This window comes from Onychostoma macrolepis, chromosome 18 (assembly GCF_012432095.1).
Source record: "Onychostoma macrolepis isolate SWU-2019 chromosome 18, ASM1243209v1, whole genome shotgun sequence".
NCBI classification, from domain to species: domain Eukaryota; kingdom Metazoa; phylum Chordata; class Actinopteri; order Cypriniformes; family Cyprinidae; genus Onychostoma; species Onychostoma macrolepis.
In genome coordinates, this window is record NC_081172.1 from 26,822,156 (window position 1) to 26,966,334 (window position 144,179).

Sequence of the window (144,179 nt, forward strand, 5' to 3'; positions counted from 1 at the left end):
TGAACCTAGAATAAAATGTTTTTGTTTACAAGCAGATACCCTGTTCTTTCTTTGGATGTTTTGTATGTTCAGATATTCATATAATAAAATATATACAAATTAATACCTAAATAGGGACATAGTAGTATACTTAAAGTATGATGTAAAGTTCACTTAAAGAAAACTATACTTGCAGTATAAAACTAGAAGTTTACTGAGACTTCAGTTTTCAAAGTGTACTAAAAATGCTACAAGTAGCCTATTTAACTGGTAAACTATCAGTATACTAATACTAAGTAAACTAGTTGTGTACTCAAAGTTTACTACGGTTATACTTAAAGTATGCTTAAAAGTATACTTTTATATACTAGAAAGTGGGCCAATTTAGTCCCAAGGAGTATTGAAATAGTACACTTACAAGTATACTATTAGTACACTGATATTTGTATACTTACTACATAAAGTATACTTAAAAAATACTTTACTTACGTATACTTAATAAAATAAACTTGAGGTATACTACTTTTTGTTAAGGGTTGTAGTACACTTGAGTGTAACCATCTAGTGTATGAAAGATGGTTCAAGTGTACTACAAGTGGTAACTAAACACTTACATTTACATTTAGTTATTTAGCAGACGCTTTTATCCAAAGAACAATGGAAGCAATCAAAATCAACAAAAGAACAATGATATGCAAGTGCTATAACAAGTCTCAGTTAGCTTAACGTAACGTAGAAAACGAATACAAAAAGATTAGAAAGGCTAGTGTTAGTATTTTTTTTTTAAAGAATAGAATTAGAATAGAGAGTGCTAGAGTTAGAGGGTCAAATAAAGATGGAAGAAATGTGTTTTTAGCCGATTCTTGAAGAACTCAGCTGCTCGAATTGAGTTGGGCAGGTCATTCCACCAGGAGGGAACATTTAATTTAAAAGTCCGTGACAGTGATTTTATGCCTCTTTGAGATGGCACAATAAAGCGACGTTCACTTGTGGAACGTTAGTTTCTAGAGGGCACATAAGACTGAAGATTTAGGTAAAGGGGTGCAGAGACAGTGGTGGTTTTGTAGGCAAACATTAATGCCAAATTAAATACTTTTTTTTTTAAATACAGAGATAGTATGCTAAAAGTGCATTTTAGTTTATATTCATGGTGTCTCAAAATAGCACAGTTGAGTACACTTAGCTGATCTGAAGTTTATTTTAAGAAGTACTAAATAATCATTTTTAGTATATTAAGTACAAAATTAGTACGCAAAAATAGAGCACTTAAAGTACATTATGGAAGTGCACTTATTTTTCACCAGGGAGAGCATCAATTTTGAAAAAAATAAAATAAATAAAAATCCTATTATTTGTTATTTCCTCCCTGTGACCTTGGTGGTTTAGCTGAAGGGAGTATCGGGCCAACATCAGCAGTCAAGGGCACAGAGCATTCTCATGTATTTAATTGGGAAAGAACACTGGGATCTTGGCAATTGCCTCCTTTCCAAATACTTCTGATGCCGTTTCTTGTCAGATCTCCACCGGGACAAAGTTACTTATTTCTGATGATTTAGCTTTTCTTAAATAGAAGACAAGACGTGGATCTCATTTTATAAACAAATTTATTGGCAGAACAAAAATTAATTAAGAAGAAAAATATATGATTTACAAGATAATCATCCATATATAAACTTCTATCATCTAGATTTTTATCTTCATAATACAAGTTTGGAATATTTAATTATGGAGACAATAAGACGACTGGAACGTACCATATTGGTGTTGTTGACACTGACAGTTGGTGTCATTTTAAACTTGAATGACCTGAACATCATGTCAGGGCTCCAGACAAACTATTTTTACAAGGAGCACTGTAGCCCTGACTGAACATTTTTAGGAGCACAAGCAGAACATTTAGGGGCACACCTTAAATCAGCCTACAATGCAATCATTCACATATTTTTACCATTTTAACTGTATTACTGACAAATGCTTTGATAATAAATATACTTAACTCATAGAAATTACAATGTACAGCATTCTTTTAATTTCAGAGCGATGACACACATATATATATAGGCTATACATACCTGTATATATATATATATATATATATATTATATATGATAAAATTACTATTTTTTTGCATTAATAAGTGCAGTTACTAATAATATTACATGTTCATTTCTTGTTTATACACATTTGACAGTAAAGCACTAAGCTTGAGTTGGGAAGCTTACAAAATTTATTTTATTAACAGTAACATGGGCAAAATCCAATTTTTATGTGAAAAGGGTATATATTGTAGCCTAATCTTATTAAATGTACAATTATTCTTCTATAGTCTTATATAGACCTAACCAACAACTTAGTGATTATGTGTGATTTAGCCGCAAATTTCAGAAGTTTTTTTCAAAGCACTTTGTGGTTTTTCTTACTTCATACACAAAAAAGAGCAAAACTCTGACAAAATCAGATTTCTTGATTTGATATTTTATAATAGTGATTATATAATTATTTTATAATTTCAAAATATAAAGGAAAAAGTATAACTGAATGACTAATAAGCCAATAAGTGTTCCTCTGCTGCCATTTACAGGTTATAATGGTGATTCACCACAGTATACTTTGGTCATCCCACAGAAAATAACATTCAAATTGGATCATTTAGGAGCTTTAAAGTGCTGGAAACAGTTGTGTGAAATGCTTTTAAGTCATTGAAAATTGCTTGAATTTCTCTCTCGTTTGCCCGCGTTTTTGCCACTTGTGGCATGTCTCCCATTGAAAATGAACTAGACACACTGTGTCCCGTGTGAAAGGGCCTTAACTCACACTGGCAGAAAAAAATGGTCGCAGTCTGGAGCCCTGCATGTACAATTAAGATGTTACAGCTAGACTTGATTCATTAATATTTTTAAAGACTGAATTTTACTTGACATTCTGCAGTGACCTGGATGCAAAACTGAGGCATGATCCACTGCTATCTCATGCTTTAAACCACAGATTTCCAAACTTTCAGGATTAGGAATGTTTATACGAAAATATTAGACATTCCAATTATAAATAACTGGAACACTTAGTTGTGTTCCACTAATGTGACTGAATAAAGCAGTCTTCCAAGGCTGCTGATATTTCAGCACAAAACTGGAACATTTCACTGTCCACCAAACATTTATGCCTAAATGGCCGATTTCAGTACTGCATGTAGAATTCTATTTGTCAATACCATACATTTTTATTCATTTTTACTTTCAATACACATTTTATTAACAGAACAATGTGATGCATATGAATATCATAACTGAAAATGTAAATATATATTTTTGTCTCTTATGTCAGCAGCACTCAAACTGCATAACTAAACCTGATGATCATGTTTCTCCAGCATGATTTAAAGATGTTCCAAAGAGTATCTTGAGCTTCAGTGTTAAGCTGGAAATCTGACCACATGGTAAAAGTCACAATTTTCTTGAAAACTTCAACTTAATTGATTAGTCGGCAAGAAATATTCATTAAGAAACTCATTTTGTTAAGGTTTCTCTGTTTAAAATGTTCAAAATCCTAAAAATGTGGTTTCAGACTTTTGAACATTAATGACAGTAAAAGTAAGTACATTCATGATGAAATAAACCACACACACAGCAGAATTTGGGTACTGCTGAATTAAGTTAAACATGACAGTGATTCACAGCTCAAATAGTTACTGTTGCTGAGGTTTAACATTCTTCATTTCTTTTATAAAATAGTGAGCTAGAATAAAAGAAAGCCTGTCTTTTAGACCTTTTAGCTGATCTTTCTTAACAAAATTACAGTATTCCACCACATATTAGACCTAAAAGGACCATTTAGTGCAGTCCATCGCACCTCCTGATCTCAGTGTATGTGAATTTGTGTATCTAGACTCAAGCAGCACATGATGTCAATTTTAACATTTCTGACTCAGCAAATACTTTGGAACCCATTTGTCTAGATTATTACAGCTGCGATTCAGACATTAATCACCCTTGTGCTGCATCATTGAGGTCTGTGTACCGTCCATGATCTCTTAATATTCAATGTCATATTAATGTCACGGTCCACTTACACATCCGTCAACAATTGACATATATTTAAAGCCCTTGGTCTAAAGTTGATGTTGCCATGGATACCATGAAATGCTTGGCCCCTCCTGTCAGAGGAACACCACGTAATTTTCAGGAACGAGGCCTGTTTTGCCCTCAAACGTTGCCTGGAGCCAGCCCGGTTCCACTGAAGGATACACTACACAGAGGAAAACGAGAAAATGTTTAGAGGTGAAGACTAGATAGGAAAAATCTATAGTATTAGTACTCATACTTAGGGATTTAAATAAACTGGGACACAACAATGGATATGTGGCCTAAGACCATTTTTGAGAGAGTTTTGGGACAGATGACACCATTGGGTCAACAGAGCTTACCTATGTTGATCTTGTACATGCCTTGTATATTTAGCTGAATTAAATGAATTATTCAGTATTAAATTGATTGTTTTTTGCTGATTTGATGTTACCAATAATGTCTTAATTTTAGAAGCGTTAATTAGAAATTACAAATTAATCAGTAAGGTTACAGAAAATTCCAGAAAAATATTGTTTCTAAATAATTTCCATCAATTACTGACTATATATGAGCAATATCACACAAGTAGCAGTGCGATATGGCTGTTTATCAGCACAGCTGTGATTCAGCTGTAGGCACAAGGCCACAGTATGGTGTGCGTGTTTGTGATTGTGATTTTAGTTGCATTATTCCGTGCCAAGAGACTTTATGAGTGAGCCAGCAGTAAAGACTTTTATACTGAAAGAGACTGAAACAGGGTTGTAAACAAGGAAGTTATTTTTACTTTCACCAACATCTTGTAAGATACAGGCAACAAATGCACTGAGCAGCTCTGTCATCGGAAATCACCCTTAACGGATGAAAGGATAGTACGACAAAGATATTGCTTTCCTTAGTGGACATTCAATCTAATGATTTATTGTGAATATGAGATTGAACTGAAGAATGAATGCTGTATCAGAGGCAGATAATCATGTAATCATAACACAGTGAGCTTTTAATACAGTAATAAAATAAGCTTTTAATGAAGCAACTCAACGTTCCTTTGTTGCTAGTTCTAAAGTGACGTTTTGGAATTAGTAACGAAGGCTTGGGCTCAGCTGTTGAACTGTCAAACTGAGATTTGAATCCGTGGTGGAAGGAAGTAGTTGCACAAAAGAGGGTTTTTTAAAGACACTCTGTTGTCTCTTTTTTTATTTACACACTTGTGCCATCGGAGTGTTGTATAAACGCAGTATCATGTAGCCATGCAAATATAAAAGTGTTAAGCTTTCTTTCTCTTGTGCCTATGGCCGAATCACAGCCGTGCTGATTATGCATTATGTTTAAAGTGATTTGTTTGGTCATTATCTTCACAAAACAATGGTAACCTCAGGAAAGGGGGGCATCAATGAATCGCATATGCCGAGTTTTAATTAATGATGGTTCAAGTCAGGTCAGGTTTACTCTGTTAAATAACCCCTATAAATGCTTTCAAAGGATCTCACAAATGACTCACCCTGTAATGACACATTTCAACATACTCTGAACCATCAAAGCATCTGTTTAGACTGTAAAGCATTAGGCAGATGAGATTGGAAAATAAAGAGGTTTTAAATCGGTTTTTATAAGCAAAGCTCTCAAAAGTCAACATGGTGAGAAGGTTGATGGGTAAGAGGAGGTTTATGTTGTGCTAAGTGTTTGCTGAGCTTTAGAGAGGGGAAGACACTGCCTTCACCAGGTTACTGTGACCTGTTTCCATGCCCTGGTGCCCAGCCAAGTTTGTTCCTTTGTGGAAAATACGTCCAGCTATAAAATCCCAGTCCTGACATGTACGAAGAACAACAGCAGATGGTCGTTCCACAGAGCAGACGCAGGAATGCAATATTTTCTATTAATATTAATGCCCTGGTATGCAGCAATGTGCATCAGTCCAGTCATAGTTCATTCTCTTTTTGAGATTCGTAAACGTCACTGCAAGTCACAAAAGATGTACATATTTTAACTTCCCTCGAAACACATTCCCAAAACAGCAGTACGCAGATTTGGTATCATATTCATGGCCAGAATTGTTCCATGTTTCTTAGTATATATGGCAGCCACAGTTCATTCAAAGGTCACTCATAGATGGATGGATAGACAGATGGATAGACAGACTCACCGTTAGAGAAGTGAGCCCCCTGTGGGAAGCTCAGCTCATTGCTGTGTTCTGCTTCACATGAATATATAGCTTTGGCATCTCTGTGGATTAAAATCAGAAATGATTTACGGATGTGCTCATACACTGTTTTAAAAGAGATATTTGTTGGTTTTATTTTTTATGACGTTTGTCATCAAATATATTTGAAACAGTAATGTTTTTATGGGCCGTGTCCATTGGTACCTTCCCAAGGGAGGAGGTTTTACAGCTGATGGGCTCTCAAAAAGCAGCGCTCTGGCAGCCACCCTGGAACATACAATCATGCCAAATGTTAGGATTGTCAACTTCATGATCTGACATCACAAGAATTAGGCTGAATAAACAAACCATTTTCAGCTAAAGCAGGCACTGTAGCTGCAATTTGACCCCTACATTTACAGTAAAAAACATTGGTGTGAGCCAAAATTCAACATTTAGCACTGGTAAATTTACAGTAAGGATATATGCATAATTATACAGATGTGAGCATCACATTTGATTCACGTACACTTTATAACTATTAAAATTACAGACGAATTCACAGGCCAAACATTTTTCAAATCAACATGTTTCTAACACTTGTGGCTGTACATCTTATATAAGCAAATAAAAGTGTTTTTGAATCGAGCCCTCTTAAGTGAGTTGTGATGTTTCTTTTTTTCTCTGTCATGACAAGTAAAATTATATATCCTTCCCTGGAGAGAGTGTTTAAAAACCAGCGCTAGGTCACATCAACCCTTACAGCAGCGTAATTAAAACTCCTGCCAACAAAGAACAACTGCCATCAATCTCCATTCTGCAGCTTCCTCTCAAGCCAGCCAATGCACTACAAAATACTGCACTAAAAAATACCGTAATGCATGATGTTTCCTCACTATGCACACTGAATAATGTTTTTAAATTCCTCATGATTTAGTGTTTTAAAAGTTAACAAACTGCCAAATCAATTTCTTCAAAAGTTTATTCCTCAAAAGTGTTCCATTTGTTAACCTCGGTTAACTAACAATGAAAAATGCAAAATTATTCAATTAAATTATTATTACTGTTAATATTATTTAATGGACCTGATTATTTAACATGGACTAACAATGAACAGTTGTATTTTTTATTAGATAACATTAACTAAGATGAATAAATACTGTAAAAAAAAATGTACTGGGCATTGTGAGTTCATGTTAATAGCAAGATAAACTTGCAATTCTGACTTTTCTCTTTGAATTTTGAGTTTTTCTCTCACAATTGTGACTTTTTTTCTCTCAGAATTGCATTTTAAATTTGCAATTCTGACTTTAATACATGCAATTGTGAGTTATAAAGAACTGTGAGATATAAACTCATAGTAAATAGTATTTCTTCCCACAGAATTGGACATTATGAGAAAAGAAGTCAGAATTGCAAGAGTTCATATCACTGTTTGAGACAAAATTTCTTCTGATTTTATCACTCGCAATTGTGTTTATATCATGCAATTCTGAGGAAAAAAGGTCAGAATTAGATTTTTAAGAACCTGACATGTTTTAATTTTTTTTTCATCATCTTCATCCTCAAATGTTGACTGCAATCTGTCATTGATCTTTTGAATGGCTCACAGGGTAGACATAGTCCCCCAACATATCAAGTTTTTTCTTCTAACTTCTAACAAAACTGGATGACTTTTGATCTGAGAATGAGTACTAGAGGAACAGACAGAGCTGGATTTTCATCAAATGTCAGCTTCAGCATAAGTGGGTTGGATACTGATTAGAGAGTTTCACTTACACTGATCCTGGTCTCTGATAGCCGTTGGTAGAGTTGTTGTTGTCCAGCTTTCGGCGCAGGATTGTTTTAGGTGGCAGATCATGGTAAGCTGTGGATCTGATGCCATCTTTATGCACCACACATGCTAGATTCTGTACAGACCCCACACAGCTCTTACGACCTCCAGAGAGCCCAAAACACAAAAGAACAAAATAAGTAAATTGGTTTCTTTATGTGTAGATTTGTGTAGAGGTTTTAAACCAACATTAAAAAAATAAAATAATAGAAAAAAAGAAAAGAAAAGAAATTTGAATATAGTTTTGTAAAGTAAAAACTTGGATTATAAATTTTGACCCTGGACCACAAAACCAGTCATAATTTGAGTAATTGAATAAATAATCTTTCCATTGATGTATGGTTTGTTAGGATAGGACAATATTTGGCCGAGATACAACTATTTGAAAATCTGCAATCTGAGGGTGCAAAAAAAATTAAAATAAAATAAAATAAAAATATCTAAATATTGAGAAAATTGCCTTTAAAGCTGTCCACATTAAGTCCTTAGCAACGCATGTTACTATTCAACAAATACGTTTTGATATATTTACGGTAGGAAATTTACAAAATATCTTCATGGAACATGCTCTTTACTTTGGCGTAAAAGAAAAATCAATAATATTGACCCATACAATTTATTGTTAGCTATTGCTACAAATATACCCATGCTACTTATGACTGATTTTGTGGTCCAGTGTCTCACACACACACACACACACACACACACACACACACACACATATATATATATATACACACACTTCAAAGGAAGTGTCTCATGCTCAGCAAGGCTGAATTTATTTGATCATAAAATACATTATAAAAATAATACTGCAACTTAAACTTAAAACTTTTAACCAGTAATGCATGTTACTGGCCCTACCTTCTGTGATGTGTAAAGATCTTAGAGACGGGGCACTCGAGCGGTTAAGCTGTGCTGATTTGATTCCTACTCCAGTGTGAGGAGCCTTTGTGGGTGCTGGTGAAGATCTGGCAGCTGCTGAGCCTGAGTTCATCCTGCAGGAGTCCTCCCAGTCCACACGGGCCGTGTCCTCTCTGGAGCTGGAGTCTGGACTGCTGGTGCAGGTGGGGCCCTGGGGCTCGCTGGAGGACAGGGAGGAAGGGGTCCGTCGCAGGCCGGGGAAGGGGGGCTTGTCTTTGGGCTTTGGAGAGGAGCAGGTTTTGGAGGAGCTGTTCTGCTCTGAGGAGTGGGAGGAGAGGGAGTCCATGCTGCCAATTGGAGTGCTCCCTGAACTACTGCTGAACGTGTCACCTGTAGGGGCAGAACGAACATGTGCTGTGAAGACATACAGTCATGGCCAAAAATATCAGCACCCTTGGTAAATATGATCAAAGACGGCTGTGAAAATTAATCTGCATTGTTAATCCTTTTGATCTTTTATTAAAAAAAAAAAAAAATCACAAAAATCTAACCTGTCATTGGATAATAAGAATTTAAAATGGGGGTATCATTATGAAATAAATGTTTTTCTCAAATACACATTGGACACAATTATTGGCACCCCTAGAAATACTTATGAGTAAAATATCTCTGAAGTATATTCCCATTCATATTCACAATTTTGAGCACTCCAGGGTGATTATGAACATGAAATTATCCAGCAATGGCTTCCTGTTTCACAGAAATATAAATAGGAGGGAAAACAAAGTCCAAATTCCCTTAATTATCCATCACAATGAGAAAAACCAAAGAATATATTTATGATGTGCAGCAAAAGATAATTGAGCTTCACAAATTAGTGAAGTGACTTTAAGAAAAGAGCTAGAGCAGTGAAAATTCCCATTTCCACCATCAGGGTAATAATTAAGAATTTCCAATCAACATAAAATGTTACGAAACTGCCTGGAAGAGGACGTGTGTCTATATTGTCCTAATGCACAGTGAGAAGGAGAGTTTGAGTGGCTAAAGACTCTCCAAGGACCACAGCTGGAGAATTGCAGAAAATAGTTCAGTCTCGGGGTCAGAAAACCTTAAAAGAAAATTGTCAAACAGCACCTACATCACCACATGTTGTTTGGGAGGGTTTCAAGAAAAATTATCCTCGGTCATCCAAAAACAAACTCCAGCATATTCAGTTATCAGACACGACTGGAACTTCAAAAGGGACTGGCTTCTACGGTCAGATGAAACTAAAAAAAATGAGCTTTTTAGCAGCAAACACTCGAGATGGGTTTGGTGAACACAGGGATAAAAAGTACCTCATGTGTACAATGAAATATACTGCTGTATTTTTGATGTTGTGGGCCTATAATTCTGCTGGACATCTTGTTTAGACACATGGCATCATGGATTCTATCAAATACCAACAGATAAAAAAATCATTAAGTGACTGACTCTGTTAGAAATCTTATAATGGGCCATGTTTGGATCTTCCAACCGTACAATAATCCAAACACAAACCTCAAAAACAACACAAAAATGGGTCACTGAGCACAAAACCAAGCTTCTGCTGGCCATTCCAGTCCTCTGACCTGAACCCTGTAGAACATGAGTGAACTGAAGAGAAGAAGCACCAACATGGAGCTGTGAATCTAAAGGGTCTGGAGTGATTCTGGATGAAGGAATGGTCTCTGATCTCTTGTCAGGTGTTCTCTAACCTCATCAGGCATTACAGGAGAAAATTTACAGCTGTTAAACTGGCAAATGGAGGTTTCAAAAAAGTATTGAATAAAAGGGTGCCGTTAATTGTGGCCAATGTGTATTAGAGAAAAACATTTATTTCATAATGATATTTCCACCCATTTTAAATTCTTATTATCCAATGAAAGGTTAGATTTTTGTGAATTCTTTACAATTAACAATGCAGATTAATTTTCACAGCCTTTCTATGATAGTATTTACCAAGGGTGACAATATTTTTGGCCATGACTGTATAATAGCTGAAAACTATCTTCAATTCATTACATTTCTTAATACAGTCCCATCTTGTGAAAATGTCACAATGTCCTGGTCACACTGCACCTCAAAATGAATAGAAAATAAATATCCAAGCCTATGAAGCCTATTTTTTGTATTGTGAATTTTTTTTGTGGAAATAAGGCACATTTTCCTCAAAAGTTATCAATTATCGCAATTTTATATTTTAATCAGCATACAGGAAGTAAAGGAAATGCTAACATATTGTAAATACTATGACAATTTTTCCACACTACAGTAACAAACTAAGATTTTTTTCATATAAAATGAGTAAATATAAATTCTTATTTCTTTCTTTTGATCTAAATATGAACCGGACATGATCTTAACTGGTTTTCTAAGCTTACAGCATGCTTTTACATCAATTATTCTAGTACTCTGAAGAACAACTAGAATTGTGAATAGTTGGTTAAGGTGTTCTGAAGGGAAAGTTCATGCTAGGATAAGTTGACCAGATTTCTGGAAATAAAAAGCAGGGACATTTCCTTGTTCAGTGGTTCCTTGTGGGGTCACCCTGGGTAGAAATCACTTCCCCCCCCTTGGGGGGTCCCCTCCATCTTTGGGCCCTTGGAATCGTCCTAACCTGTAATTAGCCTACAATCTTTTTTATTTTTATTTTTTACTTTTCAAATGTTATTAACAAGTTCTGTTTATCCCTAATTAGGCTTATTATTTTGCATTAAGGCTCATTTTGAGCCAAAGTATGTGATTTCTGCAAATGTAATTGTTGCAAGTGTAATTGTTTAATTGATTATTATTATTATATTATTCATTTTTTTATTCATACATAATCGGGTGTACTTTCACCTGTGTGTTATACAGTAAAATGTGAATGTTTAAAATTGTGTGCATATCACTCCCACACACTGTTACATAGTACATAAAAAACACATTACAATAATTAATGATAATAGCACCGTGCTCTCATCCAGGTTAAGTTGTCTCTGGCTAAAGTAAGTAATCAGTGTAGCTCACAGAAGGTACTTCCTTTAATGTGAGTCTATGGGATTTTCACCTGTTTTATCAAGCCTTAGCAAGCACCACTAAAATGAATCAATGTGTTAATTATGTTAAATTTACTGGTTTCTAACAAAAACATAAAACCCAGAGGATGTACTCTCAGCAGTGAATGTGAAATGTGAGGATGACTGGTCTTGTGAGACTCACTGTCCGCGTCTGCCAGGCACATTGAGGGTGTGTAGAGGCTCTTGGGTTTGCGCGGTCCAGATGAGAGGCAGATGGCTCTGCTCCTGCGAGACCCCGGACGAGACTGTGGCTGCGGCAGGGGAACATTAGGGTCCGGTGCTTGATGAAATATCTGTGAAGATAAAAATAAAATAATAATACTAATAAAACATTTATACAGCATGGATGCATTAAATTGATTAAAAGTGACAGTAAAGTCTTTTACATGGTTACAAAAGATTTCTATTTCAAATAAATGCTGCTCTTTTGAACTTTCCATTCATCAAAGAATCCTGGAAGAAAAAAATATGTAGTTTTCACAAAAATAAAAATTTTCAACATTGATAATACAAAGAAATGTTTCTTGAGCACTAAATCAGCATATTAGAAATTATTTTTGAAGGATCATGTGGCATTGAAGACTTAAGTAATTATGCTGAAAATTCAGGAATAAATTACATTTTAAAATATATTAGAATAGAAAATAATTATTTTAAATTTATATAATGTTTTTACAATAGATTTCTTTCAAAAACAAAAAGCAGCATTGAAAGGGCCCTAGCACTCGACTCGGGCTCCCGGTGGCTTTAGGAAAACAGCGAAGGTCAGCAATATGCATTGAAAGTGGTAAACATATGAGGAATATGTTATTTATATGTGCCAAACTTCCTGCTGCCAGCTGGTGACGCTATGACTATAACTGAATATTGTCATGTAGATGTCTTCAGGCCAGAACTTTAATCAAACATGTGAAGTCTGGTGCAGATTGAACATGGTATGTTTGAGTTAGTGTAAAACATGACATATCCTGTTGCCAGCAGGTGGCGCTATGATTATAACAGAATATTGGAATATTTAGATTTGTTCAAGACAGGACTCATCAAACATGAAGTTTGGAGCAGTTCAAACATTGTCTGTCTGAATTATAACAACTTCCTATTTCAGGCCGCCACGGAAACACCTTTTAACAAGAACTCAAGATCTTCACAATTTAACGTCACAAAGGGCTTTAGATTACATTGACCAAATTTGGTGTTGATCTGTTTAAAACTCTAGGAGGAGTTTGTTTAAAAACAATGCCTGCAAATGGTAAAAACGGCACAAAACTTGCCAAGAAAATTCAAAACAACAGACTTCCTGTTGGGTTTTGTACATGTATGTGAAACATAGCTCGAGAAGCACTTCATTGACATTTATAGGTGGCGCTTTTGAGCAATTTTGCCATGCCCACTTCTGATACCCATATCAGATGTAAATTTTCGCCACTTATGTGTGCAAAGTTTCATGAGTTTTCAAGAAAGTTTAGGCCCTCAGAAATGCAAGTTATTCCAATAGGGTCCTTGCACCATCGGTGCTCGGGCCCTAAATATTAGCAACCCCAAAACTCTGAACAGTAGTCGATATAGACATATACAAATAAAGATACAGTATGAATGTATCATTTCTTACAGGAGTTTGTTGTGTATTATCTTTGATTTCACTTGCCTTTTCAAAATTTTCAATGAGAATTTCTACCACGATATTTTGGAATTTTATGTTCATCATGGCGGCAACGGTTTCCTCCTGTGAGCGCATGAGCGTTGGGCCAAAGATCACTCCCAGATTGGACACCGTCATCATGTTACTCTCACTGTGAGTGGACACACTGCAGGGACACACGTCAGTCAAATCCAGGAAACATTACATTAATATTACACTTAATAATAACACTTCATTACCACACAAAACCACCTGACACCAACGTACACTTACATGCAGGACCAGACCAGACTTTGGTGCTTAATGAAATCTTCTGCTATCTAGTGGGCAATACTTTTTAGCACCAACTTTTAGGTGGTGAAGAACATTGATCAAGTACGTCTTGGTCTTGGTTAAGCTAGTAAAGAAGTCTTGTGAAGACACAAGCACCCAAAACACAACACATGCTGGTGATCAACCATCCTCACTTTAAATAAATCTACAACATATTAATTGAGACTAAGAAGTAAGTGTGTTTAGGGAGAGAAAAGTTTTCATTTTTGAAGAAAGTTTTCCTTTCAACAGTAAAAAAGCGGTATAAATCTACATGTTCAGTCATACTTGAGTAGATGTTTGATTAATATCTCCAGCATCTCTTTGTTTTTGTCAGGTAGTTTATGCAGCAGCGCGTGAACTGCACACACTCTGTAGTTCTGATCATCAGATTCTGAAAACAAACAGACCAAATGTGTCAACACACCATCGAAAAAAACTCATCACAAATGTATACACTCGGTATATAGCTTTTCGGTGTGTTAATGTTGTAATTCAAAAGCTTTAGAACTTACTGACAGCCAAGAGGAAGTCTGAGTGGAGCTTGTATGTCATGAGAGGCTCAGAAAGACACCTGGTGGACGGAGATGAGAATTACATCTTGTTAGCTCTTTGCTATGAAATGCTTTAGTTATTTTCAACTCTCTCGAACAGAGAAAGGTACACTCTACATCGGTGTAATTTTCCTGAATGTGCAGTTCCCACTAGCCGCTTGAATCTAATAACAACAGTACTAACATCAGCCTGTAACATGTAGCATAACCTGAGGAACACACTAACCTGAGGTAATTCTTGAGGCCGCTGGTGATGGTCTTGTTGTCCCAGGTCTCTGGGTCCAGATCCATATCTGATGCTGCTTTGGCTGCTGTAAGAGAAAACCGGGAACATGTACAACATTAATTGTGCACTCATGGAAAACTGCTAATCCAAAATAAAAGGAATTTAGAATGTCATATTTCAAACCAAAAAAAGTTGCAAGAAAATGAAGGTCATTTTTAAGGACACTATAAATCATTCATCCTTTAAAAAATAATTTAATTGAATTTAATATGGAGGTGGTGGTGAAAATGTAGACAGCTGTCAAGAAAGTGTCAGTGCAAAACTCAATTTTCCTAGTCTCTTATTTTTTTCATTTTTCTTAAAAAAATATTATACTGTACGTTCTATTATATGATGTATATTTATGTTTTGATAATCTATCTATATCTATCTATCCAAGAAAGAGAGGTCCTTGTGAAGGGGAGGAGAAGATAAAGTTTTTGATTAAAGATTATGAATACATTATATTGAACTACGCAACATTCCATAAATAAAATAAGAACTGTCAATGTTGTTTCATAGTGACATGGTGTTTATATTTTAAGTAGGTCTGTGAAGTTTTTAAACTTGATTTAGGGTTTACAGACTAATTCCAGACATCTGTTGAGATATTTCAGAACAATATTAATAGTTACAGCTAATAGTAACAGCAGTGTTGGGCAGTAACTAGTTACTAGTAATTTAGTTACTGTAATAATATTACTTTTTGCTGTAACTAGTAGTGTAACTAATTACTAATAAGATTTCAGTAATGATATTACAGTTACTTTCCATAAAACAGCTTAGTTACTTTTGATGCCTCAACCCCGCTGATTTAAAATCTAACAATAAAATAATTCCTAGATTTATTTTCATAATTTTCACGACTCGCACATGCATGTGATGTCCCCGGTGCAGCAGGCAAGCTTAGAATATAGAAAAGCTTACATTCAGCAGATAGAAATATTGCATTATATTGATTTTGCCAGGAAAAAAAGATCTGTTGTGTAAGTTGTGGCTTTACTTTACTCTGGCATTACATCCCTCTGATCAGCATGTGGTACATTATATTAATATAATTACAAATATTTTGGGAAAATTAAACAGTTTCTTACAAACTCATGTGATTTGATAAAATACAAAACGAAATTTAATCACATATGAGTAACGGAAAAATTACTTCAAGCTACACATTAATTACTTCAAGCTACACACAATTAATGAGATTACACTTCTACTTGAATGCCACTATCAATCACTATTGAGTGTTTGTAATAACTTCTGACTGCGATCCAATGTGTATTTTGGTCCAATGATGAGGCAGAAATATGTTATTAGTAGCATTCTAGAAGAATTATGTGGAAGATACACAGTTACGACTTCTGTGGGGCGTGAAGAAAAAGTAATGTAACTAGTAGTGTAACTAATTACTGTTGCCAGAAAGTAATAAGTAAAGTAACAATATTACTTTTGAAAGGAGTAACTAGTAATGAGTAATATATTACATTCTTTGAGTAACTGGCCCAACACTGGCCGCCAGATGTGACGTTAAACTCCAAAATAAGAGGAATAGATTTTTGTGACCCTGGCCTGAATCACACATTTGTTTGTCTAGTTCTCAAGGCTGGCATAAGTTGTGTAGATGTAACTTACAGAAGACTGTGGTCATGAGCTTCTGCACTTTTGAGTTTATTCCACCGACTCTGTATAAACCCATAGTGTTGAGCCCTGCTGAGAGAAGAATATATACAGTACATACATAAACATAGAAACACAACACATAAGCTCTTACTCTAAATTTTGAAAGAGAGAAGTATGAATGATTTAATCTGATGTAAGATTTGACCTATTATACCACATTAAAAAACTTTTACCAACAATTTTTTAATTTGATTACATAATACTACACACAAAGGCCTATTATTATTATTACAATAAGGATGTAAAAATACAAATAAAAAATGGAATGCTTTAACCACAATAAAGATCCTATACATAAGATATGAGGAAATCAGTACTCCAGTAAACACACAACTCACCTCTCACCTCCACCAGCTGTATACACTTCCTCACAAAATTAAAGCCAGCTTCATTTAAATATGCTACAAAAGACAGGTGAAAAGAAACAACATGTTCAATAGATGGATTTAGCTTGTGTCACACAGGGGAATACGGCTTACTCCGGTTGTGCTAAATGTAATGCGATCGACCTTGTAAAAGGAAATGAGAGAGCAGAGACACACAAAGGGTGTAGTGAAGGGAAACAGCACATATTAACTGAACGAGTGTTTGTTAAACACAGTTAGTCTGATGAGAGCATGTGAGGTCAGACTCCAACATTAAGCTCACTCTGAAAAACAAACAAATAGGCAAGACGTAATATAAAATAAAATGAATAATTAATTAATATTACTGTGGCCATGCTTAAAGACTTAAATACTTACTCTCCTCTTTCTTGCTCAGAATAGCAGGAAGGTTGTAGATCTGAAAGAGATAAAATAAATAAAAGTATTATATTAAGCGAATCAAGAATTATTTGTTGAGCAATGAAATTTCAGATAAACGGCGTATCGATTTTTACACATTCTGACAGAAATACCTAAGCTTGAGGGTCTTCTGTAGCTTGAATCAATACAGAAGCAAATGATGACAACTACGTGAATATTGTATTAAATCAGGCAGGAAATATGCTTCAGGACTCACCGGCTCTTTGCCATCCATAGCTTCCAGCCAGAGTCTCCTGTTGGACTCAGACAGCGCTTGTAGCGTGATAATGCCATGCCTGAAGACAACGCAGAACTTAAAAGTCTGACATGTTCTAGAAATATCTTACTCAACTACATCTACTCATCTAAAATAGTTCTTGAATAGAGCCTTTGGAGAAACTGAAGCATCTAAAGCAGGGGTGTAAAACTCAGTTCCTGGAGGGCCGGAGCCCTGCACAGGTTAGATGCAACCCTAATTAAACACACTTGATCCAGCTGATCAAGTGTTTAAGGCTTATTTGAAAACTACACGGTATGCGAGACCCTGGATCAGGGTTGGAACTAAACTCTGCAGGGCTGCGGCCCTCCAGGAACTGAGTTTGACACCCCTGATCTAAAGAATTTAGACCCAAATGAAATGTTGCCACATCATATACAATTCACCCCAAAATGAAAATTTACTCATCCTGATGTCATTCCAAAGTTGCATGACTTTGTGAAATGTAAAAGAAGATATTTTGAAGAAAGTTGGTAACCAAAACTTTTTGGTTACCGCTGACTTCCATAGTGTGAAAACTGTTCTTCCATTGTATGAAAACTTCAGTAAACGATGAGAGAATTTTCTTATTTTGGGCAAACTATCCCTTTAAGTCAGGTTGAGTAGCAATTGTTCACCCCCCAAAAAGATGATGCAATACCAAACCTGTATGACTTTCTTCCTTAAATGAAACACAAAGAATGAAACTGTTCTTTTCCATATTCCTATTTTTTAGTCTTATTGATTTGGAATATAGTGTATGTGAGCATACTTTGCATACTTGATAGCTCTTGGTGATTGTATGGAAAAGAACAGCGTGAACATTCTTCAAAACATCTCCTTTCGTGTTCCATGGGAAAAAAAACAACAAAGTCATACGAGTTTGAAATGACATAATGCGTTTGAGGGGAATTATTTCTTTAAATGTTTGAACTAAAATCAAAAGTGATATCTAAAAAACCTTTCAATTTCACAAGCTCACTAACACTATACACACTTGTGGGAAAAATGATACATGAAAGTACTACTTCATTTACATAAGCATACATTTACCTATATTCTGTATTTGCACATTTAGAATCACAAGGACCGATTAATCCACCCATAAATATTACCCATGGATCTTCACACATGATTTGACAGCATTTGTGATAACCGTAACTGTAAGGTGAACGTCAGAGCGAGCTCATAGCCATTAACACGCTCCTCGCTGCAGATACAGCCATGCCTGTGCAACAGCTGTCACTAATATCTGTGCATGGATGAACCAGCTACACGCTCAGCTATGCTTTGATTATTCTCCTGCTTGTTAGGGCAAGCACGCTGCAGTGCAGTTTAAAGGTAATGGTAGCTGTGTTTTCTGAGAGGAGATTTTTGTACATGAAGAAGTGTATATCATAGCATTTATAATGTTCCAGAAATGGAACCGTTTGAGATGGAATTTTAAGTGAACTACTGAACAACTTTGTTCCAAAACGTAGTGAGCTGCCTTGCTGTCTGCTGTCTACATAGGCAGCAGCTTTGTGAAATAACATCCTATTTGTCATAAAACCTCATCAGTGAATGAAAAAAATTATAAAATTATATATATATATATATATATATATATATATATATATATATATATATATATATAACATTTCTTATTTTGGATTCTTCGCAGATCTTGTGAAAAAAAAAATCTTACTATGAAAACAATCAAAATCAAACACTAAAAACAAAATATTAAATAAATGAATTAAATAAATGAATTATTTCATATCTTAATATCTCAGGGGGTACTTGAGGTAAATGTTTTAGGTCAAAGGGGTTCAGCTGACAAAATAAATAAATAAAAATAAGAAATAAATATATAATAATAATAATAATAGTGCTTTCTCTGTGAAGGAAGCATGCGATGCTGCCTAAGATTTGTGCAAAGATTAGGCATGTTAGAAGAAAAACTGCCTTTTAGGCCTGTGCATTGGATGATGCCTTAAAAGGCTTTCTGGGTAGGCAGCTCACTCTGTTTTCCTCATAAACTGATCATATGAATATAATAATTATACAGCTGTCCTAATTCTATCATTGGATGTTCCCTCTCCATCTTGCCTAACTCAAGCCTGGTGTAGCCATAGCTAATGTTGATTTGATGTTGTGATGTTTGTTCTTTGATGTCAAGTGATAATGTGATTTCCAGATCAAAAATCACTCAGCCAGTTAAATTAAATCAAACTGTTATCCACCAATTATAGGTGCAGGGAATGTGTTGGATTTTCATCATGCAATCCTTTAAAACCATCGGAGTGAGAAATGAGCTTTGATCAGCGTGGGATTTCGAATGCATGAGATCACAAGCAGCACACATGCGCTTCAACATGCTTTTGGGCTGGTCACATACCGGGCTTTACAGAAAAATTGCAGTGGTCTGAAAAGAGATCCACGATAGATGGTATTTCTAGATTGAAATAAACACAGAGAAGGGACAGGGGAAATGGGCACATACAGCACAAGGTAAACTGTCAGAAAAACAACAGTGCAACCTTACACTAGGTGGCAAAGTACATGAACACACAGAAAGTTACATTTGCTATTTTGCTAAACACAGATCTGATGGGCTGAGTGTTAGTAGAACGTGCACGGTCTAATACGTGTGCACCAATGCTTACATACATATAAAAACATATTTGCCACCTAATATCGTAAGACTGTGCCACAACGGCAGATGTAAGTAAAAAAGGAGAAGATTATACAGTTAAAATATACAGAAGACAGCTAATATGGCGTGAAATAAAAGACACAAGAAGCATGCAGAAAACAATAATTCAGGCCACTCTTAAAACAAGAAGGAAAAATTCATATTTGAGAAACAGAAGCTATAGCACGTTAAAAAGAGGTAGGAATTCATCCAGAAATGAACATTTGATATTCATTTACTCTCCCTCGAGTAGTTCCAAACCTGTGTGACTTGTAAAACACAAAAAGTTATATTATGAAGAATGTCCATGCAGTTCTTTTCCATACAAAGTAAAAAACAAAAAAAGCATCATTAAAATAAAAATATAAAATGAATCACAGTAGTCTGAATACTCTGTGTGCTATAGTTCTTTTGAAGATTTTTTATATATATATATATATATATATATATATATATAACCTGATAGAAAATACAACGCATGGAAAAAGAAGCATGGACACTCTTTAAAATTTCTCCTTTTGTGCTCCATGGAAGACAGACGGTCACACAGGGTCATAACAACATGAGGGTGAATAACAGATGAAAGTATGTCCATTTCTCAGGGAGTGTTAAAGATTTAAAACACCTGTACTGTGTCATCAGTGCAGACACCCACCTTTCAACCACCTCAATATCAAAACAGAAGCGCTTATCAATCGAGTCAGTCTTCCTCCTGATACAGGACTTCAGTCTGAACTTCTCTGTGGGATTTGACATGACACCGTTCTGTGAAAAGAGAGAGACAGATAGTGAGGATCTGATGCAAACAGCACCTCTGTTCCTACAGATGACTGAAACATGAGCATCTTTGTACCTGTTTAGCTGTGGGTTTTGCCTCTGTGTTGCACATGCTGAAGACACTGCTGCCTTTTTCGTATGTACAATAATGGCGTGTCCATGCGCAACCCAAAGGCCCTGAAACACGCACGAGATGTGCATAAGGCATAAGTGATATTCTTGCTTGGCAAAACATTGTTATTTTCACCTCCCATGCTCTAAAATTTGAACAAATACTGTAAATAAATGAATGAATATATATATATATATATATATATATATATATACACACACATATAATACTTTTAAAGACCTATTGTGAATAGCACAGTTGAAAGAACCCTCCCCCACACCACCAAATATTACAAAATGTACTTTACAAACAAGAAAATACATTTACAATAACACAATATATTATAGATATGCAAGCAAATAATGGACTACAGCAAACTCATTCTTCCTATTTTAATTGGTTAAAGTACCTACAATTAGATAAAAAAAAATAATAATACATTTATAGAATAATTTCAAATATTTATTTCAAATGTAAAAAAAAAAATGTATGTATTTACACCTGTTATGTCTTTACTGTGATCATTTAATATATTGGGATTTTAAAATCTATTGTTTTAAAATTATACTATACAATATTTTTTTGAACAAACTGTGTATTGTATCCATCCACCAGAGGGCAATGTTATCCTTTCCAAGACCAGGTCATTCACTGTCTTATCTGAAATTCTATAATCTAATTCTAAGAGTGTAATCTAACTGTTTACATGAGGAGAGCAATTTCATTCTGGCATTTCCTCTGCAGAATGAAGGAACAGGAAAAACACAGGATAAGACCAAAGTGAGGTCACTTCAGGAAGATAAAATGAAGACGCATGAAAACCAAGTTCTAGACTTATCATTATATTTTTTAAAAAGTGTCTGGTATGGAAGGCCATAGACTGTCTGTCCTTCTGTTTGCTCAATCTTAGTGTCTGAAAGATTGTAACACTCACGTTTCTCCTGGACATAGAGATAGCCTTCCATTGTCCACTGGCCTGGAGGCTTCTGGTCTTGATCTGCAGATCGAACTCTGTTCATCAGCTTCTCTACTTCTTGCTTGGTGCTCAGAAAGTTGTTTCTTGTCTTCATCCAACAAATAAAAACACATGTACACAAACAGATCATAGGAATAGCAACTGCTATTTTAGAATATCCAATTATATTTAATCTGACAGATGCAAATACATTTAAAACCAGACATGAGACTGAAATATGTATATAGTAATAGACATCTACAGCATACAGACATGCACAGCTCTGTTGCAAAATATAGTGATTTTACCATAGTGCATGATTTATAATACATTTTGACGTTTGCATAAAATCAGCAGTGGTAGTAATGTGATGTAGTAATCAATTAATCTGTCAATCTGATGTAGTAAACTTGCTTGATAGCTCACCTGATAAGTCATGATAAAAGAGCTCCAAGACTTGTAGTAGCAAGTTAAAATGATATGCTTCAGCAAATACTTTTTTTTTTTTTTTTTACATGACATTTGCCTGCTAACAAGTGATGGAGCATTGGAATTTGTGCACCGCTGATTAAACATTTCAATTCCAAACTAGCACTTTGCGTATAAAACCAGCATAATAAAACATTGCCAGATTCATGTTCATCTGTTTCGGATAAAACTGAATGCAATTTCACTATGAGTCCTTTTTTCTTTTTTTCAAAATGAGATGTTTTGTAAGCATAATCTGTCTTTGCATTGATACTGTACATTGATGTGGAAAAATGTGTGTGTGTGTGTGTGTGTTCAAAGGTACTTCATAAAATACCACAGTAGTACTAAAACCATGGTAAGAGCATGACCATTTTTAGTACATTTTTGTTAGTGTCTTCAAACGAATGGCATCTTGCGTTATCTGTAACACTTTTAGCATGCTCTTCAAAACAAAAGCTCATCAAAATTCAATAGTTTTAGGTAGTTATGGGAAAAGACACAATCTTTTTTATTTGCCATAAATTACACCATTTCCTGAGAATGGCCTGAAATCATATTCGAGTAATGCAGCTGCCATCTAACAGAGGACAATGCCTTTAAAATCGCATAGAGACCGAAAAGCATTTTCCTCAGATAGATTGCTATTGCTTGTGTTGGTTTAAAAGTGAATTCTCTCCAAACAAAAAGTCGTCATTACAGAGTTATAAGCCATGAAAGCTACGAAGTGAATCGACATTGATTAGAAGCAAAAATGGATTCGAAAATCAGACAAAAAGAGACAATCAGATGACTGTGAGCACAAAGAAACATTCAGGAGCACAAAGACTTGTGGTCAACACTGCCCTGTGACTTTTATTGAATAAAATAGCTCACTATTGAAAAGCTACACTTTACTACTCAGGTGATAATGTTGATATTTGAAATTTTGCACTGCTTCTGGCATCTGAAGCTGGGACTTCTTTTATCTCATATAACAACGCCGACTTATTATCTCTTGTACCATTCAGATTCAACTGGTGCCATTTTGTGTGCCATTTAGCATTTGTATTAAAAATTAAATCAGCAGTAATAGTACTGCAGTTCTGTTGTAGTGCTCTCCTAGTTGCCAGAATGATTGTTTTGTGAACTGTAATGGATTTTAAACCATTTTCAACTCAAAATCAATATTTCATGTCTAGGTAATTATTTATTTGGTGAAATGTCATGAATTAAGTAGTTTGTTGTGGCTCAAAGGAACTGTTTTCTTTGTGGAAGCTTTACAAATGAGCTAATAAAATATTTCAACTCAAATCAATATTTCGTGTCCAATTATTTACTTATGTGGCAAGAAGCCGCATAATAAGCTGGATAATGTGCATCCAGCTGGTTGTTATCACAAAATAAACCCCTCCGGGTGATAAAAGACCTGTCCTGATCACCCTGTCCGGGATTATTTTTCAATAACAACCAGCTGGATATGCTTTATCCCTTACTTAAGGGACACCTAGCAATGAATTATCCCATAAATATTCATTTATGTACATACCAAGTGCATTCAAATTGTTTTTCACAGTTTATTGGAATGAAATGAAAAGAAATGGCTTCGCATATACTTCTTTTGTCCTCTAGAGTACTTACATCTCAGCCAAATACATCACTGTGAATTATCAATGCCACTCCTACAATATTAAAGGTGCTTGTCCTGCGGTAGTAAGGCTAATGTTTCACGCTTTCACAGCAGCGTTATTTCAGCGTATATATGCCGCAGTGCTGGCACAGTGCTGCAGCACGAGTCTTTTGTGCTTTAGAACAAGCTGAAATTTTGGAACACGACATAAAGCTTTGAGTTTACAGTGACAGTGATGCAATGAAAGAGTCAAAGGTCACAGAACCCAGACACAGAGATGCTGACGAGCAGCAGGAAGTGGTTTATTATAGGCCAATGTTGATCAAAGACACACAGAGCAGGTTACAGCATGAAAACAGAGGGCAAAACGAATGGAAAAACTACTTTATATGTGCCAGGCATAAACACCATGTGGCTTTATAAATATTTTCAAAAGAAAAAACGCTTTTTTTTGGTCAAAAGAAGGCTACAGTAAGTGAAAAAGTGAAAGAGAAGCTGGATGACTCACAAGAGATGTGTACTTACATTCTGCAGGTTAAACTGTAGCTGTTGTTTGTAGGGCTCAAATTCGTGGGCCAGCTCATAACCCTCATGGTAGAATGTGAACAGACCCTGTAGGAAGGCCAAGAGCTGCAACCCCAAATAAGATATAAATACAGTAAGATGTAAATAACAAGTTTCCATCATATGCTTGTTGCACAACATATCCATCTCTTCCTCTTTCTCAGTGCAAACAGGGATTTCACAATGTTTTGTGTCAGTCTGTAAATTCTGAAGTTTTTACAAGACTTGCACACAAAATTCAGCGCAACGTTCTCTAAAACAATGTGTTAAAATAAAGTATTTTTCCTTGTTAAGGATAATTTATGATAAATAAATAAATTGTACTTTTGTAAAATGTGAAAATGATGTCCACTCACTTGATATTAAGACTGTAGTCATCAGCAGCCCAATAAAAACTGTTTAATTTTACACGGGGTGGTTCGCCTCATGGGGGCAGCCATGTTGAGATCACATGACCAGCCAAATACTACTTGCATTATCTCTGTAAATCTTCATATTATTGGATATTTTTGCTGACAAATATAAATTAATCATGGCTTCTAGTGAATAGTCCGTTTCTACATTAGCATTGGTAATTGAAAACTTTTTGCATGTTTTCTGCATCCACACCACTAGGTGTCAGTACAAGTCAGACTAAGGAAGGGAGAAATTATTCGAAAAAGTAATTAGAACCCTACAACCTCAAATTACCAACAAGACATTTACTTAATATACTAAATTAATCATTTAATATATATAAAAAATGTTGTTGCAGACCTGGGGCCTCATTTATTAAGTGTTGCGCAGAAACCATCTTAAAATTGATCTTACGATGATCTCTCAAATATACGTACGGGTGATTCATAAAATGAAGGTATGTACAGAAAACGCACATACGCGTCTCTTTCAGATGTGAAATCTATGAATCACAAATGATCTTGAACGCACGCAAATGAATGGTTTCAGCTATCTGCCTTGTAAACGACTCCTAATTAATGTCCTTAACATATAAAATATCACCAGTCATCATAATTTAGAACAGTGAGCTTCAAGAACAGCTTATATTTCCAAAAACCTGCAGTACTCAAACAAGAAAAAGTGCGTACGTCTGCTAAGCACTTTTCCACATCAAAGACAGTTTTTATCAATATGAACGTTGGCGTGGATGTAAGCGTACGCACACTCTAAGATCAAATCTGAGCATACGCACCCTTTATTAATTAGGCCCCTGATGTACAATGTAAAGAATAATTTTTCAAAGCTGTATGTAAAAATAGTTTCTGGCACATGTTTTACAAGAAAATATCAGTCCTTCCATTTCAAAATTTCACACTTAAATTAATGTGTTACATGACCTTTTTTTTTTTTAATAATTTGTGACATTTAATAGCAATTTTTGAGTGAAAACTGTTTCAAAGCAATTTTTTCAGTTAATGATGAGTGCATAAAGTTATGACTAATGTTCCATCTATTAATCATTACAGTTACCCCAGCTCTCTTATACTCCAGGCCTGTGCAAAGATTTGACTTTCTGATAGTGACTTTAGCAGAAGACTTCAAAGATGCTGATGTCACACCCTGAAACTCAAGAGCAGACCAGACTGCAGTGCTTCTGGGAGATTAACGGCGTCGTTTTTCCCATGCCAGGTGATAAACACTGGATGCTCCTCTAAATCTATACAGCACATTCTCTGGCTCACTTTACCGCTCACACTTATGCATATAAATATGCTTAATGCAGAAATGAGTCATGCAAATTCTGTCCATTGTTGTAATATGTGAGGTCCAGCTGTTGTGTATTTCACACGATCTGTCTGCTGAGTGGAGATTTAGATGCGAAACATGAAAAGGGCTGAAAAAAAAGAACAGTAAGATATCTTCCTCTCAAACTATGTTTAACTGCAGAAAACTTTCAGTTATTATTTATGGTTACACTTTATTTCGATAGTCCACTTTAGACATTCTACTAACTATAAGTAACTTTGTAACTACATGTTAACTAATTCTCATTCATTTGCAACTACATGTTTACTAACTCTCAGTAGGGTAGGTTTAGGGTTAGTAGAATAAGTTGACATATACTTGCAAAGTTTCTCATAGTCAGTATGTTGTGTGTTGTGGACCCTATCAAAAAGTGTTAGAAGATATTAAGCAGACAGTCTACTAATACTCAAATGACTGCTAGTTGACATGTAGTTGCAAAGTTACTTACTGTTAGTAGAATGTCTAAAGTGGACTATCGAAATAAAGTGTTACCTTATTTACTTTAAGAGGAAGGATCAAGTTTGCTTCAGATGTTCCTTCCAAAGATTCATTAGAGAACTTGACATCATGGATAGCAGTTCACATCATGAGGTACTGGATGAGTTTGTGGAGACATGTCTGAGCTCATATTGAGATGTGTGACTTTTGGTTGGAGTTACTGTATTTTGTCAAATATGAGCACAGTTTGAGACTCTTCTCAAACTCCAGAGGAGACAGATTTGAGATTAATGGGGTCTTTTCATAAGAAACATCTCAGAAGCAGGTTTCACTAAAATCTCAAACTATCTCATTTTTGCCTAGAAAAAGATCTCATGTGATTTTCATTTCTTATTGGATTGAATTTAAATTATTTAAATTGAATTTAAATGATATTTTTACTGACCAGCAGTGATGGGAATAATGGCGTTAAAAATAAACAGTGTTATTTTTTGGTGATCAAAGTATTTTAAGTGATCAAAGGAATTACTGTTTACCCTGTTACAACGACGTTACCGTTACTGACAATAAAATGCAGTGTTACTATAATTTATTATAATATTATTATACTTTTATTTTTCATTTCAGATGAATGGATGCACAGTGTAGGCTACCTGTATTTGACGTACTGTAAACTCTAGTATTCACCATCTCTTTGTCTCACACGCAAAGAATCTTACATAACCTGCGGAATTGACGCGCTACATGTAAACAATATTCTTCGTTGTATTTTCCTGTCAAAATAACGGAGTTCCTTTGGAATTCTTCAGCTTTTAAGAACTGCCGGTTTCTCTAGTAGTGGGCGGAACTAATGCGCAAACGACAATCGCATTGGCTGGCGCTCACCTATTATCCTCCCTGTTTTGATTTCAGGTTTTGGGTGAACTGGTATTTTGGGTGAACTGTACCTTTAATAGCTCAGGGGTATTGTGGGACAGGAAATGAGAGCTGAAGTTTGTAATTTGGCATGATAAGACAGTGAGATTATGACTCCAGTGGTCATAAACTGTCCAGCTACTTCCTGTTGGCTACAAAACCATTACTGACCAGATGGCTTGATTCTCATTGCAGTACACTGCATGATGGAAATCTGATTTCTTTTGCAGGATACACATTTCACTATATGTTTTTGTGGTTGTGTGCATAAGAGTGCGTATTTGTGTCTAAATATAAGAGGAAATTTTATGTATCACAAAGATCTTACCGGCTCAACAAATTCAAATTTCTTCTTCTCTTGAACCTCCTGGATTTTGAAGACGTATTCTAGAGAGGCGTCATAAAAGAGTTGCCTCTCCTTATCAATCTGAGTGTCAGCCTGCAAACGAACAAAGAGTGCTGTTACCCTAGAGACGGACAGAAAGTTATGGCTGCCAGGCTTGTTCGCTCATTTGGACGTGTTTGGGCTTTAGTTAATGGTTACATGTGAGAATTTCTGGCTCAGCTTTGTGAGAATCTGTGTAACAACAAGCTAAACAAACGCAACTGAACAGCACGAAAGAAAAAACAGGAACTAAAGCTTTTAAACGCTTATGTTTTTAAAAGGATTAGTCATCCAAAAACTGGAAATGTTATCATTATTTACTCATCCCCATATTGTTCCAAACCCATATGACTTTCTTTCTTCTCTAAAACAAAAAAGGATTTTATTTATTTTTTTGTTGCAAAAGGAACACTAAGGACTATAAAAGTAGTTCATAAGTCGTGTGTGTTATTATTACTTTGTTCCCAGTCATTATAATTGCACGGAAAGAGCAGAATATACATTATTCAAATTCTTTTGATGCCATGTAAGCATTGGTATTTCATTCGGAAAATGCAAATCTAGCCTTATTTGTGGAATGATTCACCTCTTGGAGAGCTGATTCTTTTTTTCTGGAAGACAGGTTGAGATGCTTTTCCAGTGAGGAGTAGTACTTTTCTGTCTCCTTGTCAAATTTCTTCTTCCCCTCCTATGGAAAACAAATGGTTACTGTTATTATATTAGCATATTTAAATAAGATCAAAGTCAGTTACGTAAACTGTTAAATTACCAGAGCTGTCAATTACCCAAAACTAATATAAAAACTGAGCAAAGGTTAACAAATAGTACAAAGCCTTTCTAAGAACTGACTTTTTAGTGTTTTTTAGTGAATAAAGTCAGTCACACAGGTGTTCTATCAGAGAATCACATTAACTATGAACATGTTACACTTGTCAACAACAAAGTGTGCCTGTGATCTGCCTGTCAGGCCATTAGGTGGCACTCCAATGCTTTATCACACAAACCCACTCCTGTCTCCCAATGAGACATGCAGTTACGCTATAGAAACAGTTTAGCCCATAATTGATATGTTGCAGGTAAATAAATATATTGTCAAGGAAATGAAATGACATAAACCAAGCGTAAAGATGATTATATACTTAATCATACATAGTTACAAGATAAGATTAATCTCTTTCTGTTCTCAGCAGACAGAGAAGAGCAAATTTCACAAAACTCTTGAAAATACACAAAATCGCATTCACTGGCATTTGAATGCAGCTCTGAAATATCATCTTAAGTCTGTGGGTCAGTTATTAAGATTACATTCCCTGACAGATGCGTCTGTCAGATTTGCATTAGTCTAAATGCTGACTCATTAATGGCACAGGTAGTATAGCATGTACCCTTTGATAGACAGACTTCTGTGGAAATGCACACAAGAACTTTTCGTTCAAGCATACGAGAGAAAAAAAAAAAGTACAAAATCAACCAAAAATGTTCTAAAATTTCAGCCAAGAGAGTCAAATTACAGGAACACGAACTCACAAAGTATGCTCAATGTCATGGGTATTAAAAGTCAAGATGGTAGTTGTTTTGTCAATAAAGTGAGACTTCTGAAAGGCCTTCAATGCAGAAATGCTGTTTTGGCAGTACAATAGTATAGTTACACCATTGACCAACAGGGGCTAACTGGACCACGCTACCCTGCCAAACCCTGACCACTTGGCTGTGTCAAAAAGCTGAAATATGCTGCCTTCGCAAGTAGCATATGCACGTCCAAATCCAATGATCATGTGACCCTCATCGGATTTTTGAAGGCAGCATGAATGCAATAATTAAATATTCACTTAAGTTAGTTGTCACCAAAGCTCTATCTATTTTGTTGTAGCTCATTAAGAAACCACACGACTTTATGCTGGCACCTATTGGTGTGGAGGCACCACTGCACAAAACTACACTGGCCTGAAAACGTTACCTTGTGCACATTTTATAGGCTAGCTTTAGATGAAAAGAGAGATCGAAGAGTAACAGATGTGAATGATGAAGAGGAGAATTCTGAACTTAAAATTCGGACATCCATCTGCTTCTTCCATTCCCTGTCACAACTCACAAGATAACTAACTTCACGAGAGGAGATTTCCACACAAGAGAATCCACAACCGAACCCTTCAAAAGGCCCTGACTCCATTCAGTCTGTTTTCACACCTGAGTTGTCTTGCCTGGGGCCTTTCGTGCAGCAATGCAATTCGTGGATTCTACAGTTATCGCTATATTCAAAGGTCATATGTAAATTTTAAAGTGCTCTATTTCTTTGCAGCAGCTCAAGTGCTGTTCTGAGTGGGAGCATGGGAGATGACAGAGGGTTTGTTTGGACCACTGTCAAAAGAAGCAAGCTGGTTTGTTTGAGGGCCAGGGTTAATGCAAGGCCCAGCTGGTTAATGCATGAGCTCCATATATGTGATCCCAATAATGTTCAAACACCTCAATACTATTTCTATCAAAAAATAATTTCCTGAAGAAAAGATATACAGAGAAACATGCATACTGAGCACAATACATACTGTGAAAAACAGCTATAGTTTGCAGAGAAAGGAAACGGCCAGTAAAACTTGAGCTTGTGTGTGTATTTTCATTCTCATGGCCCCTCCATTAACCCTTGACTCCATATAACGGCTACTGATATGACTTAGCTAAAACAATCTCACCACCACACAACCTCAGTGACGAAATAATAACAGTCCTGCATCCACCGCGTTTCCAAATTCCTGACAACAATCAATAAATAATTTCAAGATTGATGCTTCCTCTACTATGTCCAGAAAAAAAAGAAAAGAGAAAATCGTTCCAGAGGAAACCATAGTGTCTATATCTGACTCCTATGGGATATGAGTTAAATAATAAAACAGACAACTAAATGAATAAATACATTAGATAGTGTCTTGACAGGCAATACATTTCCCCTCGGGTTTGTTTGTTTTATATGAGAGGATGACAGAGGAATACAATATACTGGATCTTTTGGCTTGATGACATTTTTTGTGAGATGAATACTGCAAAAACTTGACTGAAGAAAACACAAAGATGCTGAGAGAGGGCTAATCAGAGACAGAGAAAAATAGGAAAATTAACAAGCTTGAAATGTATTACTGTCTTAAATCAATGGGATAATTCACTATAACCACTCACACTAGAAGTTAAAAAGCTTCAAAACAACCCAAATAAATAAGCCAGAGGCTTAATCATAACCAGGCCCACACAAAATCTCTACAGAATTCATTTGTGTTTGTTTATTCCGACGATAATGGAAAATTTGATAAGAATTTATGCCATAAAAAAGACTGTAATACTAAAAAGTCTACAAATAACTTCAGAGCTTGTTTATAAGTAGGTCCATGCAGTATCTGCATTCAGAATCTAGATGAAAAAGTGGAAGTCTGTAAAACTGATTTAAATAGAGTGAAATGTGTTACAGAGATACAGAGTACACTGCAAAAAGTGGTAACCTGCAATTGTTACGTTAAAGTTTTAGCTTTGTTTGTATAAATTAATGTATTTAGGTTGATTTAGCTATATTAAATAATATTTTTGACTTGAATAAAACCAGTTAATTTAGCTGTCACCATTTTTAGGTTACCTTTTTTTTTTCCCCCAGTGTATCAAAGGATTGCATTTTTACAAATTGACAATTAGATGTATTTTAAACATTTTAATGATGTGCAGTCACACACGAGATGAAAAATCATAACAGCGACCTAAAAAAAGTTTATTTTTACCAGCAATCTCTACTAATAATTCCATAATGCAACAACAGCAACAGATAGAACAAAAGATAAAATGACAGAGAGACAGATAGATAGATAGATAGATAGACAGACAGACAGACAGACTGTCTTTGATCCACCAGAAAGTCCAGTGTATGAAAGGGGAAATAAATTTTGCAAACAAGCAGTCTTTATTGAAGCAAAGACACAAACCACACTGACCCGTAGATCCCAAGCCACACAGTAAGGATAAATGGCAGGACCTCAAGGGCCATCCACAAACACACAACAGCCACAGCCACCACACCAATGCCTCAGTAGTCCAACACACAGCCACTCCATTCACAAACACTGCACTGAGTTATGCTTTAATACCAACATGTCAATCTTAAGTCCAAAACAACTGAGATGAATAAGAGCATTTTTAATGTAACAATAAAACAACACATATAGTCAGATGTTACTTTAAAACACATTTACAATTTTTTTTTTTTTTTTTATCTATATGTCAGTTGAGGTTAAAAATGTTTCTTTGACATTTGATGACAACCATCAACACCAAACACTGCTATTCCTTAAACATATTTAAATGAAGTGTGCTTTCACACTTTGTTCAATTGCTTGATCCAAATGAGAGTTTGATTACTCCCCCTTCATCAAAGTGGCAGATGTTTACTCCTATGGCTAGGTAAGAACAATGCAGGAGAAGGCAGCAAAATGCATAGCGTTGCTCGCATGACTTGGTTTTGAACCTTTGTTTTTGTTTGCAAATTGTCAACACAAAACGGCACATTTCACACATCTGCCATAAATATACTATAACTGTTCTAAAGGACATTGCAGTTTCATTCATATCAGTAGCAAACTCGGTTTGTTGGTCCACAACCAAGTTCGGAAAATAGAGTTTATCATCCAAACGAACCAAACTCTGGTGTCAATGAACACGGGTGTGAACCAAAAGAGTTAGTATAAAAGCATTCCAAACAACACAGGGGATAAATAGAACTTTGCAAATTCATATTTAATATCTCTGGAAATGTGGTGCTTCTACAGGAACAGAATCAATGCAGGGCTACCCATAAAGCGCTGAGATGCGCTACCCAGTGTGATCCTCTTCTGTTGTTGCAGCCGGGTCTCTGTTGACCATCAGGGCTTTGTTTCAGACTTTCAACAATTTACTGCTGTCCTCTACTGGGATGACCTCACGTGACCTCTGCTCACGGGGGCAGTGTGAACTGCAGCCAGGTTAAAGACCGCTGTGCAACGGATGGGGCTCTGCATGACAGACAGACTTCAGACCCCCCACAGAGTGACAAAAAAGCCAGGCAGACAAACATATGTGCATGAGCGCACACACACACATACTCACAGAGAATCCTGGAGCGTGTGGAGCCACCTGGCCAGACGAGCTGATGGCACCGATTTTGAACGATCACTGCCTCAGATGCTGACAGCTCCAAGGGGAAACAAACCAACACCCCAGGGGTGCACTGCACAAACAGCCCAGGCTCTTACTCTTTATTCTTTTTCTCTTCTGTTTTTAGAAGACATTAGCCAATATTCAAATTTCCGAGCTTGGTGCCAAATCTAAACAACTGTGATGGAATGTCCTGCCATTGTTTATTACACTGATATGAGTTCATCGAATAAATATGATGGGATCAACTTACTAAGTACCAGAAGAGGAGAGAAGAGAGCGAAAGGACTGAGACAAGATGAGAGGAAAGGACAATACGAGTGAAGGAGACAAGAATACAAGATGAGACAAAAAACTAGAGAAAATCGAGTAGAGAAAATGAGATGAGAAAAGTGATGACGAGATGAGATGAGAAAAGACAAGATATGACCAGATGAGAGAAGAAAACAGACAAATTGAGACATGAGAGGAGAGGAGACAAAAAAAGTGATGAGACAAGATAAAAGTCAAAGAAGAAACAAACTTAGATGAGAAGAGACAAGAAGAAGAACAGAGGAGATGGGATGAGATGAGAAAAACAGAGAAGCGGATTTGATACAAAATGAGAGGATAAGAGAAAAGAAACTGAGATGAGATAAGAAGTGAAAACAACACGAGACAAGGAGAAGAGAGAAGACGAGCGAAGAGACAAGATCAGAGGAGAGGAGACAAACTAAGATGAGATGAGAAAAGAAAGAAGGGATGAGCCAAACACAAGAGAAAGGCAAGAAAATAGTAGAGGATACAACACAAGATGAGAGAAGACAAGAGAAAAGAGCTGAAATTGGAGAAGAGAAGAGAGATAAGAATAGACAATGTGAGAGAACTCTTTAAAAATAAAGGTTCCAAAAGGGAGTTTTCACAGTGATGCCATAGAAGAACCAGCTTTGGTTCCCAAAAGAACCTTTCAGTGAACAGTTCTTATGAGAACCATTTTTGTTGTTGTTGTTGTTGTAGTGTGAAGTACATCTTAATAATCTAAAGAACCTTTTTCCGCTGTAAAGAACCTTTTGTGGAATGAAAAGTTTCCACGGTTGGTAAAGGTTATTTGAAAAACTGCTGAGGAGAGGACAAGATGAAACATGAGAAGACTAAAAGAGATAATATCTAGAGATAAAATCATAGATGAAGAGAAGAGAAGAGAAGAATGAGGATGGAGGTAGATGTTGCTGTCTTCGTCCTGTGCTGCTCTCTAGAGAGCTGAGGATCATAATGAGCCGTAACATCCTCAGCATCTTCACACAACACTTCAATTAAACTCATTAAGGTCTAATCAGTCCTCTGTTACCTGATAAGAGCAGGAGGGACATTACATGAGCAGTCAGTGGAAAACATCTGAAGCTCAACTGGTGTAATGCAGTGCTCTTGAAAAAACAGCTCTTTTTTCGGCAAATTGTCACATGGTTAATTGGACAAATGGTTAATTAAATGAGTCCGGCGATGATAATTAAGAAGCAGCACTTCGACTTGAGCTATTTTGATGGCACTCAAAGCATGCTCTCACCTTTCTAGCAGGCTACAACATAAAAACCAAAGAAAAACACAAAAATAAACGTGCATAAAGGATGCAGCATAATTAATTAACATAGTATATAACAGTTCAATAAACAAAGAAATAAAATAGTCGAAATCGTGTGGATTTTATATCAGCAGATGAAATAAATAGGTTTTGACTGTATAGGCAATCAAAACAATATTTCAAATAAATCAAATCCATATTCCAAGTCAGGGTTTCAACATATTTAAGCTAAAGTGCAATTTTAATATTGGTCACACTTTATTTTAAGGTCCAATTCTTGCTATTAATAAACAAATAACTACGACTTTTGCCTCAAACTCTAATTTGCTGCTTATTCATAGTTAGTAAGGTAGTTGTTAAGTTTAGATATTGGGTAGTATTAGGGAAGTAGAATATGGTTATGCAGAATGTGTGCTTTGTAAGTAACTAATAAACAGCTAATATGTTTATAATAGGCACGCTAATAAGCAACTAGTTAATTGTGAGAACTGGTCCCTATACTAAAGTGTTGCATTAATATTTTATCAAAACTCGTGGTGCAGAACTGCTATTAATATGCCATTTGGAAACACTGACACTGTGTTTTATATTAATCATGCAAACATCTGGCACAATGAATGGTGTTACTTTGGGATGGGACTTCCTGTTTTGGGAACAATGTCACACAGGGGGTGTTCAGAACTTCAGAACTATTGTCATGAGCTGGCAGAAGCAGCATTATAGTGCAATAGTAGTGACCAGTGTTGGGCAAGTTACTTTAAAAAAAGTAATTAGTTATAGTTACTAGTTACTTCTCACAAGTAGTAACTGAGTTACATCATTATAAAAGTAACCAATTACCAGGGAAAGTAACTATTGTTCAAATGTGTCAAATAACTTGAATGCCTCCAATATTAAATGTTAAATGAATGAAATGGACACTACGTGGAATAAATTATTATTTTAAAACATTGTACACTAATACAAAACAACAACTTAAAAATACTTTTTAACATTTTAAAGGTGCTGTATGTAGGATTTTGACTCTACTAAAGCATAAAAATAGCATTGCATGTTTCTTAAATATCTGCAAACATATTAAGTTAATATGCTTGTTTATCTGAAAAGCAATGCTACAGTCAGTTAATCTCTTTTGAAAATGTCCATTCCGGCCCGGAATGTCTGTGTTTGTTATGGTTTGTGAAACCCGCCCACTGCCAGTTTACCCAATTGTATTTCGGCACCCCAGGTTGCCAGTTGGCCGAAAACACAGCGTATTTAATTGTATTCATCGTCATGTGCGCTCGTTTCTGTTGGTGTTGTTAATCTGGCAACCTGCGTGTGCCTCAAGTCTGAGGAGGAGGGCCGGGTGAAATAAACCGTCTCCAATATTTTAAATTTGGACTGCAATACCTAGTTCAACCGCTAGGTGTCAATCCTACATACAGCACCTTTAACTAGCAGACATTATACCAACAAAGCACAATTTAACTTAAAATTAATAGTAAAATAATATTGTGTGGCCATTTTTGAGACCCCCTTCATGCAAATAAATGCAGCCTTGCTGAGCAGAAGGGAATTCTTTTCAAATATTAGAAAATATTACAGATCCCAATTTGAACACTGTGTGAAAGTTATAATAAATGTATTAATAGAGCTGTTGTAATTATTATCGTTATTATTGTCTTTTTAATTTTATTTAACAGAACAACAGTAAAATTACAATACTAACATTTATGAATGTTGATGGAGCTTTTATTTTGACGGAAACCCGCAGGAAGTCCTCAGTGCTTCTTTTTGTTGGTTGACAGCAAATTTAGATTTATAAATTATTCTCATTACTAATTTGGGAAGATGCACGTATCACATTGTCAGATGCCTTGTAAAAATTCATAAAAGTGTTACTGAGCAGCTGACCAGTGACACAGTTTCAGCGCAGATTTCCCTCGCATTTTGGACTTTGAACCATGGCTAACAAGACAGCGTCACGAGCTCCTGCAGCGCTGTTTGAATGCAATTCATGCATGTATTAGAAAACATAATGTTCTGCAGTGTCTTTAACTGTTAAAGGCCATTTCGCTATTTTAATCATCATACAGTAACCAGCAACAACCACCCCTTCCTCTTCTCATCGGAGACATGCAATGCAGTACTAAACGGTCTCTCGCTGTCGGTGCTTGTAATGATTTTTGCGTCTTTCTCGGACAGTTTTAAATGCTTCGACACTGCCGTCATGTTTGCTGCATTAGTGCGTGCCTCTATTTGATCATGTCACGTCATTGTTCAGTACAATTGATTTGGTCTTTTTGTTTATTTTCGGCCAAGTAATTTCGGCGCATCCCTAGTAAATACGTCATTGCGTCGCTATATCGTTGATATCGCGATATGACACTTTTTTTTATCATGTAAAAATTTATACCGGTATTATCATAGATGGTATGATACGGCACACCCCTACATCAGTCTCCAGTTTTTCAGAGGGCTCTTAAAAGCCTAAAATTGCAACAGCTAAACAATTGGCATTGAAATGAATGGGAATGCTAATGGCTTGCTTTCTCAAGATATTATAGACCTTGCTGTGTGCTTCTGTGTGCACTTTAAAAAAAACAATATTTGTGATCACAAGGAAGCTGCACGGTACCTTATTATAGAAATTATCATGACTTTTTCAAAGACCTTTAGCACAATAGTAACTAAGCTGCCATTTTTAATATTATTATTATGCAAACAACACGACTCTATAATCACAGAACTGAATACTAACAAACCACAGCGCATTTCACTTCTTGTTTTACAAAAGCGTTGCAGAGACAAGAGAATTCTTCTTCCTTCAATGTTTGATCAACCTTAGATATAAAAGCTATTATTTTCTGCCAAGCACATAAGGTCAACTTCCCACCTCTTATTTTGAAACTATTTCTGGAGGCGAGAAGCTCCTCTCACAGCTCTTATTCTGATGAAGGTTTGCAGTAATCTTTGAATCTGTCCACCTCCTGTAGAGAAGAGTTATTCAAAAACACACTGTACTGTACTCTGCACCAGACAGGAAGTGCCCTAGATTAGACAGGCCTTCAGCGGCACTGCCCAGATGACCTGGATGCAGACCGTTCATCGTGAATTTTAAAACCAGTGAAAGGCCTGACAGCAACACTTCAGATACAACAGGCATCTCTGTATTTCTGTCCAGCCAGATATCATTAACTGAGTTCCAAAGTTGCCTACCTAGACAACATTGTAAGGCATCATAGACCTGTTCCAAAAAGTAGACAGCATTGCATGTATCCTTTATGGATTATGCAATCCCAGAATATACTGTGATAAGCACCGTGAGTCTTGATTGTAACATTATTTTAGAATTGTTGAAGTCATGGTTTAAAATTGCAATTCAGGCAGAAGGGAAATACGTGAATCTGCCTACATTTCAGCTTCCAGGTGAAGTTAAGTTTCTTTTGCACACAAATATGATTACAAGGACATGATTATTGATTAATAATTTGTCTCATACATGGTATAATTTAATGAGAGGATGTTTTTATCCCCAAATTCAGAAGCATGTATCGCAAATTAATTACATGGTCATTGTATATTGTGAATATTCAATGCTAAACGATATGACACACAGTAAAATTGTTTAGAAAGAATCATTTAACAAAAAGAAAAAAGAAGAATTAGGGAATCAATAAATTATGAATAATTTATTGCCATTGTGTAATCTGCCAATTTGCAATCATGTACAGTAATCCATAAAAACGAACTGTAATCTGATTATAAGCATTTTAAAATGTATTATAATCTAATTACAAATACTACATTTTTAATTCGTATTACAAGTAAAAAGTTACTACCCAGCACTGGTTATGGCATCAATACGCTTTTACCATAGTGCATGATTTATAATTTAATACATTTTAATACCAATATCAATAAAAAGTGACTTTCATCAAAAAGGTTGATGTTTACTGAATTAAAAAAACACTTCAAACAAAAGGTGTTTAAAAATTGTGAAAAGTGTTGAAAATTAAATTCAGTAATGGTAAACTGAGTATATCCCTACATATAAATTTTAACCCAAAATCTTGTTTTAAAAAGTCCAGTACACTTTTTGATATTCATTTATTTTGAAAAGTTGGTTACTTTATTCTAAGGGTGTCCTTGTTACAGTGTAATTATACATTTAAGTACTGACTACTATTAATTAACTTACTATATGGTTAGGGTTAGGATTAGGGTTTGGCTTAGGGTTAACTTGCATGTAATTACAGTATGTGTAATTTATTGTTATTATAATAGTAAGTACATGTAAGATGTGTAAGAAGGACACCTTAAAATAAAGCGTTACCAAAGTTTTTCATCGAAAAGTATGGATAAAAACTGATCTACTGAACTGTAGATGGTAGACATCTAAAACCACACTGGTTGCTTAAATTCAAAATTTAATCAAATAAACCGTTACGAACGAAAGGACGTGCATCTACAGTATCAGTTTCTGAAGTCTGTGAACAAAGTACAGATGGTGTAATTCTTGCTCATGATTACCCAGTTGTTCACTGTTCACAATGTACTTCTTTCAGTAACTGCATGTTTGCACAATGTTCCGAGTTTCACGGTTACCTTGAATGTCATCAGATATGCGCTGGTCTAGGGAAGTGGGAGTGTGTCGAGAGTGACGGTGCGAGTTTTTGTGTAAGTGAGGTCTTGTCTGTGAATTTCTGAGTGGTATAAGGACATAAACAAAGCCTCAGCTCTGTCTTTGACCAGGGTTAGCTCGACCTGCCCGGCTGAAAATGCAAGGTCTCAGAGATACACACACAACTGAATACTGTACATCCACAATCTCAGTGAGCCACCTTTTTTCACTTTGTACCTTGTAAAATAGAATCCTAACTGAAAAGGAACCTCACAAATGAAACTGAAAACACACCTACATGCAGCTACACACAAAGTGCCACACTGATGCCCTGAAGGTATGAAATCTTGAAGTGTGACTACAACCTCAAAATTTTTTACTCTTGTTCTTCCAACCAAGGCATGTCATAAACATGATCGTACATGTCGACGCAAAACAAACACACACACATTTCCACATAATCAACACTTCTCGTCCTTCACTTCTTTCAAACTACTTTTACGTGCTGTGAATCAAAAGAAGCCTCCGTCGTAACATATCTAACTATATATAGGAACTTTTTAGAAGATGCATCTCATTTGTGGTCTTCTGTCTGCCTAACCACTTAGTCAATCTCATAACGGCATGTTTCATTAGCAAAGTCCCGGTCAGGGCAGATGTTCATTCACCCCCTGCCTTCTGCCACCTGCTCCAGCCACCGTCAGTCCAGAGGTGGCTTCACACGTGCCTCGTATCTCCAGCCGTCACTGTGACAGAAAACCATGGGCCCACATCCATCATTACTCCATATTTCTCTGTAGGTCATGATGATCTAACTGCTGTTGGGCAAACGGGGGCTTTTTAAAGTTTGTGAGGTAGTTTTTAAAGCACATTTTGTGTGAGATATTAAATTCTATCAAATACAAAAATGGAATTTTGCCATATCAAGCTAAATTAATACATTAGGAAGTAAACAGGGTTGACAGTTTTATGTATGGTGGCCGAGAGAGCTCAACGCACTGCAACTTCAGAAAACACATGCAAATAGAAAAAGCACCAGTAAATCAAGAAAACGTCTTCATCAGATTGACAGCAGGTGGTGCAAATGCTCACAACGCAAACAAATAAAGAAACGTGCTGCAAATGCTCACAACACAACCAAATAAAGAATTTTATTTGCAGTGTGTTTCTTTTAGTTGTGTTGTGAGCATTTGCAGCGCGTGTTGTCAAATTGATGAAGTTATTTTCTTAATTTGCAGGTGTTTTTTTTCTATTTGCAGTGCGTTTCTTTATTTGATTGTGTTGTGAGCATTTGCAGCGCGTGTTGTCAAATTGATGAAGTTATTTTCTTAATTTGCAGGTGTTTTTTTCTATTTGCAGCGTGTTGAGCTCTCTCGGCCACTGTATTTATGTTTTATCTATTTCATTTTACAAGTTTGGTGCTTGAAACTAAATGGTGCATTTTAGAATGAGAATTTAAATGTGTTGTTTTGAGGGTTAAAGGAAGGTAACAGGGTTGACAGTTTTATGTTTTACGTATTTGACTTTAATTGTTTTGTGCATGAGGTCATGAAACTAAAGGTTTCAGAATGAGAATTTAAATGTAATGTTTTGAGGGTTAAAGGAAGGTAACAGGGTTGACAGTTTTATGTTTTACATATTTGACTTTAATTGTTTTGTGCATGAGGTCATGAAACTAAAAGGTGCTTTTAGAATGAGAATTTAAAGGTGATGTTTTGAGGGTTAAAGGAAGGTAACGGTTGACAGTTTTATGTTTTACATATCTGACTTTAATTATTTAGTGCGTGAGGTCATGAAAGTTAAAGGTGTTTATTAGAGAATTTAAATGCGATGTACTACACAAACGTATGGTAACAGGGTTGACAAATAATCTGTGAACACAACTTCACATATTTTTCCCGGTGAAAAATATATAGCGAGAACAAGATGAGAGAGATCTAGTTGCACTTAGCTCTAATCTGCTAAAAATCTGCTTAATCTACAAGTCATGAAGATATTACAATATTATAAACATCAACAGGATTTTCTGTAAAGCTACTTTTAAACAATGCACACTGTGAAAAGGGTTATATGAATAATTTTGACTTTACTTAAATACTAGAATTAATTTCCATAATTTTGTTTAGTAATCAAAATGTCAAACGTTAATATTCACCTAATAAAGAAAGTAAACACAGTAAAAGGGCACGGACAAAAAAGTTGGCACTAGCTAGTCATTGTAAAAGATATGTATATGAGATACACAAATGTTTTGTAGAATGACCCAGCTGGTTTCTATGGCCAAATTGGCAAGTTACATTTTTTATTATCAATAAACTATGCAAACGTGTTTTCATGGCCAAGGTAAGAAATGCTTTCTGTAGTTTTTAGTTCAGTGAACTAGATAATACTGTTGGCACTAAATGTATCGACATATGTTAGGTTTGTGGTCCAGTTTGAGGGCACAGCTTTATTTATTTATACGTTATTGAGCTGATATGCTGATTTGATGACCTGTGGGGCCAGTTTTATGAGACGTGGCTCACAGGGAATTACACACGCCAGTCTTAATACCATTAGCTGAGATCATTAACTTCTGTTTGTGCCAGTGACATTTGCAGAGGAAGGGAAAAGTGAATAAGACAAATGTGAAAAACAAAACTAAATACCAATATTTTGAGTATTTGTTTTAAAACAGCAAAAACAATATACATTCATTGTAACTGAACATGGAGAAGGGCGAACAGTACAATTCTACAAAACCTGTCCTCATGTTCCTTTAAAGTTCCACAGCTTGTGATTCTGAGCTCTGACGACCCATACGTAATTGCTCTCCCATAGTAAAAACCTTGTGCCTGTGACGTGCTGAGGTGTTTGGCCAACAGGAAATAAATTGTTCAGGCTTTGGGCTTGAGCGGCCCTTTTATCGGCCACTGACCTCACTCCGTTAACCAGCTGGAGCTGCAGCGAGGCTGTAATTCCCTAATAAGGACGTCTATACCTCCCAACCACCCTCTGAACACTAAATTTGAGCAAGAAGGAGGTCTGGCAGCCGGCCGATCCTCCACATTCCCATAATCCTTTAGTAAGGCTCCTGACTCCACAGCTAGTGTTCAATCCATTCTCCACATTTAGAGTATGTTTATAGTCGAGGAGAAAGTATAAGCTATTAAAAGCAAGTGGTTGAAAAGGAGATAAAAGAGTGAAGAAAGAGACTTGGGTGATGACTGTGAAAAGTGCATTTTCTGCAGAGAGAGGTTGAGGTGAATGTTGTTTAGTTTACAAAAACAGAGTGAGATATACAACAGTGCAATAAAAAGACATATAAAAAAGCATGCATATAAGTATATATTCTGAAAACAGCTTTGTGTGTGTGTGTGTGAGAGAGGATTTTCTCATTAGCTCTCAAATCTCATTTGCACTACTGTATAATCAAAGCTGCAGCACCACAATCGGAAGGGTTTGACCTTAGTGATATTAATCCTGGCACAAAGTATTATTCGCATACATATGTAAAGCTTTGCCACAGGTGAAGATTTGCAGTGAACAACGTGAATTCATGAAAAATGAGCAGAAAAGATTTTGTTTCTAAAATCATTCCTTTCCATAATTATGCACAAACAACAATTTTATAATTTACACAGGATTTACACATTCTACTTATTTCATAAATTAAGCCCATTTTATGGAAGAGCATCAATATTCTACTAAATTTTTCATTTTGAAAAGAAAAGAAAATCATATGCAGAGGAAATAATGACAGAACTGATATTTTGGGGTAAACTACCCTTTAAATACCCTCTTTTGCAAGTTTTCTTTTTGTACTGAAAAGTAAGAGCGAGCTCCACAACACCACACCGGTTGATCTCAATTTATGAGAATCCATCTCTGCTTGCATTGTGTCCACCCATCCGCTCAAAAGCAGAGAGAATACTGGTCCTCTGGTCCTGCAAGTGAACCTACCACAAAGCACAAGCCACACGCACAAAGCCTTTTCATGCAAAATAAATCAAAAGTAGCTTTGAGGTAGGAATATAAATCAGAGGGCTTGGGTTATGAACAGATGAGTGAACCTAACACTCGCCCCAAGGAAGACACTCAGCGTGTGTGTTTGAGTGTATAGGTATATATTTATTTCGGACTGAGTGCAGTTGTACATGTGTGACTGAATATGTGTGTGTGATCTTTCAGACCCCAAGGGGCTCAAACTTCTGGACATTTTGATGTTGCTTATTTTAATGTATAATGCGTTTCTACCTTACAGCGATGCAGCCAAGTGTGTGTGTTTGGAGATGTGTTTGTGTTTAGACTGTGGACAAGTTTTGTTTGGACTATATTCCACCAAAATATGCCACGACGTTGTTTATGATTTAAAATATTCCTTATAAGGTGTTTTCTGTTAGCATGGTTTGAATGTATTACTATTAAATGCCTGAAGATGATAATATTTTATGAATGTTTAGCCGTTACAAGAGTTCCTTCATACCACTAACTAAAAAGTGCCAATTCAATTACCATGTTTGCCATGCTGTGTAGTATCTTTGAAGTATCTTTGTGTCTAGGTGCAAATCATAGCATTTCTTATATGATTTCATTATTTTACGCAGGTACTGTGGTACCACCACAGTACCTGCATTAAAACATACAATAAAAATGTTTGGTAACACTTTAGAATAGGGAACACTTATTCACTATTAACTATGACTTTTCCCTCAATAAATTCCTAATTGGCTGCTTATTAATAGTTAGTAAGGTAGTTGTTAAGTTTAATTATTGGGTAGGATTAGGGATCTATTAGTATGTGCTTAATAAATGGCTAATATTGTAGTAATATGCATGCTAATAAGCAACTAGTTAAGAGACCCTAAAATAAAGTGTTACCAAATGTTTTTAAGAACATGGTATATTTATGCTTTTCCACACAATATATCTCGCTTAATCACTATTTTAAAGCCACTGTATTTAATTGTTTGACTGAACTAAAGCATAAAATACCATAATATAAGTTCACAGATTTGTTTCGTCAACAAACAATGCTACAGTCAGTTATTTTGCTAGATGCAAAAATTGGAAGTGACCTGATGACCTACACAATACAGCACACTGAAAGCACCATTCATAATTTAAAACAAGAAAAGCTGTTCATAACACTTTTGAGAAGTATTTGAGATGGTATTACCATAGCTCTCAATATATGCACTACCATAGAAATTAGTAATTGCTAATTCAGTACCAGCAAAAAGTTTGTGGTAGTACTAAGCTCCTTCCTTTTGGTTGTATGAAGGCAGACTTGTAATAGCTGAACATTCATAAAATATTACTATCTTCAGGTACTTAATATATCATGCTAACAGTGAAAAGGAATCATTTAAATCATAAACACACAGTAGTAACAGTGTTTTGATGTACCGTATTCATATACTACGGTATTTACTTGGTATTCTAAGATACTTTAAATAATAAATGGCAGGGCAAACATGCACTTTTAGGTACTTTTTAGGTATTAAGGCACTCTTGTAATGGCTAAACATTCATAAAATATTAGTATCTTCAGGTATTTATTATATCCATCAAAACATGCTAACAGCAAAAACCTTCTAAGGAATAATTTAAATCATAAACAACCCAGTAGCAGATTTTAGCAGAATATATTCCAAACAAAATTTGTCATGTCTAAACACAAACACGTTTCCAAACACACACACACAAGCATAAATAAGTCAGTAGCATATTTTAGCCTCATTGGTACCTAGACCAAATACCAGAGTATTTTTTGGTTATTGTCTAAAGTGATATAGGATGACTTACCTTGGCTGCTCCGATCTGCTCTTTCCGGAATCTCTCCAAGGGTGTGATCAGAACATCATCAGCATTCTGTATCTGCAAACAGTCAAGCACAGATGCAAGGTATTTCATGAGAAAGCGCTCTTCATTAAACTACATTAACTTCTGTGAAGTTCACAGCTTGAATTAAAGTTAGAAGGCACATGTAACACTAATGCCAAAAGCTGAGAATTTGCTCACTATTATGAGCAAATCTGTGGTGCGAGTTTACATTTCTGCTTGTGAGAACACTCAAACCAACACTTCAGGAGAGCAGTAATGATTAGTGTGATAAAACTTCATTCATCAGTATTCATTTAACTAGAACTCCAGAGCACACTGCTGCAGTACACTCACGACTATTAAAATGAGGAAAATTAGCAATAATATGAACACTGTGAATTTGAGAAAAAGGCTTTTTGTTTTAAACAGGCCATGAAACACACCGGCAAGCTGAGAGAAATATGGCCCTCAACAAGCAGAGTAGGAGTTTTACATACACAGATACAGTAGGCATGCATTTAAAATATGAAATATGTCTCTATATCTCTATATCATGAGCTCTAAAAGCCCCTCACAGGACACTGACAGAGATAGCAGGAGACTCTGTTAGTTACAGCATCAGTCTGTGTGTGTGTTTGTTCGCCTGGCAGACGTATAATAATTACAGATAATGCTCAAAGTAACTTTTATAGAAGAATAAACATTTTCTAACAGAGTTTGCACAGAGGCATCTATTGTGCATGTGTCATAACCAGAATATTTGTGAAAGCCAGAAGTAGCATTAACTGTACAGAACCTTCAACTGCATGCATGTGTTTAAAGACTTTTCATGTTGTGCCCAAGAACAAGTGAGAGCAAGGTCCTAATTCTCTAAAGGTCAATGGTGCCTCTGCACATGGTTGATGAATTATGTCTATGATTGGCTTCCTGTAGTGCTTTCTGTTGCACAGCTGAATCAGCCTCCTTCTGAACATGCTGTTCATTCCTACAGGCATGTCATGGAGGAGGTGGAGAGTGCTGTCCATGATGTTGTCCAGCAGCTTAGACAACATTCTCCTCTCCTCTACAACCTCCAGATGCTTCCGTTCCTCTCCAGTGAAAAAGTCTGCTTTCTTGATGAGCTTGTTCATCTCCAGCATTACTCCCAGAGCCCCAGCTCACTACAGTGTAGAACAAGGTAGTCACGTCAACAGACTGAAAGAACATGTGCAGCTACATACACCTGAGAAAAACCTGAGATTTTGTGAAGAGCCTCAGTGTTGTTTGTCCAGTCTGCCGTCAATGTGAACCCAAAGGTCTCAAATCAGGGATATATTATATTATATTATATTGTTAGTTCCAGTCCTTGATTCTGATCGGTCATCCACTGTTTTTCATCAAATAAGCATTGCAAAAAGTAGCTCTAGAAAGAAATATTGTACTTGACTTAGCACAGAATATATTACACAAACTTACAGGCTACAATTGCCATGATTTTTGTTTCAGTTGCTGAAATTGAATTGGTATTTATAGACCATTTATTGCACCACAGAGGTGGCATGAATGCATTTACACTGCAATTTTAAATCGCATAAATAATGCAGTGAGATTAATGAGGTTTTAAATGGGTATTAAATGGGCATTCATCTAAAAATGATGCACAACAGTTTTGCTGTGGCTTTATAGATAATATTTTCATTGGCAAAAGTGAGCAAAAACATGTGTCTAAAATAAATTATTAACTTATTAATAAAACTGTTGTATGCAAAAATATCACAATTGCATTCATGCTATTCAGGACAAAAACAGCACTCGTTGCTCATGTGACATTGCTTAACTATTATAATATAAATATGAAACAAAAACCCATACAGGGGCATTTTTGCCCTGATATCTTGAATTTTAGGGACATATAACATCACTCTATAGGCTAAATCACACAGTGATTTCTTCATGCATCATAATATTAAAAATATAATATAATATAGCAATACAGAATGGATGAATAATATAATGTAATATAACATATGGTTGGAGGGGCGTGGTAAAGCATATTCTGCCCAAGCCAATGCCCAAGCTATCAAACTGACGTCATCAGAGAAGGAATGCCATTCCAGAGCGGTAGCAAATGTTCAGATTTTGATTAAAGATTATCAAGACAAACTAAATTTATTTTCAGTAAATAAACTTGTATGTGCATGGATTAATTGTTCACCAAAAAAATGTAAAAAAATATATATGTAAAAAAAAGAAACCAGAATATATAAGCTAAATCAAAGCAGCAAATATACCATGTATTTACAGTCTTTTTAATGCTTTTTTGCAGCGCATTGCAGCAGCCATTGAGATGAATAGGAATGCTAACGGATATTTGTCTCTTCAGGTATTATAATCCTCCTTGCCCAAAACAAGGAAACATTCCAGGTCAGGATGCACATCTGCGTATGTGGAGCAGACCTGCCGTGGCGGTGTGACATGACACTCGGTTTGATTAACAGAGTTATTCCGCACCATGAGGGTGTGTGATAAAGCTATAACACAGCACATAATACCTGCTCTAATTTTAGAGAGACCTTTCTCCTCCACCCTCTCTGGAGAGTGTCTCTCTCTACCCATAAATCAAAAAGAATTGTTTTCATTGTCTCTAAACCCCCCTGAAACACACGGTCACCCTCACCTTTGCCTGACAAAGGCACACAAACCTCATCTACATCCGAACGCTCTGTGATTAACTGCAAACCCCAACCCCATGCACGGCTTCTATCCGTTTCTCATTTCATTCCTTTGTTTTGTTTCAATTTAGGAAGCACTGCTTCATTGGTATTCAAAAACGGCCCCCCTGAGCCTTAAATGGAGAATTTTGAAAGCGTAACTTTATCAAAGGAATTACTGGTTAGATTAATATTCCGACACGAGAGAAGAACTGCAATGCGAGCATCATCCCTTCGGCTAGTGGAGACGATAAACGCTAAATGCGGCTAACTGGAAAGTAACTCAATAAATACTCCAATTTCCAGCTCATACCTTGATTATTATTTTATGACCAATGAATAAGGCATGTGTATTTGAAACTCTGAGCAATCCGTACGGCACAAACAGGTCCATGTGTGTGTGTGTGTGTGTGTGTGTTTGTGTCTTCTCTTAGATCTGAAAGGGATCTGATCTATATGATTTTAATGCATGAGTTGAATCGACACCTTGGCTGCACTTTATTAGCCGTTTGGAGTGGAACGTCCTCACGGCTGATTTCATACCGTCTTAACTTCCCTGGCTGTAGAGCAAAACATCCTGTGCTGCAGTGCTCAGACACTGTGACTAATCTGAATCTGAATGACTTGATATCAACAGTGAAGGTTTTCATTGCATTTTTTCCTCTGTAGTTGTGGAGGCAGTTCTCAGGACACTTGACCTTTGGAATTCATTTCGGGATGAGCTGCCATAATCATCCTTATCTGGAATGGCCTGTCTTGACGGGGCCTTTGAAGAGAGTCTCACCTGTAGGGATCACATGTCACCGGAGACATTCCAAGGACATCAAAAAAAAGGCTTATATCCAAAAAGCAATTGCTTTATCATGCGGTAAGTTTATGTAAAACATACATGCAAAAAGCTGAAGTGAACTGATTTTACATTTCACTCCTTGGAACTGTTTAACGCCCCAAGAGACGTCAAGCCCCGAGGCCTAAATACAACGCTAAAAGATCAGTACAAAGAAAAGTACAAATAAAAAATCTAAAGCACAAAGGAAAACAGTGTGTCTGTGAATAAATATAGATACTTTATGGCTTTATGTCATATTATTGTGAGCAGTATGGTTAAAATAAACATATGTTCCATAAAATACTTTTAGATATACATGCAAATGTGTGTGGAAAAAGTCAATTCCTACTTTCTTCTTGCATATAAACTCAAATATATATAAAAAGTGTTCTGAAAATAACCGAAAATGAAATGTATTCAATAATTAACACACACACAAAAAAAAAATCTACAATTATACATTTTAATGAAACACTAAAGAAATCATTCTATTTTTTAAACCACTGAAAAATATATGAAGTTGTTAGCAATCAAAACTTTTACTTAATCATATGATAACAGACTCATCAACTCTTTCAAGTTACTCATAAAAAACTTTTCATAAGAGATCAAAGCAAATGCCTGCAAGGAACAAAAGCACCTGGTTCATCCCGGGCATCGGAGAACAGTCGGCAGTGATCTATATACGACTCTAATTGGTGTCAGTGAGGTTGACTGCAAAAATTTGCTTTGAGCTGAACATGTCTGCTGAACTCATTTGGATGGCGTTCAACATATCTTGTAGCACACATGCCACAGATGAACCTAAAGAGAGAAGGAAATCCATTTCGGCTCTGCAGCGTTACCCATAAGGCATTTCACCAGCAAGGTACATCTGATTTCTATGATGAACTCGTATTGATTTTTCATGACAGCATTTTCTCAATTAAGACATCAATTAAGCTGTGCTTATGCTAAGAGTGCTCTCAGCGAGACACAAATCTCACCGACCCGTTGTGCCTCCTCAGGTGCCGATAACAGCCTAACCTGCTTCCTGAAAAAACCCTCACATCCTTCACACGCTCATTTAAGGTAATGCAAGATGCACTCACTCTTCTCATTGGTAGAGGTGTAAGGCGAAGAATGTCCTGTTTTGCCCAAAACAGGCAGATGTTAAAAGAGAGAGCTGTGGCAGGTCGCTTCCCTCTGGTCCAAGGGGAATAAAGCACTTTTCAACATTCCATTCAATTCCTGATGGAGATTTTACTTATTCTAGGAAATTTGGCAGACTGTGTTAAACTGTGTAAAACTGTTTAACTAAAAATGTTTGGAATAATTATGATTTTTTTCATGTTCTAAGAAGTTTCTTGTGTTCACCAAGGGTGCATTCATTTAATCAAAAATACAGTAAAAACAGTAATATCGTGAAATAGTATTACAGTTTAAAAAGCTGTTTTTTTTATTTGAATGTTTTAAAATGGAAAAGCTGAATTTTCAGCATCATTACTCCAGTCTTACACAACCCTTCAGAAATCATTGTAATATGCTGATTTGCTGCTCAAGAAACCTTTCTTAATATTATAAATGTTAAAACATTTTTTGCCACTTCATATTTTTGTGGAAACTGTTGATACACAACCATGCACATGTTTTGAAATGCTTGATTGCTTATTATGCAGGGACACATTAAATTGATCAAAAGTGGCACTAAAGATAGCTATAATGTTACTATATATATATATATATATATATATATATATATATATATATATATAGAGAGAGAGAGAGAGAGAGAGAGAGAGAGAGAGAGAGAATTGTTTTTTCAGCATTGTCATACAAGAACCATCATTCAAAATTGAGTACTAATAATAATTAAGAATTAATTCTGAATATTATAATTATTTCTGATGCAACGTATGACTAATGGCTGCTGAAAAATTCAGCTTTGCATCACAAGAATAAATTACATTTTAAAATATATTAACAGTTCTTTTAAACTGTAGAAATATTTCACAATATTACTGTTTTAACTGTATTTTTAATCAAATAAATGCAGCCTTGCGGAGCATGAGACAAAAAATTGGAAAGACTTTATGCATAAAGCTGTGTTCTCTCTGTTTATTTTATTTAGCTGTGAGAGGCATGTGGTGTCTTTTCTTCAAAGACACGTTTGTCTTAGTTACAGTAAACTCAAATAAACCTCACTGCTGTCTGGTTCTAGCTGTGGGGCAGTGATTTCGTCTCGAGTCCTGGAGTCGCAGTAGAGTACAGTCCATGTGTGTCTGACCATAAATGCTCTCTTGAGTCCCATTAACAAACTCTGTAAACCTTGGAAACAATCATTTCTTTTCTGTCTCTCTACCCTCCCTGTTGTCACGCTCGATGTGACATTCCATAAGACTGGCCTCAGCGCACTGCGTGCCCACACAACGCACAACACAATCACAGCGAGGATAAACAAAGCACTAGGAGATTGGACAACTCACCACATCTAGCCTAAACCAGGTCATGGTTTGCATGAACTTCGAATTAGCACTTTACTGGAATTTTAGTGGCCCATCTTATTATTATTTTTTTCAATTTTCTTCCTATTGCAATTAAGCATATTTTCCATTCCAAATTCTCATTACTGCTCTAAAATTTAAAATTAAATAAATATGATTTAAACTGTAAATTAGGAGAGACAATTTTTTCAGCCACAAACAAGCAAGAGCTAGATACTTAACATATACTCATTAAAATTCTCTCTCTGCATTTCATGTAGTTAAGAATATTTGAATGAATAAATAAATTGATACATTTATAGATAGAAAATAAACTATATAAGGTAGCTTTTGGTGCCTTTAAAATAAAACATCTATTTATTTTATCTGTAAGTTACTGGTTAAAAGTAACTGAAGTCAGGGGCAATTGTAAATTGTAACCCTAAAATACAACATTTTATACACACACACACACACACACACACTACTGTTCAAAATGTTAGAATCTTTAAGATTTTAAAAAAATATTAAAAAAGAAAATTGTCATAATATTTCAGAGTATGCTTTACTGTATTTATAAAATAAATGCAGCCTTGGTAAGAATAAGATACTTGCTGCAGATTCTAAAGTTGAGATTCACTTAATGCACTTCTGATGAAGGTTATAAAATAACAGGTTACACTTTATTTCGATAGTCCACTTTAGACATTCTACTAACTATAAGCAACTTTGTAACTACATGTCAACTAATTCTCATTAATTTGCAACTATATGTCTACTAACTCTCAGTAGGGTAGGTTTAGGGTTAGTAGAATAAGTTGACATATACTTGCAAAGTTTCTCATAGTCAGTATGTTGTGTGTTGTGGACCCATCAAAATAAAGTGTTAGAAGATATTAAGCAGACAGTCTACTAATACTCTAATGACTGCTAGTTGACATGTAGTTGCAAAGTTACTTACTGTTAGTACAATGTCTAAAGTGGACTATCGAAATAAAGTGTTACCAAATAACATGCTAATGATAGATAGATAGATAGATAGATAGATAGATAGATAGATAGATAGATAGATAGATAGATAGATAGATAGATAGATAGATGCTACTAAAAAAACTCTTTTGATCCTGAGGTGAAATATGGCACCTTTTCATCAGATTTACTCCAGCACAGCTTTAGCACTTGGCTGCACTCACTGGAACTCAGATGAACTTCTATATAGCTGCATGTCAAACCTAAGCTCACGAAAAGAGTGCCTTTGAATGCAAATCGCGTCAAATTGAAGCTTAATGTGAGAGTGTAATAAGCTGTGAGTGGTTTAGGGCAGAATGTAAGCATAAACTCAAGATTACATGAATGAACACAGCTGAGGGCCTGTCTTCTTAATAGCCTTAATGTAAGACGGGATGTAAAAGCGTGCTTTGAGCCGTCTAAAACACAAAACAAGCTAAGAGGAACAGTGTCAAGCAAGTGAGAAAATTACTAAACAGGGTGCAGGCTGAAGATAACCACACCTGGCTAGACTGACAAAAAGGGAACCGAATTTCACTGCTTTCACAACATTATCGGCTCTGAGGACAGATTTGTTCTGGAACAGCTTCAAGAGGATTTCCCTAAAGGATATGATCACCTTTAAAAAAGCACCACAACATCAGGCCCCTGGCCTCTGAATGCCATCAGAACTCAGCGGCCTTGAACAATCTCCAACCATGCAGAGCACAAAACGCTTTCTCTCTCTTTCACACACACAAGCTTTCCATCTCTCTTTCTGCTGAGACGGCTTGCTGTCTCACACCGGGGGAATTAAACCAGACTTCTCTTTAAAACGGTGGAATTTGATAAGTCTGTGCTCCGCAATAACACACTTGGGTGGCTGACGCACACACACACACGCACTCATACACACACACGGATACTGATTTCTTCTGTGGCTTTGAGCCAAGCAAACCATCATGACGGTAATAAAACCTTCATGCCGGTCTAGCGCCAATAACCCAACTTCACCGTACAAACCGCTCCAAAACTTCCTTGAATTAGTACTGGCACCAAAATATATATTTCTGTTAATAAACCACTAAAACAGGAAGTGGCACTAATTTGAGACACATGTATCTATGAGGCAGTGAGCGAAAGCAGCCTCTTATCGCTTGGTGTCTTTTCTATTTTGGGTTGTTGATTGACTCCAGATGTGACTAGGGGACGTGGGGGGTTAGGGGGCCGAGGATTTTGTTTCAATTTCTCATCTGTGAAAGCACACGCTCGCAACGCCGCTGAGGAAATGTGATCGGGAATGCTGGGTTTGCTTCGAGTTTATTTGTGAATTCCCTCAACCATCCATTCATTCTAGATTTCATTAATATGTCAAAAAAGAATTTGGGAGTGGTGTTACAGTGTTGCAACAGTGCCAGTGGTTGCCAGGGTGTTACTATGCAATTGCCAAAGTGTTCGAAACGGTTTAGAAGGTTGATATGGGGTTGCTATGATGTTTTGGTGGGATGTGAGTGCATGCTATTTTGTTTGATAGGGTTTTCTAGCTGGACAGTTGCAAGGGCATTGCTATGCGGTTTCTAGGGTGTTCTGGGTTGTTCTAGGCTGTTCTGGATGGTTACTAAAGACCCATGATATATTCACTGCAAATTTCGGCACTCCAGTGTACTCATGTTTTTTTACTCGTGTTTGACCTCGATGGACTGAATGATGAAATGAACCTCAAAGGACTTCCACGTCAAAGCAGTCCAGAGTTCAGCGTAGATTAGCGTGCTATAGAATGTTATGGGTGGCTGGTAAGATGTTGCTAGATGATTTCAAAGGAGTTCTAGGTGCTCCTTAATGTGGTGCTAAGCTTTTGCTAGAATGTTCTGGGAGGTTGTAAAGATATCACTAATTGGTTTCTAAGGTGGTGTTATGCTTTTTCTACGGTGCTCTGGGTGGCTGGTAAGACGTTGTAAGGTGGTTTCAAGGAAGTTTCCCAAAAGCATTGTTAGATATGGTCGCAAGTTCTGTTGAACTCTATTTCTAATGAAGGAACTTGAGACCATAGTTGCTTTTGGGAAACGCACCCTTGGGTGGTTGTTAAGGCATTGCTAGTTTGGTCTATGTGGTTATTAAGATGTTGCTAGGCAGTTGATATGGCACTGACAGGTGGTTTCTAAGTGGTTCAGGGGCCAGTTGCATAAACATAGCCACTATGTTAAGACTTTGTGTTATAAGAACTAGTTTGTCCAACTAGCAGTTAGTCAGGAGGTAATCAGTCTTACTTTTCTTGTTGCTAGGCCCTTCTGGGTTGTTGCTAAGGGTATTTTCTGGTCTCTAGATATAGCATGGGGCCCCTACTTAAATGTAAATGATTATTATATTTTGGACAGTCAAGATTCTGTTTAGAGATTTATATGTTAGAGATGGAAAGATTCACCGATTTGCATCGGTGCATCTGCATAAAAGTTAACGATGCAATGATTTAATGATGCATCGATTTAAAAAAAGTGTGCATTGGGTACAATTTGGCATTTGTATCACAATGCATTGTTTCTAACATATTTGCATCAGTAAAAACTGATTTATTTATATATAATTATTAGTAGATGCACTATACTTTTATTATTTAGACAGTGACCAATAATTTATGACCAATATTTGTAGATTGATTTCTCCGCTCTAATCTGTTTCTCAAGTGTGTTCTCTCATCACCACTGCTGCGACTATGACGCATCACAAAACTACAGAGACAGAGTCGTTAAAAGTCAGAAGGCACTTAGTTTATGATTTGCTGTTTGTCTGAACCAAAGAAATAAAAGTGAACTATCTGTACCATATTGAATTGAATAGCATCATATTTTTTTTCCCCATTGCATAGAATCGCATTGTATTGAATCGAATCGAAATTGACTCACACTGCATCGTAATAGGTATCGCATCGCAAGCTACTTCATATGTATCTTGAGTGTATCGTATCGTTGGCTGTACATTGAGATGTGTATCGCATTGGCCTCAGTTACGGAGATGCACATTCCTATTGTGTGTATGGTGCAGAGGTGAAAAGACATTCACATCAAAGAAGGTGAAGCTGGTGAGTTGTTTTGAACCACTGTAACAAACTCTGAACAAACTATGATTTGGTCAGATTTAGTTTGAAATGACATTACACTTCTTTGATTTCGCCTGAAGTATTTTGGGATTTTCTGGCCTCTAGTTCAATGTAAATGATAGTTATACTTCGGGAAGTTATGATTATGTGTTTTGAGAGCGGTCTTCATGTATTTGTGCAGGTCATTGGTGCAGACCTTTGGTACAGATGTGAGTTGTTGAATTGAAGACTGACAGCTTAAAATCTGAAAGAGCATTTAGCATTCTGATCTCCGCAAGACAGAAATACTAATGAAGACATGGAAAGATAATCACAATTCTTCTCTCATTGGCACATGTCAATAGGTCAGCATTATTGACAGCATTACTGCATCACAAGGGACTGGCTTCAGTCCCACTCGACTAAAGAGAACTGACGTTTGTATGTATATACGGCTGCCTAGGACTCAGTCTGACAGGCGGAGTGCTCTCTGTTCCATGACTGATTGGGCTCAGGAGATCAAGAGCGCACTAGCAACTCTACCATGGAAAATATTTGGAAAATCTCCTTCCTCCCTTACTCATATTCCTCTGTTCAAAAATTTAAGACACAAGGTGTTGCTAGATGGAGCAATGAGTGCACTTGAAATCTCCTTTTCTTCCAGGTTGTGCTTTAATCACAAAAGTATCCCCTAAAAAAGCGCACAGCAGCCATTGCGTCCTATTAAAAAGGCTGTCTTGAAGGCCGAGGTGATGAAACACTAAGCTGCGGACAACATGAAAAAGAATGTGAATAAACTGAATAAAGTGGAAAGTTTCATTGAGCTACATTCCATGTGGTTTCTCATTAACCACGGCTGGCCCTGGATTACGGGATGTCTGATTAAGCGGTGAGCAAAGTCAATCGTCGAAAAACAAAGAATGGACAGGAGCAGCGAGCCGCACAATGTAAACAAAGATAATGGCTCTGTTTCAAAACCTAGTCTGGCTGTCTAACGCCTACGTACAACTGCCTTCAACATCAGCATCCAAAATGAAATGTAACCTCAAAAAGATTTGCAATGCTCAACCTAGGCAGCAACTCACAAATGTTCTGGCGCAAAATAAGATTATAATAGATGTTTAACCAAGAGATCTAAATAATATATATATTCAGTATTAAGAATACAAACTTCAAAACTTAATATATATATTTATCAAAACATCCTAAAGCATGACATATCCTGTTTTTGCAGGGTCCGAAATCATTTCACATGCTTTTGTGTGACTGTACCTTTAAACTTCCCCATTTGATATTCATTTAACCTCATTGCTGTCTAGGATAAAGATAATAAAGATATCTCATTTGAGATATTTTCTGTCCTGTGGGCTTCCTCCCAGACTAAATCTTCTGAGTTTCTTCTTTGCAAAGAGTGTCTTTTCAGCAAACTATGCATGAAGACTGCTAAAAAGAGATTAGATGTTTAAGATGAAGGAGAGGAAAATGAAATCAAATCCACTGAGGCTGCTATCCTCAAAAGTGTTTTGTTCTCAATAAAACTAATGCGTCTGACTGTGTGAGACCGCACAAATGAGTTTATTCCAGCCATAAATCCATAAGTTATGCATTTAGGAGTAAAGTAATAAAATGTATATATTAAAGGTCCCTTTTTAATGATATTCACCCTATTACTCACTGTCTGAAATGAAACAGACTTTGTTTTCCCCCGCATATATGGAGAGCAGAGGTCGCAGTATACAAATGAACCTCAGAGCGTCAGTCAAGACAGAGATGCACTTCTGGAAAAATAACAACAGGTCACGAAAACAAACCATTAGTCATTTTATCAAACTTCCTTTATCTTCTGACTCCAAACATTTCACAGGAACCAAACATTAAAGCTCCCAGTTGGGATCACTTACAAACACACACACACTTAAACTCTGTTTCAAAACATATGAGCTTCCATGCTGTCTACCAAGGCAAAATTCTAACTGTTATCCAACCTCTTAAGTGACAGATTAGAACACTGTTTAAAAGCAAAAATATATGATTTCTTATGCGAAGTGTTTGAATCAACTCAATTGATTTCAAAGCTTGATGTTAGCATGTTGCTAAGCTAACAACGCAATATTCTAGTTAGCTCTAAATAGTCAATTTTAAATTAGATTGAGCTATTATCAGAGTTTACATTGGCACTGAAAGAGAGTACAATTATAATCTCTAAGGACATTTTTCATCCTGGTGCATTCTGGGATTGCCTTTCCTTCCTCCTCACAACGACCTCTCTTCTCTGGTGATGTGTGCACCAGGCGGGGCAATATGACTTCCCCTCCAGAAACTACTCGCAAGAAATCGTACCAATTAGCAAATCACAATTCAATGATCCAATCAGTTCCCAGTTGACAAAATCAATTTTTTTTTTTTCAAAACGCAGTTTTACACTGATGTCACAATAGGGAAGAAAACAGAAGTTGCACTTGCAACTTATGTTTCAGCAAAATCTAGTCATTTCAAATGGAATTCATGTGATTGGGAGTTTCATGTGAGGACAAAAGATTTCCTCATGCAGATTTCACAACGGGTTAAAGCTGGTTATGTGGATGCACTGCACTGAGTATGATCCACAGAAAGTTGCCTGGTTTGAAAGTGATTTCTGTGTGAGCTGTGCTTCCTACATCGCTATACTATTGACAGTAGGTGATGAACCTTTTTGGCTGCAAAATTCTGCCAAAATCTTATGAATGTAATGCGGTTTCTTAAGAGGTAGCATGATTTTGCTGTCTATTTTCGGAACCTGCTGAGTGCACTTATCTACCTTATGTGGTCTTGGTAGGAAAAGGAAGAATGAGAGATGGAACAACATTTGTTTCTCTTTTCTCATTTCAAAAGAAATCCAAACTGGGAATTTCGCATGAGGGCAAAGGTTCACCCACACAGATTTTGCATAGATTTCAAGTGGGTCAAGTCAAGTCAAGTCACCTTTATTTATATAGCGCTTTTACAATACAGATTGTGTCAAAGCACTTAACAGTATCAAATTGGAGGACAGAGTGTCAGTAATGTATAATGATAAGATTAAACACTCAATTTTCAGTTAAAGGCATTTCATTATTGAATTCAGAGATGTCATTGTCTAGCTCAGTTTAGTTTAAATAGTATCTGTGCAATCAAATCGGCGATAATCGCTAGAAATTAAGTTTCCCCAACTGAGCAAGCCAGAGGCGACAGCGGCAAGGAACCAAAACTCCCTCTGAGACAGAATGGAGAAAAAAAACCTTGGGAGAAACCAGGCTCAGTCGGGGGGCCAGTTCTCCTCTGACCAGACGAAACCCGCAGTTCAAAAGTTTATATTTCTATTTTAATTTTGTTGAAATTTCTAACAATAGTAGTATTATGTAGTTAGGTATTTTATTATATAAGGTCACATGAATTGATGGACCTTTTTGCCCACAAAAATTTGCTAATGTGACCACATTTGTGGAATTTAGACAAAACAAAGTATCTTCAAAAGGTAGGAAGTAGGGGCACAGTGTCCAACAATGTCCTTTGGGGGGCCTGATTGAGACTCCATAGCAAATCTGCACATTGGGTCCAGAATCACTAGTGACGCGCCACAGGTATGAAGATACAGAATGAAAGGTGGAGCTACAGCACAGCTCGACTAATTTAAAAACGGATGGCCTGAATTTGTATTTGTCTGAAACTGAATGTTGCTACAGACTGCATGCATCCCTGTTGTATTATTCTTGCCATTTAGTTAGGTAGTTTAAAGCTTTAAATGAGCAGCTGGTAACTGTGTGATAATCACACACATCATTAAAGCACCATTTAAGTGAGATATTAAGCATTTTGGATTATTCTCACGTCTTTGTGGTTACGTTTTAAGGACATTTGTCTAAATGAGGCTGCATATTGCTCGAACTGTTTGCCGTTTTAACATTTAATTTAACAGGAAGGATAATAACGAAGCAATGAGAAGAAAATAAGGCCCAAGGGCTGCCTGCATCAATGACTTCATGCAAACTCTCTTCTCTCTTCCATACCGTCTCTTCTGGATGTCACTGACACGTCTGCTCTGAAACGCACACCCGCAGAAACCAAACACAATGTAAGACCAAGTCTAGCGCGCAACATGGCTATGGTCTGTGGCTGGTTTTACCATGATCCTTGCCATGAACCACACTGAAAAATTGTTGCAGAAACAATTTGCATTTAGAAATTAGTTACATCATTACAAAGAAATGGCAAGTAGCACACTAATCTAAAGATTGAACTCAAATAGTGACTCAAGTGGTGTTTTCTTGTAAAACATGCTACAATAATCTTAAAAAAAATATTTTACAGTGTACTTGTCTACTTTAATACACTGATTAAAATTACACGGCTCTTGGGCCACTTCATTCTGTTTAATCCTTATTGTATAATGACCAACTGTATAACTGACTGTTTGATTTCCTGTACTGGTCTGTTTTTTTCTTACAAAATAGCATTTTTTTATTTTTTTTATTTGGTAAAGTAGCCGTGTAAAAGCAAGATAACGCACAGTTAACTGGTCATTACCACAAAATAAACCCCAACAGGGTGATTAAACATTATTTATCTGAGAGATTCATTCTTGCTAAGACTTGCTGTTTTACCAATCAGAGTTGAAAAAGCAGGCTTTGTTTGTTTACTTGCTTTCTCATTATCAGCTCAGCTAATCATGAGGATATTATGGGGTGTTAATTTGATAACAGAAACAACAACAACAATACTTTCTTCGAACCTCTCAATAGTAGCAGGGTACCACAACAGTGATTTTTTGTTAAGGATAGTTCCTTAAAAAAAGCACTGTGGTACCATGGTGGAGTACCTAATAATCAGATGATCATGGTATGGTATACTGATATACAGTGGCCTCAAAATCTATTTGAATACTTAAGTTACAATTGTGGAATTTAGTTTGTTTTGAATTCTAACAAAATATCAAGTGGCTTTTGCAAAGTATTATTATTATTTATTATTATTATTTATTTATTTATTTTTTTGTAGATGTTGATACTGCATGATTACCAAATTCATGTATTATGACCATCCAAAGTACTTACAACAATACCATGGTAGTATATTTCCTGGATAGGGCATGTTTACTAGAAACAAAATAATGGTATTGCTATAGAATACGTCCAAAACAACGCAAATCCTGGTGCTTGGTAGGTTTGATGCCAAAGCAATGCGTGAACATGGAATTTCAATGGTACAGTACCTAATACCCAAGAAAGCAATGATGGCGGTGTAGGATCAGAATGAATCAGACAAATTTAAGATTCGATCAGAACATCAAAACATGAGGAGCCGAAATTCCAGAGAGGCCCCAATGCAACAGGATCCCTAGCTCCAGCCCGTCTGAAGAAAGCCTAACCAACAAGCCTTTTCCAGAACAGCTTGCAACATTAAGACAAAAGAATACTTATTGATAAGTCCAATGCAGGAAGTCCAATGGACTGTCTTTTCCATATGTACCAAAAATCATCTTATGAGCAACTAATGATTTCTATGCATAACTGTAAATGTAACCCACACATTAGACTATCATGTTTTAATAACATATTATGTATGTCTTTTTAATAACTATTGAATGACTTTAAGGATTTATATTCGTGTTTGGTATGTATGAGTTTGAAAAATCATGCTTTAAACGTTTCTTCCAATCAATTCTTTGTCAGATGTATCATAGTCTTGTTACAGAAACCATGTCCAAAATTATATTCTACAAGAGCATGTAAAATTCGGACCATGTGACTGATACATGATTTATGGATTGGGAGGAGAAAAGAGCTAAGATCATATCTAATTGGTCAAGACACCTATTGGGACGGGTCCAGAAGCCGAGTTTAAAAACTCAGGACACCATCAAATCTTCCTCCTCTTCATTTTGCTCTTTTCTGTTTGCTTTTGCCACCGCGTTTTGACTCTTTGAGCATGCTCTGGCCTACATCCCAGCTGCTACTTAACACCACGATGATAAGAAAAACCACCTAGTCTTGTTACCTCAATTTATTATTTAACTTTAGTTTCTTTTCTTTCTGTTGAGTTTCGTGTTCAAAAGTTAAGTTTGCCGCAAAGTGCAGCTCCGACTGCACCAAACTTCAACTAGCAACGGACTCCGAAACCATCTTCAGCCAACGCCCAACGATTGGCTTCCCAAGACATCACTACAAACGACCACTGAACTGTCAGCCAATCAGCAACCTCGGGGAACCCCCTTTCTGCAAAGACTATGACAAAAGGGAATCCCTTAACACAGAGGCAACGCAAGCAAGTAACTTCCAGAATTTTGCTGAGCTGGTGCATTTAATACAAATTTTAGCCTCATTGAGAAACTCAATATGAGGGTCAATGAAGTGATTGATGGTTGTTCAGGTCTATGCAATTGCACATATTGCTATAAACTTGGGATTTCACATTTTCATTCTCTTAAACTCATCATTTCCTCACTTTCTCTCTTTCTGCAACTTGTATGAATGTGTGTGTTCATGTGTTAGATTAGCTTATGTCTTAGGTTTATATAAATAAAGTCTTATTTATATTGAAAAGAAAAGTATCTTTTGTTTTGTGCTTACAAGTTAATGTCTTAATCTGCCGATCTGTGTTTTCACTATATTTTGGATTTTAATATCCAGTGCAGAGTTGATGTTATACGGCTCGTTCAGTGAATCGCTGGCCGAATCAGTGATCAGCCGTGAAACAGTGATTCTGTTCAAATTCCCTATAAAATCATAAATGATTCCTTTGAGCTAAATTGACCTTGTTTCCTTACATTACATATTACCTTACAGCGGGAAAACAATGTTGTATTTCTATGGTATCAGAACAAGGCCGTAACCATGTCTTGAACATTGGGGGGACCAATTTTGTATGTATATATATACACACACACACACATATATATATATATATATATATATATATATATGTGTGTGTGTGTGTGTGTGTGTGTGTGTGTGTGTGTGTATATATATATATATATATATATATATATATATATATATATATATATATATATATATATATATATATATATATATATATATAAATAATTGGGGTTGCGATAGAGGCAATTTACATTACGTGAAAATAGCATTATTTTTAGTGATATGCTATTTACACAGTGCAAAATAGCTTTAGATTCTATTTATGTTAAAATAGCAGGATATTCTGCCAATTACTTATTGCAAATAGTGGCAATTATCTGCACCTCAGCATTGTAATACATTATAAAACAGTATGCAATAACTTATTGAATGTAATTTTTTAAATTTTATTTCAAATTATTAAATAGATTGGGACAAAAGCCCTCCCTACACCTACCCTAACCGATACTTTATTTACAACTTTTTTAATAATTTCCTTCATTTTTATTAAAAAATAAATGCTTTTCTGATGTGATTTGAAATTTGAAAAGGGAGAAAAAAGTACTTACCAGCCGCCTTCTCTCCTCTTCCATGGTGTTCAGCAACTGGGAAAACTCTTTGAAGGACTGAGCTGGAGAAGAAAAACAGAGTTATTAATCCATTTGCATTTGCTGGTTAAAGTTCAGACTTATAATAATAACTTGATTCATGTGGGTCAATAGAAATGCTGTTAAGTAAATGCGGTTAGCATTGATTTATTGCCACAGCTACTTATATAAATGATTCAGCATTTAATAAGAATGCAGAATGAACAATGGACTTTATTCTTTGAATTTAAATCAATATGGAACAGTTAAGAAAGACCTTCCTCCAATTTTGGTCACCTAAAAGGTATGAAATATCTATGTTCAATAATGTATCTACAACAGACAGAGCACTTAAAGGCTTCTAGGTGCTGCTGATAGGCTTCAGGCACTAAAGTTTAATGTAAAATTAAAATTCTATATATTTCAGGCTACAAACTTTTACATTTCCTCTCATCCAAGAAATCAGCTGAAAATACCATGTTAATAATCAGTCTGGAGCAGCAGGATAATGACATCATGACAATGCATAACATAGTATAAGTTAGGGCTGCACAATGTGGTAGATAGATAGATAGATAGATAGATAGATAGATAGATAGATAGATAGATAGATAGATAGATAGATAGATAGATAGATTTATTCATAATTTATACTAACATCATGATTTTATTTCCTGCAATTAATATTTTGATATGAAAAAATACAGGAATTTTCACCAGATTACTCGAATAGCTATCTTCCACTTGAGTTTTCATAGGCCACACTCCCACTGTTTTTGACCAATTCTACTATAAAATAATAATAATAATTGTAATTTACTGATTATAATACTGGAATTATTGTCATATTACTGAATAAAAATATTAAATAAAATATGAAACAATGTAATACTGTAAAATAAATATAATTTCTTCATTTTCAAATGGTAAAGCATCAAAAGTTTATTTTGATGGACTGCTGGCAAAAAACAAAACAAAACAAAAAACAACAGTGCTGGTTTTAGAATGAAGCTTGGCTCTGTGTTCATGTCCACACATTCAGCATATTATCAGCGTCTCAGAACGGTTCGATTCACAGTAAATGAACCAAGCCATTCTCAGACGCTGAAGCACTGTATCATGAACTACTTTTTTGTTTGTAATTTCACAGCTGTAATACCATAACATGTTACTGAAGTTGGAAAGCGCCGCTTTTCTATGACGAATGTGCTGAATCTGCTGATGTATTACAATCACTAAGTGATAGAGAAGGGGAGGGGGAGGCCAGGGGAGAGCTGAGCTCTTGTGTCTCCGTTGGTTAAAAAAAAATTAGCCAATTACCATCGAGTGTTCACTTTCAACGCTGAGGAGTGTTGAGAAAAGAAACCTCGCAGGGGAAGTTAGCCTCCCTTCTGGTATATCAACCAATCATTGTAGAGACGTAAATTACGTGATACTAGGCTTGTTTGAGATGCGCCTCGCCTCGCCTGAAATGTAGGCGAGAGTAGGCGGCTGCAGTGAGGGGAGGAGTGAAATAAGCGCAGTCAAGACGGACAGTTCTGCCCTCTCAAAGTAGAACGAGATCAAACGAGATCAAAGGCAGATATCGCGTTATTCTCACTCATATGCTGTGCTGCTGATAAACATGATATAATTTCAGTTCTGTTGCTTTTATATGAATATAAATATGATGAACAAGACACTCAAAGTGCTTGCTATTTAATTCCATACGAAAGGCGTATTTATCCTCCATTTTAATTTTAATTCAAACATGTATTTTAGATTTTTATAGAAAATATGACAACAATCACATATCTCACACAGAGATCGCACTGTCAGTGTTTGGGAATATTCATGCACAATTTAAATACATAATAGCATGAAATCAGATTAAAAAAATAAAACATTTTAGAAGAGAACGCAGCATCACGGTTGTCTGAACCAATGAGCATTAATCTTTGTCGTCAGTCAGTCGTTTCCCATCATGCTTTTGATCAGCGCAGTCGGTGGAGAGCAACTGCGCGCGACTGCTCAATCCGACACAGCCGCCTCGCCGTCGCGAGAGTTTTTTGGCACACGTCAGCATGACATCAGAGCAAGGCGGACGTAACTCGGACACTTTTCTAACCGGCATGCATCTCGCGGTGATCACCGGTGATCGGTTCTGCGCAGATTTTGCTCATCTCAAACAAGCCTATTAGTTTAGGGCTGCAGCAATTCGTCGACGTCATCGATTACGTCGATTATGAAAATACATCGATTAGCATGGAATGCGTCGACGCTTCACACCTTTAGCCACGCCCAGTGCACGAGCCTGCAGTTATCCCTACTTAAGACTGTTTTTCTGCCATGTTGAACACAAAACAAGACTCTAGCAGAAGGTAAAGGCTAGCATGGCAACATCACTTCATAGAGTTGCGTTCATAGAGCATTTTATTATTATACGACCGTCAGAACCGCATATATCCGAACTTGCATTCAAAGCTGCGCTGAATGAACGGAACAGCACGGGACATCAAGTTGCCTATATAATCATGACAGGTTTAATTCACCCACAGAGACAAGAGAAGGAGAAATGATTCGTGTTCATTTGAAGATCCACTGGAGTTGCCGTCAGTGCCGTGGGCGCGATCCCGCGAGTTTTGAGACACGCGCACCAAACGCGCTCTCTGCACTCGCTAACAAAGCATTTAAAGTCACAGTTAGTCGTTTAACTGTGATGAATTGGACAAGCCTCGACTGGGCTCATTTATTTAAAAATGGGCTGTCAACTGTGATGAAACTTCCTGGTGTTATGACTCCATTTTTTATTCTGTCGCTAGTGTCCTGAATGCGGTTGTGACTTCAGCTGTTCATTCATACAGATATTCAAGCAGATGTTTTAATCTGCTGAATTAATAAAACATTTCAAGTCTCTCATCTGTAAGCAACTGCTGTCAGTCCCAAAACAGTAACTGTGAATGCAGCCATAATGTGCATTTCTATTGATTGTATCACTGCCCTGTAATTCTTTCTCTCTTTCTTTCTTATTATTATTTCTTTCTTGCTTCCTTGGTTTCTTTTTCTTTTTTTTATTAATTATTGTTATTATTTTTCTTTTTCTTCTTTTTTTATTAATTATTTTCTTTCTTTCTTTAATTTTTATTAATTATTTATTGTTATTATTATTTCTTTCTTTTTCTCTTTTCTTGTTATTATTTTCTTTCTTTGTTGTTATTTATTTTTTGTAAAGTATTAATTATGAGAAAATGTTTGAATAAATAGTAAAAGATTAATAGCAGAAGTTATTGTTACTATTTCCTGTTAGTTTAAAGAATTCATCAACTGATAAGAAAATAACAAATAGATTAATTGAAAAATAATCAATAGATTAGTCGACAATAAAAATAATCGTTAGCTGCAGCCCTATATTAGTTTGAACGTCTCCCGCTGCGCTGATAATGTACCAATTACTTACAACCTGAATTCTGGAATGTTGGGGCGTTTTTTAAATTTGAATAAAATAAAGACTAAAAGACATTCAAATCACATGAGCCAATATTTTATTCACAATAGAACATAGAGAATATAACAAATGTTTAAACGGAGAAATTTCACACTTTTATCCACTAAATGAGCTCATTTCAAATTTGATGCCTGTTACAGGTCTCAAAAAAGTTGGCACAGGGGCAACAAAGGGCTGAAAAAGCAAGGGATTTTGAAAAGATTCAGCTGGGAGAACATCTAGCAACTAATTATGTTAATTGACATCAGGTCTGTAACATGATTAGCTATAAAAGGGATGTCTTAGAGAGGCAGAGTCTCTCAGAATTAAAGATGGGCAGAGGCTCTCCAATCTGTGAAAGAGTGCATAAAAAGATTGTGGAATACTTTAAAAACAACGTTCCTCAATGTCAGATTGCAAAGACTTTGCAAATCTCATCATCTACAGTGCATAGCATCATCAAAAGTTTCAGAGAAACTGGAGAAATCTCTGTGTGTAAGGGACAAGGCCGAAGTCCTTTGTTGGATGCCCGTGGTCTTCAGGCCATCAGATGACACTGCATCACTCATCGGCATGATTCTGTCATTGACATTACTAAATGGGCCCAGGAATACTTCCAGAAACCACTGTCGGTAAACACAATTCGCCATGCCATCTGCAGATGCCAACTAAAGCTCTATCATGCAAAAAGGATGTGAACATGGTCCAGAAGTGCCGTCATGTCCTGTGGGCCAAGGCTTATTTAAAATGGACTGTTTCAAAGTGGAAAAGTGTTCTATGGTCAGACGAGTCCAAATTTGACATTATTTGTGGAAATCACGGAAGCCGTGTCGTCCGGGATAAAGAGGAGGGAGACCTTCCAGCGTGTCATCAGAGTTCAGTTCAAAAGCCAGCATCGCTGATGGTATGGGGGTGCATAAGTGTATACGGTATGGGCAGCATGCATGTTTTGGAAGGCACTATGAATGCTGAAAGGTATATAGTATAAAGGTTTTAGAGCAACATATGCTCCCCTCCAGATGACATGTATTTCAGCAGGACAATGCAAAACTGCATACTGCAGCTATTACAACAGCATGGCTTCGTAGTGCTGAATTGCCTGCAGTCCAGATCTTTCACCTATAGAGAACATTTGGTGCATCATTATACGAAAAATACGTCAAAGATGACCACAAACTCTTCAGCAGCTAGAAACCTAAATCAGGCAAGAATGGGACCAAATTCCTACACCAAAACTCCAGAAACTCATAACCTCGATGCCCAGAAGTCTTCAAATTATTTTGAAAAGGGGAGATGCTACACCATGGTAAACATGCCCCCGTCCCAACTATTTTGAGACCTGTAGCAGGCATCAAATTTGAAATGAGCTCATTTTGTGCATAAAATTGCAAAATTTCTCAGTATAAACATTTATTATGTTATTTATTTTCTATTGTGAATAAAATATTGGCTCATGTGATTTGAAATTCCTTTAGTTTTCATTTTATTCAAATTTAAAAAAAACATCCCAACATTTACGGAATTCGGGTTGTATGATGAGTAGCGATATTGAATATTTTATCGCCAACAGATTTACCAAGCTGTCATTCAAACAGTATATATACAAATTTAAAAAAAAAAGGGAGAACACGCCTAAGCTGGATATAGGTCACAGCAGTCGGCTTAATTAAATAGCACAACAGGCAGGTAACACAGACTTTTAAGAAGGGATGGAAGTTTGCTTCAAATGATAGGCCAGGTAAATTAAATTATATTATCTTGCTGTATGTGTGTGTCGTTTTCTGACTAAAAGCAACCTAAAAGCCATTTTAAAACGGTTAAGCAAATAATAATAATAATAATAATAATAATAATAATAATTGGCAGGGATCCCCAAACCAATACAATTAGTGTTCCTCTTCTATTTTAAAACCCACAAGCTGCCACTGCCAGCAAGGGCTAACAAACGAAGCCCTGACCCAAGGGGCAACCGCTGCATTGAAGGTAGTTCAATCCCAAATAGGGGTGACCTGTGACCTGGAAATTACTTTAATTCCCACAGTCCCTGCTAAGTACTTGAGCTAAGTACTTAACCAAAAGGTTACACCAGAAACACTGAGCCTACAATTAGGCCCAATCCCATTTCTACCCCTTAGCCGTGTCTCGATTCCCTTTTGGTTGGAGGGGTAGGGGTAGGAGAAGGGCCAGATAGCTCTTCAAACAAAGATTTTTCGGGACCACACTACAAATGAAGGGGTATGAATTATCTCAGCATAAACCGGCTACAGCATCAACATGGCTGCCCGAGCGAACAAAAAGACACATAAATGTAAGCATTATTGGCATTAATAAAGATTTTAATGAAAAGTAATAATTTGTTGTATGTTACATTCAATCGTGAGTTCATGTTTACAGTCATGTTATTCAAAGAAATGTTTGCAAAAAATTTGCTAACGTCATATCATTACAGACTGCACGATAGTGCCACAACATATTTACATGACTGATCAGGGCGATAACCACCATAGACATTGTGAGGGCTAATACCCCCAATAATTAGAATTCGCTAAACTTTTTTCTCAAATACCTATTGCCAATTCGAGACAATTCGATTTGCAATGAGTGAGTTTACTTCAAAAACAGCGCTATACATCACTAGTTGTCCGCGACAAACAACGTTGATCTGCCATGGTACAAGTCCTTGCGAAAATTGAAAGAATGCCACCTTCTCCTGTTCTGTTGTCTCCTTTTTGTAGTTTTAAATAATGATTTAATGATTTGATATTTATTTGCTGCCATCACGGCTATGCTTCTCCGAAGAGGCACTTCTTCCTCGGCTTTTGCCGTGGTACTGCGGGTTACACAAGCAACATGCCCGTGGACACTGCAGACTAGCGGTCTGCATGTGTACTGCACGTAGACATGGACAACGACAAGAAGTATAAATGAAAACTTACGCATAGCCTATGGCGTAAAGACTACGGCATAGGTCCGACGCAGAAGTATAAATCAGCCTTAAAGGGATAGTTCACCCAAAAATGAAAATTCTGTCATCATTTACTCACCCTCAAGTAGTTCCAAACCTGTATGAATGTCTTTGTTCTGCTGAACACAAAGGAAGATATTCTGAAGAATGTGGGAAACAGAGCAGTTCTAGGGCACCATCGACTTCCATAGTATTTTTTTTTCCCTACTATGGAAGTCAATGGTGCCCCAAAACAGCCTGCTTACAAACTTTCTTCAAAATATCTTCCTTTGTGTTCGGTAGAACAAAGAAATTCATACAGGTTCGGAACTACTTGAAGGTGAGTAAATGATGACAGAATTTAAATTTGTGGGTGAACTATCCCTTTAAGGCTCTAATGCACACCAGTATAGTTGTGTGTATTGTAGGAGCTAGACGACGTGTAACGGTATAGTAGGGGTGTGCCAATTCTTAGGGGAACATTTTCACCCCTACCCCCTTGACACTCTGTTTCAAGGGACAAGGGGAAGGGGTATAAAATAGAATTTTAGTGTATTATGAGCTACATGGGAGAAAATGTTTATATATATATATATATATATATATACTTGCAAAATAGCAGGGTGTTCAAATACTTATTTTCCTCACTGTATATACATACATACACACACACAATAACATGTAGGAGTTTGAGCCCATTCCTTAGTGCAGAACCACTTAAACTCTGTGATGTTGGTGGGTTTCCTCCTATGAACTGCTTGCTTAGGTCCTTCCACAACATTTTAATTGGATTAAGGTCTGGACTTTGACTCAGCCATTCCAAAACATTAACTTTGTTCTTCTTTAACCATTTTTTGGTAGAATGACTTGTGTGCTTGGGGTTGTTGTCTTACAGATGTCCTCACGTTTTCCTTTAGAATTTGCTGGTATAATTTAGAATTCATTGTTCCATCAATGATGGCAGGCTGTCCTGGCCAAGACGCAGCAAAACAGGCCCAAGCCATGGTACCACCACTATGTTTCACAGATGGGATAAGATTTTTAAGCTGGAATGCAGTGTGTTCTTTTCTCCGAACATAACAGCTTCTCATTTAAACCAATAAGTTCTATTTTGGTTTCATCCATCCATTAAACCTTTCTCCAATAGCTTGTCCACATGATCTTTAGCAAGCAATTTTTTTTGGAGAACAGTGGCTTTCTTATTGCAACTCTGCCATGCACACCATGGTTGCTCAGTGTTCTCTTGATGGTGGGCTCATGAACATTAACATCAGCCAATGTGAGAAAGGCCTTTAGTTGCTTAGAAGTTACCCTGGGAACTTTTGCAACTTCGCAGACTATTACACGTTCTGCTTTGGAGTGATCTTTGTTGGTCGACCACTTCTCGGGAAGGTAACAGTGGTCTTGAATTTGTACACGATCTGTCTGACTGTGCATTTGTGGAGTCCAAACTCTTTAGAGATGATTTTGTAACCTTTTCTAGCCTGATGAGCAACATCAACTCTTTTTCTGAGGTCCTCAGTAATCTCCTTTGTTCGTGATATGATTCACTTCCACAAACATGATCAGACTTTGATAGATCCATGTTCTTTGAATAAAACAGGTCACGTACTGACATTTGATAGTCATTGCACTGACTGAAAACACCTCTGCACAGATGGACCTTAATTTCACCTTTAAATTAACTGCTAATCCAAGAGATTCACATACTTTTGCCACTCACAGATATGCAATATTAGATCATTTTCCTGAATAAATAAATGACAAAGAAAATATGTTTGTCTAATTTTTGATTGGGTTCTCTTTGTTATTTATATATATATATATATATATATATATATATATATATATATATATATATATATATATATATATAACCTTATTATATAGTCTATATTACCTTAAAGTCAAGTCTTTAGTAATGAAATGCACCGTAACACTGTTACTGCTCGAATAATTTCCATGCGCCAATTTGAAGTAGGCTACATTCATATATACGCTTTCAAACATTTCCGCATGTAGCGTGCCACAGTTGCCAGGTTTTTACAACAAAACTAGCCCAATTGTGTTTCGAGGGGGGTCCACGAGTAAAAAATAAAAATAAAAATAACGCATTCTGGAGGGTAAAATACACGTTTTTTGGAGGGGTTCCCCTGGTAAGATTCGCATTTCAGGGGCTAAATATCACATTGTTCGAGGCAAACCGCGGACTTGGCAACACTGTCTAAGCGTGCCAACTTGATGCTTCCTCTGAAGACTGCTTAGATGTGTTCGACTTGAAGCAGCGCTGCTAGACCTATCGGTGTGTGTCAAAGTACTGTGAGAGCTTTAAGAGAGCGGTGGACGTCTTCTTGTGCTTTCTCTCGCCGTACTTTGATGCCATACATCGATCGGTCGTCAAGCCGAACACACCTCTTTACTCTCGCGTGTCACGTGACAATGTAATCGCAACCTCTGCGGTTGAAAATTCGCGTTATTTTAAAATTCATATCTCGGTATTTTTTGGCTGATGTGCCGTATATACGGTATATATCTCGGTATTTTGTATTTGGATTAAACAAATAAAGTGAATGTAAGCATGAAGGCATATATTATGTGCAAAAAGGGTTCAAATCACATTACATTCTAACATTGCAATCTGAAAAAAAATATAATGCTTTTAAAGCAGAAGTTAAATTTACTACACTAAAAATGAAAATAATAAAAAAGCACAGACTAATTGAGTAAAAAGGCTATTTTGATTACCCCATTACACTTTACAGTTAGTGCTATCATACAAATACACTTACTTGTCGGTTTAAAATTCTACATATGTCACATTTATTTTCCAACTACAAATATTTCAGCAAAATGTATATTTTAGTCAGTCATTGCGCTCTTATTTCATTGAGCTCCGTCTGTTTGGCGCGCTCGTTCTAAATGGTCTGTGAAGTTTAGCGGAGAATCGCAAAGCAAAAGCTCACGCACTTCTGACTGCAAAATGGAAATATTTCCATGGCTTTCTAACATTTACAGATGGAGAATATACCTGTGAAATGTAAGTTATGCGTTAAGGACAACAGCACGTCTCTGTCAGCGACACATGCAGCCTTTCTGTCAGAGCCTCTTTAAACTGAAACTATAAAGTATTGGCTACTATATCTTACGATTTTTTTAAAGCCCTTCATATAAAGCCTGATACATGTAGAACAAATTGTATTATGCACTTTCTCCGCAGCAGTTCAGTCTGTGTCCTCCCTAGATATTTTTTCAGATGCGCTTGTATCAACCTACTTATATCGATATTAACGGTATTGCTTCATACCGTATCGCTTATAAAGAATATATCGATATATCGTACAAACTCGATATACCGCCCAGCCCTATTCAGCCCTAATTGGCACTACCCTCTTTCTCTTGCTGTAACACAATGGCAGCTTGCGATTGCTCAGAACGGCGTCTGTGAGCCACTGATGGCTTCATCACTTCATTTAAACAGGCTGTGGATGAGGGACAGCTGCTGTCTCTGCCTGGATGGACTTTACCTCCATTTGAGCTTGGACACTTGGTCAAGTTCAGCTTGCCAACTCTATAAACACAATTATCAAACCATCAGTCCAGATAGCCTGTCCACTCTCTTTGTGTCCATTTGCGCTCCTTGGCTTTTAGCAACTATGGACAGCTGAACGCAAGACTGCCATGTCCCAGAAGACTCCAAAAACACCACCGACTCCAGACATGCACACAACACGCTCACTGTTAGGGCTGGGCAATATTATTTTTCAAGCTATAGTGATAATTTCTTTTGATGATTAATTAAAGAGGACCTATTAAATGTAATATGCAATAAACAAACAGACAACCAAACAAACAAACAAACAAATAAATAAATACTTTAGAATTTTTCACAATGTAAAAATAGATGAAAGAGCAGTATTTACCTATATATTATATTTTAAGATTTTAATACATAGAAAATGCCACACATGCTTTAGCACAACAATGTAAACAAATGTAGTCAATGAAATGGACAATGTGAACTGATTCACAGATATGAACAAACCACACCAACTTTAAAAACAAGGAATGATTGTGAAACCCGTTTAATGACAGTCTTTAGGGACTTTAATGGCCAATTTAAACATGGCAATATTAATAGTTATGACTGATTGATGGATTTATTTATTTATTTTAATATTATTATTATTATTTTGGTTACAAATATTGTCAATTATTATTTCATATATTTCCCATCCCTACTCTCGCTCTGCGTGTGTGTGTGTGTGTGTGTGTGTGTGTGTATGTTCATGTGAATGTACTTACCAATAGTTTTGGTGGCAAAATTAACCCCAATGTGATCCTACATTTAAATATTATTTTTTGTTTTGTTTGTTTTTTTAAATGAAAATGAAAATTACAAAAAAAAAAAAAAGATTGATTGATTGAAAAATAATTGATTGATTGACTGACTGACTGATTGATTTTATTTATTATTTGTTTTATTTATTTTTTGTTACAAAAACTGTCAATTAATATTTAATATATTTCCCATCCATAATCACTGCGTATGTGTTCATGTTTATGTACTTACCAATAGTTTTGGTGACAAAATTGACCCCAAAGTGATCCTACATTTAGATTTACTTTTTTTACTTTTTTTTTTTAATGAAAATTAAAATAGAAAAAAAAAAGAGATAGATAGATAGATAGATAGATAGATAGATAGATAGATAGATAGATAGACAGACAGATAGACAGATAGATAGATAAACATATTAGTTATTATTTATTCATTCGTACATTCATTCATTTATTCAAATATCTTCAAATCTGATAAAACCTTCCTTTGGGGGAATTTATTAATACCTTCATTTGGAATTTAGAAAAAAAGCGTTAAAATGATATAAATAAAAAAAACAAACAAATAAATTAGAGTTGTACTCATAGAGAAACAAATAGAAATCGTGTATTTATTTATCAGACAGTTATTGCAAGAATGAGAAACTACGAAAAGATAAAAAGATGAGAACATAAAACGAGAGTGAGAGAGTGAGAGAGATTTGATGTGGAAGATAAGAGCAGAAGCTGTGGATAAATGTCTCTGTTGAACTATATGAGGTACTTAAGGCAGGATGTAGCGGCTAAAAGGGGTTAGAGCGTATGTATCATTCACAGGTTAATAGAGAGAATGACAGAAGTGATGAGTCATTCTGTGAAATGGGCTTTTGGCTCAGGACTGAAGAGATCTGACGTACATACATTTGAGAAGGACTGATGAGAGAGGCAGACAAGGAATCGCCCTCTCATTTAAAAACCCCTAATGCACCATCCATAAATCAAGACCGGTCGCACACGACTGTGCTTCAACAAGACATTGCTTTAAAACCTCATGAAATCACTTGATAAGTATTTTTACTTGCAATATTTTCTATTGAAACAGGAAGCTTAGGCAAGACGGTTCTTTCTTTTTTTTTCAATTTTATTTGATTAATTAATTATTTTTTTAATAGCTAGGCTTTAGTTACATCATAACCATGTTTTTTGTCTATTAAAACACTTGAACACAATTTCTACAATGAGCAGATTTCTCATTTTTGTATTAAGAATCATTTTGATATAAAACATGGTGAAACCTGCAAGGTCAATAATCCTCATAAAAATATCTAATTTGACCAGTCTGATGAAAATTAAAAGAAAAATAATAATAATCTAGAAAATAACTATTCAAGTAGTAAGGAAAATGTGGCATACATTTTTACTTAAGGGTTACACCAAATAAAATTGATATTTAATATATAATATTCTATTAATTCTACACATGAAATTTATATTTATTATATAAAACTGATATTTGTAAATGTACTAAAGTACTGATTCAAAGAAAATATGGTATTATTATTTTTAGATTCAATATATAATTTTATATTCATTCTATCTATTAAACATATGTTTAATAGATAAATGAAATTTGGAAATAAAAATATGAACTTTTATCTTGAAAAATTATTTAAAACATTCTTGTAAATAATAATTCAAGAAAATGTTTAATTATTATTATTTATTTTTTATAAATATTTTAGTAATGGATGGTTACACCACATGACAATTTTAGACTCATTTTATACAGTTTCCTACAATGTCATTCTACAAATTGACATCATGACAAAATATCTCTGTTAAGACAATGGGAAAGTCAGAGCCCCGAAGAGCAACAAAGAGAGAAAAGGTCAGAAAGTATGAGCGGCAACAGTCATCTGCCCATCACGGTTGAAGAGAAACAGTCTTGTACTTTTAGGACAATTAATATTTCTATAGCTACATCAATCTTTCTGTGAGATTGATTTCAGGATAACTGGTGTGGATTGTGAATGTCACAGCAGGAAGTCATGGAATGAAATCGATAGGAGGTCAGGTGACCCTGTCTGTACTCCCAGACAGACTGCTGATGCGACGCAGACTGCTTGGAGCTTCAAAGTAGATTGCAGCTCAGCTACATCAAGATTCTAGTCCCACAGCACACGAGGGGTCCGGTCAAGTCACTCCGAAAGCTCACTTTCATTGATGACCAGATTGATTCCACAAGACAATTACATTTTTCTTCAGTGAGTGTAATCTTACCCTTTTAGAGCTGGGACACTATGAGAGCACAACAGAAACACCAGACACTTTGAAAACTTTCCATGAAGACATAGATAGATGAGAACTTTTTACTACTGGTCAACTGATTTGGCGTTTCAATGATCGATACCAACGACAACATTAACTAGAAGGCAAAGAATAACTGTTGGCTCGATATATAATTGGTATTTTTTTAAAGTTGTGAATTTATAAATAAAGTTTGTATTTTATTTAAATAATAATAATAATATTTTATTTAAAAATTATATAACAAATATGCTTGATCATAGGCTGGCGATTTTGTGGTATTCTGATACTCAATCTTTATTGTCTTGAAACTTTGAATGATATGCTTCATATTATATGAATGGAGGGTATATGTTCTTCTGAGCCCAACTCATATTGTACATTTCAAACTATGTGGCAGCACTTTTTGTATTTCCTTAAGTCTGCACAATGAACTCTTATGTAAAGTTCTCCCCATAACAAATATTTTAACCTTTTCCCCCTATATTTTGCCTATGCAAGCCCTATTTTGTTATTATTATTGTTTATGCTTTGTTTATACTCCTTGCTTTGTTAAAGTAATTAAGTAAACTAATATACAATACTAATACAGTGTGTGTGTGTGTGTGTGCGCGTTTTTGTGAAAAGTCAGGACATAGATTTGTATAATGACAAAGGTATGACATAGGTAGACTATGGTAGAAGGTGACTTTTCAGGACATTGGCCCATGTCCCCACTTTTCAAAACGCTTATAAATCATACAGAGTGAGGTTTTTTGGGGGAAAGTTGAAATGAACAGTCTCCTGTGCACCCCTCTCCTGGGGTAGGTTTAGGTGTAGGGTTGGTGTAGGGCAATAGCACATACAGTAAGTACAGTATAAAAACCATTACTCCTATGGAATGTCCCCACTTTTCACAAAAATGAACATGTGTGTGTGTGTGTGTGCACGTTTTTGTAACAAATGAGGACATAAATTTATATAATGACAAGGGTATAACATAGGTAGGTATTACAAGGAGAAGGTGACTTTTCAGGACATTACCCCATGTCCCCACTTTTCAAAACGCTTATAAATCACAGAGAATGGAGTCTCCACTTTTCACAAAAACAATCGTGTGTGTGTGTGTGTGTGTGTGTGTAAACTAACACACACACACACACACACACACACATATATGGGCTATTTTACAGAATTGGTGCAAACTGCTGTCCAACAAACAAAAAACACATTTAAAAAGCATTTAAGTATTCAAATTTTAACTGTTTATTAAGATCCTTCTATTATCTATTGAAACCCACAATAATATTTAAAATATTAGTAAGCTTAATATATATTAACATACAGTATATTATCAATTCATTGGGTAATTTCAATTGGGAGGTGGCTATCACGAACCCTAACCCCTAAATTTCAACTTATGAAAATGATATTGAAATAATTTTTTTGTATTTTTTTCCATTGTTGCTTTTAAACGTATCTTTTTGATTATTTTAAAAAGTAGAATTCCAAAAAATATTTATTTTATATTTTCTTTGTAAATTATGAAACTTTATTTAACAAAAAGTGTCCCGAATTTTTCATGTCACTACTGAAACAGTGTATGTTTTAGTCCATTGGCTGAGACTGATTTTAACCACACCCCTAAATTTATGATCAGGAAATATTCCTGTGTCCCCCTCTCTCTCATAACTACATGGTGAGTAGATTTTTGAGGTAAATGTGTTCAAAATTCGGAGAAATCTGTGTGTAACTATAAGGAACGTCACTACCGGACAACTTTTTTCTGAATTAAGCACACTTTTTGGGGAGTTATTCCATAACATTTAATTTTTATATGTGTACACCTGTTCAGAAGTGTGCTACCTAACCATGTGCTGATTAGCATCTTTGACCTAGGTTCAAAAGTATCTAAAATTGTCACTACCGAAACATTATTTGGTGGCGTTTCAGGAGTGACATCTTTGTTTTTTTGGGTGTTATTCCATAAAATTGACACTACCAAAACAGTCACATGTCATCATTGTTTCAGTAGTGACAAAAGGGAACACATAATCCTCATATTTGGGGAAAAAATAAAAAAAATTAAAAAATTGTAGTACAGTTATGTATTTTAGTATGTTTAAGTAGTGTTTTATTACACAAGTTAAAATGTGATGCGGTTGCTACCAAAGCATTACTGTCACTACCGAAAATGCAGTCACTACCGAAACATGAGATGTTTTGTAAAAAATAAAATACACTGAATTATTAACTAAGATGTTATGATAGTTTTTGGTTCAATGTATATTCAAACTAATGAATCCTTAACTTTGAAATCAGTATGCGTTTTGCCTTTTATACAATTTTTTTTATATAAGTTTAATATTAAAAATTGGTGTATTAAATATATTTTAAATACATATATTATATATTAAAATGTTTAATAATTCATTTTTCATACATTATTTTGTTTAGTTCAGATTCGTGGGAGAAACATGATCTCTATTTAAAAAAAATAAAATAAAAATCTGGATTATCAATCGTGCAGCTCTAACATATATATATTAGTGGGGGAAATTATTCGATCCCCTGCTGATTTTGTACATTTGCCCACTGACAAAGAAATGATCAGTCTATAATTTTAATGGTAGGTTTATTTGAACAGTGAGAGACAGAATAGCAGCAAAAAAATCAAGAAAATTATAAATTGATTTGCATTTTAATAAGTCAAATAAGTATTTTACCCCTTCACAAAACATGACTTAGTACTTGGTGGCAAAACCCTTGTTGGCAATCACAGAGGTCAGACGTTTCTTGCAGTTGGCCACCAGGTTTGCAAACGTGCTGTCAAACGATTAATACCGATTAATCACATCCAAAATAAACGTTTTTGTTTACATAATATATCTGTGTGTACTGTGTTTATTTATTATGTATATATTAGTGTTGTCAAAAGACCCGGTACTTCGGTACCAAGTCGGTACTAAAAAACATCACGGTACAAGGTTTTTTTAAGTACCGGTGGTACGGAGTATCCGGTCAACCCAGTTCTTGACGCGTACGGCCGTATGATTTCCGCAATGCAGAAAACACGGACGGAATCTCGGAATCCAGTTAGAAAAACGGAATTTACAGTTTAGCACGGAATGTCACGGAATTTGTCAAAGTTTGGATGAATTAATCAAAAGTAGGTCATTACACTTAAATCAAAGCGCGACATGGACAAGTATCTGTAAATATTAAGCCGCAAAAGTCAATTCAGATATGAATCCCGCATGTTCTCCGAGTCTCTATGTGAATGGCAGAGACGCACGTTTTTTTTTTTTTACTACACACACTGAAGCGTGCGGTGATTTCAGCATCTGCCGTCTCAATGAGGACATAAATACATAAACAACATCATGACACTTCACGAGCATTTAACCGTTTCATTTGAGTAAAACCAGCGTCATATCATATAGCTACACACAGAAATGTATAGGTATTCACGGCAACCCGTCAAAATAAAAGTGTATCTTAAAGACATCGTGCCAGTAATGGACAGTAATAAAATATATTACTATTATTTAGTAGAATGTATGTGATACTATTACTACTGTTAAAAAAAAAATTATATTTGTTTTTAAAGAAATAATCACACAATATTTCTTCCATATTTTTATTTTAATAGTAAATCCCCTTTATTTACCAAAAATAAAATTAATTAATTAATTAAAAGGCAAATTAAATTTTGGTGAAACTTCACTGTTTACTGTTTTTCATACTTTTCTTACTCGCGGAAAAACTTGAAACACAATTTAAATAAGTATAAAGAATGGCATTGATTTTTGTACATTTTATTTTTGTTTGACTTTATTATTAAAAATAGTGTTATGGTACGAAATTGGTACCGAGAACCGTGGATTTTCACTTGGTACCGTGACAACACTAGTATATATAAATACACACACACATACAGTATATAGTTTGAAAATATTTACATGTATATACATTTATATATTTATATTATTATATTTTATATTATATATAAATATATTTAATATATAAACATAACATTTTTCATAAATATTTACATGCATGTGTTTGTATTTATATATACATAAATATACACAGTACACACTCATTTATTATGTAAACAAAAACTTTTATTTTGGATGCGATTAATCGTGATTAATTGTTTGACAGCACTAATATATATATATATATATATATTGGAGTATTATATGGAGTAATATATAAGTATTGTAGTGCCTACCATTTTTGTTCACAATATGTAAAGGACTTTGAACAAAATGCTGGATTCATGTCAAGAGATGGCATTAACATGCAGCCACAGGTTTCATCAACATTCACTTGTCCATGGAATGCAAACCAAAATCATCTGCGACATTACACATGTAAATCAATAGCCGTAGCCCTATCATTTCCTACCTATCAACGTTTCTGTCCATTAAAGCGGTCCATTAGCTAAACATCCGTAAAGATGCCTTTGTGCTGCTACCTCCCAAAACATCCCCGCTGTGGCCGGCTCACCCAACATTCCTTTTAATCATACAAATAGGGGGAAAACTGCAAAAATTCACCCCATTCCTATTTGGCGACCAGACGGGGATAGAAAAAAGCCAAGTTGAACTCCATTATGAGCTTGCTTTACCACACCTCAACACATTTAATTAGATTTTTCCCCATCAGATTGCTTGGGAAAAGAAGAGGAAAAGGTAGCAGGCTAAATGACAGGTTGCTTGTGCGATTCAGAGTACCGAAAAACTGGAAGCCAACTGTTAGATGCAGATGGTCTGAGTGTCAAGCCAGCACACAATGCACAGAGCAGGACAGGAAGATAATAAACAAAGTAATGACACATAAGGAGAGAACGCAGGAATGAGAGAAGGATAGAAAGAGATGAATGGCTGCATAAAGAGACAGAACAGAATGAGTGATCAACCCATCAGGGTGTATGAACTCTCAGCACATCTGCTCAGTGCCCACCGAGGGTGAGCGGTCTGCATTTTCCTTAATCTCTGACACAAATCACAATTAGTTACTCTGATCTCTTAAAGGGCTGAGTTGAGACCTTTTTGTCTGGAATGTAAGCAAATCAATACAATACATTATGCATGCTGGGCAGGCAATCTCACTGAGACCTGCCTTGAGCTGTTGAGCTAAATCTGGACTGGGACAGGATATCAGCATGCCCGATGCTTGCTTTCATACAAGAATGCATTTACTAATCAAAACGATGAATTGTAAGTCCTTCTGTTACTGCTCACATGCTAAAGATTGTAATCAATAGCCAAAAGGCAAAGAGTCGGAGTGGAAGAAAAAAGAGCCTAGAAATCCGTCTATGTGACTCTTCCAAGGAACTCATATGGAATTTCCAGGGATAGGTCTTGATTAAAATGACAATCCCAGCCATCTGGGACAGTGTGCGGGACATTTGGGATCAAGGAAGGAAACTATTGCTCAGAACATTAGGAGAAGTTTCCATTAAGATGATCTTAGAATGGTTAAGCAGATCGTCTCTAATGGGTTTGAAGGAACATTTTATCGCTCAGAAGTTGCTCTTTCATAGCTTAGGCGAGTTAATGGACTTCTTGGTTAGGAATCAACTTTCTCAGATGTTCTGCTAAAACTCCTCATGAGGAATAAAAATAGACAAATGAGACAACTGTTGACGTACAGTAAGAGTTTAGAGAAAAAAAGTGTGGACAGCATAGCCCTTATACGTAATTCAGTCTTGAATCTAATATTTGATTCAAATATTTGGATTTGATGAGAAAAGGTCTGATCGTCTGTTTGCATTGGAAAGGTTACTTTGGAAACGTAACCGGTTACAGATTACAAATGACCCTTTTTGAAATGTAATAAGTAGTGTAACTTTTTCAATTACTTAATGTAACTGAATACATTTGATTACTTAATTACTTGATACTTGATTACTCTAAATTTCTCATTATTCATTTTCAAGCATTTAAACCAGGAAGGGCTAATCTTACAGTAGTACTCAACACTGATTACTGTAAGACTTTCAAAATCCTTCATCACTTAAATTAAGATTATAAAAAATAACTTTAAAGGACAGCCACCACAAAATCAGACTTTAGCACCTCTTTTTGCCTTGAGATCATTGTGAGGTTAAATACTGATTTAAAATCATAACAAGATTATGCATATCAAGATTAGCTGTGCATATCTAGGAATCACTGGCATCTAACAATGCCTAGAAAAAAAAAAAAAAAAACTTAAAACTTTAGTTTTAGTCTTAAAACCTTAATATTAAAAAATAAAGCAACTACAATGCAAGTTATCGAGTAAGAATCCTATTCTGTGTCCAAAGCTGAAACATTGGTGTCTCATATCTTAGAGCAGTCAGTGAAATCTGGGAAAGAAATCTATTAAATCTCTGTCTGTCTGTCTGTGTGTGTGTGTGTGTGTGTGTGTGTGTGTGTGTGTGTGTGTGAGAATATTCAAATGTAACCCCCTTTGTAAACATTTTTATAAGTAATTGTAATTTAATTACACTTTTTTCCCCCCTAAATTAAATTACGTAACTCTGTTACATGTAAGTAGTTACTCCGCAACACTGAAATTCACATAAACAACAGTGTTTATGTGAATACTCTCCAAGGTGGAGACCCTTTAACTAATTGAGTTTGAGTGGGAGATGTTTATTAATCATAAAATTTCTTTTTTCTAACTTTCATGTTATACATGACATAAATTTGTCTGTACTCTGAAAAATTTCCAGTCCAAAATGTATGAGTCAAGTCTGACAACAAGTCCACACAAGTCAGTCTGAGTGTGAGTCCCAAGTCCAAGTTCCCGAACTCTCCTTTTTACAGCAGTCTTGTTACATGATTTGACTGGTTTGGATGCTAAGTTTGGGACTTTATGGAGAGTAGAAAACGCACCGCTGTAATGGAAAGGAAAACAATGTGGCACAATAATCGTTTTCACAATTGCTGCAAGCCAAAATCTAAATCAAACAAAAAATCGATTAATCGCACAGCCCTAGTTCGAGTGATTAATGAGATATCTTCTGAAGCTCCATGAGGTCTTTTTGTCTTGACAACATTTAAGCAGGAGACTTCAGCAAATGTTTGCATTTGCTCTCCATTTATTCTAATTGCTGTCTAGGAGACAGAATTGAGATATTAAAGGAATCTCATTTGTGATTTGTCATATATATCTACGAGACTGAATCGGTATTAGAAGTAGCAGACCTCAAATCAGCCGTTTACCCCACACTTACCAATGTTGACTTCGTCATCCGTTTCTGCGTCACCAATACACTCAAACTGGAACTCCTGTAACGACAGGGAGAACTTCTGCACGGCTGCCGAGAGGTCTGCAACAAAGAAAAAGAGATTTGAACCATGAAATGTATGTATCTCCTGCAGAACAATTTAACAGAACTAACATGGTGCATAAAATATCTTAAGCTATGACATTCAATCAAAGACTTTACAAACACATGAAAGCCAACTAAGAATAAAAATCAAACCAAAATCAAAGCCACTTGAGTCAAAGGTGTCTCCTCTTTTCAACACAACCTTATAGGAGTCTGTATAAAAAGGCAAATACATAATCTTCACTCCCTGCTGAGAGTAAATGAGTTCTCATTTGGAGTGCTAAATGTACATCTCAGTCATCAAGAGTGGGTGGAAAGGACTTGAGCAGGAAATGCTAAGCAACTCGATCAAAAACGGTAATGAGACTGCAGAGAAAAGCCATTTCATCATGCCTTAAAAGAGGTGATAGACCCGACTGCTCCACCAAATACCAACAAAAGCTCTCTGACAAAGAAAACTCTGAAAAGGTTTCTCATTACTTTTTCCTTAATCTTCTATTTGGAAAAAGGCAGGATTGGAAAATGGCTCTTTCAAGCTTAAGAGCATAAGATTTGTCAAGTGAGCAATATGTAGGCATTCACAATGTGGCAGGGAGGAATACTAACTTTGCACTTTTGACTGTTGTTTTGGTAAATTTTTCATTGACCATCTATCAAGAAAGGCCATGAGGATGAATTGTAATGCTTATTAGATAGACCAGCATTAATATACAAACTGACACTGATCTGCCACAAGGGTGGCTTGTAATTCCAGAAAGATCAAAAGTTGATTCCATACAATTCACAATCCTATGGCTGCTTTGCTGTTAATTTCAATTTAAGTGGGGCCTTATGGATCGCTTTGTTCAAATTTATCAATAGCATTAACACTGAACACTGAAAAACAGCAGAGAGGTCTGAAAAGAGAACATAAGGTTATAGTTGAGGCCATATTTCCTCGTAATTTGTACTTGATGACTTTAATTTTCTTCCATTTCTGCTTTTTGTGCACCATACAGTTGCATAAATTTGTGCTCATTTTCTGCCCACTTTTTGACCTAACAAGGTCAAGAGCAGACAGAAATAACATTTCTGTAACTTCTGGCTTTTTGAATCTCACATATCAAACATGCATGCAGAATGCAGAGTTCAGGGAGGAACACTGCAATCTCACTTATAGTAAACACTGGAACATTCCACTTACAGGGTTCAATTCTAATGGCTACAGATTCTATGTGGATAAATTAGCCATGATTCCTAACTAAAGAAAACATTGCAGCAAAGGGCAACAGGATGTGATGTGATTTTTCCCACATTCCATAAAAACAACAGCACATCATCCACTTCTGGATGAGGTTGCAAACAGGATGTAGGATGAAATTTGATAACAGTATATGAGAAAGCAAAATGAAAATCAATTAAAATGCAAAGAAAAACTAGCAATGCTAAGTTTGTAAAAAACAAACAAAAAACAAACAAACAAAAAACTTTATAATGTGTCGATGGATGTTCGAAACGTGACATGTTATTGAAATCTGCATTGAATTTTCATTTTTCAGTTATGAAATAAATTAAAAGGGGTCATATGATTCGATTTCATGGTTTCCTTTGTCTTTGGAGTGTTACAAGCTGTTTGTGTATAAATAAGATCTGTAAAGTTGCAAAGATTAAAGTCTCAAAGCCAAAGAGATATTCTTTATAAAAGTTAAGACTCTGCCACGCCTTCCTAAAACGGCTCGTTCAAACACCCCCCCCACATGTCTACGTCACTGTATAGAGATTTGCATAACACCGCCCAAACGTATATGCAATGAAAGGCGGTGTAACTTTTATTCTCGCTGTAGTGCCACTGCCATGTCGTGAAGACGCTGTGTTTCGTTGTGAAAGCAAAAGTACTTTGTTTGACCTTCCAAATGAGTACACAACTAGAAATCAGTGGTTAAGTTATATTTACAACACTGTTCCAGAACAGTACAATGCAAATATTCAAGTGTGTACTCATTTATAGTGGGTTTTATTGTTTTAGTCTCATCGCGCAGGGACACGGCATCACAATACGGTAAGGGACATAACATTTCCGTCACACGCTTGAGGTATTCAGCCAATCACAACCCAGTGAATAGCTGGCCAATCAGACCACACCTCACTTCTCAGAACGATGAGCTTTGTAAAAATCGGCGCGTTTCAGAAAGACGGAGCACAGAGGAGCAACAATAATGTACAGTATGTGGAAAATAATGTGTTTTTTGAACCTCGAACCACGTAAACACATTGCATTACACCAAATACACAAAATGATGTTCTTTTCACCAACATCATATGACCCCTTTAACACTTTCAGAAGGCATTAACTGTGTTGAATCTTTTGAATTCTGAATTAAATTTCTCTTCATGTCATTCCAATTCAACATCTTATGTGGTGTGGCCAATTCAAATAAAATTCATGATTTGAAAGGGAGCTAAAATTTAAAAGGGATAATTCACACCAAAACTAATCATTTACTCACCCTCAAGTAGTTCCAAACCTGTATGAGTTTGTATCTTCTGCTGAACACAAAATATGATACTTTGAAGAACATGGGTAACCAAACAGTCGCTGATCTCCTTTGACTTTCATAGTATGGAAAACAATAATAAATAAATAAAAAATACTATGAAAGTTAATTGGGACCAGTTTTGCCCAAACGTGACAGCAACAAACTAAACCCCTCATAACACCTTAGTAACTGCGGAGCAGTGCCCTGGAAACCATGCACAACACAAGAAAATGCTTAAGCCTAGTCATAGCTTCTAACTGAGATAAACACAGGAATTTAATCCAGCATCAGGTTTTATCTGTGGCCTTATGCGTCACCCAAGCACTGAGACCGCATAACAAGGTTATCCACCGATGTGTTGAGTGAGCATGTATATCATCTCATGCCATGCACCAGCTCTGAGACTCCAGGGTGCTGGTCAATAATCTGTTTGAGATGCGAGTCTGCTCAGTCAAGCTGAATGAGCCCCATCAATAATGCAGCGCCCTTCACCTCTCGTACCGACAGACAGCATCACCACTACAGCGCTGATCCACAACCACAGTACTTTCCTAAAACCTTCACGGAGAGCATTAATGTCTAAAAGGCCTGCCTTTACACAAGATCAGAGGTTGAATAAAATGGAAGTGGATGTCTTGAAGGGGAGAAGGGGGAGGACACCTGCTGCTGTCCAATCGGAAACACCTGGAAAAATCACACCTCTGCCACTGAGGTCTCCCTAGTGGGCATTTTGCTTCCTTTTCCCTCCTGTATTACCTCAGCTCTCCAAACTGTCTCTTTATCTCTATAGGTAATGGCTTGTAGATCTGCTGTCCATCTCCACAGAGCTGTCACTTTGAGCTGCTGTCGTTTCTTCCTCTCGCCCATTAAGTGTAGAACATGCCATCCATCACAACATGCCGCCTTCATACCTTCAGGGAATCGCTGAGCTGGGATTTGTAAATGGGGTGTTCTTGGCTCTGTTTCAAACCTCAGTGAGCTGCCTCACTGCCTACTGTTTACATACAGTAAGCAGTTGCTTTCTAAGTCAGCATCCTAATCTAAATAGAATATGTTAAGAGATTGATAGTTAATAGTCTTTAATGTGTAGAGATTGAGCAATAATGGCTTTACTGATATTTTTCTCAGACATCTTTTTTTTGTTGTTGGAAATTGGATATCAGAACCATACTTAAAGGGATTAATTACTCACCCTCATGTCGTTCCAAGCCTGTAAGACCTTCGTTCATCTTTGGAACACAAATTAAGATATGTTTGATGAATTCCGAGAGCTCTCTGACCCTCTCATAGACAGTACATACGTTGCTTACATATGTGATACTCTCCAAAATGGTGCCAGGGTGACGCACAGGAGACGAATTGTTGAATAAAGTCGTTATTTTTGTTTTCTTTGCGTCAAAAAAGTATTCTTGTAGCTTCGTAAAATCACGATTGAATCACTGATGTCACATGGATTATTATAATGATGTCCTTACTAAGTTTCTGGACCTTGATCGTGTTAGGATCCTTGCTGTCTATGGGAGGGTCAGAGAGCTCTCGGAATTCATCAAAAATATCTCAATTTGTGTTCCGAAGATGAACGAAGGTCTTACAGGTTTGGAAAGACATGAGGGTAAGTAATTAATGACAGAATGACTGCCTTAGATCTTGACCCATACTAGTAATTTTCTGAGGAGCCTAATTTAACTTGAGCTTTTTCAACAGCCTTTGTGTCAGAAGCACACCCATGATGCCGAAAGATGTTCCCTAGGTAGGCATCTCAATAGGTTTTGGAACACAGCTCTTGATTTAGACATCTGGTGTAATGAACACACTGCCAAGAGTAACACTAGCTGTTCTCACCACTGCATGATGGGACATATGCCAGTAAGAACGAGTACAAGATTTTACGTAATTGCATAAGTTCACACTGGGTTTTAATAATAAATCAGTAAGAATAAGATAGAATACTGGATTCAAGAAGGATGACAGAGCAGTGTGAGCTGTCACAAAGCATCACACACTCAAACTGACTCGCAAAAGCTGCAAGTGGTCATAGAACCAGCTGGAACCACTCCCTATAACACACATACTAAGAGACACTATGTGTCATTACCTCCCAAGTTTCAGGGGTAGAACAGAAAAAAAACAAAAAAAAACATTCCCTTACAAGACAATACAAGCTCAAAGGGCAAAACTAGATAGCAGCAGAGAAGCATGTTCAGAGGACATTTCTTAAAAGGTCACATATATCCACCCTGCTGCCTCTCAGACCTTGCAAGATTTATTTTCTTTTTCTTGCTACTTCATTTTCTCTCTCTTACATTCACTCTCATTTAACTTTAAAGAAATAGTTCACTCAAAACGGAAAATTCAGTCATTATTTACTCGCTCTCATGTCATTTCAAACTCATATGGTAATTTTTCATTTTTGTGGAACAGAGAATTTTGGAAAAATCTTCACTTGCTTCTTTCATACAATATTCATAGACTAGTCTCTTCTGATGCCGTAATATCTATTTGTTTGAGGAACAGCCCAAAAAGAAAGTACTTGTTCAGAAATATACAAAAATATATCATGGTTGTGATAGGAGTTCATCATATGGCCTCAGAAGACTTGGAATATAACACATGGATGCCATACTACTTTAATGGTGCTTTTTTTGTCCTTTTTTTGGAGCTTGACAGACTTGTCACTGCGAACTGTCACTGTATGGAGAAAAAAAATAAAAAATAAAAAAAAAGAGTTGTGTGAAAATCTCTTTGTATTCTACAAAAAATAACAGCACAAGCACTTGGAATAACATGAGGGAAAGTAAATAATGACAGAATTTCCACATTTTATGTGAACTATCCCTTTAAACATGATCCAATGTGCACAGAACATGCATGTCGCCACTTAGCAAAATTCCTGTTGTGACATTAACAAGCACAATGCATCTGGCGTGCAATTTTTCAACGAGTGTAATTACAGGGCATGCTGTGAAACCTGGCAGTAGAGGCAGTGTGCACATATGACGGGCTTCCAGCCTGCTTTTATCACAGGATTCATCTGATGTCACACCTCCACACAGCCTGCCATGGAAGAGTGCCTCCATAGCTCACTGCCTGTTAAGGAAAGGACATTTCCTCCGGCCCTGCTACAACAACAAGCCATAAGAGACAGTGACGGTGCTTGTGTTTAATAGTGTGTTGCAGATAGTGGCCGGCTACGTGTATGCGTATATGTTTTTTTATGTGTGGGTGGGTGTGTGTAGAGAAAAGGCATTTCAGTTCTGTCTTCACATTCCAAAACGTTCCATCGGCTGGAAGACAGTCAATAATGAGGCAAATCACACCTTTTATAGTGATAATATGATCTCACACAAAAGTCTCTAAAAACAGAATGAGAGAGCATCCGCTGCAAAACTTACTTAAAGCATGCAGTGTGTGTTCAGTGAATTCCACTGGATGATACTAAATTTAAACATCAGTTTGAAGGAAGCTTTGAAGTCAACATAAAATGACAATCAAATACCATTTTATACCATTTGTTTAATTTAAAGCAGTACAACTTTAAATTTAAGTAGTATAGCAGAGTGTGGCCAGGATTTAAAGGGATAGTTCACCCAAAAAAATGAAAATGACCTCATGATTAGCTCACCCTCAAGCCAGGTGTAAATGACATTCTTCTTTCAGACAAATACAATCGGAGTTATATTAAAAAATGTCCTGGCTCTTCCAAGCTTTATAATGGCAATGAATGGTGGCCAAGATTTTGAAGCAAAATTAAGTGCATCTATCCATCATAAAAAGTGCTCCACGCGGCACAGGGGGGTTAATAAAGGCCTTCTGAAGCGAATTGATGCATTTGTGTAAGAAAAGTATCCATATTTTAAAACTTTATAAAGTTTTATCTCTAGCTTCCGCTAACTGTCGTACACACGTTCACGAGAGAGTGAACAAAGTTTTGTTTACAGCAGCGGTTCTCAATTCCAGTCCTCGCACCCCCCTGCTCTGCATATTTTGCATGTCTCTCTTTATATACATATATATATATATATATATATATATAATTTAATCTGATTCTGAATCTTTCAGCTGTATGAAAGTCAATCATGTGGCTATCATAAAAAAAATAATAGAAAAAGACAAAATTCTCTCCCATAAAGTAATCAGTTTCCTCATAAAAGTCAGGGTACTAAATTCAGTGCATTGAAGCCTCTCCAACACTGACATCCATTCAAAAAATAAGAAAAGCCAACCCATTCTCACTCCAAAGGGGATAATGATAATAAAAGTCATGCCCCAAATATCATGCCATGATGATAAAATTATATCCCAGCAAATAATTGCATGATAATAAGATTCCCATGCCCTTTGCATCAGTATATCAATCGCAAATGTTTCTCAATGAAAGCAATAAAGGCCTAAAGAATGCTGATGGCATCTGTAGAATGACGCGTATGTCATGGAACTGTAGCGTTTATCAGCCACCTAGGAAGATAAGCCGTGCCTAAAACATTTCACAGGTATTGCACATCAATACGTCTTTCTGTACTTGTGTTTTCAAGTTCAAGGCGGCAGTTCATAACAGTGAATCTAAGTATCTAAAATGAAGCACAGACTATATTCAAGTGACAAACAAACAAACAAATAAATAAAAATTTCCAAAAACAGGCAAAATGGGCAATCTTTCAGCCTAGGGTGAACTCAGAATGTACATATATTTGTCCCAAACAGATGTCATTGAAATTTCATGGAAATCTGTGAATGGCACTCTGTTTCATGGCAGGATTTTGATCAGCCCCTGGAGTCGTAGTCACCATCAGTGTGCATACATTCATAGAAAACAATGTGTTTGAAAAAGTCCTTTAATAGCAAGTCCGTTCACTCCATGGCCATCTTGGGAACAAGTACATGCAAGCACAGCTCCCACCTGCCTGGATGTGGAAACACTGCAATGTCAAAAATCGCTTACCAATAGGAGTCACTTTTAGTGCATGAATAATATCTTATGGTGTTCTAGACTATATGGTAGCACCTCATAAAATCAGACAAAAATAACATTTATCAGATATCAGCATTTTAAAAACATTTGAGTTTTTTGCTATATTGAAAGCCAATATATTGAAGACTTAAAAAAAAAAACGTAATTATTTAAAACATTAAAAAGATTGATTTTGCCTGTCTTTTCTGTGTAATACAATATATGTGTTGCATTCCTAAATGCTTGTGGATGCATTTCTAAAATGACTTTACATGTCAAACCATTTGTAAAGTAGACAAAGCGATTATACCATTTCAAAAGCATAGCCTTGTCTAAAAAACAGACCTACAACTGTAGTATCAGTGTATCTGACAAATTCCACAGCTCTTGGAAAAAGTCTACTGTGTATTTTCATAAACGCAGACACCAGCAAGACCACTTACATCATTTATTTGTCCATAACAGACTGTCACACACGTGAAGGGACCATTAACGTTTCCTTTGTTCAAGGTTCATATAAAAGTCATGAAACAGAACCGCCAAATTATAATGTTCTTTTGAAGATTGACAGGTAATGTATTACGGAACGTCTCAGAGAGAACTTGTATTCCTCTGATACCCAATCAGATGCTCTTGACAGAAAGACCGTACTGATTTGCCATGAGAGCAGCCCATCAAAGAGGCCCTCGTCTACCTCCAGCTTAACAAGAAGCAAGGGATTGTTCTCTCATCGAACCTTAGGAGTTCCCTGTCCTTTGATTCCACTCAGAGGGGATCGAAAGTGGATGAGTCTTGCTCCAGGTAACGATGACAATCGCTCATCAGCCTCTCAGCGGGGGTGCCCATGTGTCAGCCGGAGGAAATCAGGCCTGGCACTCCTCCAGTCAGCACCTCTCTGAGCACCGATCCCCCAGTCAGGCCTGCTGTATCTCAACCTAAACAACACTGCATGTGCTTGAAACTCGAAAAAAGACATGGAGAGGGTAATAAATATTTGATCTTTGAATTTACATGGCCAGGTGACGTCTTTAAGACCTGATGGAAGGCTATTGCTTAATAATAGCTCATCAGCTCTATCTCATAGGGCCCACAGCACTTTAAATGTATCTAACTTGGCGCCACTTTTGACACCCGTAGCTATGTGTTAATGTTTGCACTTTTCAAGGTGACTTAGATTAAATCACGTGGATTGTTAAAAGAAGAGTTCACCCAAAAATGAACATTTCCAGAAAATGTACCAACCCTCAGGCAATCCAAGATGTAGATGAGATGTTTCTTCATCAGGACAGATTAGGAGAAATTTAGCATTAAATCACTTGCTCACCAATGGATCCTCTGCAGTGAATGGGTGCCATCAAAATGAGATTGCTGATAAAAACATCACAATAATCCACAAGTATATCCACAACTCAAGTCCACCAATTACAGCATTAATTGCTTGTAAGAAACAAACCCTTCATTAAGTCACATCTGGCCAAAATACAAGTCCATAATCCATAATAATGCTTCCTCCAATAAAAAAGTCATCTCATCTGAACTCTCATTCTGACGGCACCCATTCACTGCAGAACGTCCATTTCTTCAAATCTGATGAAGAAATAAATAATTTCCACAAATTTTAATGAAAATTATCAACAACAAATTTGATTAACAAATAGTTACGTGCATAGAAAACTTTCACCAGTTATTTCCATGGACAAAACACATCAGAAATACACTATAAAACAGAGAGAGCTACTCCTTTAAACTTCACAGTTGTCTCTGAACGAACGTTGGCGTGTGCATGCACATCAAACAGATGGCAATATAATTCTGTTAAATATGCATCTTTGGACTTGTAATGAGATATAAATGTAATATGATTTACATACATAAGTTCCAGTACCTTATTATTGTGGCCAGGTTTTAGAATATAATATCTATTTTAACCCATTTCTGCACATAATGTGTAGCATAGCCTACATAGATGATTTTTGTCAGTATGCAAATGTTTTGAAGGAGATCACTGGGGTATGCAGGATGTTTTTTTTTATGATAATAAAACAAATAAATGCATGCTTTTTAAATCAGATTAATCAAAACATACTGTAATAGATTAACCCATTATCAAAATAATTGTCAGTTGCAACCCTAGATTCAACAAAATTAGCACTGCCGCATTTATATGGGCCACAAAGTAGAATTGTTTTGCAACTTTATGTTAAATTACAACATAAGCCCTGTTTTTTAGTGAGCTGCCTACATTCGTTTTAGTGGCCTGCATTTTAAGTTAAGTTATCATAGGTACTCCTGAAACATGCAGGATGATTAAGTGAGAGAAATGTTGAAAATATGATTCCAATTCATTTGGTACCAAAAAAACTGGTTACAATATAAAGTAGTTTGCTTACATCGTATCTACACCAGACCCAACCGTTGTTACTCATGTCGCATCGTGATAGAAGCCGTCTACACTGGATCCAATGTAGGCAGAATACATTTTTAGGATTTTTTGTCTTTAGTTGCATTGTGCCGCTCCTGTAGACACAGTACTGGCAATATGTTAACACCATGTTCTTTTGAAATCATTTAGTCCCATGCACTTTATTTGGCTTTCTCAATTAATAGTTATTCAAACATAGCCATGTATTAAAACATTTTTGGCACACATTGCAAGTAGGCCTGTTTTTCATTTTTGCAGTAGTAGAGGCCTATATATTCTGAAAAACAAAAACAAACAGTTTAACTTCTTACTGAACACTAAGCTAATACATATTAACTTTTTTATTCTCTGTTCTGTTCTAGTATTCTGACTTGTAATATGTCTGATATGAAACTTTAGGCTGTATTTCTCTGTGCCCGTGGGTGAGTGTGTACCTAAAGTCTGTCAAGTATTTCCAGTGGAAGCTTAATTAGACGTTTCTGGCAATCTGAAGTGAGGTGTCAACACACTGACAAATTTCTTCAACATGCCAAGTCAAAAATTTATGTAAAATTCTGACACATTTACCAACTTACAAGAAAGTTGCATCATTAAAGAGAGGTTAAGGTAACACAATAAACATAACCAACCAGCCAAAAAGATACCCAAACATTTCTGCCAATCAAACGGGTTGCAGCAGCAAGACAAGACCTCCATTATCAGCCTCATTCAGATGGAAATACTAGCTGTCAGACATGAGAACCACAGACCACGGACAACTTTGTTCACGGTGGCTCAACAGCCTCAAAAATACATTAATTCTGGATAGAATCACTCTTACAAGTCTTACAAACAAGCCTCTTACAGCAAAAACAAAGTGGCATGCATCTCAAATGGTAATCATGCCACGTCTACAAGAGGAAAGACAGAATGACAAAACCAGGTGTCAGCTTAGCTTTGATGCACTAGATACACAAAAAGCAAAACAATGCCTGAAATATATTGCATAAACAAAACTAAACAGCCATCCAGTAGAACAAACAAATGCATCTCATTCAGATTCCATCAAACAGTGTCACTTTTAATTAGCAGCAAAGAGCATATCGTTTAGTGCAAATTTCTCCTTTCTGCTGAGCAAAGGGAAATACTTCTGTTTAGCACAACACATCAAGTATTAACATCTGTAGGGATTATTTAAAGATCATTGTTATATGCATTAGCTGAATGGAGTTCAGTTACATATGAGAATTCATCTGGATAAATGATCAATTACACAGTATTCTATATCTTCATATCTTGGCATGAGTTTTGTAAGATGTAAGACAGTAAAATGAAAGACAGGCCACTGGGTGATACTGCTAGTCAAGGTCCAATGATAATACTGGGATTTCTTGCAACAAACAACAGAATTTAGCTTTTCATAACCATCTTCCTTTTCACCAAGGCTTAGAATTAAACAGGTAGTTTTGTTATGGCTATGCCTTAAAAGCTTTTATTTAAATGCCCTATTTGCATGTGAAATGAGAAAGTGTTTACTTTGCTATCTTGTCCAATACACTTCCCAATCATTCAAATACAGCCTCTTTGAAAAGTCTGCAATTACATTGTGACAAATTCATAAAACAATCAACACTGAATTTAGGATCAGGTAATGGTACTGAAATAATACATTCTTAATATTTGTTTTTAATTTAAAAATAAAACATATGAAATTCTAATTTGATTTTTTCTGGACTTTGTGATGTAAAACAAATGGTCTGCCAAAAATGATGGTAATTAAATGAATATATAATTAAACTTTTCAAATAAGTAATCAAGTGAAAATGTAACAATTTTAATTGTACTTCTTGGCAAACCAAGTGCTTCACAACCGAGGTTGACTGTAGTAGTAGTAAAGACCTGAGAAACAGCAGTTTTAGACTTTAGTCTTACTCTGGTACCACTTTATTTTTTTGTTACACATTACATGTACTTACTATTATAGTAACAATAAATTATGCGTAATTACATGCAAGTAATAAGCCAAATCCTAATCCAAAACCTAACCATAAGGTAAGTACAAGAACATGTAGTTAATTTATATTACTCTGTACTTAAATGTATAATTACACTGTAAAAAGGACACCATAAAATAAAGTGTAACCCTTATTCTTTAGACAACCTTCTGCTTCATTCATTTAATTGTAAGAAACGTTGTGAATGCATTCATATATAGATTAAAATATGTAGAAGGGCCTGAAGAAACAATGCAGCATCTTGAGAAAAATAATAAAGATATACTGATGTATAACTGTACCTAGTTCAGGAAGTTCAGCCGAGTTTCAGTTAATGGTTTGTTTGGACTGAGGAGGAAGTTTTCAGTTCTGTAACTCACCGTATCTTAACTTAGTACATTGAAACTTTATTTTCAACAATGTGATATATTTCAAAAGGAACCAGGATATTCAACAAGATAAACTGTGGTCGTCATATACCAGAATGGAGCTAAGTGGTTGAAAAATGTGACTGAAAAGTAAAAGTGATTCCTAGTCATTTGAAAAGGAAAGTAGTTTCAAAGGCAGAGCACGTAATAACATTTTGATAAAATATTTCAAAGACAACTGTTGCCCTGATGAATAATGCACAGTAAGACATGGATCAAAAAATATAAATAGGCTTGATTTAGATTTTTTTTTTCCTGATATAAAACCTCAAAGGATAAAACAAGGCTTTGATCAAGGTTGTCAAACCAGTAGGCCAAAAATCAGTTTTTTTTTTTGTTGGGTTTTTTTGCAAACACATTTCTGCTAGGGTTGGGCGATGTCAACAAAATTGGCATCGGACGATGTCTACGGTGAAACATCGCGATGGACGATGACATTAGGGGGTTTAGGGGGTGTGCCCGAATTGTGAATCCATATTAAGAAAGACACGGAAAACACATAACGATTCCTAACGGTTGCCTGTTACATTACAGTACATAAAATTTCACTTACCACATAAACAGAGTAAGGAGAGATGACTGAGGACGATACAGTATACAATACAGTATAATTACCCAATGATATAACTGCGAGAGAAAGTATTGCAATATGTATTTTCCTCCCATCTCGTATTTATTCCCTTTAGGGGTTCCGAAGTACACGTCATTTTCTTTCCAAACACGATATTGGGATGCGGTGGATTGAGGATGGATGGGGGGGGGGTTGCACGATGTCTATCAGCCATCGGCCCAACCCTAATTTCTGCAACATATAAATACTGTAGCTAAACACTGATTGCTGTGTAAATGGATATGTTTTTCTGTCTGCTGCAAGAAGTTCTAATACACAATCAGTCGCATGCCATTTTCACAACTGAATGCAATGAATAAAAGTTGGTTATTTTAGTACCATTGGTATGATATAGTTTTTGTTATAATTTTTTGGAAGATTTTTATTTTATTTTTGTTTAATTATCAATTTTTTGTATCTTTTTTTGTTTTATAGTTCCTCTTGTTGTTGTCCTTTTTGTCAATTTTTTTAAATGTCTATATACATGGCACTTACAAGTTTAGAATGATTAAATGTTAAAATTATGTTTCTGAAAAAGTCTTATGCTCAACTAGGTTGCATTGATTTAATTAAAAATACTGCAAAAGCAGTAATATTTTGACAATTTAAAATACATTTTAAAAGTCAATTTATTCCTGTGATGCAAAACTGCATTTTCAGCATCATTGCTCCAGTCATCAGTGTCACATGATGATTTAAAAATCATTCTAATATGTTGATTTTCTACTCAAGCAATATTTTTTATTGTTATCAGTGTGAAAAACATTTAAGTTTTAGTTTTTAGCTTTAGTTATTTTAGTACTTCAAATTAAACTAAACAAAAATGAGAAGTGCTGCCTTGGAAACTATAGCTGAAATAAAATAATTTTACATTTTTTAATATTTTATTTTATTTCAGTTGATGTTTATTTTATTTCAAGTAATGTACATGTTTTTTATGGTTTTAGTTTTAGCATAAATTTAAATGACAACAATTGTACAAAATAACAGTTTTGCACACAGAAAACACCGTTGTCAAAATGTTCCCTTTCACACAGATCAGTGAAAAAGACTAAAAATGCTGTATTACGCATGCCAGGCCAGTAGATGGCGATGTCACTTTGTATAGAAACACTATGCGCCTACTCACATACGCATTCCTATAGAATGAATATGTAATACGCATGCGTACGACACCACCATTTTCACAAATTTGTTTTTTGGTAGTTTACGGTAGATGATAATGGTATTGTTTTAAAAAATTTGCACTTTAAAACCCATTTTCAATATGGTTGCATTGTCAAGCTCCCAAAATGCTGCTCTCATGTAAATTAACGACCAAAACAAATATAAAGTTTTCTATTTTTAGTTCAAAACAGTGTCGTGTAAACAGCCCCTCAGGTAACAATAATAAACCAATGCAGCAACTAAGATGTACTATATTACAGTATCTGTAATGAGCATAACAAAAACAAACAGTGAAACACTGGTTTAGAAAATCTGTTAAAATACCGTCCATGTATGTTCATTTAGCAACACTTGAAATGTTAAATGATGTTTTAGTCAATAAAGAGTGTTTCTCTCATCCAGGGCTCCAGGTCATATAAGGCAACAGCTCTTGGGAGTGAATCTATAAAGGTCAGAGCCGTATTCACGCTGACATTTTTATAGATGGAATGGCCAGAGAAACATTTTCTAACACAGTGGAAACTGTGTAACTTGTTTCTTAGAGCCTTGAAGAATTAGAACCTTTCACTGTATAAGTAACTCCCCACAATCCAATCTTTGTTCAGATTAATTAGCCTCCCAGCATCCTGAGTCCTACTGATACAAACTAACACAGACTCGGGCACACACTTGCTGTACTGTCAGTGAGGAAAGTTATCAGTGTGGGAGGAAAGGACAAGCCTACCCAACATTGTTTACAGCGCATTTCCTGTGGCAAAGCCCCTGGAGTATTGCACTTACTCACATAAACACACACCACTCCCAGAAGACTAGTGAAATCCAAATAGAGACCTTACTAATGCAGCGATAGAGGAAGAGAAATGCTTTCAAATTTAGTGCACCGGCGGCTTGTTCTTTGCGAGAGTGAGTGGAGCACAAATGTCACTTATCAATGCCACAATGTGGACTTGATGTTTTCTATGTCTGCAATGCTGCTCCTAAATGTGGTTTCTTAAACTACAGTAATAGATGACAAAAATAATTAACAGTTCAAAATTACATTTTTATATTTAGTTTACATTACAATGATTGTACTAAAAATTGAAAAGTTCTTTGCATTTTTTAAAAGTTTTAACGTACAGACGATTACTTTGTCAAAATGGTCCCCTTCACACAGATCCACAAAATTGACTAAAACAGTTGTAAAACAGGCCAGTAGTTGGCGATACTATTTGCCTACGCACATTCGCATATAGACTGAACATGTTGTACGTTTGTGCATGACATCACCATTTTCACAAATTTGCATTTTCATAGTTTACATGGAGACAATAATGGTATATTTTCAAAAACTTGCACTGTTTTCAAAGTTTTGCGTTTTCAGGACCTCAAAACACCATTGTTGTGTCAATGAATGGCCAAAACACATAAAAGGTTTTCCATTTTTAGTTGCTAATGGTTGTCGTATAAACACCCCATTAAGGTCGGGACACACCAAGCCGACTTCAAAGAACTAGCGGCGACAAAAGCCGATGGTATTGTCACCTTGCGTCAGCAGCGTCTGAACCAAAAAGCTGTGCTTAAACACTGCACAGACTACAGCCAACTGCAAACTAACATGTGTGTTCTGCACCTGCGTGAGAGGAATTAACTGTCTATATCAGCAGCCATCAATAGTATATATTCATCATTCAAAAGAAGAAACCGAAACAAGAGTTACGCATATATACAAAATGTAAACCAAGCAGCACTTGCTTACCATTTTGAATATCAGTTATTTTATTAACTTTCTTCATTTTAAGCTGTTCATGTTGTAATGAAAATATTTGTATATTGGAATGCTTGGGAAAGATCACGTAACATTAGAAATTGCTCGTTTTCATCACTTTCAAGTTTAATTCTCGTGCACTGACTCGTTTGCTAAACTGAACATCCAATCAGAGTTCTCATTCTTGCCGAAGGCCCCAGCACTGATTCAACATGTTGAATTGAACAAACTACCGCCGACGTGAGCCGACGAGAGCTGACGTGTGGAACACACCAAACAAACTAGCCTGACAGATGGTTCATGTTTTTCAAAGCACAGATGCGGGAAGTGGAATTGTTAAAAAATGGGCTTCGAGACCTTGCATTTTTCTCAAGTTTAACTTATTTTCACTTGAGCGTTGGATCAGTAGTTCCCAATCCTGGTCCTGGAGAAGGCTCAACACTGCACATTTTAGATTCTCGCTAATCAAACACACTCATCAGATAATTATTAAAGACTCCAAGGCCTCAAATTTGTGTGTCAGATATGAGAGACATCAAAAACGTGCAGTATTGGGGGTTCTCCAAGACCACGTTTGGGAACCAAAGTTTCAAAAAATATGCAAGACAGGAAAACATGCAAGATGGTCAAATACGTCCGTCAAGTGCTTGTTTACATAGAAAAAACAATGGAAAAATAGTGCACTGGAACGGAAAAACCCATTCTTTGTGAATCAGCCCTTACTCATGAGTGCTTAGTTCTGACCTTTAATATATGCACTTTTATACATTTATATTTCTGCTTTTAAAACCAGCTTAGACTTGATGGTTGTGTACAGTAGGTCTAAAGCCATAACTTAAAAAAATTTGCTTTTCACTTCTCCCATAGTGTATAATGTATATAAAAGTAAAGATTCTGAAAGCATCGAATGACATCCTATAATAGTTTGCCATAGCTTTACAGTAGTAACAATAAATGTGCTATTTTATTAAACAACCCAAATTCCAGAATGTTGGGACATTTTTTAAAATTTGAATAAAATGAAAACTAAAATAATTTCAAATCACATGAGCCAATATTTTATTCACAATAGAACATAGATAACATAACAAATGTTTAAACTGAGAAATTTTACAATTTTAATCACAAAATGGGCTGATTTCAAATTTGATGCCTGCTACAGGTCTCAAAATAGTTGGGACGGGGGTATGTTTACCATGGTGTAGCATCTCCTCTTCTTTTCAAAACAGTTTGAAGATGTCTGGGCATCGAGGTTATGAGTTTCGTTGTTGGAATTTGGTCCCATTCTTGCCTGATATATGTTTCCAGCTGCCGAAGAGTTTGTGATCATCTTTGACGTATTTTTCATTTAATGATGCACCAAATGTTCTCTATAGGTGAAAGATCTGGACTGCAGGCAGGCCAGTTCAACACCCGGACTCTTCTACTACGAAGCCATGCTGTTGTAATAGCTGCAGTATCTGGTTTTGCATTGTCCTGCTGAAATACACAAGGCATTCCCTGAAATAGACGTTGTCTGGAGGGGAGCATATGTTGCTCTAAAACCTTGATATACCTTTCAGCATTCATAGTGCACTCATGCACTCCCATATCATCAGAGATGCTGGCTTTTGAACTGAACGCTGATAACACGCTGGAAGGTCTCCCTCCACTTTAGCCTGGAGGACATGGCGTCCGTGATTTCCAACAAGAATGTCAAATTTGGACTCGTCTGACCATAGAACACTTTTCCACTTTGAAACAGTCCATTTTAAATGAGCCTTGGCAAATCAGACACGACGGTGCTTCTGGAGCATGTTCACATATGGCTTCCTTTTTGCATGATAGAGTTTAAGTTGGAATCTGCAGATGACACGGCAGATTGTGTTTACCGACAGTGGTTTCTGGAAGTATTCCTGGGCCCATTTAGTAATGTCAATGACAGAATCATGCCGATGAGTGATGCAGTGTCGTCTGAGGGCATCCAACAAAGGTCTTCGGCCTTGTCCCTTACGCACAGAGATTTCTCCAGTTTCTCTGAATCTTTTGATGACGTTATGCACTGTAGATGATGAGATTTGCAAAACCTTTGCAATTTGACGTTGAGGAACGTTGTTTTTAAAGTATTCCACAATCTTTTTACGCACTCTTTCACAGATTGGACAGATCTTTTCACAGATCTTTACTTCTGAGAGACTCTGCCTCTCTAAGACATCCCTTTTATAGCTAATCATGTTACAGACCTGATGTCAATTAACTAAATTAGTTGCTAGATATTCTCCCAGCTGAATCTTTTCAAAATTTCTTGCTTTTTCAGCCCTTTGTTGCCCCCGTGCCAACATTTTTGAGACCTATAGCAGGCATCAAATTTGAAATGAGCTCATTTAGTGGATAAGTGTAAAATTTATCCGTTTAAACATTTGATATGTTCTCTATGTTCTATTGTGAATAAAATATTGGCTCATGTGATTTGAAAGTCTTTTAGTTTTCATTTTATTAAAATTTAAAAAAACGTCCCAACATTTCCGGAATTCGGGTTGTACCATCTGAATTTTACCATGTTATGTCAACAAATGGAAAAGTCAGCCAGCCGTTTATCATGTTAATTATTGTGCCTTTAGCCCCAAAAGAGGCACTTTTTACTTCAGCCACCATACTTTTACATATTCTTCTGTTATTGAAAAACTGTTGCTTTACCTTGTACAAAACTGAAAAACAATAACAAGACCCACGTCTTAAAATACAGTCAATAATTTTATCAATTGCTAGGTAAATACACAATGTTTAAAAAGTATTACATCAAATTAACATAATTATAGGTGTGACCTTTGTTATTATTAACAGCTGTAATTACTGTTAATGAGTCATTTTAAATTTGCTGATATTTTAGCATGTTTAGTAAACCTTTGGAAGGCTGACTGACCAAAACATTGCTAAAAAATATGTTGTAATGCTGCAAGCTTGAGTAGTGTGCAGGATTTATACATTTTTGGAGTCGTATAAAGCCTTCAGAGTGCCGTGACCTGTAATCTCCATAGTACATCCATTATCGAAAGCAATTTTTCTGAGACAAGTAAACATTATTTTCTATGGTAATCGACAATCTCGCAGACACTATAAATGGATCTCAACTAACCTAGACATTCACATTCCTTTACCACAGGTGTCAGCAATCTTGCCACACTGAGAGATAATCACTGCACGTGAGCAATACCGAAAGAGGTGTTTTTCATTTAAATAAAGTACCTTGAACCTTCATACCAATGCACATTTTGAGCTATATTATTCGTACATTATTCCTCAAAGTCACACAGCCTGTTTTATTAACATCAGGAACTATAAATACTATTTAAACTAGGATTTTAACCTATGCTAGTCAACAGATCACATGACCACTGCACATACAAGATCAAGGAAGCAGTCAGAAAACACAAATTGAAACAAAAATAACCAGCCTGTACAAATTTAGGCTCCAATGTACAATACTTCTTCCTAAATATTTCACTCAGAGATGAGGAGCAATTGTATAGCAGTTACATAGACATCATTATTTTAATGTGGACAGAAATCCGACCCTGTCATCTTTCTTACTCAGTGCTGAAGATCACTAATCACCTTCATAAGGCAAAGGGCCTTTTGATCAGGCAGCACCTCTAACCCATTAGGGCGGTAAGTAGTCTCTTCAGCTTGAGCTCCCCTTAATTACCTTGACAGACTCTCTGCTGCAAAATTAGATGGGACTAATCTTGTTTGCAGAAGAGCCATGGTTCGTTTCAAACTTCCATTGCTAGGTGAGAAACTCAAGCAGAGCTAGACTGGTTTGTTACATATCAGCTGCAATGTATGATGGCTAGCTCCTAATATAAACAATTCTTGTTTGGATTCACATGTGCACTGATCAAACACTAACACTTAAATGAACAACATGCATTAATCAAGTAAACTGCAGATTTGAGTATGGATGGTAAGGGCACCAAAGTTAACAGTCTACAGACTAAGCTCTAAAAAAATAACAATCACAATTGTGACTCAAGTGTAACATACTGTCAGTATGGTTGTTTCTGCCAGGTATTAAAAACAACGCAAAAGCAAAAAAAAAAACGGTTTAGAACGGTGCCTAGTGTGCAACTTATGCCACAGAGTATTTGTGTGCATTTTATGTAAAATGTGGTTGTACTATACATACATTTACCTAGACATTAAAACATACAATATTAATGTATTGACAGCATCTGAAGCATAAATAATTTACATGCAAACAACTTTTGAGATAAAGACTTACAAATTTTTATTTAATCTATGAATATCTAATTCCAAAAATTAATCGGTTATGCTTTTGATTGCATTTATTAAAAAATAAGCAGCTGGTACATTTATTTTATTTGAAATTATAACATTTCATTCTGTTCTGTGACTTCTGGTGCCAAATTATATCATCTTAAACAAGACCACTTTAAAACTTCAAAATGAATAACATTTCTGTAATCATTTATCCATTACGTATTAATTATTTAATAAGTTTTCAGAATATGCTGTTAATAAAAAATGACAAAAAAAAAGAAGCCGAATATGCTGTGAAGAAATATCCCTAAAGTACACCACAAATGCACCATAACATGATCATAAACATTTTTTTTTATTGTGCACTGTAAAACAAACATTCAGAATTCATTTTATTAATTCAAATCTTTATTCAGCGATCTTTGTTTACCACCCTAGTAGCGACCGTGATATCCAACACTTTAAAAATGTGTTGCCTCAAAAAATGTTATTACAATGGTTTTTACATCATTTAGATTACTTTGGTACTGCTTTTAATCATTTTTGTAATACATTTTTAATAATTAAAAAAAAAAACAGTTTGTATATATTCTGACTGCTTTTTTTTCTATACTGTTGAAAATGGTTATACTTAGGTTTGGGGATGGAATTAGATATGTAAAATATATCTATATATAAAAAAAAAATAAGTAACTATATCCATACATCCATATTGTACATTTCAACATCTACACATAAAGTACTTGTAAATGTATATTTTAAGGGTCAGAAGGTAACAACTGCATATTTTCAATTACATTGTAATTTTCTTGCTTAAAAAAACGTCATTTTTTGTGTCCCACTGCAAAGAATGGGGAAATATGGTAAAGAAGCACAAAGAATGTATTATATTACATTAAGAAAAAGCAAGAGAAAATTACCACCCCAGATTCTAACCGAGTCACTATGTGCCGCCATTAACCACAGGATTATGTGACCTTTCCAAAAACATGCACCCCACTGAAGCATTGAATGAAGTGAACAAAATTGCACTGCCGCCCGGTGACACATCAGTGTGAAAGACACGGTATTATTCATTTGGGTTCATTTGACTGGAGAGAAGTATTTTAAAAGCGTCTCTGAATGATAAAAGGAAATGCTAGTTTTAAAAGTTTCCTGCTGGGTAGAAAGCAAGGGTAAAGCAACAAATTTACTGTACAGAGGAGGATCATAGACCTATTTGAAAGAGACCTTTTAGGACAATTAGTCTTTGTACAATTTTTGAAAGTGATGTTATTTTTTTGTGTGTGTATTAAACTGCAAGGTTGTCTTGTCTGTGTGCCATGCAAAGTAAGCTAAAGGACATGAGAATTTTATGTGTCAATGAAATTAACTTTAATAGACAAGTAACTTGTCATGTCATGATTTACTCACCTTCATGATTTTCCAATCCCTTATGACTTTTGTTTTCCCATGGAACACAAAAGGGTAGATTTTTAATACTTCTTATTTGCTCTTTTCCATGCAGTTGAATTATGACTGATTGCTTTCTCCAGTGAAACATTTGTCTCATTGGAATGAGAGAAATATGCACAGATCAAGTGCCATTCACAAGCAAAAACAGTCCAAAATACAGTATGCCAATGGATTTTGATGTGAGAGGACAACAGGTGATGGACTTTTTCACTGGAGGAAGCGTTATTATGGTTTATTATGGTTTATGGACTCATATTTTGGCCAGTAGCAAAAGTTTAAAGGTAAAATGTCTTAATAATGGATTTGTTTCTTATAACATGCAACTTTTACTTCACAAGACATTAATTGATGGACTGGAGTCATGTGGATTACTTGTAGATTATTGTAATATTTTTAATTAGTTGTTTGGACTCTCATTCTGACGGCACCCATTCACTGCAGAGGATTCATTGGCGAGCAAGTAATGGAATGCAAAATTTCTCCAAATCTGTTCAGATGAAGAAACAAACTCATCTACATCTTGGATGTTGTAAGGGTGAGTACTAGTGCGGTTAAAAAAAACGATTAATCACGATTAATCGAATCCAAAATAAAAGTATTTTTTGTTTACACAATATGTGCGTGTATACTGTGTATATTTATTACGTATGTATATATAAATACATACACATACATTATACATTTCGAAAATATTTACATTTATTTCCATGTATATACAACATCCAGAAATGTTGGGACGTTTTTTAAATTAGAATAAAATGAAAACTAAAAGACTATAATTTTAACTGCCATATATGTAATACTGCATCATCAGGTACTTTTCTTCATATGTTTTGGGAGTGTCCTACCGTCATTAATCTGTGGACACATGTAAACCTGGTTTTATCCTCCTTACTACAAATTGATTGCTTTGCTAAACCAAGTTTTTGTCTTCTTAATGATAATTCTGGTCTCTGTATAAGCTTAATACAAAAGTGAATGTTGTTTTCTGGTTTTACAGCTGCGAAGAAGACAATAATATAGAACTGGTTTACACCGCACATGTGTGGAAAAACATATTGGATCCATAGCCTCCTGAAAACAGTGACTTGTGAATGTACAACAGTGTGAATTAATGGGGCTAAGCCTTCTACTATTGATGCTTGGCAGGGTTTTTTCTTTAACATACTCGATTATATAAAGGAATGACATGTTTTTTCCTCCCTCTCTCTCCCCTTTTTGACTGGACTTTTAAAGTATTGATTATATGTCTTTTGTTTTGTTTTCTGAAATTTTGAAAAGATTCGGCTGGGAGAACATCTAGCAACTAATTAAGTTAATTGACATCAGGTCTGTAACATGATTGGCTATAAAAGGGATGTCTTAGAGAGGCAGAGTCTCTGTGGATTGTGGAATACTTTAAAAACAACGTTCCTCAACGTCAAATTGCAAAGGCTTTGCAAATCTAATCATCTACAGTGCATAACATCATCAAAAGACTCAGAGAAACTGGAGAAATCTCTGTGCGTAATGGACAAGGCCGAAGACCTTTGTTGGATGCCCATGGTCTTCGGGCCCTCAGACGACACTGCACCTCTCATTGGCATGATTCTGTCATTGACATTACTAAATGGGCCCAGGAATACTTCCAGAAACCATTGTCGGTAAACACAATCCGCCGTGCCATCTGCAGATGCCAACTAAAGCTCTATCATGCAAAAAGGAAGCGATGTGTGAACATGGTCCGAAAGCACCGTCGTGTCCTGTGGGCCAAGGCTCATTTAAAACAGACTGTTTCAAAGTGGAAAAGTGTTCTATGGTCAGACGAGTCCAAATTTGACATTCTTGTTGGAAATCACGGACGACGTGTCCTCCGGGCTAAAGGTCTTGTGTAATTCAGCAGGACAATGCAAAACCACATACTGCAGCTATTACAACAGCATGACTTCGTAGTAGAAGAGTCCAGGTGCCGAATTGGCCTGCCTGCAGTCCAGATTAGAGGCCTGCATTCCCGCAGACCCGACCAGATTTCTTGCGACGCGGGATTAAAATCCCTAATAAAACGCGGTTACGGTCGGTAACTCTGGTGCAATTTGAACGGGAGTGGGCGGTCTAACAATATCCCGTTCCCGACGTCTTTTCAGAACAGCATATCTGCCCTTTATTCAAGCACCTGTACAGCCTGTACTCGACTGTTATGCACGCGCTGCACCGTGCAACGCATGAATCAGTGCTTCGTTTTATTTGCAAGGTCTGTGCGCAGCATGTGCATGACGATGCTCAGAGCAGGCTAGCCTACCAGTGAATATATGGCCCGCAGACAGAACAGGCAGGTGGTCCATGAGGGACAGAGCAGAATAAAGATGGAGCAAAGTGTGGATGCGCTGTCCTTGAAGAACGCTCAACTCGGTTTTGTTTATATTTTGCTTAGCCTATCATTTTAATGACAGATGTCGAATTTATTTATTTATTTATTTTTCTTCCACGACACTTTTCCTAGGCTAGTGTTTTTACAGCAAGATCTTAAATGAATTTGGTATTTTGACAAGACGAATAAAATTATAATAGGCCATTTTTGTACAGCATACATTTTTTTTCCCTCTGCGACACTTCCTATTGTGTTCTAAAGGTTAAACAAATTGTATCCTGACAAGACGAATAAAAATAAGGAATACAATTTTTGTACATTTTTATTTTCTTTTTTTCCTACTGTGTTGGCAGCAAAATGTTAAACGAATCTTAAGTCTTAAGACACAAAATTCGTTTAACATTTTGCTGTCAATAAAAGACTCTTGACAAGACGAATAAAATAACAAATACAATTTTGTGCAGACTACACTTTTATTTGTTAGCCTATCTGTCTTTCTTTCAGTAGAGAAAATTTAAATGTGTGATTCTGGAAACGAGATCTAAATTTAGCGGGAACGGTCAGGTCGGGAAGAAAATTATTCAAAGCGGACAGCGGGTGAACAAAGAGTTAATATATAGCGCAGATATATTTAGATATATATAGAGTTAAAAAGTCCCGCGCAGACCTCTAGTCCAGATCTTTCACCAATAGAGAACATTTGGCGCATCATTAAACGAAAAATACGTCAGAGATCACCACAAACTCTTCAGCAGCTGGAAACCTATATCAGGCAAGAATGGGACCAAATTCCAACACCAAAACTCCAGAAACTCATAACCTTGATGCCCAGACGTCTTCAAACTGCTTTGAAAAGAAGAGGAGATGCTACACCATGGTAAACATGCCCCTGTCCCAACTATTTTGAGACCCATAGCAGGCATAAAATTTGAAATGAGCTCATTTTGTGCATAACATTTTTTAATTTCTCAGTTTAAACATTTGTTATGTTATCTATGTTCTATTGTGAATAAAATATTGGCTCATGTGATTTGAAATTCTTTTAGTTTTCATTTTATTCAAATTTAAAAAACATCCCATTCCCAACATTTCCGGAATTCGGGTTGTATTTATATTCATATAATTGATATTATATATAAATATTTTTAATATATAAACATAACATATTTTTCTTAAATATATACATGCATGTGTATATATTTATATATACTAGTGCTATCAAAATAAACTTTGCTGTCGTACCATGGGTGCAGCAGGCGCAATGATATTATGCAGCACTGCTAGCACAAGGAGCGTGCCTTGCAACCATGGAGACATTTGTGAATCCTTGATTATTATGCCAGAATGAGAGAATAGTTCTAGCCAATATCGGCCTAGAAAATCGCAACTTTTCATTTTCTCTTAGTACACGATGTAACTACAGAAGAGTTAAGTTTTAAATAGGAAAAATATCGAAACTCTTTGGTCATTTTTGAGCGAGATGCTAACGGTCTAATCAGATTCAGTGATCTATGCTAAGCTGCAGCTAAAAGTGCTACCGCCAGACCCGGAGATCGGATGAATGGATTAGAAAACGGTAAAACTCAACTGTTTAAATCTTGGGGAGTTGGAAAATGAGTCTATTTTCAAAAATAGTGGACTGTTCCTTTAATGAAGCAGTTGAGCTAGTTCATTAAACTGGTCTGAATGATTCATTCACAAACTGGACTGATCTGATTGTTGAGTTCGACTCTCTGACTCAACAATGAGTTATCGTATGGTTTCAGAGGACTTGGAATATAATCTACAAGTCACACTGACCACTTATATTACTTACATTACTTCTATGGCACTTTTTTGTCCCTTTTTAAGTTTTAAAAGTTTTATTTTACAGTCACTGTAAAATAATTTAAAAAGCACAGGAATAAAGACCAGCATACCCCTCAGAACTGAAAAAAGAAACAAAGTCACACAAATTTTGAAAGATGGATGATTAAATGATGAAAGAACTTTCATTGTTGGGTGAATTATTTCTTTAAAAACATTAAACAGTTCTCCCATTGTCTGCTGTTATCTTAGAGCTAATGTGGCATTCACTAAAAACAAGTTATCTTTTGTTTCTATGTCTGAAGGTCAGCGGTTCCACATAATATTGAAAGCCTCAATTACACACGCATACACAAAAAGAAGCCACAGCATTTTCATGGCCTTGGCACGGGAATCAGATAATCCAGGGGGGGCAACCTTGAGGGGGTTCATACTGTATTTACCCACAATGATCTCAAATCACAATTCCAGCATTCCACACACAGTACAGTACATCTACATTCATGCAATTGGCAGACAAATACTAGCTGAAAAAGCATGCATGGATGCAAGCACAGCTGCATATTTCAAGAATGCACTGTAAATACCAGCACAATCTCATGGCAGTTCCTATTTTACGTTTTGGCAAATTGGTGGCTGATTTGTATGAATGTGTTTGATCTGCTTTAATCCCGGTTATGATTTTATTTAGGGGTGAGGTTAGTGGACCTGCTTACTTTCTTGTAAAAATCGATTTACATTGTATGAAATCAGGTTGGAAATATACCATCTGAGCACCGTTGGCATCCTGCATACTAGTTAGGTCGAAAAGAATTAAAAAAATTACCTGCATTTCACCATGATTCTTTTTTTTTTTTTCAGGAAAAGCACTGATCAGTGTAAGCAGCTAATAAACCAAAGGCCTCTAGTGACAGACTACACTGAGAATCACAACAGTCTCAATGTATCTGTAACCTTGATCAGTAAACTATTTGCCATTTAGAACTTCAGATAAACTCTGAGAAGATACTATCTCACAAACATTCAAACATGAATTGAAATAGAAATGTTGACATTTCACAATTTATCTTCTCCTTTTCTGTCTCTCTACCCTGACCAGCAAAAATATAGTCTGCAATTCTGTAATTTTATAGTTAGGCTATCTTATTACATAACTGGATGTATATTAACTTATCTGATCAGACGAGCATTTAACTGTGTTGAATGTAGTTGACCTTGATAAATTTGTGCATAATTTGATAAAGTGTAATGACTTACTTGTCTTCCTGTCATGCTTTATTTTTAAATCGAAGGGACAACATTCAGTAACAGAGTTAAGATAAATAATATGTTTTAAAACAATTAAAATATCACATTGTTCAATTAATTTTTTTTTTTTTTTTTTTTTGATACAGTTGAGAAATGTCAGTGAGGTGAGGATAATTTAGTTTGATGTGATTAAAACCAGCCACATTTCATGAGGTGTTAATTGTTAGATACAGTAATTTCATCAGTGATTTAGTCTTTTTTGGATTTAAAAAATGGGACATCTGTTTATGGAAATAAGAGTAATATTTCTAATACAAGTTTTGAATGTTTTATTATAGTTATTAGTGATCACAGGGGAGAATAAACAAACTCGGATATTTCTTATTCATCACGTTGGTTGTCTCAAAATCTAGTGAGACGCCTACCTAGACACCACTCTTGAGCATCCCACGCGCGCTCATGCTTTCTAAGTAGACAGCACACTAGGTATTGAGTTACAGCCCACATGAACGGTGATATTAGAGATGCGGGTGTTATTGTATTGATGTGTTGTGTACTCACTTTTGAGCGCGCAGATCAGCTGGTGTCCATCTTTAATCAGCTCTTTGATGAAGCTGTTCGTTCGATCCAGCTCGATCTCGTGACATTTGAGTCTCTCTCTAAAGTCCGGACTGTCCACAAAAGAGTCACTGAACTCTAGAGTCGGCAACCCCATGATCAGACCTGAAATAAAGCCTCACAAAACAGTGCAACTCGGTAGTTCCTCAGAAACACTGGCGCATCCGTGTCATCGTTATCATCCTTATCCACACTCAAACGCCGAAAGTGTCGCTCTCTTGCAGAGATTCATGCGAAAGTTTCTCTTCACTTCCGCGCTCTGAAGTTTCATCAAGCCAAACTTCTGCAGCAGCCAGCTTGAGATCATGAGACTCCTGCTGGTTACATTAGATAACACCCGTAAACCTGCTGTAGCCCGTGTAATGGCTTTACTCTTCAACGTTCAAACACTTTCATTAATTAGGTAAGTTGCTTACATCTCCTTGTCAAACAATACATAACTTTCATGTATGTATGTATGTATATATATATATATATATATATAAAATCACTCAGTTTCACTCTATATAGGTTTCAGTAAGTATCGAAGCTAAAATGTACATCTAGTGCAATTATTTTTAGTGTTTCTCTAAGACTTATATTAAAAAAAAGACATTAAATGAGATTAATGAATCTAAATGCACTGAATCCAAATGTTCATGTTCAGATGAACTGACAAATCTAAGAAGATTATAGCCTTTTATTAAATGTACTGAGACAAGATTTTTGACAAGATCTATGGTGAAGAGGGCCAATAAGGGGTGGCCAGGGGCATCTTGCACTGTTGATTGTTGGTGTGGACATGTGGACATGTCCTCCTCGGACCTACAGCCATGGGTGATGGTGTTCATAGATCCCTTACAGGTAATGAAAATAATCCAGCTCATGTAAAAACACACAAGCAGTGCAGATTTACTCAACAAAGTGCACAACAGAACAGTGACTCACTTTATACTCAGAGAGAGGGGGAGAGAGGGAGAGAACAACATATCAGGAAGATCGCTTTGACAATATCTTGTACAGCCTGAAGGGTCATACGGCAGTGTACATCTATCTGTGTGTGACATCAGGAAAGCTCCTGGATGTCTGATGACCTGCGGCGGTTCTCAATGTCTGATGAAACAGGCCAGCCGTATATGGCTACAATAAACCAAATGCTCAAACAACTCCTTAAAGGGCTATACCGTTCACTCACACCACCTATAACCCAGATGTAAAACTACCAAAACCACATAAATGTCAACCAAGGAAATAAAACAACCGAAGTGAACTATAAAGCAACAGAAATCATGTTTATATGTCAGTCGATGAATATCGTCATGTCATAGGGGCATGTTTCATTCTTTTCTTCCCCTTTTCTATACTCCAAACAGGCAACTGTAATTATACTGTCTGATAGATTGTGACGGAACTAATGAGAGTGGGGAGAGGGTGAATTCTGAATTAATACCTAACTAAATGAAAGTAATTAGACTTCAGCCTAATTGGAGCTGGTAGAATCGGCCACAAATACAGGGCACGCTGGGACGATAATGATGTCAAATTCCAAATGAGCATTCAGTCGACGCAAAGCAGGAGGAAGAATTTAAAACACTTTGGCCAACTAATTTACATATGCAATTCTAAATTTGCCATTACACCAAAACTGAAAAACAGCAGCAGCAGAATGAGATGCTACTAGTTTAAACAATTATACAACATAAAAGACAGCCTATAAAGAGGCATTCACACTGACAGCCATATGTGGCGACAAAGCAACCAAAGGTCATTTATTTTCAGTTAGATTTGGTGATTTAAGATGACATGAGCAACAAAGACCTGAATGCATCAGTGACCACCCACTTTTTCAGTATAATTTTTGCTGTATTTCTGTTTTTCCCCCACATTTATTTTCTTCATTTCAAAAACATTTTCAATAGAGAGTCCTAAGCCTTGAATCACAATATTAAAAAGTTTGTTGGGAAGCAATAGTATTTTCGAATATGCTCCGACTAATGCTACTACAGATTTTATTTTTAGACTGAGTTTTAGAAATGTATTAGTTTTACTTTTATTAGTTTTTGTTGCTTTAATATTTAATAATAAACTCTCAGAAAAAAAAGACACCATAAATGGTGCATATTGGTACCTTAAAATACATATGGATCTCTAAAATGTACATATTAGTACCTTTGGAAAGGGTGACAGAAGTTCCAGTGATAACTTTTGTTCCTTTTTTTCTGAGAGTGTAACATTAAGAATTAATATTATTTCAGTTTGAGTAATTTAGTAATTTTAGAATTTAAAAATTGTATGTGTATATATATATATATATATATATATATATATATATAAATACCCTCAAAAGAATATTTGGTCCCACTTTATGTTAGGTGGCCTTAACTACTATGTACTTACATTTAAATTAATTATTTGGTACAATGCACTTATTGTGTACATACATGTTTTTACATTGTACTTATATTTTTTAAAATACCTATATGTAATTATATCTGTAATTATTTTCTGTAATTACATTTATAATTACACTGTTGACCCATCCCTTACACCTTAACCCACCTTTAAACCTACCCATACTACCAAACCTGTCCCTAACCTTACCCGTATCCCACCTCAATAGCAGCAAAAGTGTTTTGCAATACAATATGAACACAATAAGTACACTGTACTTATTTTTTGATGTTTAAATATTTAAAGCTATTATTGTGTTAAATGAGAAAGTATCAAGTAGACATTACAAATAGTAGCTTTAGAAATAAATATTTTATTTAATTCAACATAAAATTTATTACACATAGACTACATTGGCCTAACATAAACTATGGAACGTAAAAGAAGATAATTTGAGAAACATCTCACTGGTAATCAAAACAAATTTGTTACCAACAGTCTTCAAAACACCTTATTTTATGTTGCACAAAAGAAAGTACGGTAAGTCATTCAGGTTTCAAACGATGAGTAAATGCTTCCAGTTTTTATTGGGGGGGGGGGGGGGGTAAACTATCCATTTAATGTTTTTTATTAATGTTTTTTATTATTAAATAAATGAAAAGATACTCTAACAAAGAAACTAAAATTATCAGCAGGTGGCGGTAAATGTCTTTATGAGTCATTTGTTCATTCGATTTGTTCAAACGGCTTATTCATTCAGGAATTAAACGGCTCTCTCTATGAATGAGCCATTGAATCATTGGTTCACTCGATTTGTTCAAAATGAGGATTCATTCAGAAACTAAACATCGCTGTGCTGCTCAGATGCACAACAGTTCTGCTGTGGATATATAGGTAATATTTTCGTTGGCAAAATTGAGAAAAAACACAATATTGTGTTTAAAATATAACAAAATATTAACTTTTTATTTACAGAACTGTTGTATAAAATCACATTTGCACTCTTGCATAAATAGCACTGGTGTGGTATTGCTTTTGCTGATCCTCCTGTGATGCTTATCTTGTGATATAAATATGAGACAAAAAGTCATACAGGGGCAGTTTTTTCCCCCAATATCTTGAATTTTAGGGCATAACTGCATTTATGGAGTTGTTGCCCTGCATCATATTTGTCAACAGTCAACTGTATGAAATGTATGATGGGTCTGGGTCTGGGCCAGTTGTCAGCGAATCCACGCAGTCACAGCCTCCACCATCACCACAGCCACTAGCCACCACTCACACCAGATCACACTCACCTGAGTTCTGATTACCTGCACCTGCTGTCTCCAGTCAAACAGGGCTGGGAAGGTTACTTTTAAAATGTATTTCACTAAAGATTACAAAATACATGCTTTAAAAAGTAATCAGTAATGTATTTCGTTAGATTGGTTTAGTAACTTAATCTAAATACTTTAGAATACTTTGAAGTACTTAAGCTATATAACACAAAGTAACATAACTTAATGTCTTGTTTTTATGTTTTCTCTTTGCATTTTTTAATAACATCAGTTTTCCACAGCATTTCTATGAACAACAACAACAACAAAAGTTATGTCATTTAAATCTACCAATCAATATAAATTCAATTTGAATACAATGAATGGGATTCTGTGCTGTTTCATGCTGCATTCCAAGCTTCAAAACGAATCCAAACACACCAAACATATCATAAAAGTAGCCAAAACAACTGGCACAGTTCTCCAAGTTATACAATAGATTTGTTTAATGAATGGACCAAACTTTAAGTGATTACTTCATAATCCTCTCTATGGAGAAGCGATCGCTGAGTCAAAATGGACAGGGCTCGTTTTCCAAAGCAACTATGGTTGCAAGTAATGTCGTTATAGTTCAATGTAATTTAACAACCACAGTTCGCTAACGATGCTTTTGGGAAACATACCCCAGATCTATCCAGTTTAATGTGAACCATTCACACTGGTTTCGTTAAACAAAAGAAATGATTCATTTAAAAGATTGACTCAAAAGAATCATCTGTCATTTTTAATTAAATTCTTAGAAATATTAAACGTAATGATTCAACACTCAAAATATGAGAAAATGGAAAAACGAGTTACTGGATACAATTTTTCAAAGATCAAGAACAACTTCCGTCAAGATGCTTTTTCAGATTAGACGTTGTATCCTCCGATGCTGATAGAAGTTTTGTTGCAGGTAGGCATTGCACTGCACTGAGATGTTACACTACCTTTTTCAGATTTGCATTACACAAATGGATTTCTGTTGTGTCGTCCATTTATGTGTCGTGATGAGCATATGCACTCTCACTACGAGTTGTTAAATGAACAGGCTGCTGCACTTTTTATTTTTTTTCAATGGAGAATCGGTTGCCTTATTGGTTAAAATCCCCAAACTGTTTACATAAATATTAAATTAAGAAATTACATTAATTTAATCAAAGTAATCACTTTGGTAATCTAAAATACTTTTCGGATGTAACTGTAATTTTATTACCACCCATTTAAAATGTAATTGTAACGAAATACAGTTACTCATATTTTGTATTTTAAATACGTAACGCCGTTACATGTATTTCATTACTCCCCAGCCCTGCCAATCAAGCCACCTATTTGAGCAAGCTCCTCTCAGTTCACGTCCTTGAACTATTCCAGACTCTATGTTTGCTACTTACCTGTGTGCACTTACCTCTAGATCCTCAGACGATTCTCCGATGTTGTTCTCCTGTGTTCCTGGTCACCGATCTACAACGAACCTGCAAAGATATCATACATCAGCATTCAGCTAAGAACCCTTGAACTGATCATTGTGTTTGATACTCACCTGCCATTGCTCCTAATAATCTGCATCTCCAAGCCTGTCAATAAACCTGCCTGTTCATTCACTTCACTGTTGTCTCTGGCTCGATCTGTGACAGAAGACCAGACCGGAAACATTCACCTCCATGGATCCCCGACTTCCCACTCCTGCTGATGTTCTAGAGGAACTGGTCAATACCCTCCAGGCTTCACTCATGCCTGTAACAACTCCTCAATCTGACTCTGTCAGTCCCATGGCCATGTCTGCTCCCTACGCAGGTGAAGCAGCTGAGTGTAGCGGCTTCCTCCTTCAAGTGGCGCTCTTCATCGAAATGCAACCATCTAAATTCACGATCAAGCGTATGTAGCATTATTGATTTCCCTCTTCACTGGTCGAGCGTTGTTGTGGGCTAAGGAGATATGGAACGCCAACAGTACTATTATTAACTCACATGAAGCTTTCACTAACCATTTCAAGGAAGTGTTTGGTTCCGCTACAGGAATGCTCTCTGTATCAGATCAATTACTGCTGTTGCACCAAGGCGCTTTGTCCACCAACGATTACACCTTGCAGTTTCGGACGCTGGCGGCGACCAGTGTGTCAGCTTGCCACACATCCGAAGCCGCCCACCAATCTGTCGCACCCGCCACCAGTCCTCCAGTACCAGAGCCGATGCAATTGTACTCCACACAGCTCACTCATGCTGAATGTGCTCACCGCCTCATGCCTTTACTGTGCTGCAGCAGATCACTTCATTGGGACCTGTCAGACCCCACACCCTGCGTTGATTACCCTTAAACTAGAGCCAGTAATATCCACATTCTCCTTGTTATCAGTGCAACTACTCACTCCAGACCATTCTGTTTCAGTCCCAGCCCTCGTCGACGTGGGCTCCTTAGGCAACTTCATCTCACAAGACCTTTTAAGTTGTCTCCATGCTCCACCGCTGAGACTCAAGATTGGCAGTTTGCATGAGGAAGAAATCACATTTCTGGTACTGGAGGGACCCACGGTGGACATCATCCTGGGATGCCCCTGGCTCGTTCTCCACTCTCCAGAAATCAGATGGGACTCATGTGAGGTTACTGCGAGTTCTGCCATCAAAACTGCCTTTCTGCCCTTCCTAGACCGTTCAGCGAGCCATGCACCGCTCAGATCGCCTCCACCCGCATCGAAAGTCCCGAACCTCTTGAGGCACCCGACTTCCCACTCCTGCTGATGTTCTAGAGGAACTGGTCAATACCCTCCAGGCTTCACTCATGCCTGTAACAACTCCTCAATCTGACTCTGTCAGTCCCATGGCCATGTCTGCTCCCTCGCAGGTGAAGCAGCTGAGTGTAGCGGCTTCCTCCTTCAAGTGGCGCTCTTCATCGAAATGCAACCATCTAAATTCACGATCAAGCGTATGTAGCATTATTGATTTCCCTCTTCACTGGTCGGCGTTGTTGTGGGCTAAGGAGATATGGAACGCCAACAGTACTATTATTAACTCACATGAAGCTTTCACTAACCATTTCAAGGAAGTGTTTGGTTCCGCTACAGGAATGCTCTCTGTATCAGATCAATTACTGCTGTTGCACCAAGGCGCTTTGTCCACCAACGATTACACCTTGCAGTTTCGGACGCTGGCGGCGACCAGTGTGTCAGCTTGCCACACATCCGGCCGCCCACCAATCTGTCGCACCCGCCACCAGTCCTCCAGTACCAGAGCCGATGCAATTGTACTCCACACGGCTCACTCATGCTGAATGTGCTCACCGCCTCATGCCTTTACTGTGCTGCAGCAGATCACTTCATTGGGACCTGTCAGACCCCACACCCTGCGTTGATTACCCTTAAACTAGAGCCAGTAATATCCACATTCTCCTTGTTATCAGTGCAACTACTCACTCCAGACCATTCTGTTTCAGTCCCAGCCCTCGTCGACGTGGGCTCCTTAGGCAACTTCATCTCACAAGACCTTTTAAGTTGTCTCCATGCTCCACCGCTGAGACTCAAGATTGGCAGTTTGCATGAGGAAGAAATCACATTTCTGGTACTGGAGGGACCCACGGTGGACATCATCCTGGGATGCCCCTGGCTCGTTCTCCACTCTCCAGAAATCAGATGGGACTCATGTGAGGTTACTGCGAGTTCTGCCATCAAAACTGCCTTTCTGCCCTTCCTAGACCGTTCAGCGAGCCATGCACCGCTCAGATCGCCTCCACCCGCATCGAAAGTCCCGAACCTCTTGAGGCACCCTACGTCCCATCTGACTATAAGTCGTTCCAGGATGTCTTCAGTAAGCAGGCTGCCACTCACCTCATCGGCCATGGGACTGCGCCATTGACTTGCTGCCTGGAGCTAAACTCCCTAAGGGTAGAGTTTATCCTCTGTCCAACCCGGAGCGCAAGGCTATGGAGAAACTCCAGCACCCACAAAGCCTTCGTAGAACTCAAGACAGCCTTTTGCACGGCCCCCATCCTTCGCCATCCAGATCCACACATTCCGTTTGTGGTAGGAGTGGACGCTTCCACCACCGGAGTTGGGGCCGTGCTCTCCCAACAATATGGTGAGCCTCCACACATCCTTCGGGGCCTTTATTGAGCTATTCTTGTTGTGTGATTCTTCAGCCCGTTACAATATGTGTGTGTGTGTGTGTATTAGTGTTGGTAATGATTAAAATGGAGCACAAAGCTCCATTTTGCATACAGTTGAGTGCGCAAGCCTTTAAAGTATACTCCTTTGTCAGTTTATGTCAGAGACTTATTCAGAATCAGCACATGGTCACTGTCTAGGGGGCTTTGTTTTCAAGAATGCAACTCATGGCATTCGCTGTTCTTCTGCTGGCGGTTATCAAACAGCGTTGCATTACTGAGGGCGCCCCCTTCTGGATTGAGGGTGAATTGCCTGTATTCGCTGTAAGGCCTCATGCACCGAACCAAGATGTCCGTACCGTGACGGTTCAGTACGAATACATGTACCGTGCCACCCCTAATATATATATATATATTAAAAAAATACACTGTATGGGTCAAAATGATAGATTTTTCTTTTATGCCAAAAATCATTAGTATATTAAGTAAAGATCATATTCCATGAAGATATTTTGTAAATTTACTACTTTAAAAATATCAAAACGTAATTTTTTATTAGTAATATTCATTTGCTAAGAATTCATTTGGACAACTTTAAAGGCGATTTTCTCAATATTTAGATTTTTTTTGCACCCTCAGATTCCAGATTTTCAAATAGTTGTATCTCGGCCAAATATTGTCCGATCCTAACAAACCATACATCAATGGAAAGATTATTTATTCAGCTTTCAGATGATGTATACATCTCAGTTTAGAAAAATTTACACTTATTAAGACTGGTTTTGTGGTCCAGGGTCACACACACACACACACACATATATATATATATATATATATCCATGGTTGTCTGATTAGTTAATCTCAAAATTATTATAATTAAAAAAAAAATACACATCTATAGGCACATACATTTTAGCATCTTAGACTCATGGTAAGTCTGTCCTGAAAGATTTCCGCATTATTACATAATTCTTTCTAAGGAGAAAATTAATGGGATTTTTACTTCTGCAGTTCTGCTGTCTCATTTCACACGCAAAACCCAAATCAGACAACAAGTCTTTTGGTGTGCAGGCTGTAAATTCCCACACATGTCATTTTTGTAATTTAGCATTCAACCTCTTCGATTCAGCAACAGTCAGTTCAAGTGACAGGGAGAATTGGATCTATTTCACAGTCTTGTTGATGAACCGGAGACCTCCTCACAGCCTGAGACTCAGACATGCTCCTGTGATGGGCGTAATGGCTGAGCAATTGCTCTGTGAATGTGAGGCTTAATGTAATTGTGTTGCCTAGAGGAGAATTCGGTGACAAAAAATGGTCTTTTAAAAAAATAATTTAAAGGGAATCATGCAATAGCAGCTGCTGCATGAGGCTAGGCTAATTGCAGTGTTGTAGGGTCACCTGTGGTGTCTTTCAAAGCAATGTGGTTTAATTAGCATGAGACCCAGCATGGAAACAGGTACTGTATAGTTTGATTTAACCACAAATACACTCTCAGTCAAGCATTATAACCACACTGCAATAGCACTGACATCACACTTACTGTAGTCCCAAATGCATCCATCTGTACTGTTGCAGAATACAAAGTATGCATGCATGCACTTCCAAGCCACCCACCCACTGTGGCAAAATGGTGCACCAATGCAGTAATACCTGTGTTTGGTAATTGCACACACAATAGATATCAGTAACCTCGCAGAAACCGCATTGATTAGCTTCCCTGCGCGGGTTTGTTATGTACAAGCTGCTGATTATATTTCAGCTGACGTCAATGAATTATTTAGCATCTTGGCTGAAGTGTGTGTTTGGAGGCCTTGGCTTCACCAGCTGCATGGATGTCTCCTGTGTGGATGCTCTTGCGTGGACACACGGATGGGGTGTCCCAGGGGTCCTGTTTGACTCATCATCGTAATGAACGGTGAAATTATGAATCAGTCAAGACACTTTAGGAGATTTAATTGTCGTGCTCGCTGAAAGTATAAGAAATCAGATTGGGGAAAGATTAGAAGTGAGTGTTACTTGAAACTGCTTCAGAAGTTGGAACGATTACACTGTGTAACATTTGAAACCAACTTAGGCTCTCTAGAAACAGGCTATGTGCCTCTTCCTAGATTTTTGCAAAATGTATATACATACAATTCATTGCGGTTTCAAGCTGAAATGAACAATATAGTGGCAGTAAATCACCAACAACTTCCGTTTTACCTTTTCAAATTATGATTATAGGGGTAGATTATCAATTAATAAAGATTTATTTATGTGTGGTTCCTGGCACAATACTTATGTTATGGCCTCAAAATGCTTTTAACATAGCACCTGATTTGTAAATGTAAACATTTTAATGTTTTCATCACATAATCAGCTTTATATATATATATATATATATATATATATATATGGCTTTTCTAAGGTAGTAAACTTGCTTGGTAGCTCACCCGGTATGGCACTGCAGTCTCATGAAACATGATAAAACAGCTTGAGGATTTGTAAAAACAATCTACAATAGCATGGTTGCTTCAACAAAGGAATTTTTGTCTCATTTTTGCTTTTGTTAACACTATCTACTAGGTTTGGGGTAGAGTTTAGTATAGGTGGTATGTTTTTTTAAATGCAATATAGAGCATTTACATTTTAGTGGCACTTAAGAGACATTTCATTTCTGAACTGCCGAAATACATACGACAACCCATGCAAAAAAAAACATGGTCAGATTCACGTTCATCTGTTCAACCGAATAAAACTGAACTTGCTTTTATCACCACAGACATATGTTTTTTAGCCTGACATGCTACCTAACTATTTGTGTCTTTTTCCATTTTCATATATAGCTGTATCTGATGTGGTAAATAGTGAAGTCATTTTTCAGGACAAGATCTTATGGTGTTTGAGGAAAAACTATACCTTTGATGTTACAGTAACTATGAATGTTGATTTCCCCTTTGTATTTCAAACCTAATTCTACCAGACACTGACATTTCTGCTTTTACTCATTTTGTTTAAATATTTCAGTTCTATTTAATTTAAAAATGAAGCAAAATAAAATTGTAATAAATATTTTTTTATATTTAATTATTTAAAAACATTACATTCATATCATCATACAGACCTCACAATCCACAATTTATCTTGTCATACACATCTGAACACTTGACTAAATCATTTCAATGAAACCAAGAGGAGTACCACTCCACCAGCTGTTTCTGAATGTCAGACTTTTAAAAGAAGAAGAAAAAGAAGAAAGAAAAAAGAGGAAGAAAAAATTTAAATGATTTTTTTTCTTTCGGGCAATATAAAAAAAGGGTTTTAAAACATATATGAAGATGAAATCAAATAATAAGGACATGAAATCAATGCAAATATTATGATGTACACATTTATCCTCCTGATACTATGAAAATACATGTCTACTATTGAATGAACATGCAGTACTGTAAACAATTACATGATAAAGTTCTCTGATGATACAGCTATTTTAGGTCTCATATCTGGAACATCAGATGTTATTACTTACAAACATGAGGTTCAGAACTTTGTCCAGTTTCCTTAGCATTAACACAAAGAAAACAGTGGAGATGATGTTTGACCCCAAATCCATCGGAGACCACTTACCAGTGGTCATTAATGGTCAGAATATAGCCCAGGTGGACTCTTACAGATATCTGGGCATTCACATTGATTATAAATTGACATGGAGTGTAGACATGGAGTTTTCAGGTAGAAAATGTCTGTATTAGGGTCCAGCAGTGACTGTATTTTCTTTGTAGGTTGAGGGTCTTTGGTGTTAACCAGAAAGTGTTTCTCTTTTATCATGTTGTAATCGAGAACATTTTTCGATATGGCATCTCAGCCTGGTTTGGCAATCTTAGTGTACATTTGAAAGCTCAGATTACACGTCTAACACAGAGAGCCATGAAAATTATGGGAGTTAAGGCCCGTTCACACCAAGGATGATAACGATAAAGATAACGATAAAGATATAGTTCTAAAAATTGTTCTCAATATTAAAGAATAGCAGAGTCCACACAGCCACACAGCTATAACAATAAAGGCACAGAGAAATAATATCATTGGAATCACTTCCAGAATGATTTTTTTCCAGCTGATGAATTGAGAGCCAATCAGAATCCATCCTGCTGTAACAAGCTCGAGAATTAAAGCGGCAGACCAACGTACGTTTAGAATAAACAGACGATATCGTTCGCTGGTGTGGACGCTAATATCATTGTCTTTATATTAGACCGGCTCAATAGGTAGGGTGCAGTTTAGTTGTTCACTGTATATTGTGGGTAGGGCAGAGATGGGTCGCTGTATGTATTACATGTACGTAGTATGTTATCTGTATAAAACAGCAGATATCGTATTGTATGTGTCCAATACAAATTTCCTTTGGGACAATAAAGTTTATCTTATCTTATCTTATCTGATCTTCATCCAACTAAAAAAAAATTAAAAATAAAATCTTATTGTCAGCCCATTGGAAATTGACATGCTAGGTCTGTTTAGATGGACTCTTTGGAATTAATTATACATTAAAAATCCACCAATGTTCACTGCTATTGATAAATCTAAAGCAGAAGGTTTTTCACCCTACAACTGAAGCTTGTGATAAAGGTCTATTCTGTGTAAATCTGCAGCTTTCAGCAGAACTGTGCAGGTGCAGACTCTTACATGGTTTATATGTGGATTACGAAGAGCTAGGATATGATGGAGACGAGATAAAGGGAAACTGGGAATGCCACACACAGCCAACAAACAATAGAGTTATAGTATGTCGTTATTTGTCTGTGATGGGAGAATTACTGCACAGTGCTCATCAATTATAAATGGATGTTTTTATAAACCAGGCCAGATAAAAAATGGGCAGGCTGAACATTAGACAGATCAGACACTAAAAGGTCAAAACTGCAATGAAAACTATATGTAAACCAATGTCACTTCAATTGGAACACATTGTTCGTTGAGCGCTGTGCAAACTGCATCTTGTACGTCAAAGGCGCTGCTGATTAACAAACAAATAACTCACGGGCGGAACACGACAATCCCTGTTTGCGGAGTTATTCGAATGTTGTGTGATCCTATAGCTAGGATGTATTGTCTCAGCGTCTGACACTGACTGCGATGACAGCATTGCATTTTCTTCCACAGTTTGACGTTTGAGGTAATTTCACAATTTCCGCCACTTGGCTTGACTGCAGACGGCAGCCTGTGGAGTGCGCAGCCTGTCACTGATTCCCTCTCCTCATGATTAATGACCCTAATTGAGATTCATTTCTTATCAATTAGAGTGTGGCATTTACTGGCCGGACAAGTCCCCCTCCCGCATTTATTTGTGTCTTGACTCAAAGCAAGGTCTTTTTTCTCGCAGAAACCGAGTTGGTGACACCCTTGCCCACGTGTAAGCAGAAAGGTTAGGCCTGATGACTTTTTCATGAGACAAAGTGGTAAGCACAGAGATAAAGAGAGTAGAATAGGTTAGGGTGGGCAGACAGAGCGAGGGGAAGATAGACAGGGAAGTGAGAGTGAATATAATTGGAAAAGAGAAGAAGAGAAGAGTTATAAAAGAGAAGGAGGTTAAGGGTGACTTTAGTGTCTTTGAAAACTAACCGAACTGCCTTGCTGTCCTGCATTCAAGTCCTCCTAAGTTCATATTTATAAGTTGGGAAGTCTTAATTACGATATCAGATGCGTTCAGATATACATTTTATACAAAAAACTTCAGGACAATTTTTTACTCTATTCTACAAAATGATGAATAAAAATACTCATCAGGATTGTTTTTGCTTTATGTTTTTATTCACTTTATGAAGGTGCTGTAGGCGTTATATATTCGTTCGTAATTTTGTATACGCAACAGTAACACTTTACAATGAATAATCACGTACTGTACTAATACCTAAATTAAATATTACTTTAATATGAACTAATGATGAGTTAAAGGGATTGTTCACCCAAAAATTAAAATTCTGTCATTAATTACTCACCCTCATGTCGTTCCAAACCTGTAAGACTTTAGTTCATCTCCGGAAAACAAATTAAGATATTTTTGATGAATTCCGAGAGCTCTCTGACCCTCACATAGACAGCAAGGATCCTAACACGATCAAGGTCCAGAAACTTATTAAGGAGATCGCTAAAATAATCCATGTGACATCAGTGCTTCAACCGTAAAAATTGCGAAGCTAAGGATACACTGTTAGACATTTCTGTAATTTCCACAGTTATTTACTGTATATCACCCAGTGTAATACTGCAAATTCCCTTTACAGTAAATAACTGTAATACCCTTTGCATCATGGGAATTTTCTTTGACGTCAGACCCCACATACAGAGACTTACTGTATTTTTAAAATTGCTGTATACTACTGTAAAACGGTCTCTTTGGCACCATTATACTGAGGTCGTTTTATTTTCCTAATTTCTTACATTTGGATTACAACGCCACAACAGCTTGGGACTGACTACTGCGATGTGTTACATCGCTTCTAATGATTGTTAAATCCGTTTGTACTTCGTGTCAGAAACAGCGCCAGCACTTGGAGTACATCTGTACATCAGAAATATACCGGGGCATCACATTACTGTCCGCATCCACTGTAGATAGTATATATAATGGGTTCTATATTGCTTTTTTATCGAGTCGCGCCTCGCCGCGCCACTCGCTTCTGTGGAAGATACGGAAGCAGCGGTGCAGCGCCGCTGGTTTTTCCCGGTGATGAACCCGCAAGAGTGAGAGAGCTCTGGAGAACATCTGCGCTGTGTGTCGATGCACCTTACGAGAGAATAAGACCAGCAAGCAAGGTAAAAAGATATGTACGCTTGTCTGTGTGTTTGTGTCAGATTTTTGCACACCAGTTTAACCCATAGTAACATTTACTCGTCAACATGGCGGTTACAGAACTTTACCATGGTAAACTGCGCTGTCGTTTTAAAGGACTTTTGTCAGCTTATTGAATTAAGTTACCAAATTAAAATAGTTTTAATGAGCAACGCTTATCTTATATTAACATTAGGTTAATGTAAAATAAAATTTAGTTCAGGTGTTAGTAGTTAATGTTGGCCAGTAGCCTATTGAGAAAATAAAATCATATATTAGCTAGGATAAACAAGTTTTATGGCTAGCTGCCTTTCTAGTTTAAGAATTAGTTTGTTATAGTTTTTAATGGAATTTAAGATTTACTGCATTTTTTTGTATTTGTGTTTTAAAGGCAACTGCAATGAAGCATCAAGAAAGACATGAGCAGGCCAGCCACCCTGAGACTGATAATTCATGGTAAGAGAACAACTATGTTTTTGAGAGGTTTGTGTATTCTATATGAGGTTTGCCTTTTAAAAGTGTGTTATTTCTTCTACTTGTTTTTTCAGAGAAGACATTTCTGTCAAAGCGGATGGTGAGCAAAGATGGTGGCCACGTTTTGGAGCAGCACCTGGGTTTTGCAGATGGCTATGTATTCTTTGGCTGCTTGTCTTTTTTCCCCCATTATGTTTCTGTTGCCTAAAGATTCTTTGTGAGGATGAATCCAGAGGACACAACATAATGCACTGCCAAACGTCCAAAGACAGGAGAAATGGTGAAGATGCACTGTTCCAGCATTGCAAGTTTGTATTTTTAAGTGTTATACATGCAATGTTTTAAATAAAGAATTTGATATTTTGTAGTTATTGTGTCTGGTTTAACTGAATGCAAGTAGTACCTATGTAGAGTAAAAATAAAATGAATTCTATATAAAAATGATAAAATCTAATGAAATCTATATTAAAATGAATGAATTACAGTAGTATACTGATAAATCAAATACAGTTTGCTACTGTAAATCGTAATTACAGTAACTTAAATTACTGTAAAAACCCTTTGAAATTTCTAACAGTGTACTTCAACAATTCAACAATTCGTCTCCTGCACGACGCGGAGTCCGCGTCACCCTGGTGCCATTTCTGGAGAGTATCACATACGTAAACAATGTATGCAATGTATGTACACAGATATGTTGTTTACATTGTTTATGCTTTGATCTGAACTGAAACAACGTATCCACGTACATACAGTGTGTGCAGAATTATTAGGCAAGTTGATATTCTGGTCATATTTCTTTTCCAAGAACATTTTACCAATTCCAAACCACATCAATCTTAGTAACTACTATCAATTTTGTATTTAATCATTTATAAGTGATATATAATTGCCCATGAAGGCTGAAAGTTAAAAACTCCTCATTTCAGGTGTGCAGAATTATTAGGCAGGTTTTCTTTTACAGATAAAATGAGCCAAAAATGAGATTGAACTCAAGAATAAAAGTAAAACAATTATTAAATGCCCATAAGAAGGATGCAATACTAATGCAATAATAGAATTAGCAAAGTTAAGGCATGACCACTGGGCAGCAAAATTCTCATTGGTTCAGCACGGTCAGAAAAAACAGGTGGAGAAGAAAAGACACCTTAACTGCAAAAGAATTAGGAATTAATGTCAAGAATTAGGTGAGAAACCATAAGGAACCATTTAGTCTCCAGCACCATCATTTTACAGAACTGCAAGCTTGCAGGGGGGTTTCCATAAGTGGAATGTGTCAGGTTCTCAGAGACTTTGCTTGGGTAAAAAAATATTTTAAATGACTCTCACTTAATAAAAATAACATGCTGAAGTGTTGTGAAATACACGAAGACTGATTTTTTTATAGGCTTTATGGACAGATAAGTTGAGAGTGACTCTTGAAGGACCAGCATCACATCTTCTTGTGCCACAGTTTGAAAAATGTGAAGTTTTAGGAGCTCATTTTTAATCAATCCTGCAAGACAGACTTTTCAGGATAGGAGATGAACTAAAATGAGCTCCCAAAACTTACTGCCAGATTCTGGAAGATAAATTCTTCAAACAGTGGTACAAGAGATGCTGGTCCTTCAAGAGTCACTCACAACTTATCTGTCCATAAATCCTATACAAAATCAGTCTTCATGTATTTCACAACACTTCAGCATGTTATTCTTATTAAGTGAGGGCCATTTTAAAGAATTTTTTACCCAAGCAAAGTCTCTGAGAACCTGACACCTTGTAACTCTGGAGACTCCAGGAAGGTTGCAGTTCTGGAAAATGATGGTGCTGAAGACTAAATGGTTCCTGATGGTTTCTCACCTAATCGTCTGTAATTCTTAATTCTTTTGCAGTTAACATGTGTCTTTCCTCTCCACCTGTTTTTCTGACCGTGCTGACAATGAGCATTTCTCTGCCCAATGGTCATGCCTTAACTTTGCTAATTCTTTTATTGCATCCTTCTCATGGGCATTTAATATTTTTTTTTACTTTTATTCTTGAGTTCAATCTCTTTTTTGGCTCATTTTATCTGTAAAGGAAAACCTGCCTAATAATTCTGCACACCTGAAATAAGAAGTTTCTGACTATCAGCCTTCATGGACAATTATATATCACTTATAAATTATTAAATACAAAATCAATAGTAGTTATTAAGATTGATGTGGTTTGGAATTGGTAAAATGTTCTTGGAAAAAAAATATGACCAGAATATCAACTTGCCTAATAATTCTGCACACACTGTATGTTACATACGCTGTTCACGTATGTGATGCTCTCTAAAATGGCTCCAGGGTGACGCGGAGGAGACGAATTGTTGAATAAAGTCATTATTTATGTTTTCTTTGCACACAAAAAGTATTCTTGTAGCTTAGTAAAATTACGCTTGTACCACTGATGTCACATGGATTATTTTAACGATGTCTTTACTACGTTTCTGGACCTTGATCGTGTTAGGATCCTTGCTGTCTATGTGAGGGTCAGAGAGCTCTCAGAATTCATCAAAAATGTCTTAATTTGTGTTCCGAAGATGAACGAATGTCTTACAGGTTCGGAACGACATGAGAGTAATTAATGACAGAATTTTCATTTTTAGGTGAACTATCCCTTTAACCTTAACTATGATATGAGTCATATGAATTCATGTGTGAATGACAACTGCCTTGACTATGTTTGTTAATTAAAACCTTCAGTTTTCACACATGAATTAATTTGACTCATGTCGTAGTTAAGGTTTAATGGTGTAAATTATGTTCAGTTTCTTGCACAGAATAATTGTTTCACTTCATAAGACATCATTATATCGTCAGCAGCCACGGGTATTAATTTTGTGTTGACTGTATATGCTTTTTTTGACTATCAAGTGCCGGTAGCTGCTGACTTGCATTTTATGAATCACAAGGACCATGGTTTCAGCTTAGAATCTTATTTATTGTTCTACTGAAGAATCTAGGATGGCCTGATGGTGAGTAAATTAACAGCAAATTGTCATTCTTCAGTGAACTATTTAATCAATTAATGAAATTAATAAAATAAGAAAAATGAAAAATGAATGAAATAAAAAATATGAAAAAACATTTTTTCCCCTTTGAAAATCTAAGTCTATCCGTAAAAAAAAAGAAAAAAGAAAAGAAACGGTAAAACCTAAAATGCTGCTACATTTGATTATTATTATTGTAAAGTTCTGCCAACCACAGCTGCCATTTTTAACTGTAAATTTCACAGATTTTTGAATTTTTTTTTAGACCAATTAGACTTATAAATTTCTTATAAAGAAGCATAATTTTACCGCCAGCCTTTTAGAACACACTCGGAAGTGCCGGAAGTGCAGCTATGATGTCTTAAAATATAGTCAGCTCACTAGGTTTTGGTACTGAGTTAATGGCTTTATTGCTTTTTACTTTGAAAGAGCGGCCAGAGAAACGCCCCAACATCCAGAAATACATTATATGCAGCATGTCTTCCTTTCAGCAGTAAACTTTCACAGTCTGATCTATTACCTGAAAGGACATTAAGAAGAGCGGAAATTACTCTAAGACTACCTTCTTCCTTGCTCTCTTTTCCCAGTTGGCTTTTAAAGCAAATGCACTGTTCTCTGCACAATACATTCTAGGCTATAAAGATTGCAATTAGACGCCTTTAGATGTTGCTAAAGGAGAGGTTCAATGTATAAGACTTTTTTTTTTTAATACTCTGACGATTCACATGGAGGGGCTTGTCTGGTTAGGGCCCCTAGAGCAAATCTGAGGCTGGGATGATAAATAGCCAAGTTCCCCTTTCAAAGGATTGGTGATGTCTGCACATGCATTTTTGTTCCACTTTTAACTGGTGGGCGCTCGTGGGGCTTTATCCTCCACTGCTTGCCCTTCCTCAGCCCGATAAATGGCTTCACCGCACCCAGTCATGCCACTCGGCTAATGTCTCCTCTGCGGGCAGGCATTTGAGCACATTAGAAATCATTACATAGAAAAAAACAAAAACATTGAAAAATCCAGGATCAAATTGCAGCGCTGAGCACAGGGGAAAATTTGCACACAGTGGAGAGGATGAAAACAAGAAAATGTGATTTTATATTAGAGTATTTGATCATTTCTATATAAAGGGTGTGTAGACATTTTAAGCTTTGGCTTTTCAAACTGAGACAGAGGATATGAGGCACCACGTAGGATTTAAATCAAACTTTGCTTATCAATACATACATAAAACACGTGCATATACACTATAAATTACTCACATATAAAGTACATGTATACTATTGGATGTTCAATATATATATATATATACACGTACACACTAATATGAAATCCATACAAATACACCTTATGTTAGTAATGAATGCATACACACTTGTGAATAACTTGCATATACATATAAACTTGACGCATGCATACACCTATAGAAACTCGCTTATACGTATAAACTCGATCCATGCATTATATATAGATCAGTGGTTAAGACAGAGTTTTTAAAATGCCAAACTCAGTAAACACATTATTAATAAATCAAACTATGTACAGTAGCCTATAGTATGATTTATTAATATTATGTTTATTGAGTTTGGTCTTTTAAAAACACTGTTTTAATGCATTAAACTGCACTGTAGTAAATCATATTTAATCATATATAAAATGACTAACTGTCAAACTGTAAAGCTTGTATTACTCATGTAGTGATTTAATACAGTGAGTTTTTGCAGCCTAGGCGAAAATTCGAGATGGTCCTCACTGAAGAACACAAGATCCAGGGGGTGGAGTTGGATCTAGATCCAACTCCTCCCACCGTACATAGACCTAAACCTACCCGTCTCCACCCCCTGATCCATAAACCCACCCATCCCCACCCCTAAACCTACCAATCTCCACCCCCTGGATGTGGATCCAACTCCGCCCCTGGATCTTTTGTTCTGCAGTGAGGGGCTACTGGAAAATTCAGCGAATATCAAACATAAAAATAAACTTTATGATAAATGCTTTATATTTTGTTGAAATGTAGTTTTTAAAATAAAAACTATTATGCCGAATCGTGTAATTGGCCAGCGAAGAAAGTCCATCTGCAAAACGCTTAACATGGCTTAATGCATTAAAACAGTGTTTTTAAAAGATACTCAATAAACATAATTATTAATAAATCATACTTTAGACTACTGTACATAGTTTGATTTATTAATAATGTGTTTACTGAGTTCCTTATGGGAGGAAACGCTGTAATTAAACACATTGAGTTCTTATTCTGGACTCATCTGCTTGTCTGTACATCGTATGGTTTATTAATAATGTGTTTATTGAGTTTGGTCTTTTAAAAACACTGTTTTAATGCATGAAGCCACGCTAAGCGTTTTAAAATGTCCCAGCATCTGGAGATGCCGCCGGAAGTGCCGCTGCTTCCTTTTACACTGAAATGCCTTCCGTTTGCACTGAAAAGTTCACGCACATCCACATATGAAATCACTTCCATATAAGTATATACACAACTAAAGCATGCGTCTTTCTAATCAGAACTGTATACGTTTGTGAATTGTATTTTGTATGTTTGCGCGAGTGATGTATGGGTGTATGCGAGCATCGAGTTTAGTTGTATGTGTGAGTGTTTATAGGTGTATATGCATGGATCCAGTTGTATATGCGAGTATGTATAGGTTTATCTGCATGCAGCGAGTTTATATGTATGTGCGTGTGGTGTTGTAGGTGTATATGCATGGATCGAGTTATAAGCGAGTTTCTATAGGTGTATGCATGCGTCAAGTTTATATGTATGCAAGTTATTCACAAGTGTATATGCATTCATTACTAACATAAGGTGTATTGGTATGGATTTCATATTAGTGTGCACGTGTATTTCATATATTCTGAACATCCAATAGTATACATGAGAGTCATTTATAGGTGTATATGCACGTGTTTTATGTATGTATTGATAAGCGAAGTTTGATTTAAATCCTACGTGGCGCCTCATAAGAGGACATGCTATTGCAAAGCCAATGCTTGATTATCAATGCTATCTTATGAACCTCTAGGGGGCGATGTTACCTCTTTTCAGCTGACTTGCACAGACGGAGTGACAGACCTTTGCAACATGAGCTGAGGTTTCTTGCTACAGTCCTTTGAAGTCAAAAAGGCCATCTAGATATTTCCAATTATCAGAGAGCAAACAGATATTTCAGATTTTTAATATCCTTCTGACCAATACTGAATCTCAAGCAGCGTAATCACACTTTAAATAATGGAGGTCTCTGAGACACGCTCGCCTATTCAAATGCAAACAAATCTCTTTGGAAACTGTCCTTTCACCCTTCAGATACAAGAAATGTGCAATAAATTTGAAAGCTCCTGAAATATGACACATTAAGCCACATCATGGAAGTGACCCTTTTTTTTTTTTTTTTCTTTTTTTTTTTATCAGGTTTTTGTCATTTGCACGCAGTGTTGCAATCTACCATAAAGTCTGGCAAGGATATATTTTGTCCTGCACCTGAACCCAATTTTGGGTCTTTAGGATGTGCACACCTTTTTACATTTCTTTAATCTATATAATATACTTATTTTGCTGGCAATAATAAATGAAGAAACTTTAAACAAACTTCTTTAAATATATTATGTGCTAGTTTCAAAAATATTGTAATTTTTAAATCTTTTTATTTGTATTGATTCAAACTCAACTAACATAACATTCCAAACATGCCAGTCAGTTTTTACTCAAAGTATAGCGTTGACTGCAATCATCAAGCTATTTCTTTATGTAACGAATTATTTCTTTTATATATATATATATATAATTTTTATGTAGTATATAAACATTTGATTATATACAAATCGCCACCTTAGAATTATAAGGTTATATTTGCATTCTGAGCTGTTTTGAGATATTGAGCTTCAATTCTTTTATAAAACTTATAGACTTCTGTAGATAGAACCCTTTTTGTTTTCTAAAAAAAAGGCCCAAAATGTACACAGTTTACAAAGGAAACCTCACATAATGTAAATAAGTTGTCACAGATTAAGAATATGTGAATAACTCAATTTCGACAAAAAATGTCAGATAGAACCTTATAATTCCAAGGCGACGAAACTGTATTTAGACAGAAAATGTTAACTGGATTGCAAAAAAAAAAAAAAAAAAGGGGTAATCCTAATAAAAACATAACATAAAATTGCTACACATAATACAACACATACACAATACAATATATTTTGAAGGTTAACCCTGTAAAGCCTGACATAAAGTAATAGTCAGTTTTTTTTAAGAACACTTTGTTGAACTAAATCTTAAATAAAATACCAAAAAAGCATGCATATGTATTTTTTTGAGTATCGTATTTGATACATGTAGTCCTACACTGAGCAAAAGTGTACTGCAACATGCAATGCAATAAAACAATACAATGATGGTTGAGAGATACACTTTCCTCAAAAGCCTGATGTATCATGTTTGATACTCACAGTTTAACATGATTTACAAATAATCTACAAATAATGAATGAAATGAAATATTACTAATAATATAAAACTTATTCTTGCTTTACATTATAAAAAATCAGGAAATATTTACCAGCAAAAAGACCATGACCTGAAGGTGGATATTTTAAAAATTATACCGAAAGTCATTTTACTTGTGTACAACAGGTTTTTCAGTTTTTTTTTTTTTTCAGGTTTTTCATGATCAAGTTTTGATCATATTGAGAATATAGAGACCTTAGATATGTCTGTATCAAATGTGATACAGAAGGCTTTTGAGTCAAGTAGCTTATTTGCTGATAATTTGCTGAAAAGATTAAACAAATAAATAAATAATAAAAAAAAAAACACTTTTAAAGTGTTCCAAGCCCTATTATGTACCCCTAAAGTGATCAGTAAATATATTTTTTACTGTATTTTACTTGCATTTCAGAGCAAGTAAAATAAATATGGATATTGATGTAAGACCGAAAAAATATCGACCCCTACCACCCACTGAAAGAGCAGATGCTGCATCTCAAATCTTCCTTCTATTTCTTTTCTCCTCCATCTGGACATTGAGATCTGGACCCTCCGCTGTGCTGAAGACTTTGGGTTTTACAGCTTCACTGTGACATCCCTTAGCACCAGTTACACCACAAAAGTGTTGTATTTAAGCCACTAAGTAGCTGCCTTGATCTGACTTTCAAAGCGAGCATCAGCAGTCCTGAATCTCTCTTCCATCTTGATTTTCATCCAGTTTCAAAGTGATTGATTATTTGTGAGAGAGATGGGAAAGGTTGCTGAAGATATCATGCAGTTATAATTCCATATTTCATGCTTGAAACACACAAGCCTATCAGAGAGTTTGCGTGACTCGTGTTTGGTGGAAGAAGTTAACTGTGAGCTACATCGATGCCTGTAGTATGTTCAAAACCATCTTAGCCTGATAGAATGCATTTTGATGTTGACTGGCCGAGCCTTCATATTTAATGAAGGACTGTATATTTTAGAGACTTCAAGCAGCAGTTTGTAAAAATACAGTCAGAATGTATAGGGAAAGATTTGAAAGTCAGAATCTGCTACACTTTTTTTTTTTTAGTAACGCACTCATCCCACTATATATGCACACTAGACACTTTCTATAAACACTCCCTGCTACAAAGACTCAATAAGATAATATATGTTTACTTGAATATTGCACTACAAAATAATGTTTACTTGAGCATTGCACTTCTAAATCTTTTGCACTATGCGCTGCTTCCCACAAAATCTCTCTTCTGAACAATTTAATGTACAAAATATATATTTTCTGCACAATTTCATGTACAAATATCTCTTTAGCACAATTTCATGTACAGTATTTATGTAAAGTTCTTATACAGTCTCAGTTTGTGTATGTGTAGTCAACTAGGTATAGTAGTTATAGTATTTATAGTATATGTATAGTCAGATGGTTAAACTGTTGTATAGCTCTATTGTTTTTCCTATATTGGCATTGTTGTATGTTTATCTCATGTTTAACTAGTATGTAGCACCGTGGTCCTGCGAGACACGACATTTCGTTCCACTATATGTCCACACATGTAGCAGAATGACAATAAAGCTCAACTTGAACTTGAACTTGAAAAAAAAGTAAGCATGCTGTTTACACAAATAAACAACATTATTAACATTATTGTGATGGTCACTGCTACTAGTACTAATTTATAGAAAAAAAAAAGAACTCAATTACCACATAGCACATATTATCAGTGATATTTACAGCTTACTTGATACATTTACACCTCAGACGATCGCAAACACCAATGACCGGTGTGACGGATCGGTGGCCCTCCCCCTCATCATCATCACCACCCCGTCCCTTATTCGCCGCCCTTCACCAACTGGAGTGGGTGGATGAGAGGAGGGGCGTGGGATCAACGTGGGCTGGCGGCGTGTGATGAGGCACAGCTGGACTGAATGAAGCCTCATCACCGCCGCCGTTAAATGCCGAGCGCGCCTCTCCTCGAGAGACCGGTTTCTTCCCCCGTGCGTGCACGCTGGTGTCCTCGTGGGTCCAGGAAGGGTGCGTAGAGGGACATCGCGCCACCGGAGATGTGAGCTGCAGAACCCGCGGTCCGGGAGAACGCCGCACCCGTATTACGGCCGTCGGGCCAGGATGCCGGGCCGATCAAGTCCCGCCAAAGGCCGAGGAAGAAGAGGAAGAGCCGCCGCTCAGAAGAAGCCGCCGCCCCTCGTAAACCGGACCAGAGCGGGAGCGCGTGCGGCCACCGGACTCCGCCCCTTCCCTGGACCCTTCCCCTTTGGAACACTGCCCTCCTTCACGAGCCCCGCAGCACAACGAGGACACCAGATCCCCCCCGTTTTGTTGGACACTTCTTCCCCTGGACACTTTATTTTAGTAATTTTGTTTAATAAAAGCCTCTCCGAGGCCTGACGCCACACCCACTGTGTCTGTCGTTGGCTCCTCCCGTCACACCGGGTATAACACATTCAAAATATTTACACCAGAGCAGATATTCGTGAACAGAAGCTTAGTTACAGTCATAAACACAAGCATGCTTTGTATGTAGGCCTACACAATACAAAAACTAATCATTCTTACTGACATTAGGCTAGTAACATTATAACTCATATTACTTTTATATCATACCGCTGTCTATTTTATAGAACATTAGAAAAAAAATAAAAATAATATCCTGGCATTGTGAGACATTTAGATGCTGTGGATGAAACTTCATAATGTTTCACATGATTATACATTTAGTCAGGAATTATAGTTTGGAAAAAGTCTAACTAGTAAAATGTGTACAAGTCATGTGAAAACTAATACAAGTAGGTTAAAGCTGTTGTGAAATGTTAAAATACTTTCTCCTATTGCAGAGACAGTAGCACGTAAGCCACTTCTACATTGAAGTGGGTCTTATTCACTAATTGCATGGATTTACATCTTGGATAGCTTGAGGCTGAGTAAAATAACAGCAAATTTTCATTCGAGTTCAATGCCGGATTCACCCAAAAACTTGTCCTCAAAGATGGAGCAGTTTAAACAATAAAATCAGAAGCTATTGCTTATGGGCCACAACCTGTAAGTATGTTTTATTCTTTGTTGATGTGTTCTCCATTTATAATTTCTATTGTTAATTTTATGCTGTAGTTCGTATAAAGCTTTAGTACGGATAAAACCGCATATCAAAAGATAACATAAACAGCAGTATAGGCCTACCATTTACAAATAACAGAGTATCAAAAAATATGAGAAATAAAAAACAAACAAAAAAATACCATTCTGAAACATCCTGTAAGAGTTGTGCTTGCATAGGTTCTGCTCTGTCTTCTTCAGTAATATTCTCTGGGGCTGACTCGAGCTCAAAGTGATAAGGCAATATTGATGATGCCATAACTACCCGTTATGATAAGAGGTGTAACGTTTCCGGACAATGTGCACTAGGCGGTTAGCGAATCACAACACCCTGGGCCAGCTAATCAATCTGAGCCCATTGCGAATTTCTGAGGGAGGAACCAGGAATTCAAACAGCGTTTTTTTTTTTTTTAAGAACAGAAAAGTGGTGTAGAATAAAAGTAAAATATATGAAAAACAAAAAAAAACAAAAAACATTTTTTACATTTTTAAAAAAATTTTTTTTACAAAGAATGAACACGTTACAGTGCACCCGATAAACAAAATCGTCAAAGATTAATAAATAGTATAATAAATGTATTGTTCATTGTTTGTTCTATAATACATTAACTAATGTTAACAAATGACACCTTATTGTAAAGTGTTACCACAAAATCAAGCCTTTGAAAAAAGCTGGTAGACCACCCCTTTAACAGCCAATCAGAATACATTAAATTTTAAAGAGCCTGAGCATTTAAAAGCATCAGGTGACAATAACTGCAGTACTTGTTTATAATAAACAGAAGGTTGTATGGGCCTTATAGTAAATCGAAATTGCATAACTTCTCTCAAGCAACTTTCCTTATTTACTGAAATCACAAATAGCTCTCAGATTTTCAGCCCATGCCTGTTTAATGGGTTGTAATATTGTGTACCTTGTTGCCAGAAAACACTGAAAGGCATTGGTTTTGAAAATTGAATGTGACCTAAGAATTTAAGATGACACAATCTATTGTCAATGTACATCTACCATATCCTTCTCATCAGATTATATATTCTAACAGGGTTCCTAACCTTATTCACTCAACACATCTGATTATACAGGTAAAACGGGCTTGTGAAGGCCTTAGAGTTGCATGCGAAATATAGAATCGTATATGATTGTTTATAAAGAAGACACTGACACTGCTCAATGTTCTAAAATTATGTCACCATAGCTCATTCTATGCACACGTACACACACTCATTTTACTGTCATTCTATCAGCTTACAAGTAAGGAAAAAATTAAGAGAGTTTGGCTATTCAGTGCTGTAATTGATGAGGAGTTTGCCTCAGCTCAGGTGTGCAATGAATTTTTTTCTCTTTAATGGAACTCTAGCATGCCCTTACCGATGCATTAGTATTCAGATGATGGCTCTATTGCCGGGGCTGAGGAGGGGACCTTGATAAGATAGAAATGGCATTAAGAGTTTTCATCAGCGGCAGAATTACACAAGGCGCCTTTAGCCCCTTCTCCTCACTCCCCGTAGACCACTTTCTTGGAATCCTGAAGCATTGAGGCTTCTGCAAACTTTTTTAATCATGACTTTTCCTCATGGTCAGATTTATAAGTCATTAGTTTACTGTCCTGTCTAGCACCCTGTCAGAAAAGTGCATTTAATCTCATGCGCACTGAGGTGAGAAGAAGAAATGAAACCCTCAGCAGCGACATCACGCAAACAATCCCTGGAAAAATGTCACAGACTTCTTATTGCTGATAACGTTGTTTATTTGCACATGCTGTCTGCATAGTTTTAGCACTTGATTTACAAAAGAAATTGCCATTTTGAATGATCAATGGTTGATTTTTCTCACTCAGTGTGGAGCCGGACCTACTTTTCTCTGTGTATGGATGACATGAAACTAATGACATACAGTATGTATGCAATTTCCTACAAAATACAGGTGCATCTCAATAAATTAGAATGTTGTGAAAAAGTTCATTTTTTCTTGTAACTTATTTCAAAAAGTGAAACTTTCATATATTTTAGATTTATTACATGTAATGTAAAACATTTCAAAAGTTTTTTTTTTTTTTAATTTTGAGGATTAGAGCTTACAGCTCATGAAAGTCAAAAATCAGTATCTCAAAATATTAGAATATTTACATTTGAGTTTCAATTAATGACCATCCCTACAGTATAAATTCCGGGTATCTCTTGTTCTTTGAAACCACAATAATGGGGAACACTGCTGACTTGGCAATGATCCAGAAGACGAACATTGACGCCCTCCACAAAGAGGGTAAGTCACAGAGGGTCATTACTGAAAGGTGTGGCTGTTTACAGAGTGCTGTATCAAAGCATATTAAATGCAAAGTTGACTGGAAGGAAGAATTTGGGTAGGAAAAGGTGCACAAGCAACAGGGATGACCACAAGCTTGAGAATACTGTCAAGCAAAGCTGATTCAACCACTTGGGATAGCTTCACTGAAGTGGACTGAAGCTGGAGTCAGTGCATCAAGAGTCACCACGCTCAGACGTCTTCAGGAAAAGGGCTACCAAGCCACTTCTGAACCAGAGACAACGTCAGAAGCATCTTACCTGGACTGTGGAGAAAAAGAACTGGACTGTTGCTCAGTGGTCCAAAGTCCTCTTTTCAGATGACAGTAAATTTTGCATTTCATTTGGAAATCAAGGTCCCAGAGTCTGAAGGAAGAGTGGAGAGGCACAGAATCCATGTTGCTTGAAGTCCAGTGTGAAGTTTCCACAGTCAGTAATGATTTGGGCTGTCATGTCATCTGCTGATGTTGGTCCACTGTTTTTTCTGAAGTCCACAGTCAATGCAGCCATCTACCAGGAAATTTTAGAGCACTTCATGTTTCCTTTTGCTGACAAACTTGATAGAGATGCTGATTTCATTTTCTAGCAGGACTTGGCACCTGCCCACACTGCCAAAAGTACCAAAAGCTGGTTCAATGACCATAGTGTTACTGTGCTTGATTGGCCAGCAAACTCGCCTGACCTGAACCCCATAGAGAATCTATGGGGTATTGTTAAGAGGAAGATGAGAGACACCAGACCCAACAATGAAGATGAGCTGAAGGCCGCTATCAAAGCAACCTGGGCTTCCATACCACCTCAGCAGTGCCACAGGCTGATTGCCTCCATGCCACACCGAACTGATGCAGTAATTCATGCAAAAGGAGCCCCTACCAAGTATTGAGTACATATACAGTAAATGAACATACTTTCCAGAAGGCCAACAATTCACTAAAAATGTTTTTTTTTTTTTATTGGACTTATGAAGTATTCTAATTTGTTGAGATAGTGAATTGGTGGGTTTTTGTTAAATGTGAACCTAAATCATCACAATTAAAAGAACCAAGAACCACAATTAAAAGCGGCCACTGAAAAGGCCCTATCACCCTTAGATTTTAATCTCGTTTTAGGAACATGAAGAATCATCTGATTCGAAGATCTCAAGTTTCTTGAATTTTGATAAGGAATTAAAAGGTCAGCAATATATTTTGGAGAAATGCCATGCAATGCTTTAAAAACCATCAACAAAACCTTGAATTCAATTCTAGATTCTGATGTGACATTTTGGGGCAGCCGTGGCCTAATGGTTAGAGAGTCGGACTTGTAACTTGCAGGTTGCAAGTTCGAGTCTCAGGTCTGTCAGGGATTATAGGTGGGGGGAGTGAATGTTCAGAGCTCTCTCCACCCTCAATACCATGACTGAGGTGAGACTCTTGAGCAAGGCACTGAACCCCCAACTGCTCCCCAGGCGCCGCAGCATAAATGGCTGCCCACTGCTCCAGGAGTGTGTTCGTGGGGGTTGTGTGTGTGTGTGTGCGTGCGTGCGTGCGTGTGTGTACTTGGATGGGTTAAATGCAGAGCACAAATTCCAAGTATGGGTCGCCACACGTCATTTTCTTTCCTTCCTTTTTCTTTTCATTCAGCATAACCTCAAGTTTTCCTGTTTAGCATGATGATGTTTAATGCCCCAACAACCAGTGTAAGCCTTTTTCAAGACAAGTAAAAACTTTTAAAAAATCACAAGGGGTTATTACTGATGTATTTTATGTCATAGAATAAAACTTGAAAATATCTTGTTTTCCACAGACCTTATTTCAGGCATTTAACCAAAAGCCATTAAAAAAACAAAAAACTTTGGGACGATGAAACCAGAAGTGCTAAAGTCATTTCTAGGTTTAGGCCTATAAAATATGTCATCCCTGCAGCACTCTATTGTTGCAACCCTAGCCCATGTTATTATGTTTGTTGCACGTGTGCCTGAATCACTGAATGATTCATAAGTTCTTTGTGCCTCCAAAGCTGTTTTGGATTGAAAGATGAACTCTATTGTAATTGCACTGATGTTTTTGCTAAGCTTTCTAAGTGGGTTTAACCACTAAGCCAAACAGGAAAGGAGTGCTAAATACCTCCCGCAGTGCCATATGAAAAGATTATGTTGTCATTCTGCCATTAAAAGTCCCTTAGCCATTTCACTGGCCATTTATCTTTAAAACGATATGTCCTCAGAGACCTCCAAAAGACCTCAGTAGGGGTTCACCACATGGTGAGCGTTCGAAGTCATTGGACACTCAAGTCCAAGACTGCATGTGGTTGTTTTCTAACACAGAGCTTTTAGTGGAGGGGCAAACCAGATTGATTGTGGTGTTAGTAACTAAACTGCAGACACCTCCACCTAATGTTCTTTACATCAATCAAATGACGCCACTGTAAGCTTGGACTCAATTGATTTCTGTGTTCTTCAGAGATATATTATTGCCATTCTTAGAACATCTGAAAGCAGAGCTGGGTAGATTTCCTAGATTACTTGATTGCAATCCCTTAATGATTCCAAATTACATGACAAAAATTGCAGTTAGTAACGTACAGTAATCCATTACATTACACATTTCACGTAGTGTAATCAGACTACTTTTTTCAGATTACTTCTAGATAACTTTTGACCTAAATGTTTGGCACGTTGAAATGCAATAATCTTGTATCATACAGATATATGTCACAAGTCTGCTGCTAGGAAGACACAGGCACAAGGAAGATTATAGAAACAAGTCCTTTTAATAGTAGTCCACAAGATGAAGAGGGTCTAGCACACAGGGTAACATTCACAAAACCTTTTGTTGTGTGCTCGTCATTTTACTGAGGACTGCTTCTCTAATTTTGTCTTTTATCTTTGTTAGCTTCTAATCTTCTTTATTTGAACTTACAAACTCTCCGAACCAACCTGTAAGTACGATTGATACGTTATGTGTACATTTTCAATTGAGTACTCAAAATATCAAGTTTTTGTGTTAATATGTGATGTATACCTAGTGCAGCTTTAGGTTTCCAGGTAAAGCACTATATTACTGTCTTACTGAAATAGTTTTGATAATTCCCTATTAACCCACTATTTCCTAATAATGTGTCGATTAATGTAGACTGACGTTGTTCTAATTACTTTGTTTAATAATAAAGAATATAGTGTAGCACACAGACTTCATAATTATTGTGAAATTGCTGTTTATTTTACTGCACCAGTGTAGTGGCGAATTCTGACCACCCTAGTATTGGTAGGTTTAGGGTTAGGTGTGGGGGAGGGGTTAGGATTAGGGGTGGGGTTAGGATTATGCAATCAGGTAGTGATTTCAACGAGGGGGGTAATAATTTAGCAGGGGGTTGAAAATGGGCACAGCACCGGCAGTTATAGGGTTTAATGCAGGGAATAACATTCCTGGTAGAGAGAGACGAGCGAGTTAAACTGGTGCGCTGTGATACAGCTGTTCTGCGTTCTGATTAAAAGTTAAGACACAGCGTCTTTTGTCTGTCGTTCTTCAAACATTACAGTAGACATATTTTGGTTTACAAACGGTATTGTTTCAACAGTTAGTCTCGTTAGCACTCGGCTAAAGTATCCACCATTATTGTTTTAAGTGTTTACAGTTTTAGCAGCTAACCTTTAGCTGTGGGCACGATTCGCTTGCATTATTTGTATTTTTGTATTTTATGTCATTATTTTAAGAACGGATTGGAGCATTATATTATTGTTTTATGTAAAGGTGCTTTGTCAATGGTAGAGCTCGCTAACTTGCTCAACTTGCTCCTCTCTGTGCCAATCACAACAGGCTTGGCCAGCTGACCAATCAGAGCAGAGTAGGCTTATGGAAGGGAGGGGTTTGCTCTGAACTTGCTTAGAACTAATCGTTTCGAAATTACTCTAATATTAAGGGTGTATTCACACCTGTCTTGTTTGGTTCGATTGAATCTCTGAAGCTCTGTCTAAAAGCATGGTAGAGTCCGTAAAGCATCATTGGCAAACTGCGCTCTTAATTCTGAGCACCATTTGGTTGAATGCAACCAGAGCTAGAAGAGATGAGACGACCGTGTCTCAAGGGCAGGGTGTTTAACACGCTGACAGAAAGCTTAGCTAAGGACTTTATTTATTATTGACATCAGAAGCCACACTAGTCAAATGCAGTGTCTCACAGGGGTAATTAAAGATTTATGCAAATGCAAAGTCATTGTAGCTCATCGTCTGCTGCAATTCAGATAGAATGATACTGTACTTACACATGAAAACACTGAAAAGTGGAATTGCGTCTTTGTTCTTTAGTGTAATCTTTAGCGTACCTTCACTTTTTCTTGTGTACCTCCACTTCTCACATGTTGCTGCCACTCAGAACCAAAGCATCAGTGTCTCGTTTATTATAATATATTAACTGCCGCCCAGAAATTATATACAATATACCAGAAATCAAGAGAGAGAGAGAGAGAGAAGCCCTGTCTAGAGCATTAAAGTGCATTTTTTGGTGATTCAATCACAAGCTGTCAGCCAAGATGCATTTACCATTCAACCTGGAACACATGCGTTTTGAATTCCACCTCTGTTCAGATGTCTGTATTTAGTTTGCTTTATTCCAAATTCCGAACTTCTAATTGGAGATTTAAGGACAGCAAAACTCTGAATTATATCACTTATTATTGTTTTTATGTCCATAATAAATTAACATTGTGCAAGCATTTGTATAATCCTATCCTATGCTATATGTTCATGGCTCATTGCAACTCAGGTGCTCCACTTTTTACTGAAGTATAATATAAGCTGCATTCAGTTAATCAAGGAAATTGCACCTTAATTGAAATTTTGTCGCATCATGAAACTACAGTTTTGCGTAGATATGTATAGGTAGATGCCCTATTAGCGGCTGTTTCTATACAGTATGTAAGCCGTCTGCCATATTGGAATGGTCGAAGCAGATCCGTGGATACCCGAGAGCAAGTTGCCTGTAGGCTATGTGTGCAACCCTAGCGCATGCATTACTATCTATATCTGCAGCTGAACTTGAATTCTACCATTCTACCTATTCATATCTATGCAGTTTTGTAATTCTGGAAAATCACAGTTTTTCTGAACATATTCTTCTCTGTTTGATTGTTTGTATGACTCTTTCCAACAACATGCCTCTGTTTGATCCGCTATAATTGTAAGCATGATAAGAAAGTTCATGTGTCAGCAATAAAAGGCAAGTCAAATCTGAATGTTATCTGTTTTTAATACATCAACAAATCACTGTGTTTCACATGAAAGAGAAGAACACGCTCTTCTCTTTCTTACCCTGCATGACTCTTTCCACCATGCCATGGTTTGAGCCATCGCAATGGCAAACATGGTAAGAAATATCATGTGACAACATAAAAAACCCATATTAGCTTGTGTTAAAGTGCAGCAAGAGTCACTGTATTTCTAAATATGGTCTTACCTTTCTTTCTTTGCATGACACTTTCCAAATACATGGTGTGCTTTGATCTTTTTGAATGGTAAACCTATGACAGCAATAAAATGTAAGTCAAAGGTACAGCAGTTGTCCACGAGGGGCTGCCATTTTGATTATTTTGTCAATAAAACTTTATATTCCCTGCTGAAAAAAACCAATAGAACCCTGCCCAAAACACAAT

At 36.4% G+C, this 144,179-nt stretch overlaps 1 protein-coding gene across 4 annotated transcripts; it reads right to left on the bottom strand.

Annotated features, from left to right (window-relative positions):
• Window positions 1-1,566: 1,566 nt before the first annotated feature.
• LOC131524270 (rho GTPase-activating protein 42) lies at window positions 1,567-110,928 on the bottom strand. Of its 4 annotated transcripts, none has more exons than XM_058751231.1 (25): window positions 110,553-110,928; window positions 82,966-83,061; window positions 62,704-62,765; window positions 45,201-45,272; window positions 28,676-28,777; window positions 28,033-28,143; window positions 24,570-24,674; window positions 21,947-22,076; window positions 20,977-21,077; window positions 20,779-20,888; window positions 19,827-19,883; window positions 17,408-17,486; window positions 17,149-17,188; window positions 16,744-16,806; window positions 16,358-16,432; window positions 14,687-14,771; window positions 14,422-14,480; window positions 14,195-14,300; window positions 13,601-13,760; window positions 12,098-12,248; window positions 8,876-9,265; window positions 7,957-8,116; window positions 6,403-6,465; window positions 6,181-6,260; window positions 1,567-4,221 (listed from the first exon to the last, which is right to left on the bottom strand). In XM_058751231.1, the coding sequence occupies exons 1-25, from the start codon at window positions 110,704-110,706 to the stop codon at window positions 4,133-4,135; spliced, it is 2,700 nt and encodes an 899-aa protein (XP_058607214.1). In that variant the 5' UTR covers window positions 110,707-110,928; the 3' UTR covers window positions 1,567-4,132. The 4 variants fall into 4 exon arrangements, with proteins under 4 accessions (XP_058607214.1, XP_058607213.1, XP_058607216.1 ...); XM_058751230.1 differs by having other exon boundaries at window positions 16,358-16,435; window positions 110,553-110,927; XM_058751233.1 differs by lacking the exon at window positions 19,827-19,883 and having other exon boundaries at window positions 110,553-110,927.
• Between the last annotated feature and the right edge of the window lie 33,251 nt (window positions 110,929-144,179).

Bases quoted from the DNA above. Each gene is read 5' to 3' on its own strand.
- LOC131524270 (XM_058751230.1), bottom strand. From the start codon at position 110,706: ATGGGGTTGCCGACTCTAGAGTTCAGTGACTCTTTTGTGGACAGTCCG. The intron at 24,675-28,032 runs GTAAGATCTTTG...TTGGGGTTGCAG, and splicing joins AATTTGAATTTGTTGAGCCG to CTCTTGGCCTTCCTACAGGG. The intron at 16,807-17,148 runs GTAAGTATTTAA...TGTCTTTTGTAG, and splicing joins TCTGAGCAAGAAAGAGGAGA to CATATTTAAATGAAGCTGGC.